Genomic DNA, 141,814 nt, shown 5'->3' with positions numbered 1-141,814 from the left:
TGTAAAGTTGATCTCAATGTGAAACTTTGGGGAATCAAGTTCGTAGCAGCACGTGACACAAAGTCCGTCCCTCCACGTCTCTGCTAAAAGCTACAACACAGACTAATCACGAGAGACGGTCCTGAACTATTTGTCCAGTCTTTCACAGAGAGGTGAAGCTTGACCCAACCCAACATGACACGGACCTGTTGTGGTGATTTGGAAACAACCTGAACCAGTTCTTCTAGAGCACCCCCTCCCCCCCGTCCATTAGACACTGCTGTGTCTAAAAATGCTCCCAGATAAATGTGAAAGTGTTTTATTATGTTTCAGAAACAGATTATTACAAACTACCTGTTCATGAACAATGATTATTACTTGACGTCCAGCGTGAAGTCGTCAGCTGATTGTTGTACACACAGTAATAATTGCTGTAGTTGAATCATTGCAGTGAATCTATCGGCTCCTTTTCTTTAATTAGTGTTTTAGTGGCTGAGGTAAATGTCTTTTTAATTCATTAGTAATAACTTTGTAATTAGTAACTATTAGGTTCATCAGCTGAGGACAACTTTCAGGTGGCTTATCAAAAGCAAATTAAACATCATCAACAGACTAATGTGGGTTTGATGGTGCTGCGTTCGGAGTCTTAACTAATGACGGCGCTCTGCTCTCAGGCTGAGTGGCCCCATTATATCAGGCTGCCCAACTTAATGTTAGGAGGTGTTAACAGATTGATTCTCTTAATCTGTTCAACTACATCAACAGTCAGCATGGGGTAGGTCAGCAGCCACTGTGTGTGTGTGTTAACCAATTTCACAGCCCATAGTCACGCACAGTTAAACTCTGCAGTAGCACAGTTCTGGGCAGCCCCCGCTGAGGACGGGGGAGGAGAGCTGGTGGGGCAGAATGGCAATCTTCAAGTTCATTCAGCGTGATTAAACCAGAGCCGGGACTTTTCTTCCCGGCTAATTATGTGGAAATTACAAAGACAATAAAGCATCTGGTAGTCATTCTTCCTCTTTCACATTTCGCTCAGTGTTGTGACAGGCTGATGCATTGTGGGTGAGCGGGGGCTCCCCGCGCCGGGGCCGCCTGAGAGCTGAGGTCAGCACAGAGCAAATAGATGAATTTATAACTTTGCCTTTTCACGGCCGAGGAGCGAGGATCATTGTCCTTCGTCTGGCCCCCTCCCGCCGCTGTTCCACCCCAGAGACCACCACTTATTCTGGGGACAACCCAAACCGAGAGCGGCCTGCCTTACTAATACCACCCCCATAACCTAAATCTGTAAGATACAAAGAGGGAGTCCCCTCCCTCCACTTCTCAGGCCACCCTGGTAAAGAGCGGTGTTTTCTAATTCTTGTCTGGTTTCACAAATTCTGCTCACGAGTCTCAGCGACGACTCACAATGAGCAGGAAGTCGTGTCCGAGCAAAGGTTTGTTCCTGATCAGAATAATTCAGAGACACTTTACTTAAAATAGTGTTTGTTAAAGTATTCATTCAAAATGATGAACTCCTCAGGTGCCGTTTAAACATATAACGAATGAATAAATGGTTTTAAAGAATCTGCTGTAATCATATAAAAATGTTTTTATAGGAGAATTCAGAAGATTAAAGTCACACTTACAGCATCTCCACCATTTACTAGCTGTTTAAACACGGCTTCAATGGACGCGTGTCACATTACCATTAATTCTTTATTCATTTAATATCAGATATTTGCATTTGTCATCTTTTATATGAATTTTTTAACCTGCACATTATTTTTTCTAGAAAGAAAATTATGAAAAATGTCACTTCACATTTGTTTTATTTTCAAACCATAAAGATTTAAATCTAGCGATCATACAGTCATTAGTTTTAGCCCTGAAACTCCCTCTATTCCCGTCTCTGCATTATTTTAAACATGTTATGTTGTGTATGAACAAAACAGAGCGACTCATCTGCCTCCATTTAATGGGTTCCTCTCCATCCTCTGCTCTCACATCAACTAACTTCATGACCTGGGTGGATTCTTTTAAAACACATAAAACTGTTTTTGGATTATTCTTGATTTGATTTTTCTCATGTACATTCATCTCATATCTGCCAAACTAACAAGTTCGTGTTGTCTTGGTGATAGTTGGATTTCTACTTTCTGTAAAGAATTAATATCAAATCTTCTTTTTGTTCTTTCCACACTGCTTTTTATTTGTTTGTTAGTCCAACATTAATTGATGCAACATTTCGTTTCCTATTCTTTCCCACCTCGTATCCACCCTTCTCCTCCACCTGATGTCCAACATGTTTTCTCCACAGTTCTTCTGCAATCGGCCTTAATTAAATGTGCACTTCATTAATGTAAATTGGGGGGTTTTAATTCCCTTGTTGAAATTCTGAAGAAAGTGCAGTGGCCTCGTGAAATGCTCCAGCATCATTGCAAATTAGATTAGGGACCAAGAAAGGCAGTAAAATTAGAATGATAATGGTTGATATGGCTCCCTGACAGGCATGACTATTCAAGGATCAATGGGATGTTGAATGCTTTGGCGGAGCCCACTTCTCAAAGGCCGGGGGACAAACGTCAGCCTACAGATGTGCCTTTTGAAAGCACTTGAAATTAGTTTAATTTGGTAAATGGTAGGGATTTAGAAGCTTTTAGCCCAACTGTAACAAGACAAGAATACATTGAAATGTTTTGCTGATCTTTTATTAGCATAAAACGGGGTTGGGCCAATTTGCATTCCCAACAAGTCCATTTTTTTCCTCCATCAGATGCTTTTTTTCTCCTCTACAAGATTGCATTTGCATTCGCTCCTCCACTGCTGCTCAGAATGAACACAGGTTTTTAACCCACCGTAATCCTTTTAAAAGGGAGGGGATGTCTTGATTTTATTCCCACTAATCTAATCGAAGACACCAATTACAAGGTAATTTTGATTAAAGTCCAATAACTCTAACGAGGATAAGAACATTCTCGTCCCTGATAAGACCTGTGTTCTCTGTGGCTGTCGGCTTTGGGCTAAATTATCATCTCTGACAAGTTCAGAAGCTAAAATATGCAAATGTCACCATCACATACTTAAAATAACAATGTGTGAGGGAGAAGCTGATGATGAAGCAGCTTAAACAGACTGTGTCCTTTTATTCAGCCTGCAGCAGACTGACATCATTGACCTAATGGCTTTGTAGGTAAACAGCTTCTGAAGACAAGGGGGGTGACGTGCAGAGGAAGGGGAGGGATATTTGCAAAGAAAAGGATGAGGAAGTGACTTTTCAGTCTCTGGAAAAGCTTAAGACTAAAGCCAAACAGCACAAATGGATGTGTCCATATCACCAGAAACAATGGAGACAAAGGTGATGGAGTCTTCCATATTTTCCTGCTGCTGAATAAACGGAATACTTCAGTAATCTCTGGATCAAATAACAGCAGCTACAAAAAAATGAAGCGTGAAAATAGGCCTGCAGCTAACAAACATGATTATTATGTCTCTTAACTTTATCGATTACATGTGTAGTCCTTTAGTTTCCCAGAACCTAAATAAAACTAAAGATTCCTTCATCTGAAACACCGAGTTAAATATTTGTCCTTAAACCACAATTTAAACTATGATTAAATCATAAATAATGGTCTCTAGTAATAGTTTAATCATATGAAATAAATAATTTCTCTGTGTTATAGTGTAATATAGGACATTATTTTAAACTCTGGTACAGTGAAAGTGTTTAAAAGAAATTGTACTTTTTGATCTGAAGGTACAGTAAAATAACATGATGACAGTCTGATATTTAAAATCTTAGCATATATTTCTTGTTTATGCTGTTCACAGTCTGTTTTACAGGTTACTCACTGAAGGAATAAACTAAAGACAGAAATAGAGAAGAGGGCAAAAACTATTAAATATTAAATGGCTTGAAGAGAAATTTTATTTTCATGTGCGGCTGGATCTTCCTTTCTATTTTAAAACCGCCTCCCTGTACAAAGTTGAACCCACCAATCAATTGCATGAAGTCCTCAGTTGAGATCTGGGAGGTGTGCACTCTGCATCAACCTATAGCTGTAAATGTTTTATTTATTTATTAAAAGTTAGCTAAGGGGACAGCAGCGGGAAGCAGGTCATGGCAAAGTGGCAACTGGCAGGCCCATAATTAATCAGCTTCCACTGTAATTAAGGTGTGCATCAACAAGCCGAGCAACAGTGTTCAAACCCCGGAGCCACAGAGGCCTCAGGAAATCAAGCTGCAGGAATAATGAGTTCACCTTTAACTGGCTTAGTAACAGATAAACACCTTGTTACAGGAGGAATGCACAATTCCTCTGATGGATCATCAGGGTTTCTGGAGGTTTGGAGATTTATCTTTAGTGGGTTTAAAGTCAGATGTAGACACATGGATTCATATTTAATTGGTTTTACATTAGTTCTGATAATTCGTCTCGTGGTTTTACCAGTTTTTTCCGTCAATTAATATTTGTTTTGCATTTAAGAAATCTTAATGTCATCCCTAATCCTGCGTTGAAACTTTAACCCTTGCCTCCTCACTGCCTCTGACTAGTGTTTTAACATGTAGTAAATGGGATATAACCCCACAGTGTAGTTTTGAGTAGATGAAGTAGATGTTCAGTGTTTGTTCTAACGTCTCCTACTGAGACATTTTATATTTTCACAGCTGTGTTTTACTGTTTCTACAGCAGTTTTAAAGCTTGTGGGACTTAAAGTGATGCTCTAACTCGCATTCATTATTTTTAATCTTTATACTTTATTTACTCACTCGTGTCTTTTCCCTTCCGTTCCCTTAGTTTGTTGGCGTCACAGAATATCACAGTATCATCTGCGTAAAGGTGAACTTTATAATCAGAAACAGACAAGATTTGATTAAATAAATACTATAGATAAATTGTTATTTGTTTTCCCTTAGCTCTTACTTCATTTGTTTTTATATTATATACTATTAGACTTTTTTTTTTCTTTTTACATTGTTTATTCCAAGTTTTTTTGGGGTTGTTTCTTGTGGTTTGCTGAATCTGTTCATTATACTGCTCTTGTTCTCTTTGTACACTGTATTCCAGTTTTTTTAGTAAAGTTTAAAAATGTTCCAACACTTTCAACCAACTGTTGAGTTTTTGTTGTATGACCCTTGACCTTTCTGAGCAAGATAACAAATTAATTTCTCTTTCTAACGTTCAATAGCAATTCAGTAAATTAAAATGTTCTGTGGTTTGTGGATCATCACAGGGACTTTATCACACGGTTTGTTGATTTGTTTTCCCACTCACTCCCTTCTTTTAGTTTTTCGCTGCTCTCTAACCTTGAGAGATCTCATTGCTAAAAGCTGGGCGAGTCCACCGAGCACTCTCTAAATGCAGCCATTCTTCGGTGGATCCGCAGCCGTGGATCAATGGTAAAAAGTGGAATTAGTCATTCTAAATCATGCAGCTGTGGTCGAAGAGAGCTCCTCCAAAAATCATTAAACAATCATGTATTCCCATTGATTTATTCTAAATACCTGAGGAGAGAGCAGATTAAAGCAGGAGAAGAGGCGGCTAATGCAGATGAAGCAGCTGAAGGATGGGAGGTCCTCGGGGAACGCTTTTGTCCTAATCAGAAGGAAACAATACTGCTGCAATTACCAGCCTAAGCAGGTCTATTAAGGCTCCTTCACTTGACATATTTATGTATTTCAGATACTGCAGGCCACATTAAATGGAGTTTACTCAGGCACTTTTATATTTCCGCAGTAAACAGAGGTGAACAGCATCTGCTCCCTGTGTCGTTCTCAAATATGAAACACATGAGGAAATGAAACTGGCTTTAACAGCTTTATCTCAGATAGACTAACATCACTCAAACCACTCCACCGCTTCCCAGCGGGTAAATTTCAAGGTACAAATAACTAGTCTTCAGGTGCTGATTATTTTCTTAATTAATCAACTAATCAGTTGGTTAATAAAATGTCAGGACATGGTGGAAAATGTTCCCTGCAGTTTCCCACTGCTCAAGACATCAGACAACGAAGAAAGGAACAAATCGTCACATACGAGAGGCTGAAACAAGATACGACTGTGGAGGATCCTGGATCACAGGCTGTGAACTGCTCCTTTTGACAAACAGCAGGCAGAGAGTCAAGCATCAAGACCTGCAGAGATTATCCACAAAACCACTAAATGAATTCATGACACAGCCTATATAGACGTAATTTGATTAATTCATTTGTAACATCCAAATGTCTCATAAAATATAGATTAACAAAAAATATCAGTTTCCATTCAGAGTCATGAATATGATAGGAAGATAGATATCCAAAAGTATAATCTGTAAAGATTTAAATAAGTCTCACAACTTGTTTCTTATCAGACTTTAAAGCCTTGTAACTTATTCCCTGGAAGAAAATATTAATCAGAGCAGATTAGATGCTCGGCACATTTGCTTAATGTCTCCGAGGAGATGGGAGGGGAGAATATTTTAAATTACACATCTATAACAAAGCTTTTACCTCAGAGCTGAAGTCAGAAGGCCCCCACCAGCTCAGAGCTTTAGTCAAATCCTCCAGTAGAAATAACGAGCGAGGCGACGCGGCGGTGAAAGAGATGCACAACACTTTGGAGGATTTGAAGAGATTAAACAGACTCTGATTTAAGTTTCCACAGTGAAGTGTTGCAGCCCACTCACAGTAAAGACCGGGACTCTCCGAAATGTTTTCACGAGTCAAACACAGCTTCTCATTTTGCTGTGTGGTCACTGTAAAGCATATTGAGCTGTAAGTCTGACGGCTGTGGACAGCACATTAATTCAGAGCTTTTCCTTTCTTCAGCTGAGCAAAGAGTCATTGTAACAGTGCTGTGAGGAGGTGACGTGCTCCTGTTTAAACAGCTGGCAGCCAACACACACTCTGCACACAGGAATAACCACTGTCATTTGTGGTGTTTAACAAATCCTGCACATTCTCAAGACAGAAAGGGAAAAGAATCACGTCTTCTTACTGCTTTACAGCTGTGAAGCCTGTAACTGACAACTATTTAAAGATCAATCATTTAATCTGCAAAGTGTCTGGAAAACAGTCCACCACAAGTTCCTAGACAACAAGATGGCATCTTAAAATGTCTCATTGTGTCCAACAACTGTCACTTCATTCTACATGTGTGCTGGATGTGCACACTGTCGACCTTCTTTAAGTAATCCATCTAAAATTGAGTTATTCCAGAAACATGAATTAAACTGAAAGGATCCAATGCAGCAGCAGAAAACACAGCCCACTTAAAAAAACAAGGATATCACTTCATGCTGATTGTAAATGACAGGAGCCGTCGTGAGTTTGCTGAAAAACCAGGTAGTTCCTGCTGTAATTACTGAGGAGAGAGTGAAATATCACAAACATTTGCTGTGGACAGGATTAAAAATCACTGAGCAGGTGAAGTTAAAATCATCTCCTCCCCAGGAGAAATAAATCCCACCAAATTAGGACTTTAGGTACAGATTTGTCAGCGGACGTGAGGCAACTCACCCTGAAACGTTCATCATCTATATTCAGAACACACAGTTTCCCAGTTTAAACATTCAGCTGCTTAAGACAGAGCAGAGCACCCAGAATCCACCGCAACGTATATTCTGAATGATTCTGGTTCCAGATCTCAGAACCTGTTTAGTGAGGGGGGGACGGGGGGTTATAATTGATGACATTCTACTTTGCTTTACAGCTACAGTAAACTACAGTTAATCTACTGTAACACTCGTGTGAGGAGGTAAAAACACTGGTGGCTCTTCATGCAGCGTGGAAACAAGGTCGAATTGTTCCTGAAATCCCTGATTCACCTTAGGGAAGATCTCACCTTGGAAGGATCTTACATCAAAGTTATAGAAATCTGAGAATTCACTGTTCCCACTCACCTGCATCTAAAAACACTCAACATTCAGTCTAATACAACCTGGAGATGTGATGTTTAAAAGGCATCTGCATTATGTTGCATTATTGGAAATGTAGGATCTGGTGTTTTGGGGCTACAAGTGTCCCGCTCTGCTGAACTGGATAAGACAGAAATCAGCCATTAACGAGATGTTACAGGTATGAATGCAGCCGAGATCATTACAGTTCTATTGGATGTCTGTCTTATACAGTTACTTACTCTCTGTGTTGTGTAATGAGCTGAAGTTCAACATTTTCTCATCTCACACTTCTCTCTGACTCTGACAAGATACAAGAAAAAAAGTTAATTTAACTTTGATGAATACATTTTTTTTTTTAAAATCACAGTATCAAGTCTGTGTGTGTGTGTGTGTGTGTCAGCGCAGGTGTCTGAACATCATCTTCATACAGCACCCTTATGGCTGAAGATCGACTGGGCACAAACTTGTTGGAGCCGGTCGATATTTCTTTAGCACAAACACAGAAAATGAAAGCACTTTTAAAGGCTGAGGCGACTGTTCTGCCACAGCAATCTGCATCGAATGCAGGATTGACTGCTCCACCGGCTTTAGTATGTGGGGAATCAATGAGGGTAGGGGTTGGGATGTAATGATTAACTCTATATGGGGGTTCCTTAGGCTGCCTGGAGGATGACTGGGGACATGCTGAGGCTGAGGAAGACAAAAGATCCATACCTGCACATTAGTCACCATTTAACACATTAGTATAGCACACAGTTTGTTCTGCAGCCATCTAGGAAACAGAAAAGCTCTAACCCTAATATTTTAATAAATGTCACATCTTGTTTTCTGATATGTAAAAACACAGGGACATATACAAAACTAAGTAATCGACTCAGTAACCAACAGAAGAGACCACGAACATGGGAAACGATCTGAAGCTGATGTTAAATTCGTTAAGTTTCTCTCTCTCTCTCACCTACTTGTAAACTCTGGTCTCTGTGCAGAACTAGAAAAGCTTGTGTGCGTCAATATGCATCTTTCTTGTTACTGTGTATAAGTCTAATGAGCAGATTTCACAGAAACAGGAGCCAACACCGACACAAATGATGAAAAGACACATGAAACGGCTGTGAACAGTGGAAATGCTGTAACACCCGCTTGTTGGATGATGATGACATTTAAATGTAACACATCCAGCAGATACGTCTGTGTCTGCCTGTTGTCAGGTCTGCAGCATTAATGCGTCTCTCGTGGCCTCGTGTTGACAAAAGCTAACTGATGACAGCGCAGCAGACGCAGCAGTCAGCCATGTTGGAGGAAAAAACACTGTTGACCCTGCTCAGATTGGATTTACCGCAAGGCTGGATCCAAGCACTGCTAGACATGATGGATTATTGTAATGGCCACCTCAATGGCCTCTTTGTCATGTTTAAATGGCAATACATTTTAGCTGGGAGGAGGGGAAATTTCACAACGTGAGGCTGAGGAGGCAAATGATGTGTTTGAGGTGTAAATAAAAAAGTGTCGAGATGCAGGAGGGAGGACGGGTTCGACTCCACCACGCTGTGTCTGCCACTCAGATCACTGCACGTTATTACTATTGATCCTCGTTCATCACGTGCATTAATCAGCAGCCATTAAAACCCATTTTTATATGGGTCAGGCTCCGATTACACATTGGTGGCATTTTCTGAGCAGCGGATCTTTCCAGCTGCGACCAGAATAATTTGGTTTGGTTTATTGACAACAAGTGAATCTATTCATAAAACACAGCATATGTCAGGCTGTGTGAGGACGATGAGGAGCTGAGGCCAGATGTAAAAATGCTGCAGAAGCACAAACACATGTATAATATTTCACACTACCTAATTTTACATAACGATCCTTCGTCGTTCAGTTTATATCCTCAAACTCACATTTTAGCTTTTATTTTTATAAAGGGATAAGAATAAGGATTCTGAATTGGTCTGAAGAATCAGAATCATCAACAATATGTGCTGATGATGGTGAATCTAAAGAACAAGGTGAGTTTATAGGGAAACGATGATACAGTCAAACGTACACTCAGCTGAACACATGCTGTTGATCCCTCACTGAATATCCATGGTTCATTGCTCTTCACAGTCCACCAACCTCTATCGAGCCAGATAAGAAAACTGATTAATTAGTCAAATTATCCTCATTAAAAGTAGCAGAATCACCTATGATCAGCTCCTGTTTGCAGTGTATCTGTACAAACACTGAATCCTTCTGAGACTGAGACTGAACTTAAAAACAGGAAACAGACTGCAGCTGTATGAAACACCGGTTTTCTAGTTTCCAGCTCTTATTAAGATTGATAGGCAGTGGTAAAGAATATTAGAAAACTGCAACTAAAGGCGACTCATAGGATCAAAGAAACATTCAGGAAGCAGACAGGGTACAAAGTGAAGCTCCTTCAGATAAAACCGGTGAGAAACTCTGCAGTTGTGGATGATAAAGACGCTGACAGAGGCTCAGTCTTCCCCCTGAGTCACACTGGTTTCCAGCTGCACTATCTGCTGCCACTTCTCACCAACCAGTGATTAAGTGTGTGACTCTTTAAACTCACAGGGCAATCATTACATTCTTATCGTCAGCAGCTCCATCTGTGACTCTGTTCCCACGAAAATATGGTTCAACACGTAAAAGGACCAAACTGTCAGCAAAGCATCCGTTTACTATTTTTGTGTCCCGTTTTGTAGCCGAAGTCATTAAAACAAGAAGCTGCGACTCAGGGGAAGTGTTTCTGTAAGTGGAAAGGAATATCTTCACACCCTGTGCTTCGACACACCGAGATGTTCTGTGGAGAGCTTTGAAGAGTTTTCTTGGATGACAGCGAAAAGCAGTGAGCAGGACAGGTTCATCTATTTGGAGACAGACAGAGCTCCCACACTGGTGCAAACAGTCTATAACAGAATGTAAATGAAGTAGCCTGTGCCAACAAACCAGTACTTTCTCACTATCATGAATAAATATTAGTGGTTCTCAGCCTGCTTGTTCTCCCACAAAGCTGTGTGTGGCGTCACATTCCTCGCTTCCTGTTGCTACACCGAGCATCTCCGTCGTCCTCAGGCCTTGAAACATGGAGGGAGGGGGAAGGACGGCTAGTTATCAAAGAGCCCGTTGGATGGTAAACACCAAGTCATTAACCTGCGACCTGCTGGATGGCAGGCCGAGGGGGGAGCGGAGGGTTGGCAGGGGGGCGGACTGTTTGGAGAGGAGATTCCCTGGAGTGTGAGGGAGGCATCCGAAGAAGATGGACACATCAAACCGGCTTTACTGAGAGTGACACTGAAGCCGGTGAAACTGTTTAAATCTCTGTTCGTGTCTTTAACGTCCTCTGGAGACGCTGCAGCAAATGGAGACAATCACCAAGACTTATTATTGGAGGTTGTTCCACCCCTGTAGTCACTGAAGAGAATTATGTACAGTGACATTTTTTAAACTTCTCACTTCCTGGAATGAAGGTTACAGCTGAACATCAGCTCAGACACGTCCATCCTCCATCGCCACAGTTTAATCCTGCCAATACCAGACATGAGGCCAAGACCGATGAATCCAAGCAGCATTTCTAGAAACAACATTCAAGGTGCTGTTACAGCTTCTAATGCACAACTTTAACAGCGCTGATACACAATCAGCTGCTGAGCCATGTCGGTAAATGTAGAAGAAAAATCGAATGTATCTAATAAAAGTCCAAAATCAAACTGAATCTGGACTCAGCAGATCAGTGCCAGTGTAAAATACAAACAGGTCTGAGTCCCGTTCCAGATCAAGTCCTGGTTCCTCACACTGGAACCGTAAAGAAGCTCAAAGTGCTTCTAGCCAAGATTCCCTGCAGGTCTTAGTGCTTCAAAAATCTCAGCTACTGTGGTGGTCGTAATAAATCAGGATTCTCCTTTAATGTTCGAGCAGACACAGAAATAAACCTGCAGAAAGTTGGAGCAGCAGCATGTGAAGAGTTGATTTGAGCGCTGTCTCTGGTGACAGAGTGCCGTCTCCTCGGCCGTGAGCTTTAAATGGTTTCTCTGTCAGGGAGAATGGAGGGGATAAACTGCACTCTCCAATCCCCAGACCCATTTAGGGAGCAGATGAAAAGGCAGACGGACAGGCTATACATGTTCCCCCACTTTTATTCAGCGGCAGCCAGCTGATAAACAAAACAGCAAATATCCACTGCATTTTTTGACAGCCACTTTTCAGCTGCCACTCCACATAAAGACGCCGCCGCCCGCTTTTCCTTTTTCCCCTCCATCGCTGTCAATCACCGCTCGGCCGATCACGGCTGCTTCACGTCTCCTCTCACTCCGATCACACCCTGACAGCACATTAATCCGAATCAGCAGCTGAAAATAATTATGGCATTATGGGAACAGTAGTCATTATTTAGAACATGATTAAACGTTTCCGTGTCTATTGACTGGAGCCTGAGTGATTTATGCATTTGTTTAGTCGATAGTGTAGTTGAAATGATGTCATTAATTATGTATGGAGACTCCCAGGGCTGCCTCCTCCTCCTCTGTTCACATCCTGACAGATGTAAGAGCAGGAATCATCAGAGTTCAGGGAATTGCACAGTCCCACAATCCATCTCCAGCTCCATCTTTACGCTCTTTATCTCCCTTTTATATTCTCTCCCCTCCCCCCCCCACACACACACTCTCCTGCTCCCTCTCACTTAATGAACTTTAGGTCCTCAGCTGCAGGATTTTAGTCTTCACTTGTGTCGTAGCAGCCTTTTTAAAACGTGCTCACCAGATTTCTTCTGAAGGTGAAGTGTTCACACCATAATCCACACACAAGGAGTGGAGGTCCTGAACATACCAATAATAAACTGGATCAAGGTCACGGGGCCCAAATCCTCAATCAATATCAAACTTATTTGTGACATAACGAAAATATCGACTTTCCTCCTCTCAGAACTGAGATTACCTCGAGTTTCACTCATGATTTTTAATGAAGAAACATTTATTGCAGTCTCACTGTCTTCATGCAGACACGACAAACAGCCTCTAGAACAGACACACCGCTTTTCCTGTGTGGTGTCTCGATCAGCAGCAGCTGCATCTTCAGCTCGTTTAGCTGGAGCCTCAACTTCTTTATAAGTTTTCTAATCTTCGTAAGATTTTTTTTTTCATTTGCTGGATAAACTGATTTTTTTATCAACTTCCTGTGACATTCACTTCACCTGTCAATTAACTTATTCTGAACTTCTGTCTGTGGTGTGACGATCCTCCATCCTCGACCCCCACTTTGGAACCCTGTTGTCATTAATGTTGCATCACATCATTAACCAGCCACTGATTACGTTTCCTACAAAGACATGAATTAGGAGACAGGTGTGTGAGTCACATCACAGGAGCAGTGAGGTCACGTTTGGTTGGACACTGTGAGATGTCTGTCACAGCTTTGATAGAAGTGTGACATTAAAATGGAAATTACTCGAGGGAGATTTGACAAGAGAACGATGGATGACCTTTGACCTGGGAGTCAGAGCACAGACTGACTGGAATCCCTTTGAGACTGACTGACAGCAGAAATCTCAATCTGAGACCATGTTTCAGGATTGGACATTTACCTGTAGCTGGGGGGGTCACCATGGTTCAGCAGCACCGTCCCAAACATAAAAGATCATTTTCACCATTTGTCTTAATTTCTTGCAGATTTCATAGAGAAACATTTTTTTAGTTTTCTCCATGAACAACCTGTCCGAACGTCTAATGCTGCACTGGTCCTAAGGACAAGAGGTCGGGGGGGCCCAGGTTCTCTGTATGACGAGTGTTAATATCTCATGTTTAAAAGTCACAGAACTCGGTTAAAAGATGAGAAACGTCCACAAATGGACTTGACGCCCAAACTAGAACAAAAACCACCATAAAAAAGACACAAAGACACAAAGAGACTGTTACTGGTCTGGGTCCAGGGGCCTTTTGTCTCATGATCCATCCACACTTTAATGTGAAAATCAGCTTTTACTAGTTTACATTATCTTCTTTGTACGTGTGATTTTCAGCTCTGCATTGTTTTCATTTTTTAAATGTGTTGTTTTATGGACACGTGTGTACATGACATGTACCCACATACTGTAGTTCATCAGTTGGCTCATGTCATCACTCCACTTCTCTAACTTCCAACAACTTCTGGTTTAGCTACTAAAAAACATTCAAAATACATTATTGAAGCTCCACCACCACCAACCACGGCCCTGGACCTTAAAATAATCCAATGGGCATTCATGTTAGTGAATCAGGGTCCAATCCTGTGTTTGTGTGTAGCGTTGTGGGTCGTGTACATATGAAGTTTATGTGTGGAGAGTATTCACCTTTACAGCTGTGTGCAGCACAACTTCTCCCCAGGATCAATAAAGTTAAGTCGATCTTTACTGGGAACCACTAAGTTTTAAAGATCTGCTCTGTGTAGTGTGTGTTTCCATCCTTTGCCTTGCAGTGTGTGTGTTGATCAGCTGACACACACTGAACATTTCTTCCTGTCTGCGTCAGAGCTGGGGGGGAGGGGGGCCTGAACATGTAATGTTGATATTTCACAAATAAAATGATGTTTTCAACATTGTGAGAGATGGCTGGTTCCAGTCAGCGCATTCTCCTCATGCCTGACTTGGGATATTAATGCGCTCCAGTAACTGTTAATTTCACTTTGGAGAAGTGATTTATGGGTAGACGGAGAGCAGAGGCATAATCTAATTGAGATCAGAATGGCTGCTTCTCACACAGTCACGCCTGCACCTTCCAGATGGGGCACCATGATTAATGCATAATGAGCAAATAATCCATGAAATTAATAAAAAACTATTCTTCAGCTTTTCATGGAGAGAAGAATAAATACAAATAGGAATCAAAGTGTTTTTGTCATTTTTCCTCCTCTCTGCACGGTTGAAGTGAGCGCAGCAGGCAGCACAATCAATGGAAAGAAGCAGCACAATCAATCTGCGATCGGACCGTCTGTCTGTGCTCGCTTTATGAAACAATAAGGAGCAGGAGGAAGGAGCTTTCTGGACCATTAATGTCTTCATCCCTCCAACCATGTGACAGGAAGTAGGCTCTCATTGCTGCCGAACAGGAGCTTCACATGTTCACGTTATGTTGTCAACCACTGGGAGAAGGTGTTGGCATGAAGCAAAGAAACTAGAGCTGCAACATTTGTTCTATTATCAATAATACCTTGAGCTGTCTAAAGGAAAAAAGACTGCGCTATTTTGAAAATAGGCAAAAACAATCAGTCTACAAGTAGTGGTCATTAAAAATATCCTGAAGAAGAAAGAAACCACTGGTGTACTGAGCGACATGCACAGAACAGGTTGGCTAAAGAACATCAGCAGCCGATGACAGAAACACGAAACAACAGTCAGTGAGGAGGCAGCATCCTCCACGGAGCAGGTGAAGGTGTTCGAATGCACCATTCAGAACACAGTGACCAAACCCTGGTTGGAATTTGGAGAAAAGTTGGTGACATCAGTAAATCAAAGGGTTGATGCAGTTATTGCCAATAATGGATCTGAAACCAAATATTAAGTTTGTAAAAATGACTCTTTTCTGTGTTATTTAACATATCGAGTCGAATGCTGCAGTAACCTGAGCATCTCTTCGGTGTGAACCGGTGGACCCACCCTGGACTCTTTCGCTTTTCACCGTTTCGACATTTAATTGACCAAATGATGAATTGATTGAATGTTAACAGGTCCTTTTAAGCATATGAAACTGCTCAGATCCCCTTGATCAGCAATAAATGGACAAATGTCATCGTTAGAATATCTGAGAACTGGACATTTGCCATCTAAGAGTGCTTGAGAAGACGGATGCTGCATGAAAAGGGAAGATGGTGAAAGAAGTGGCCGTTTATCGATTGACAAAACTAGAACGTTTTCAGCTTAAAACAGCAGCTGCTTCTCTGTCACAAAAGATCCATAACACTAAACGCTGACACCTTTCTGGAGAATATCCTCTATTGATTTTTACATAAGAATTCATCTTTCTGCGTTAGAACACACTGTTGTGCACATTTTGAACAAAGACCAATCAAGTATATTCATCATTATTTGATTTATGAGTCACCGCTGAGCGCGGGCCGTTAGACGTGTCTGCGAGGTTAAAGTGCCTCAGCACTAATGAACTATGTCTTTCATCTGGAGGTGCAGGGGAGGGGCCGTATTACATCACAGTATTTATTTGCTTAGCACGACTCCTGGCTGCACCGACCTGCACAGCTTACATTTCACATATAACCCATTTACACAGCTGGGGGAGAGCTGCGAGGCCGTCCGCTGTGTTCGAGCGTCAACACTTTGAGAAAAGTCCGTATCAGTCATGTGGGAGGCGTCCCATATCCGCAGCAGGTTAACCTTGGCTTCAGCACACAGGGTGCCACATTTAACTCCACTGATCAGGTCAGGAGACACAGCAGCTAGAAATTCAAATGTGAAAAGAGAAACTGCTCATCACCTGAATTCACTTCTGTTAAAGCAACATTTGAAGGAAGAGTCTGGGATTCTCGAAGCAGGACTTAATGTCGCTGCATATTCTGTATATACATGATTATGTTGTAAAATATGGTCTCATTCCCAGAAAAAGGCACTGCGAAGTCCAGCTGAGCCCAAGATGACATCGAGTCCGAGTCAGATTTCACTCTGTGTGATGGAGGCATATCTTCTAGGTGAGAATTCATTCCTTAAAGGCGACATTTCAGTCCAGAAGCAGAAGTTGGTCTGTAGCACGAGATAGGATGGCTTATCTGAATTAGACGTCCTAATTCAAAACAAGGTGGTGATCCTCCTACACACAGTGTACACACTGTTACGCAGTGGAGCATCTTCGGTTGAATACAGCCTCTTAAAATTACTATTATTTATCATGGTGAAGTCGAAACACAGTAAAGTTTAAAGAAGAAAAGCTGTGATTCTGTTTAATTTTATAGTTACATTAAAATCTGCTTCAATCCTTTTAATCTTCCACATTTAACCCTTAATGAGCTCCGTGTGGCACCAAACACGTCCAGTGACACCCCGTCAGTAATAACACGTCCTGCAGTTTGTATCTGGAAAAACTAATAAGTTCATCAACTAGAAGACGGGGCTGCAGTAGCACACGTCTTTATGGATGAAATAAATACAACAACATCATCAGTGATGGACAAATATGCTCATATTCTGCAGTAAATGCGATCAAGTCCACTCTGGGACCCCCCTCATGATGTCGGACCAGGCTGAAATGTCCCACAGGAGGGCAGCGATTTCAATTCACTTAGAGCGTGTGTGCACTTCTCTCTCAATAAATACCTGAGGATTGGATTGGACACACTTAAAGTCATTGGCCGTAAATGAGAGAGACTGTGAGGTCACCAGACTTTATAGAGCCATTATAATCTGCCTGTGGGGGGGCAGGGGGCAATCCAGTGGACAGAAATGACCAAGAATGTGCGAAGTGCAGCGTTCAGCTTTAACACGGTGCACCCTGAATAATTCAGGCTCACTGTCACGTCAGTTATCACATGCTGGGAGGGAGGTATTGAACCAAAACCAGCTCCTCGGGCCGATCGACGTGATCAATGCACAGATCGATTTCTCCATTGGTACAAGTCCTCACATCGTTGTGTGTTTGCAAAATGCTGCAGCTTTCGAATTCTCACTGTTTTTATTGTATCTGAACACGACGTTTGCTTTTTCTGGGGTATTAAATGGTAAATGCTCTGCACTTATATAGTGCTTTTCTACCTAGCTGGTACTCAAAGCTCAAATACAAAGCTTATATACAAGATTAAGATTTCAAGTATTACTGTTGTATTATTTATCTTCCCGTCACCATCAGTTTTCTTTCCTGATTGAACACACTGGACATACAAAACTGTTATGAGCTGTGGTTTTACTACTTCAAGAGTCACTTCACTACATCTCAGAGGAAAATAATGGATTTTGTACAGATTCATATGATTAATATAAAAACTAACACTGATCGTATGAAGTCATTAAATGTTAGAAACCAACAAACATTATGTTAGAAAACTAAATAAAATGAGCTTCGAGTAAAACTACAACAGTAAAAGTGCATCAATGTTAAAAATAATCCAGTAATAAACTAATGTGTTCACCAGGGTCTTATAGTCCATTTTCTCACTTTAAGTCAATGGATCAGATTTTTATCACTTGTATCAGTCATTTAATTAATTTTCTTTGTCAGTTATTTTAAAACAGTTTAAGATTTAAAATCTTATATTTTACAAAAGACAGTTATTTTAGTTTTTTAGTACAGGGGTCCTTTGTAATCCTGTCAAGTGGGAAATTACCAATTAGTGACAATTTGTCCCACAGCAGTGTTTGGTGTTGACGTCGGTCCCGTTGTTAAGGAGCCCGTTTCCCCTCGGCTCTACAGCTGCTCCAGGACCTCAGTCTGTTTTACTTTTTATTTACAGCCGCTCATCTGCAGATCAACCAAGAAGCTTCTCAGTTTAGACGAGAGCAGAGAGAGGATGTGCACGTTGGTGGTTGTGAACATGTGGGTCACGACTCCCTCAGAGTCCAAAACCAAGTTTTCCTGCTACTAAAGCTCCAGGTTAAACTTTTCAGCTCAGCTGCTTCACTCCCGAGTTTGATTTTCATTTCCCAGTTTGTTTCACTGAGAACAGAAACTCTTTTACAACCTTCTCTGAACTAAATCATGTGAAATAAAATAATAATTTTGCACCTACGCCTCATGAAATGGAAGCAGTTCTTCTCCTTGGATAGATTAGATATTTTACCTTGTACCTCACTCGTAAGTCGCTTGAAGGTGTTCTCCTCCAGCGTTGGTCCTCAGCCTGCAAGATTCTCTCTCTGAGCACCAGAAGCAGCATCAGGCGGTCCAGCAGTAAACCTCACTGGATGGATTGTATTGTATGTGCTCTAACTGGGTTTTAAAGTTAGCATGTTGTGTTCTGACTACTGTTCTGACATCAGTTATGACTGAACCTGTACCTGACGTAGCAGGATGTAGTAGAGCGAAAGTGGCCACTGAGAATCTCCGTGACTTATTATTTAATGTTCTGGTGTATTATCAGATGCTGTACTGCTCCACAGCGCCACCAGTGGTCATAAACTCTACATGCTACTTTAAGTTAGGACTCATTTCCTTTGAAATTCATCAGTAAGAACATTGAAAAGCCATTTGTATTTGAAGTAAAGGTGTAACAAGACAAAGACATTTCTCACTGGGAGTAATAAAGATCTTTGAATCTTACTTAGCTTATTTGCTGTAATTTGATTTGTTTTACAGGACATCACGTCATGAAGGAGAACTAACAACAGGAACTAGTGTCTGATCCACGTGTACGACAAGGTGAAGAAGGGTTTTTTTTTTTTTTTAATCTAATCTAATCTTACTTACTCCTTCACAACTACAATTCATTTTATTTCAAATCCAGGTCAGCTCATGTTAAATAGCTGATTGTAAGTCGCTCTGGATGATGACTAAATGGAAACAGGTTGGAAACCACAGGTCTGAACACAAATGGTTTGTGAGGCAGAAAATGTTGTCTCCTTCTTTCCAAGCTTATTAATCTTGGAAGAACTCTTGAGGGCCCTGAACTCTCGTTTGGAAACACTGAAGCCCTGAGAACAGATAAGACAGTATCACAGTTTGTTTCCTGTGTTTTACTGATGTGGAGTTGAACTGTTTTAATATCACTGCAGTGTATTCAGGAAAAAAATAAAGGTTGGAAGTCACAAAGAATAAAGACGGATACGTCGAGTACTCGGGGCAGGACTGCATTTGTAGTATTAGAAATTGGATTACTGCATCATTTTAAGGACAGATGAAGAATTTATAATTTAATGATAAACAAATTCTAATGATAATGTTACAGAGAGCAGCGAGACGGACATTCTTAAAGGAAACCATCATGGAATTAAATACTTAAACATCGATCCATTTTCCTTTCAGGGGAGCTGCCATAAAATGGGGTTAAACACACACACACACACACACACACTCTCCCTTTATAAAATAACGGAGGTAAAACTACTGAAACGATTGAACCAAAATATAAAACTGTGCATTTGTGACTAGTTTTTACAGATTCTGAGGTTCTGTAAGAACCAGAGTGTTCAGAGCTCAGACAACAGGATCTGTTGATGAGCAGTAAAGTAGAGAATAACAAAAACAAGATGAGGTTAATACGGTGATGCAGACAAACGACAATAATAATAAAAATAACCGTTTTTATGCAGATTAAAAATGTACAGGCGTTACTGTAGCAGTCAACTGTCTGTTGAACACAAGTCGTATTTTGAAATTAAACTAATGATTTTCCTGACGTGGAACATTTGTGATGAGAGTGTCCTTAATCCTAGTGCACCTACAACATCACCCCCCCCCCACAACACACATGACCTACACTCAGTACTGTCCCTGAACACACCAGCATTGCAGCTGAACACTAATTCAAGTGACAACATGAAATAATGATAATAATGAAAAACTTATATCAGATTAACAGGTTGTGTTGAATCTGGGGGCGTCAGACACACAGAGTGTTAGGTGGGGGACCGGACATGTGGGTCAAATTTTAGGTGCCGGTTTTAGAACCATTAGGCCTCTAATCACCATTTCTCTTCTGAACAGAAACATGCACATCCAGAATGACAGTACACATCAAACTGCAGGAAAATGAAAAGTATAACTCGGTCTTTGCATCTCAGAATTTGAATTTCCTGAGAAAGTCAGGTTCTCTGTAATTGAATTCAAAAAGTAAAAGTCATTAGAATTATTTCAAGACTTAAACAATTCTGTACTTTAAAAAATGTTAACTTTTCCTAAGATCAATATGTTAATGTTCATTTATGTATTCAGCACATGGTCGAAGCTCCTTCAGCATAAATGACTGCAGCAGTGCTGCGTATCAGCCTGTGACACTGTTGAGGCGTCTCTGAAGACCCGGTTGCTTTGAGAGTCGTCTGTACAGGTGTCGGGCGTCTCAACGTCCTCCTGATAATGACTCCACAGATTCTCTCTGGGGTTTAGTTCAGGTGAGTTGTGTGGCCAGTCATGCACAGAACATCACAGGGGTAGTTTTGGCTGTTTTGGAAATCTGCTCTTCAGAACATCTGTCAGCAGACAGAGGCATGAAGTCTCTAAAACCTCCTGGACGTGGACCAACAGCACCAGACAACATGAACCCAAATTCTCAGAAAGAAGATTCACACGTTGTCCCTGGTTCAGGAGAGACTTCACCGTAGGAATCCAACAGTTGTAGTCGTAGTCCGCTTTAGTAGACGTTGAACAGTCACCCTGTCAGTGACTAACATCTGTGGGTCATCCTCCTCATCCTCATGTAGACAGTGATTCTAGTCTTCAGGACAGCTGATGAAGAGATACTCAGTATTTAAACTGTATGAACAATAATGTACTCAAACTGGAGTAAAAAGTGTCCAAAGTATTTCAATTATTTATTATTTATAGTTATATTTGACTTTACAATGTCCTCATTTGTAGAGATGCTCCTGAACACTTTGATGTTCTGTCCACAGTGAAATATATTCATCCTTCTCACGGACAAACATCTGATAAGAAGAGACGGCGACGAAATCAACAATTCAGACAAACATCAGATTTGTGTCTGAACTCTGTCCCTGTGCAGTTTACTTTGCTTCCACTGAAACAAGCTGTGTTTTAAAGTTTATCCCCTCAGGAAACTTTGTAAAACGTTCACTTCAGGACATAAAAAGACAAAGTTGAGTTGAAATGTGACCAGTTTGACCTGGAGAAACCAGAACCGTGATCTTCCTTGAACACGTGTTGACCAGGTATTGAACAGGTAATAACCGTGTGTGTGTGTGTGTGTGTGTGTGTGTGTGTGTGTGTGTGTGTGTGTGTGTGTGTGTGTGTGTGTGTGTGTGTGTGTGTGTGTGTGTGTGTGTGAGCGATGGCATATCTGTTGAGCAGGTTTATTCAGCTTGTACATGATCTTGAATCAACTGCAGCCACTCTGCTCTTCATTAACGAGGAACAACAGGAAGTGTTCTCTCTCTCCATCACAGACAGCACAACCAAAGACTTGACTTGGCTCTGCTCCTAATCACTCCATAGGAGGAATGTGCACTAATGGGGTTTGGACTGTTTACCTCCTAGTATGTGAGAGGAATCAGGATGTTCAGCTCAGCGGTGTCGTTTCATTAGCGCTGTGTGTGAAACTGCTCGTCCTGTTTATTTCTGAGCTGCGTTTCCCTCTTCTGGACCACGGCAGGTTGGAGGTGACGGGGTTAACACAAGTGAAGAGACATAACTAAAGAGGCATTAACGCCCGGTTGCGACATCACTAAACAAACGCAGGGGCCTTGGCGAGCATGGGAAAACAGCATTATAGTGCTGCGGTGAACCGACTGAGAAAACAAGGCACAATTTGCTCCTTGTGTTCAGCGGCTCGTCTCCACCTCTATCTGCACGGAGCTGACAACTTTCTATCATGTGCACCAACTTTCCCAGGAAGGATCAGCTCCACGAGGCCCCGTTCCAGCATCTGAACTCATAAATCAGAGCGGCAGGGTCGTGCCTCTCCAGCACCTCTCTCCCAGCGGACACAGCGTGTTGACACTGGTTTTGTGTGTCCTCTACAGACGTCCACGTCTCTCCACTGTGTGGAAACGGCTGCTTATCTGATAAAGACTGAATGAAGTGGGAGGGTGGTGGCACGCACTGGCTGCAATCGATCACACAGAGGATCTCCAGATAGAGAGTTATGATCGTTGGTATTAAACTATGAAAGTGTCTCTTAACGCGTTTCATCTGAATGTTTTAACTTAAGTTAGATGACGCTGCAACTAAAGATTATTTTCAGTATAAATCAATACTCAGATGTTTTTGTTGATGATTGTTTAGTCTGATCTACAACAGAGGTGATCAACAACTGTGACGAGGTCAGCAGAGACGCTTGGTTCAGGACAAACCAGCAGGTTCTCAGGAAACGGACTGTAACGTTCACATACAGCTCTCAGTTCTGTTCCATCTGTGCACGTGTGGCCCTCTCGGAGCTGGTTATATTATGTTTTATTAAAAATTTTAAAGATAAGACTTTTTCTTTACACACATTCATTTTCAGAAAATGACCTACAACGCGAGTTTTAGAATGGAGAGCTCAGTTCAGTCGACACCACAGATACCAGCTTCTCAGTTTCTCCACGTGTCCCAGAACCAACTGTAGTCGAGCAGTAACGTTCTCTTTGGAGCGTAGTGGCTTCCTGCAGCTCTGGTATTATCCAGTGTCAGAGAAGTCTTTAGTTTCCTAGACGTTACTCTGTGATGGTGTTGAATGTTCTCCATGTGTTCACACTGTGGCAGTCGGCTGGTCCAGGCTCTTTGGAAGCGACTCCTATTGTCAGCTTTGTTCAAGTCGTGATGTTCTTTAATAATCCTGTGTTGTCGGGATCAGACCCAGATCTTCTTCTCTTCTTTAAACAAGGCACGACGAGTAAACTGATGATCCGTGAGGTTCACATACTTTAGCCAAATACATATTTAGGACTGGATCATTTTCCACAATAAATAAATGTGGAGTAAAGTGAAAAACGCTGTGTAATCATTTCTTACGTCCATTAAAGGAAGCAGTGCTGCCATTAGCATCACGGATTTGGAAAAGTTATCACTGCTCTCATGTATTGATGGAAGTGTCCAGATAATGTTTGAGTCGCTCTCCGAGGCCGAGGCAGGACCGTGAACTCCAGCCAGCCTCATTTCACCCAGCGCTAATATCCAAAATGCTTCTTATGACCTACTTATGAAGTCAGCCTCAGAGAACCTATTGATCCGAACGCCGAGTGATGTGATGCGTCCAGGGAGAACCAGGGAGGACGCAGGACAAAAAACAGACTTAAGAGCATGGGGGGTCTGTGCCTCCCTTTACTTCCTTTATGACCAGACACTCCCCTGGATCAAAGGTCAGAGGTCATTCACCCACTCAAGGTCACCCTGCATTAACATTGCACCAGACTTAATTTAATTTCCACACAACAGAGCTGATACACAGAAATGAAATCCTTTTAAACAGCGGTAGATTCTGAACAGTGGCAGGAGGGAAGCTAATCGAATCAACGTCTGATTTAACTGCCAAAGTATTTTCCTCTGCGTATTTAATCAATACTTAAGACTCATGATAGCCCAGGTCAGCGGCGGAGAGATTTCCATAATCGATGAGAAGAGGTTCTCAAGTTCAGCAGGTTATTGTGCTCTCCCTCCCTCCTCATTTTTCATAGAGTTATTTATTGTCAGGGTGTCTGTCAGAGGGTAGAAATAGTGCAGCAGCCGTCCGAGGTCAACATCCGATCACTGCTGCTGTGGACTCTGGTTGCGGTTCCCCTCAGAGACAGAAACCGTTGTTTAACTGATGGATCCTCTAAATACTTGAATGTGAGAACATGGAACCAGTTTGTTTTTGATGAAAAACTAATTTAATTGATCAAAGTATCTGCAGCTGTTTTAACCCATGATGTGGGATCATGGGTTCATCCTGGTCCTCTCTCTCTCCCCGGCGTGAATAAGCACATCCCACAGTTCCCTCCAAATCCTTGACTCGTTTCTGCTGAGCACAGCCCGCTCCACATCACCTTTGGATTTTATTTCATTTGGTTTGATGTTACGAGAGCTAGTAAAACACGGTTTCATACCCCGAGCTGTTAAAGTGTAAAGAGCCTCAACAAAAACGGCCCCATCACCGTCCTGCCAATAAAAAATGAAAACCCATTTAAGCCAATGGAGGTGCAGCAGTGTTTCTGCGGTCAGTCAATAAAGCAAACACCGGTCTGGGCAGGTCGGATCAGTCTGAGCGAGCAGAGACGACAAGGTCACAGAAAAAATCCAAACCAAAGCCTGACACACAAAGTCCAATTTACATATGAACAGGGTGTGTGGTTAAATCCTGACCTCTGCCTGACACAGTGTGATGTTTTAGAAACTCTGTGTATCACAGTTCACAAGCTCGACACTGAATCTGACAGTGGATCATCTTTAAAGGTGAACTCTGGTGTTATCCTGTGTAACTGAGGTGCAAACCAACCTCGTGTCCGTCTGTGGTACAAACACAGCAGAACCACCGGTTCCTCCAGAAGAAGAGAATCTTAAAAACCCATAATTACAAGCAGCTCAGTGGTTTTATAAAACTGGTCCTGGTCCACTGAGGGTCCTGGTCCACTGAGGGTCCTGGTCCACTGAGGATCCTGGTCCACTGAGGGTCCTGGTCCACTGAGGATCCTGGTCCACTGAGGATCCTGGTCCACTGAGGGTCCCGGTCCACTGAGGGTCCTGGTCCACTGAGGATCCTGGTCCACTGAGGGTCCTGGTCCACTGAGGGTCCTGGTCCACTGAGGGTCCTGGTCCACTGAGGATCCTGGTCCACTGAGGGTCCAGCTCAGGATGCGAGCTGTGGTTTCCACTTCAGAACCCGCCTGAGAATTTTGACTTTTCTTATTATTTCCAGTCACAAAAAGAACTCATTCAGCAAAGAAACTCAACAAATGGAGGAAAAAGAGAATCTGATGTAACAACACAACCAGGTGTGCAGGTGTGCAGGTGTGCAGGTGTACAGGTGTACAGGTGTGCAGGTGTGCAGGTGTGCAGGTGTACAGGTGTGCAGGTGTACAGGTGTACAGGTGTGCAGGTGTACAGGTGTGCAGGTGTACAGGTGTACAGGTGTGCAGGTGTACAGGTGTCTCACCTGAGGACTGGGGGTGATGGAAATCCTGCTTTTTCTTACACTGACATTCAAACAGCAATGAGCCGCCGTCACAAACGTTCATAAAACGTGGACCTACCTGCGGCTCCAGCTCTCACCTGTTCGTGCTTCCTCAGCTCCGTTAGCATCGTGGCTAATGAGTTAGCATCCTGGTTCGGTTCTCAGCTCAGTCCCACCGACACCGACATGAAGCAGCAGCTTCTCCTCCACACCGTGTCCCTCAGCTACTAAACATGTGTCCACAGGTGTCCCGGTACCTGTAGCGCTCCTCCTCACCTGCTGTCAATCACACAGGTGTCACCTGACGACACCGACCAATGAAAAATAATCTGAACTCATTTGAAACAGATGCTGATAAAGTTAAAGCTTCATCATAGTTTTAATTTCTCATCTGATCATGAAGCTGCTTTAAAGTTAATTTAGGAGGAAAAAGTTTAGTTCAAACTTCATCAAACAGATTAACGACATTTAAACTTTGAGTTTTGTCTTTGAGTAAATCTACTTTACTTTAATCTACTTTACTTTAATCTACTTTACTTTAAATTACTTTACTTTAAACTACTTTACTTTAATCTACTTTACTTTAATCTACTTTACTTTAAATTACTTTACTTTAAACTACTTTACTTTAATCAACTTTACTTTAATCTACTTTACTTTAAATTACTTTACTTTAAACTACTTTACTTTAAACTACTTTACTTTAATCTACTTTACTTTAATCTACTTTACTTTAAATTACTTTACTTTAAACTATTTACTTTAATCTACTTTACTTTAAATTACTTTACTTTAAACTATTTACTTTAATCTACTTTACTTTAAATTACTTTACTTTAAACTATTTACTTTAATCTACTTTACTTTAAACTACTTTACTTTAAACTACTTTACTTTAATCTACTTTACTTTAAATTACTTTACTTTAAACTATTTACTTTAATCTACTTTACTTTAAACTACTTTACTTTAATCTACTTTACTTTAATCTACTTTACTTTAAATTACTTTACTTTAAACTACTTTACTTTAAACTATTTACTTTAATCTACTTTACTTTAAATTACTTTACTTTAAACTACTTTACTTTAATCTACTTTACTTTAAATTACTTTACTTTAAACAATTTACTTTAATCTACTTTACTTTAATCTACTTTACTTTAAATTACTTTACTTTAAACTACTTTACTTTAATCTACTTTACTTTAAATTACTTTACTTTAAATTACTTTACTTTAAACTACTTTACTTTAATCTACTTTACTTTAAATTACTTTACTTTAAACTACTTTACTTTAATCTACTTTACTTTAATCTACTTTACTTTAAATTACTATACTTTAATCTACTTTACTTTAATCTACTTTACTTTAAATTACTTTACTTTAAACTACTTTACTTTAATCTACTTTACTTTAATCTACTTTACTTTAAACGACTTTACTTTAAATGACTTTACTTTAAACTATTTACTTTAAACTACTTTACTTTAATCTACTTTACTTTAAATTACTTTACTTTAAACTACTTTACTTTAAATGACTTTACTTTAATCTACTTTACTTTAAACTATTTACTTTAATCTACTTTACTTTAATCTACTTTACTTTAAATTACTTTACTTTAAACTACTTTACTTTAAACTACTTTACTTTAATCTACTTTACTTTAATCTACTTTACTTTAATCTACTTTACTTTAAATTACTTTACTTTAAACTACTTTACTTTAATCTACTTTACTTTAATCTACTTTACTTTAAATGACTTTACTTTAAACTACTTTACTTTAATCTACTTTACTTTAATCTACTTTACTTTAATCTACTTTACTTTAAATTACTTTACTTTAAACTACTTTACTTTAATCTACTTTACTTTAATCTACTTTACTTTAAATTACTTTACTTTAAACTACTTTACTTTAATCTACTTTACTTTAATCTACTTTACTTTAAACTACTTTACTTTAAATGACTTTACTTTAAACTACTTTACTTTAATCTACTTTACTTTAATCTACTTTACTTTAAACTACTTTACTTTAAACTACTTTACTTTAATCTACTTTACTTTAAATTACTTTACTTTAAACTACTTTACTTTAATCTACTTTACTTTAATCTACTTTACTTTAATCTACTTTACTTTAATCTACTTTACTTTAAACTATTTACTTTAAACTACTTTACTTTAATCTACTTTACTTTAAATTACTTTACTTTAAACTACTTTACTTTAAACTACTTTACTTTAAATGACTTTACTTTAAACTACTTTACTTTAAATGACTTTACTTTAAACTACTTTACTTTAAACTACTTTACTTTAATCTACTTTACTTTAAATTACTTTACTTTAAACTACTTTACTTTAAACTACTTTACTTTAAATGACTTTACTTTAATCTACTTTACTTTAAACTACTTTACTTTAATCTACTTTACTTTAATCTACTTTACTTTAATCTACTTTACTTTAAACTATTTACTTTAAACTACTTTACTTTAATCTACTTTACTTTAAATTACTTTACTTTAAACTACTTTACTTTAAACTACTTTACTTTAAATGACTTTACTTTAAACTACTTTACTTTAAATGACTTTACTTTAAACTACTTTACTTTAAACTACTTTACTTTAATCTACTTTACTTTAAATTACTTTACTTTAAACTATTTACTTTAATCTACTTTACTTTAATCTACTTTACTTTAATCTACTTTACTTTAATCTACTTTACTTTAAATTACTTTACTTTAAACTACTTTACTTTAATCTACTTTACTTTAATCTACTTTACTTTAAATGACTTTACTTTAAACTACTTTACTTTAAACTACTTTACTTTAATCTACTTTACTTTAAATTACTTTACTTTAAACTACTTTACTTTAAATTACTTTACTTTAAACTACTTTACTTTAATCTACTTTACTTTAAATGACTTTACTTTAAACTACTTTACTTTAAACTACTTTACTTCAGTATTTCACCTGAATCTGATGAACTGATGTTTTATTGCTGATGAAGCAGCTGTCAGAACATAAAAGGTTCAAATCAGCTGCTGCTTCTGTTCCACGTTAAGAAAAAACTGAGTTTTTAATTTCTACTAACTAAAGGTTCAGTTTGTGAATATTAATGATCAGAATCATTTTCTCTCCTTGAATCTGTTCATGAATTAAATTTCTACAGAAACACAACATTCATGTTATCGACAGCATCACGTTCAACACTGGTTCAAATACTTCATAAAACTTCATAAAACTTCACCTGAACATGAAGAACTCCCTCTGAGTGTGTCACATTTAATGAGCCCCTTCTTTATTTTAGCACATTAAACCAACAAAACTGGATGGAAATGGACGTGTGTGTGTGTGTGTGTGTGTGTGTGTGTGTGTGTGTGTGTGTGTGTGTGTTTCTATTCTGTGATGTTGAGCTCTTCTTCATTTTTCATCTGTGTACATTATATTTAATGTGGTTTCCCTCAGACGCACCGACAGTCACAGCGAGAAGCTCGTCGATGGTCACATGTGTCATAGAGTTGCTGTAATGGAGTGGCGGACCCCCCCACAAACACATTTGGGTAATGTGGTGCATTCACTGGCTGCAGCAGGAGGAAGCACATTGTGTGCATAATTCACCAGCTGCATTTGTCAAAACAGGGATCTGCATGGAGGCTAATGATCCACGGGAAATTAATGAGTCCATAAAATAGAAAAATCCACAGATCGCACAAGCATGGCAGGATCCTCTGACTCTGATAAACCGTTAAATGACGGATCGTCTGGAGGGGGGGTCGTCAGTCCCTGCAGCCGCTCGGCATCAGCACAAGGTGACAACTGACGTCTCTATGTGGCTCAAACAGGGAGGGACCACGACAACACCGAGGTGGTGCTGTACTGTATGTTAAAGAACAGTGGCCGAACTTTGACCTCAGCTCGGGTTTCAAGAAACATTAAGGAACATATGTAAAATGTTCTGTTCTGTAAACTGTGATATGCTCAAAAAAGCTGTATATTCACTAGGAGACAAATACAGACTGGGTCTCCATCACACATTCAACTAATCAAACAGAGCACTGGGACTTGTCTCTGATCAGAGAAGATTTGTTCTTTGGTACATTTCACATTTTATTTATATTCACATTCTGCTGCAGCTGGAGAACGAACAGGTCTTTACAACTTGGAGATCTGGGAGGATTAGATGAACAAAACTAAATGAACTGTTAATGATAGTGACAGCTTTTTACCTCTGTCACCAGTTTGACTTGTAATAATACAAAACCCAGTGGAAAAATCCTGCTGTAGTTTTACTGAAGGAACCGGGCTTATGTTAACTAACTCAGAACCCTCTACTACTACTGTTCGTAGCCCCGGTTCCTGTCCTGTGCTTGTCCCACGCGTGTCTTGTCTCTTACTTCGCTCATCACCCTGATTGTTTTCACCTCTGTTTACCGTGAACACCTTTCTTTGTACCGTCCCAGCTACACCTGGTCAGTCCCGCCTCAGTGGGCTGGACGGTGGTATCTAAAGACAGATCAGGTCCGTTTTTCGTTTGTCATTTTATTACTGCACACAAAAGCTGCTTTAATCTGTGCAGCCTGAACGTATGTTTCGTGTGCAGTAAAACCTCCTGGTGATGCCGTGGACCGGACTCTACAGGAGCTGCATGAGCAGTGATGAGTCCACATCATTGTGTTAATTTCATTACAGATCTAATGCAGTTCATTAGCTTTTTACCTTCTCAGTTTATGAAACCCTGTGATGGCACTAATGCCAGCTACAGAGGGGGTGGAGGAGGTGCAGGTGAGCAGGAGGTCAGGCCGGCCAGCCCCCACCCCGCTGAATGAATAATCACACTCTGATTTCCAGGTCTATGGCACAATCTATTACTTCACTGCTGTTTCCTAAGTGTTTGCTCCGCAGCCTGACCCTGCCACTTTATCTGTTGGTTTTTATTTTCCGAGTGCACGCTGTCCATATGTTAGCTAATAGTTGCTATAATTCTTGTGCAGCAGGGCTCGTGTTTTATTAGTCCTGAGTAGGAAGAGAGTGGGGAAGAATGCATTTTAATAAAACCCCTGTAGCAACACACTAATGGCCTGACACCGAGGTATTTGCATAGAGATGAATTACTGCGGCCGCCTTGACGTGACTTTTAAAATATGATTGAGGAGGTTATTATTGCTGCACTATGATACGTGTTAACAGGTTATTTTAGCGTGGCTAGTGCTAATAAAATTCAGAACAAAAGACTCGGGTGATGAGGGCAGGCTTTTTCATTGCCAGAGTCTACTGCAGGTGCTCATTTTGTCATTACTTAGCTCAGACTCCCCTCGCTCCCCGAGAGGCAGCATTTCACCAGCGTCCCTCCTTCAGAAGGGGCCACGACCGACTTCAGGCTCATAATTAATCACAACAGTTTGTCTCTGCCTCACTCTGAGACACGTTCAGGCCTGAGTCTGCTTCAAACCCATAGATGTCAAGTGCTCAACAGCAACTGGAACCTTGTGAAACCAACTTCCAGCTGGTGATCGGTCAGCTGGAGACGACGAGCGTCTCTCAGCTCAGTTTCTTTCTTCATTCACCTTTCAACAGCGCAGCTGCACCTGAACTCATCGTTTTTACTGAGAGATGCTAAACTGCTAGTTCGTTCTGTGAACGATGCCAAACATCTGGTTGATCCCAGAAGATTCTCGGTTCTACAACATTTTTATGTTTTTGACAAATTGGCTCTTTTTGATTTAGAGAAAACACCAAAGAATCCAATCACCTGATATACCTTCAAGTTTCACCAGTTAACTTACCAAACCTCAGCTGGGCTTCTTCTTTTAGATAATCCTCAGTAACATAGTACGACTGTACGACTGACAACACATTCACATCCACAGATATCTCCAGGACCAAGAACCAGCAGTGTGATCGAGCACAGGACACACACAGGACACACACAGGACACACACACACAGGACACACACAGGACACACACAGGACACACACAGGACACACACACACAGGACACACACAGGACACACACAGGACACACACAGGACACACACACACAAAACATACACAAAACACACACAGGACACACACACACAGGACACACACAGGACACACACAGGACACACACACACAGGACACACACACACAGGACACACACAGGACACACACACACAAAACACACACAAAACACACACAGGACACACACACACAGGACACACACACACAAAACACACACAGGACACACACACACAGGACACACACAAAACACACACAGGACACACACACACAGGACACACACACACACAGGACACACACACACATAGGACACACACACAGGACACACACAGGACACACACACAGGACACACACACAGGACACACACACACAAAACACACACAGGACACACACACAGGACACACACACACACACACACAGGACACACACACACAGGACACACACACACACACACAGGACACACACACACAGGACACACACACACAGGACACACACACACACACAGGACACACACACAGGACACACACACACAGGACACACACACACAGGACACACACAAGCTGCAGTTTGCTTTACATCGTTTGATTAATCACTAACGTGATTAAACTAACATGTCAGACATCTGCACCACATATTTTTGATTTATCTTTTAATTATTTTTGATTTATCTTTTATTTGTTTTTATTTAGCTTTTATTTATTTTTGATTTATCTTTTAATTATTTTTGATTTATCTTTTATTTTATTTTTTTGATTTATCTTTGATTTATTTTTGATTTATCTTTAATTTATTTTTGATTTATCTTTTATTTATCTTTTATAAAAAAATTTTGATTTATGTTTTATTTTATTTTTATTTAGCTTTTATTTATTTTTGATTTATCTTTTATTTAGCTTTTATTACATTTTTTTGATTTATCTTTTATTTTATTTTTTGATTTAGCTTTTATTAAATTTTTTTTATTTATCTTTTTTTTTATCTTTTTATTTAGCTTTTATTTTATTTTTTATGTAGCTTTTATTTATTTTCGATTTATTTTTGATTTTTATTTTATTTTATTTTTTTATTTTTTTTATTTATTTATCTCGTAGTTTGAAAATTTCTCCACAAAGAACAAATGATCTGCTCTCAACCTGTTATATCATCACTTATTATATTTATTTTTTAATGTACATCTGAAACAAGTACAATATTAAAGTAGAGTACTGCCAACTATTACAGTAGTACAAATACTGCTGTTTCTATGTACTCTCAGTGTGGGATTAGCTGCTCATGTGAGGATCATTAAAGGAGATGATCTCCTATCAAACACTTGAATGAGGTGAGCACCCAGAGGACAGAGGACAGCTGATAACAGATCTCCTCCATCAGATCATCCACCTTCAAAACACCAGGCCGGCAGGTGAACTCCTCCCCAGGAGGAGCACCTCCCCCCCCCCACAGCCCAGGATCCAGTTAATGATTCACATAAGTTGTCATTAAGTTGCTGAAGCAGACAGAGCAATTAACACCGACTGTGTTTCTGTAGCCTACAGGCCGACGCTCGCTGCAGCCAGAGAGCAGCGTGATGCTGCAGGAATGAATCCGACTGAGAGCTGCAGCCGCACAATGTCTCCACTCAACCAGGAAGTGAGGAGGAGGAGGAGGAGGCTGCTCATAATGGAGCATCCCAAGACGCTCCTTATCAGAGGACTCCAGGCGGGTTTAGAGGGAGATAAGAGCACAGGAGCTGCAGCCCGCCACCCCCCACTACACATGTCCTTGTGTGTAATCTCTAGTAGTACATGGTCAACTGAGAGCCTGTCAATGGGCTCTTTATAAAGATCTGCTAACGCTAACACATTAGTCACGCCGGCAAACAGGAAAAGGTTTAGTGGGAGTCAACAGGTAGAGCTGTCAGCTGCTAACAGGTGGATTCAGTTCCTGCAGCTCCTGCACACAGCAGCTCGTTGTGATGACATTTTACCCTGTGGACAAACTTGAATAACTTTAACATCACTGATGTAACGTGAAAAACTCCAGCTGACGTCAACCAGTCACAGTTCATCATAAATCAGGATAAAGATCATAATCTTTGTCAATCTGCTCCTCTCTGTCAGAGGGAAACTTAAAGTGATGAATTCACATGATCCCTGAACCAGAAGCTGTCGTCTGTTCAGAATAACGTTGGATGAAGTTACAAATGGTCTGATCCCAGTAGGTGATCTTCAGGACCACACGGTGAACAGCTGAGTTCAACAGTAAGATCGGTCTGATTTTACTGTGTAGAGCACTTTTCTACCAGCTGCTACTCAGGGCTGCCACGGAAACAACCTGATGACCGGTTCAGTATCTTCGACATGTGACAGGAGGAGCCGGGAATCGAACCACCCATACCACGAGTGCTCTGCCTCCTGATCCACAGCCGCCACCAGCAGGATCGGTAGCTGCAGCTCAGAGTGAACAGATGCTGCCGTCGGTCCCTCGGGGGCCCAGAGCCGTGTTGAGCAGATAAAAACAATGTTCCTCCTCACCGGGAGTCAGCAGAGAGCGTGTTAACTCCACCTGTTTGCTCCACCTGGGTTTAAACTCCACCATGACTCTGTTGAGTTGAAGCAGCAGCTTCAACAACGTGCTCTGACCCAGTACTCGTGATTTAACATTGTACTTAAATACTGTTTTGAGTATTTGTACTTAGTGACTTTCCACCATTGTTGAGGCTCGTCCCACAGGTGACTCACAGGTGAAGGTGTCCTCAGGCAGGAGCACGTCTAGAATCGTTCGGACCGAGGGCCCAGAGTGGGAGGTGTTCAAATCTAACGTCCCTTTTAGATTCATGTTTATAGGAACTGTTCACTCTGTCTAATATTAATAATGAACGTGTTTTATTCACACTGGTTGTTCTGATTCTCAGCAGCTGATGTGTGATGACAGAGTCAGGCTGCTGAAACAAGTGAAGTAGAACCATGAAAGGGAGCTCCAGTTTCACAGAATCATAGTGTTCATCCGACCAGAGCTGCAGACTGAGAAGAATATTTAACATCACATTTAAAAGTAGTAAAACTACATTTAGCAGACGCTACTTACAAATCAGTACAAGTTACAAGGGTGGGCAGGGCAGCGTGAGGAGGTCTTTCCTAAGGACTCCTACTGGAGGCAGCCACAGCTGGGATTTGAACCTCCGTCTCCCACGTGGAGGTGGAGATGTTACCACTACACTAACCAGGCGCCTGGTCCAGAATCCACTACAGGAGAATTATCAGAGCTCAAAGTGAAAAACCTCAGCTTGTAATATTATTTTCATGTTGTAGCTGCAAAAACAGAACGAATGAGCTGTGAATGAATCCGTCTGTTGTCATCTTCACATGACTCGTTTTGTCCACTCAGTAAAATATTCAGCGTATCAATGTAATAACTGTAATAACTGTAATAACTATACCTGTAATAACTGTAATAACTGTAATAACTATACCTGTAATAACTGTAATAACTGTAATAACTTTAATCACTGTAATAACTGTAATAACTGTAATAACTGTAATAACTGTAATAACTGTAATAACTGTAATAACTATACCTGTAATAACTGTAATCACTGTAATACCTGTAATAACTATACCTGTAATAACTGTAATAACTGTAATAACTTTAATCACTGTAATAACTGTAATAACTGTAATAACTATACCTGTAATAACTGTAATCACTGTAATACCTGTAATAACTGTAATAACTTTAATCACTGTAATAACTGTAATCACTGTAATAACTGTAATAACTGTAATAACTATACCTGTAATAACTGTAATAACTGTAATAACTGTAATAACTGTAATAACTGTAATCACTGTAATAACTGTAATAACTATACCTGTAATAACTGTAATAACTGTAATAACTGTAATCACTGTAATAACTGTAATCACTGTAATAATTATACCTGTAATAACTGTAATAACTGTAATCACTGTAATAACTGTAATAACTATACCTGTAATAACTGTAATCACTGTAATAACTGTAATAACTATAATAACTGTAATAACTGTAATAACTGTAATAACTTTAATCACTGTAATAACTGTAATAACTATACCTGTAATACCTGTAATAACTGTAATAACTTTAATCACTGTAATAACTGTAATAACTATACCTGTAATCACTGTAATAACTAATCACTGTAATAACTGTAATAACTGTAATCACTGTAATAACTTTAATCACTGTAATAACTGTTATAACTGTAATCACTGTAATAACTGTAATCACTGTAATAACTATACCTGTAATAACTGTAATAACTTTAATCACTGTAATAACTGTAATAACTATACCTGTAATAACTGTAATCACTGAAATACCTGTAATCACTGTAATAACTAATAACTGTAATAACTGTAATAACTATACCTGTAATAACTGTAATAACTTTAATCACTGTAATATTTGTAATAACTGTAATCACTGTAATACCTGTAATCACTGTAATAACTAATAACTGTAATAACTAATAACTGTAATAACTGTAATAATTGTAATAACTATACCTGTAATAACTGTAATAACTTTAATCACTGTAATATTTGTAATAACTGTAATCACTGTAATACCTGTAATCACTGTAATAACTAATAACTGTAATAACTGTAATAACTATACCTGTAATAACTGTAATAACTTTAATCACTGTAATATTTGTAATAACTGTAATCACTGTAATACCTGTAATCACTGTAATAACTAATAACTGTAATAACTGTAATAACTATACCTGTAATAACTGTAATAACTTTAATCACTGTAATATTTGTAATAACTGTAATCACTGTAATACCTGTAATCACTGTAATAACTAATAACTGTAATAACTGTAATAACTATACCTGTAATAACTGTAATAACTTTAATCACTGTAATATTTGTAATAACTGTAATCACTGTAATAAATGTAATATTTGTAATATTTGTAATATTTGTAATAACTGTAATAACTTTAATAACAGTAACTGTAATATATCTAATAACTGTAACTTGAATAACTGTAATATTTGTAATAACTGTAATAACTGTAATAAATGTAATATTTGTAATATTTGTAATATTTGTAATAACTGTAATAACTTTAATAACAGTAACTGTAATATATCTAATAACTGTAACTTGAATAACTGTAATATTTGTAATAACTGTAATAACTTTAATAAATGTAATATTTGTAATAACTTTAATAACTGTAATAACTTTAACATCTGTAATTTCTGTAATAACTGTAATAATTGTAATAACTAATAACTATAATAAGGAATATTTGTAATAATTGTAAGAACTTGAATAACTAATTTCTGTAATATTTGATTATTTTCTGTCATCAGCTGGTTTCAATCTATTTTATTTTACACATTGATCAAGTTGTTGGTGTAAAATTTGCTGCAGCTCGATGGGACGCAGTTAGAAAAAGTAGAAATACTCAGAGTACAACTAGTAAATGTACTGAAACAAGTTCAAACTGTTCATTTCTAGGTTCTTATGTGTGTAAATGTCTTTTTCTTCTCCATGTTGTGATTTGATGATTTTCTAATTGGTTTTAACATTAAATCATGTTTTTATTAATATTATTATTATTATTATTATTATTGATTATTTATTGTCCGGTTCCTTTATTACCTGTTACTCTGTGTTAGTGTGTGAATTAACTGAAGATGTTCAACACTGACACACTGGAACCAAACGACTGAAATAATGAATAATCAGTTTATTTGATTTATTTTCTGTCTGTCAGCTGGTCAATAAATAATTTTAACAAAATGTCAAAAGACATGTAGAAAACTGTCAGAGTCACGTGAACACAGCAGCAACTAAAAGAAGAAGAAGCTGCAGCTTTGATTAAAAATGGGTTTTCTAATTATTATTTATTGATAATATTAATCATCATCATTCTCTGGTTATTTAGTGTAATGTTGGATTTTTATATTTGGATTTGATGTGTGACAGAAACAGGACGGAAACCTTTACATCCTCCTGTTCCTCAGATCATCTTTATACAAACAGCTCTGAACTCTGATGAGAAAATAAGAAAATATCATATAATATAAAAAGTGTCTTCATGTGAGAAGTTAGAACAAACAGAGGAACCAAAAAAAAAACACATAAACATGTTCAAGTGTTCCAAACAGTGATGGACTGAATCCAGGAGGAACTAAAACATGAAACGTGTTTTAAATGCTGTCAGAAATCAGGTTCTAATATTAAATTTATATCAAATGTTGTCATTTCAAATCGTTTCGTTCAAACAGTGGAATCGTTTCAACGCTGATGTCGCAGCTTCTTTAATAAATAAAAAAAATTAATGTTGAATTTCTAAAAACGTTTCTTACATTTGCTGCAGAAAATCGGTTTGTTAAATACAAGAACTGTGTGGAACTGGTCTTTGAACGCAGCACAACACGGAGTAATAACGGAGTTATTATTATTAATAATAATAATAATAATAATAATAATCAGAGGAAAGTGAAAACTGAATTTAAAACAACGACTCAGTTGATTTTGGAGTTTGAAGAATTAAAGTCCAGATTCGACAGCAGCTGATAAAACACCGAGGAGAGGAGCTGATCACAGCCGAGCTGCAGCCGCCTGGTTCCCGCTGAGAGTCCGCACAAACCCCGCAGAAACAGAAACCGCGTCCGCTTTGTGCGTTTTCTCTGCTGGTCTCAGCTCAGCTCGGTCACATCTGGATCCACATGTGATAAATGAAGCTGCAGCTCGGTCCAGTGCGTTTTCAATTAGAGGGAGAAACCGTGAAGCTTCACGCACTTTGTTCTTTAGTTTGGATCCGAATTTTAAAATCAGCGGAGGAATAAGAACAATAATAAAAATAAGAAGAAGAATAAAAATAATAAAAATAATAAAAAATAATAAGAAGAAGAAAAATAAGAAAAATAATAAGAAGAAGAAAAATAAGAAAAATAAGAAAAATAAGAAAAATAAGAAAAATAAAAATAATAAAAATAAGAATAATAAGAAGAAAAATAAGAAGAAAAATAATAAAAATAAGAATAATAATAAGAAGAAAAATAATAAAAATAATAAAAATAATAAAAATAAAAATAATAAAAATAATAAAAAATAAGAAGAATAAGAAACGTTTTGTCTTTTAATTCAGATCGATGATCGATTTATCAACTCATGAATATTAATGAACGTGTTTCCGGTGAAAACAACAAGTTTTTATTTGTTATTAAATAAAAGTGCATTTTTACATGAAGCTGCCGAGAGACACAGCGGAGCAGACTTCACTCCAACATACAAATACAAAGTGTGTCTGCAGGTGGACTACAGGTGTGTGTGTGTGTGTGTGTGTGTGTGTGTGTGTGTGTGTGTGTGTGTGTGTGTGTGTGTGTGTGTGTGTGTGTGTGTGTGTGCGGTGCGTTCAGGAGCTCCTCTAAATGGGACCCAGAGGCCTTCGCAGCAGGAGGTGGTTTTTTAGGATGTGGATGAGATAGAAAACCCAGTCCAGAGTCCGAGCTGGTCTCAGAGCGTCGGTACAAAACCGGTTTTTACACATAAATTATTCACAGCAGCAGAATTTCTGTTCACACACTCACGGTTCTATTTACACCTTCAGGTCTGGCCTGAGTCCGGGAGAGGCCGGAAAGCGGCTCTGTCGGCTCCTCGGAGTCCTCCATCACCGAGCAAACCGGAAAAAGACGAGACACCAAAACGACGTGAAGCGTCACAAGTTCGACTCCCAGAGTTCGACTCCCAGAGTTCGACTCCCAGAGTTCGACTCCCAGAGTTCGTCCGTGTTTACGAGCTGTCGTTTTCTGACGTGTGCAGGATCAGAGCCGAGCCCGGTTTGTGTTTCTTCAACAGCTGCGTGATCTTCTCGTCGTCCGAGTTCGGGTCCAGGGGTTTGTTGTAGTCGTCGTCGTCGTCCTCGTTGTCCGAGGTCCCCTTGAGCCGCTCCGTCTCCGAGTCCTGCTTCTTCTTGGCAGAGGCCATCTCCGCAGCGTGCTTCTTCCTCCACTTGGTCCTCCGGTTCTGGAACCACACCTGAGAGGGACACACACACACACACACACACACACACACATCCGTTCAGTCTTCAGGGTTTTTATTCTAATTCTGGTAGTATAATAAAATAATAAAATAATACAATAATACAGTGATAATAATAGATTATAATACTACAGTATAGTAATACACAGTATAATAATAATACAGTATAATACTACAGTATAGTAATACACAGTATAATAATAATACAGTATAATACTACAGTATAGTAATACACAGTATAATACTACAGTATAGTAATACACAGTATAATAATAATACAGTATAATACTACAGTATAGTAATACACAGTATAATACTACAGTATAGTAATACACAGTATAATAATAATACAGTATAATACTACAGTATAGTAATACACAGTATAATACTACAGTATAGTAATACACAGTATAATAATAATACAGTATAATACTACAGTATAGTAATACACAGTATAATAATAATACAGTATAATACTACAGTATAGTAATACACAGTATAATAATAATACAGTATAATACTACAGTATAGTAATACACAGTATAATAATACAGTATAATACTACAGTATTTGTGCATCTGTGATTAGTGAAATAATCGTTTCTAGAACCACACATGAAGAAATTAAATAAAATGAAATAAGTGAAGGATCCATGAATGAAGCTAATGTTAAATGAGAAAAAGGCCTGATGTGAACATTAAATGAGATTTTTACAGCTAATAAAACAAGAAAAATGCGTTAACATAAAAAAAACGATATAATAAAGTGTGTGAGAGTAGTAATAATGAATTAATACTAATAATAAAATAGTAATAATGAATTAATACTAATAATAAAATAGTAATAATATTAATACTACTAATAAAATAGTAATAATATTAATACTAATAATAAAATAGTAATAATATTAATACTACTAATAAAATAGTAATAATATTAATACTAATAATAAAATAGTAATAATATTAATACTAATAATAAAATAGTAATAATATTAATAATATTAATATGAACAAAACTTAGGATTTTTAGAAACGAAATATTAATAGTTTTTATTCGTTTTTTATTTCTTCAGTTAAATAAATCAGATCTAGAAGAACGTTTGTCTCAGTTTTCCAGTTCTCTCGGTTCGGTTCGGTTCGTTTGGACCTACCTTGACCTGGCTCTCGGTCATTCCCAGGGAGTAGGCCAGCCGCGCTCTCTCCGGTCCCGCCAGATATTTGGTCTGTTCAAAAGTCTTTTCCAGAGCAAAGATCTGTTGTCCTGAGAACGTGGGTCGGGTGTGTTTCCTCTTCCCGTCCTTGTCCAGCAGCACCGAGTTCTGATCTGAAAGAACCAAGAACAAACAACATTTAATCAGTTTCTACACCTCGTGTGGTTCCTCTGGTTCCTCTGGTTCCTCTGGTTCCTCGGACACTTACGGGGCGAACACGCGAACCTGGCGTCTCTCCAGTGCGGGTTCTGCATCACTCCCGGCCAGAAGATCGGCGTCCTGCCCGGCAGGTCCGCCAGGGGCTTCGGGTACCGGGCCACCGCCACCGCCGCGGCGCTCGGGCTGAAGTAGAGTCCGGGAGGCGGCGGGGGGCTGAGGCTGCTGAACCGGGGCAGCCCGGACAGAATCCCCGCCGAGGACGAGGCGGCGGCGGCGGCCACGGCGGCCGTGGCGCCGGAGGCGGAGGGCCGGTTGAGGATGTCGTTAATTCCGTGGGGGGTGGCGGAGGAGCACTGCTGCGGGGAGCCGAGCCCCGACGACAGCCCGGTGGAGCTCTTGATCCCCGGGGAGGACACCGCCATGCCCCCCGGGTTGGGAGAGGTGGTGGCCGGCGAGGTAGAGGAGTTGGGGCCGGTGGAGGAGAGCGGGTAGGCCGGGTACAGGGGGGTCTTCATCTCGGTCATGCTGTGCAGAGCTGCCAAAGGGGGGGTGCTGAGGAGGAAGGCGCTCTGTCGGGACCCGTCCATCGGACCCACCGCTAACATTACCACTTCTCTGGAGGATCCGGGAGGACGGCAGCAGGTCTCTGGGGGGGGTCTGGGGCCCTGCGCACCTGACACAGTCCGGAACAGAACTACACCGAGAGCCGCTCTTCTCTGGACTCGCATCCAAAGCCCATCTCAGACTCGGTCCTCCTGCAAAACCCCCAAATCCTCCAGACGTGATCAAAGCCTCCAGCAAGAAGCCGGTTCAGGTTCCCGGGACCCGGGTCCTTCAAAACCAGGACGACGGGACAGAGAGACGGGTTCTCTGCTGAGCTCGAGAAGTTGGGAGATAACAGAAGCGGATCCTCTGGTTCGGGGTCTGTTGGCTCCAAGTCCAAACTTTGAGAGGTCGACACGGAGACCGGGGGGGCCTGGGAGGCTCTGTCCGGATTGGCTGGTCGGACGGTGACGCAGCCTTTGTGAATTTAGGGGAGCCTCCTGATTGGCTGAGCCTCTTACCGGATGAGTAAATATCAAAGCAGGAATCAGAGAATCTCACTCTGTCGGAAATTAGACGGACTTTTGTAGTTTCAAAGAAAAACGGGTTTTCATGTTGTTCCGGAGAAAAAATTATATTAAATAGTACAGAATAAATTATTCTAAATATTACTGAATAAATCATATTAAATATTACAGAATAATTTATTCTAAATATTACAGAATAAATTATATTAAATATTACAGAATAATTTATTCTAAATATTACAGAATAAATTATATTAAATATTACAGAATAATTTATTCTAAATATTACAGAATAAATTATATTAAATATTACAGAATAATTTATTCTAAATATTACAGAATAAATTATATTAAATATTACAGAATAATTTATTCTAAATATTACAGAATAAATCATATTAAATAGTACAGAATAAATTATTCTAAATATTACTGAATAAATCATATTAAATATTACAGAATAATTTATTCTAAATATTACAGAATAAATCATATTAAATATTACAGAATAATTTATTCTAAATATTACAGAATAAATTATATTAAATATTACAGAATAATTTATTCTAAATATTACAGAATAAATTATATTAAATATTACAGAATAAATTATTCTAAATATTACAGAGGGACTAACCACTGAAGAAAATGTAAGTTATTGTTGAGTCAAACTAAAATATGAAAGGATCATTTAAGGATAATTGAATATTTAATGAGGAAGTCCGGATCAACACCAACAGGGACAGGTCCTGTTCTCAAATGGTCCCAGAACCAGGTTCAGGATTTATCAGCCTGTTCCTGAGCCTTTACTCCCTGAAGGGCCAAGGTTTGTTGTTGGGCCCCACAACAGGCAGCTCCTTCTTTCATCGATTCTCGGCTCAAATTGTGATAATTAATACAAATAAATTATAGATTTATCAAACAAATTCTTTATGAATTAATCAAATATTTTAACAGAGGTTTATTGTTCCAGCTTCTGAATGTGACCGAGTTTTTAACTGTTGCTCAAAAATTAATAAACAATAAAACAGAAAATTAATGAACATTAATAAGGTAATTTAAAAAACAGGTTTCAGGGGAAACCGATGTTTTTTTTTATTTACTGAACATTCAGCTAATTACTAAATTATGACTTGAATTAATCAGTTCTCAGTTTATCGACGTGTTAATAATAAAAATAATTGTTGCTGCAGCTTTGACCAATTCATCAACTGAACCACTGCACTGGGGGCAGTTCTCTCCAAACCACCAGGGGGCGTCCTGGCCCACTGGGGCACTTGTGATATTTTAATAATTTATTTGTTTTTTTATTAAATACACACTTATTTTATATTTTAAAACGTTTAATTTAATTTAGAGAAAACAGGTCAAAGATTTAAACCTCTGCAGTTTTAATATTTCAGATTTTCATCTCAGCTGGTTTTTATTCTGAACAGTGATTTAATCAACTCCTCTTCTTTCATTAACACAGTTTTTAATTCACTTCACATTAATTTAATTGGGTTAGGGTTAATTGATTGCTAATATTTTAAATGCTGCACTGGGGGAACTAGACTCCAACCACATTAAGAACCAGCTGAAATCCTTTTTCCAGTAACTGGATCCATTTGTCGGATCCTCGGATCTGTTGAAGCACGGTGGCGCCTCCCTGCGGTCACTCCTGTAACTGCACTGAGCTGTTCAGTTCAAATCATTTTTACTTCTGCAGCAACAGATGATGGAAATAAACATGATGAACATAAACAGATGATGGTCCTGTTACTGTCAGCTGTCAAGTATCTCCTCAGCTCCTTTACTGAACTACGTAGTACTTCAGCTTGAAGTACTTATACCAGTGTTCCATGAACGAAGAGGTACAAAGAGTAAAACTACCGATTCCTGCACAAGGTTGTATTTTTTTAAATGTTACTGAAGCCTTTCTAAACCAGCTGTGCTGAAGTTCAGTCCCTCACTAGACTGGACATGTGTAGTCTTTGTTGGTTTGAAGGTCGGATACTTCTGCTGTGAACAGATATTCAAACCTTTGACCAGGTTACATCTGTTTCAGTGATAATTCTGTTTTTATTAAAAGGAGTTTTCACTGCAGACATTAAAAATAAAACTTAACTTCACCACAAACATGAAAACATCCTGAGCTCTGAGACTCTGGTCCAGGAGCACTCGGACCTCTCATGACCATGACGTCCATCTGCAGACGACTGTAAGACCTAAAACCAGTTGGTCAGTGTTACTTTAAAGACCCCGGTCATTGAACCCACTTCAAACCAGATTACCTTTTACAAACAGGTACTTCCATACCTGAACTCAAACCAGGAAGTGATTCCACACACACCTGAGCCGGGTTCACTCACACCAAAGGTTTTATTTCTAGCTGGAGTCTGTTTTTCTGACTTCAGTCATTAAAGAATCGTTCAGTTTGAAACAAGCAGCTCGTGTTTAAAGAAAGAATCCAGACACGTGATTAGACAATAAGCTTTCCAGGTTTATTAGTATTTACTCCCGCGCCATCAGTTTCTGCTTCTTCAGCTTCTTCTGTGAAACCTGCGTAGAAATAAACTCAGTTATTGAATCAGCTGACGACAGGAGACGACAGACATGAGGTTTAAAGTTGCTCAGAAGTAAAACAGTTTGTTTTCATGGGTAATCCAAAGGTGTCCTAAGACGTCATCAGTGCAACCACAGATCATGTAACAGCGTGTTCAGACGAGCAGCCTACACACGAGTCATTTATTTTAAATTAATTTAGGTCTTATGGCCCAAGTTTGACAGAAACCAGCAGATTTGATACAAACCACAATCATTAAGCACATTTTAGCGGTAGTAACAGCACCGATGAACCAATTCAAACTATTTACTGACTTTAGCTACAGATTCTGCTCATGTAAGAAATTATTTGGACTAACAAAACAAGAACAGATGAGATCAAATAGCTCGAGTCTCTTAAAGAACAAACTGTTTTCACTAGTCGACTGTCGTTCTCTGAAATTCTAAAACTAAAAAACTGCATCATGACCAAAACCAGATGTTTGTCTGGGATCTAGTCAAACAGTGGAGTTTAAACTCGACACATTCACGTTTTCTTCTTTGATTAAATCCACTCACAGTAAACTCAGACTCACTGAGCTGCTGCTTTAAACAAATTCATCCTGTAAACCTTTGTGGCTTTCGTGAACTCAGGTGGAAATTGATTCTGCAGGTGTTGAATAGTTTTTAACGTTGAATCCAGTTTCCTCTAGAATAGATCTATGAATTAAGTCTGACGTTCTGCAGACTGTGTACAAATCAAACCTTTTATTGAACCTGAGCGGCGCTCTGCTGCACGTCTGAACACGCTGCTCTGTCGTCCATCGACCCTCTTTTATTACTGTACCTTCTTCTTCTGGGCCACCTCCTCCTCTGGTTTGGGGACGATCTGCTCCTTCTCAGTCAGGATCATCTCGATGTGACAGGGGGAGCTCATGTAGGGGTTGATGCGGCCGTGGGCGCGGTAAGTGCGTCTCCTCATCTTAGGGGCCTTGTTGACCTGGATATGCTCAATGACCAGAGAGTCCACGTCCAGACCCTGAAACCACAAACCGAAGAGAAACTCCTCACTCATGGCTCCTACTAACCCCTCCAAAATCACATGTACTTATTGATCCACAGTGTCCTGGTCCAGGAAGGTTGGAGAGAACCAGGTCTCGACTGTGTCTACAAATCACATCTACTAACAGGAGAAGTGACCAAATAGGATAATAGAGATTGATGTGTTAATACAGAAACTCTTTCATGAACTTGAATAATATTTTTTAGCCAAAGAAGATGTCAATCAAAACACACTTAGGTTGTAATGGTTGATAAAAACTAAAATAACCATCTGCCATTGCTCGAGAAGAAAGGAAGAAAAAATGCCAACAGAAACTTTCAAAGTAAGACAAACTGATTACAGCACCAATATGTTCCCACAGTAAACAGCAGCGTGCAGACATTTACCTCAGTGATTCACACATTGCTCAGACTTGATACCGTCTTTTCATGGGTAATACAAAGGTGTCCTAAATGGTCATCACTGCAATCATGAATGCAAATCTGAGTTCAGTCTACAGCTGTCCTGCTGCAGCCTGTTTGTATCTGTCATTTTTTTTTATACAAATCATGTCTCATAAAGAACATTCACTTAATTTGTCCAGTGTCACGTTCAGTCTGAGCTCTGAAGGAAAATATCTAATGGTCATGTTGAACGTACCTTGAGCTCAGCATTGCTCTCAGCGTTCTTCAGCATGTGCAGCAGGAACTCGGCACTCTTCTTGGGCCAGCGTCCCTGTGTCCAGCCAAACTGTTTGGCCTGAAAACAGCAACATGTGTTTAGAAATGTTCTTTTCCTCCGGTTAATCAACAGTTGAACTGCAAAAGCTGCTCAGACTGAAAGATTAGTTTCATCTTTAATCCAAAGGTGTCCTAAGAAAGTCATCACTGCAACTTTAAACCTGGCTCAGTAGCTTCAGAGCAACAGGCCAGGTGACTGCTCCTTTTTATAATGAAGGCTCACCTGGGCACACCTTCCAACTCCACCATTGTAGCGACGGAACGGGACGCACTGGTGCTTAACGACGACGTCTCTCAGGTACTTGTTAGCCTTACGGATGTGCATGCCCTTGATGGCCTGGGCTGTCTCACGGGTGTTCTGTTCACACAACAAAAGTAAAGGTTCAGATCCTAAAAAACAAACAGTTTAATACCAATTCATCTACTATCTTACTATATTTCACATTAAGTAAAGCTATAGCTGCATTTGAAAGTAATTACTTAACCTGTCCAAGCGTTCATTACTGAACTATAACATCTGGTTAACGGGTTACAGCAGACCTCAAGCTCAGTGACATTTAGCTGTTTTATGTCACAGTTAACTGACATGTGGACATTAAGTAATTCACTGTGACAACAAAATAATTCCTGAAACTGCTTTGCCCTGCCCCGTCCTTCTTGTGTGACGTCTAGAGTCAACAGAATAATACAGAATAAGACATGAGACAGTTTAGAAGACATGAGCGTCAAAGCAGCAGCTTGTGTTTAAGTTTGACAGAACATGTTTGAACAGTGTAAATAGAAAGTGTAGCTGACGCTTTAACTACAATCCAAACACTAAAGCTAGTGGTGTAAAACAACATGCTGCTAACATTACTCAACACATCAGCCAGCACCTAATAAACCTCATAATAATCTAATCAATGATTCCTGTTCCTCTGTGTGTGTCTGCACCATGTGGACTGTGGATCAGTTGAATTTACCTTGAAGTGCACCCGGAGGTTGGAGCCCCTCGCCTTGCATGCTGGAAGAAAATGAGCACAGTGACTTTTAAAAACACAGAATATTAATGTGATTCACCTGAATTTAGCTTCCGTTTAATTCGGTTGCTCAGTTTTTTCGTTGAGTTATTTTCATGTTTAAATCCAAAGGTGTCCTAAGAAGTCATCACAGCGACCATACTAAACTGAAAATACACTGAAATGCCGTTTACTCACATTTAGTCGGGTTCTCTGGGTCGAGAGAGTAGCGGACCATTTTCAGATATCTGGAAAAGTAAAATTAAAAATCACTGGTCAGACTCTTCGTTACTAGCTAACTGTTAGCGTTAGCTCACGTTAGCCTACAGTAAGGTAACGTTACCAAAGACGAGTCCAATTATCGCCATTAAACACTGATTATAGTTAGAAAGCACAATAACCATCACCGAGAATAAATAAAGTAGAACTCATGTTATTTAGTTAATTAAAAACAAATCGGTCTCAATTTGAACCCTTAAACGCAGCCAACATGGCGGAAAGCAGCAATCATTAGCAAACCGGCATCTTCACAAATACTAACATTAAAACTTAATCTACGGCTCCATAAACACACATTTAACATAATCTGGACTGTTTAGTGATAGTTCACAAAATCCAGCGGGTTAAAACGCAGGATGTTGAAGATTTAACATAGATTAAAGACAGATTCTCGTCTTCATATGCGGGACTGAGCTCCTACCTCTGAGGCCGCGGAGGGAAGAGGAAGTACCGGGGCCAGCGCTCCGCCTTTTCTGCCTCCTGTGAGGTTTACCGCCCCCTGGCGCCTAGGAGGGGGACGGTCATCAGCGGTACTGCAGGGAGTGAGAGTGGACAGCAGGTGGCGCTGCTTCCGTCTTCACACCTGGTCTAAAACCATGAGACTCGTTAAATATTCAGATAAATTCTAGAGAAGTAAAAACTATTGAAGCACGAGAAAAAAGAAAGAAAAAAAAAGAAGACAAATAAATCTGAAAGTAGAAAAATTAGATTAAACTGAGCTCATTTGAGAAGTAAAGTATGAAAGTATCATTAAACCTAATCTGCTGTTGTCAGTTTTATTTCAGGGACATTATGAAAGACATGACACGAACATACATGTACAGAGTTACACAAAACATACATGTAGAAAAGAATTAGACCCAAACACACGGTTCACTCAGTGACGCAGCTACAGCTTCTACATGACTCATTTATAACGTTGATTTATTCACGTCAGCAGTTTATAAATCTGTTTTTCTCTTACTTCTGATTCAGACTACACGTGTGTGTGTTTTCCATTCTTATCTGTTCCATCATCAGATTAAATCCACTCACGCTACAGTCAGACTCACCTCATTCTGTTTCTGCAGATGTTGAAGTTTCTTCATAAAAGAGATTATGAGGTTTAAAATGTTGCAGTGATGCTGCTGATGAGGTTTTATTATTAAACTAATGTTGTTAATTTTCTTCAGGTCCCATTTATTCATTAATCGTGTTCCTAATAATAATAATAATAATAATAATAATAATAATAATAATAATAATAATAATAATAATAATAATAATAGTTATGAACAGAGAGAAGCTCTTAAAAAAGAAACATACTTATGGATAAGCACCAATCTGCATTATTTTAAAAGGTGGTTCTAATGTCTTTGTACAAATGATGGAGCCAAAACGTTGGAAACACTTTTTAATGTTGATTTATGGCTGTAAACCTACACAGTTAATCAAACATGTTTCTGTATGTCTTCGTTCACTAAATGAGAAACTGATCCATTCTTCTACCTGTGTGGAAAAAGTAAGTGAACTCACTGAAAACATTCCCATATGAAGACGGTGCTAGTGGTTTTCTGCTGAATAATGACGACACGGTGCAGCTGCTACTAAAGTCAGTTCTTGGTTTATTTGTATTTGGTATTTCATGTTGTACTGTGAGCTACATAGAAAACCCTGTGTGCACGCTCCCAGTGAAACAAGCACAACATTGCACAGTAAATAAAGTCAAGCTCGAGTGTCGACATACAAAAATAAAGATATTATTTACATCCGAAAAAAAAGGTTCAGTGTTTTCGTCCAGACCACGTGAAGTGAAACCAACACCTGAAGCTTTGTTTCTTTAAAACACCCAAACGATCTTATTCATTATCTTATTGAACAAATATCAGCATCTCATTGTCTCTGCCGCTGAACCAAACTCTGTACAGAAAACAGGAGATTTAGTGTTGGACGTGAACAGACACGTTTCAGTTAGTGCAGACTTCAAGACTCTGAACAGCTCACAACACAACACGTCGGTCACAGAGGTGAAGTGTGTTTGTGAACCGTGAAACTGCAGGTTTGTGTTTATAGACAAGACAAAAATTCTTTTCATCAGATTTGTGAAGCTGCACAATCGCCTGGTTTGGTTTTATAAATCTATGAATGAACACAGGCCTCCGAGGAGGAGGAGCAGGAGGAAGAAGAAAACTGACAAACGACTGTGGAGATTAAAAGAAGTGAACCTACTGAGACATGAAACATGAAACATGCTGAATAAATAGAAAACTCGTGGAGAAAAGTAGAAAACTGAACAGAACCAGGCAACATTCAAAGAGTCACCAAAATAAAATGTGGCTCCAGACACAAATCACACTGTTCCATAAAACCCGTCCGTCTGTTATCTCTCTGTCCTGTGAGCGGTTCTGTGGACGTCCTCATGTCCTGAAGCAACATCAGCTGACGGAGTAAAGTCTGTGCTGCAGACACGGCGTGATGCTCCTGTCACATTTCTACTTCGTTCAGTGTCTGTGACGGACGCTGAAGTCTTGTACCTGCACCGGACTTTGAAACGTAGGCACAGAGAAATATTTACACGTGTGATCAGCTGCTGTCGCTCGTCCAGAGGAACCTGTGAAGCAGAGACCGGACCTCGTTGGCTCCGTGAACCCAGACGAGACGTCAGCAACGGGCCGAACGAGCTGCAACAGAAGACGACAGGAGAGGAGTGAAGAACACGAGCGGGTCAGGTTCAAATCAGCTGGGAACGTAAAGTGACGCACGTACAGGTGCGGCACTGATCCGCTCTGGGGGGCGGGGTGTAGTCACAGGTGGAGGTGGAGGCTCGGGTGATGTGATGAGACGAGCCGGGCGGGGGGGGAGGGGAGGAGGGCTCATTTGAGACAGGGGCTGACCACGGTGGGAGTCGGGGGGTAAACCAGAGCCACGTTGACCCGCTCCGAGCCGTTGTTTGGACAGATGATCTCGGTCAGACCCTCGGGCCGCGGCTGGCTCAGCAGCTCACCTGGAACAAAACACGGACAGGTATCAGAGTACTACTACACAGTGGTACTACTACACAGTGGTAATACACAGTGGTACTACCAGTAAGACTGGGAATACCTCAGAGTACTACTACACAGTGGTACTACTACACAGTGGTAATACACAGTGGTACTACCAGTAAGACTGGGAATACCTCAGAGTACTACTACACAGTGGTACTACTACACAGTGGTAATACACAGTGGTACTACACTGGGAATACCTCAGAGTACTACTACACAGTGGTACTACTACACAGTGGTAATACACAGTGGTACTACCAGTAAGACTGGGAATACCTCAGAGTACTACTACACAGTGGTACTACTACACAGTGGTAATACACAGTGGTACTACCAGTAAGACTGGGAATACCTCAGAGTACTACTACACAGTGGTACTACTACACAGTGGTACTACTACACAGTAGTACTACACAGTGGTACTATACAGTACTACACAGTACTACACAGTACTACTACACAGTGGTAATACACAGTGGTACTATACAGTACTACACAGTACTACACAGTACTACACAGTACTACTACACAGTGGTACTACACAGTGGTACCACACAGTACTACTACACAGTGGTACTACACAGTGGTACTACACAGTAGTACTACACAGTGGTACTATACAGTAGTACTAAACAGTGGTACTACTACACAGTACTACTACACAGTGGTACTATACAGTAGTACTACACAGTGGTACTACTACACAGTGGTACTATATAGTAGTACTACACAGTACTACCACACAGTACTACTGCAGTAGAACATCTCCATACTCCAGCGCAGCCCTGCTGACTGGAAGCTGCCTGCGTGTTCGTTACTCCTCCACCTGGTGGCGCTGTGCCCACACACAGACCCACAGAGAGGCTCAGGGTGAAACCAGTTCAGCCCCGAGGAGTTAGTTTGGACTGAATTAGTTTGTTGTTGTTGTGGAAACTAGTTTTTGACATTAAAACAGGACAAAGAGCTAATTAAGAGAAATAATAATTAAATTAAATTAAATTAAATTAAATTAAATTAAATTAAATTAAATTAAATTAAATTAAATTAAATTAAATTAAATCAAATCAAATCAAATTAAATTAAAATTAATAATCCCAGCCTGGAGAATCCAGAGTGCAGCCTGTGAGTCTGAACTCAGGGCACAGAGTGGGAGTGTGTCCGTTTCCTGTGTTGGTGCCAGCTATTGTTAGTGTGTGTGTCTGTGTTATGATGTGTTCATGTAAAGTGTGAGGGAGTACGTGCATCAGAGCACACACACACACACACACACACACACACACACACACACACACACACACACTTCCTGACTCTGTTTCCTTTATCACTGAATATCGAGGAAGAGGAAGAGAAAGTCTGGTCCTGGACGGTTTCCTCGTTTTCACTGCTCATCACAGTTCTCAGTGAAACGTGCAGCATCACTTACAGACACAGAGATTATCTCTGCATCAACAGGACAATCTGCATTATTGTCCTGCAGCGTCTGGATTACGCTCACGTATTAAAACCTGTTTTCAGGGCAGCTGCAGCTCAATAAGGCTCCGACCACAGTCTGATCTGGGTTTGACCTGTTTTCAGTGTCGACCTGCGACAGAAAACACGAAACAACTCAGCTTCTTCACGTCGTGTCTGGTTTGTTGTTTCCTGCCTTCGAGCAGCTCAAGGTTTGAATCCTAAAAAGTGGAATATAACCTGACACACATCGAGTCAAATCTCCAGGATTGTTCAAATCTTTCTTTGAGGCCAAATTCGTTTTTAATCCTGGATTAACAGGTGATGAGCTCAGGATGATACAGACAGATCTAATAGTGCACAGCATTATAGCTGCTGTTTAAATAAATGATTTATCAATGAATCAGTGTCTGATGTATAAACTACAAACGACCCCTTTAATACAAAAACCTTTTTACTGTGTGAAGTTTAATGTCCTGTTCTGGCTCCTGACATTTATTATATATTATATTTATATACAAATTAGAGACTTTTTAGGACTAAACTTGAATATTAATCAGCAGCATCACAGCTCTTCAGCTGTGCTGTTTGACTGTTTTAACCAGGCTACAGAAACCGGGACGTCTCCTGTCTCTTAAACAGTGTTTGGACGAACACACAGTGGAGTCATGTTTCCACACAACATGTCTTTACAGAGCCCGTCCTCCTCTATAGGCAGCACCACTTCACCGAGGGTAAAACCAACAAACAGTAAAGACGAGGACACGTGTCTCCACAGTCAAAGGAAAAGGAGTGGATGGAGGTGAAAGGGTTAACAGCTCAGACCGGGACTGGTCTCTGAAGCTCGGTGACGTCAGCTGCTTTTAGACAGACTTTTAAAAAATCAATCCAGTCTCATCATAATGGACGTGAAGCAGCAGCAGAGATTTACAGGAACCGAGTCCAGAGAACAAGTTGTCTTTGCTGCACACAGTTAAATGAAGCTCCAGCTTTTATTTTGAAAGGCAGTTGAGTTATTACTCCAGCAGCTCAAACATCCAGCTGCGTGTCCTGAATTAGGCCAAAGCCCGACTCCTCCTCCTCCTCCTCCACACCGTGACTGAGAGGAGTCACCGACAAAGACCTGACATCAGGACACAGGAATGTGCAGATCCCCCCCCCCGCCGCAGGTAGACAGATCCTTTACAGTCCAGCTCCGCTCGGCTTCTTTCCCTGTGAACTCTCGTCTCCTGAGGCCATAAAAGGAAACTTCTCTGGAAGCAGGAGACGTTTTCTCGTCTCCAGGAAACTGAAACTCAGTGACGGCGTCTCGCTGAGCGTCCATTCACAAACGGTTTCCACTTCCTCCTCACAGTCTGAACAGGAACTCGGACTTTGAGGAGTTCTGGGCTCCAGCCAACAACTGGAACTGAACCCACACTGAGATCTGTTATGATGAGCATTCATCCACCCACACCTCCACCTGGACACAGGAATATTCCTTCAATCACTAAACCAAGAACACTGATCATCACACGATCGCTGCCCTAAACATGCGAACAACTCTGTATCTAAATAAAATCTGGGTTTTATTAACGGATCTCCGGATTTCCCCATTGACCTCCATTAAAAAGGAGACTGCACAGCTTCATCTCTGCATTTTCATTCTGTGTTATTCATTTTTAATCCCTGTGTGACAGGTCGATGTAAAGAAATGATGAAACTTCATTTTAAATGTTCATCGTCGCTGTCGTTCACTTCTCCAGCTCAGGAAACATGTTTTCTACAGTTTGAAGAAACAGAAACGATGAAACTTAATAACAACAACGTTAACAGACTCACTGAGACTCGATATTAACTAGTCTCTGAAAGAACTGAGTCTCAGAGAAACAGGAAGAGAGTGAAGGACTCAAACCCAACGATGATGGAAGAGAGCCCGGAGACGAAGTGAAGCTCAGAACAGGAACAATGAGCGCTATCGGTTCTTCCTGTTCAGATATTTTACAAAGACAGAGGCAGCGTCTGTTTCAGCACAGTCACTCTGCTCCATATTGATGAGGGACGTCTTGTGGGGGGGGGCAGATCTGCTGTTAGCCGGGTCAGACCGAGGATCAGGCCCGGAACAAAAGATCATACAGCATGTGAGCCGAAATCAGTCCACCTGAGTCGACCCTGAGCTGGAAACGGGACCAGAACCCTGACAAGTCTTCTCTAGTCCACCTGAGTCGACCCTGAGCTGGAAACGGGACCAGAACCCTGACAAGTCTTCTCTAGTCCACCGACCTTTAAATACATCGCAGTGAAAATGTGAAGTGCATCATTTTTAGGTTTCCACCAGGTGTGCGACCCCGTCCGGTGTGACCTTTCAGACAGGGACAGAAACCAGAGCTCTGAGGTCCACAAATAGCCGTCAGCTCAGGTTCTGGGCTCGAGCAGAGGGAGCTGAAGAGCGGGAACACGTGGACGCGTGACGAGGTTAAGATGTGCTGAAAGACACTGAACAAGCAGCAGGAGGCGTGTTTTCTGCGTTGCTGGCAGCGAGCAGCGTGGACGGACGGGCGGAGGGCGTGAGCAGCTGCTGCAGGATTAACACGACCATGTGTTCAAACAGAGAGGATCAGCCACGTCACGGGAAAAGACCAACACTCAGTCAGCACACAGCCTGTGGTGAACGGCTGTGTGAGTTCACTTCATCAACCACAGCCACGGTCACGCATACGTGTTAATAACCCCCCGGGGTCACGACCTCTGAGGAGCATAACAAATGAATGTTTGAACAAATTATCAGTGCATGAAAGTGTCTCCTGGACGTCTTCCTGTGAGCGTCTGATGGACAGAGGCAGCTTCAGACCCTGATCCACATTCAGCCTGTGCACTTAGAATGAACATCAGCAGCAGATCCAGAGACAACGGGTTAGTGTGTGAGATCCTTCACTAGATAAACGCAGGATGCGTGAACTCGAGCATCTAACACACCCAGATATGGGGACCACATGAAATGAGACTAATCCGCTCGGATCAGCAGCTGCACTGACAGAGAGCCCGGGATCCTCAGGAATGTGTGGCCTAGTTCCACAGCAGAGGAAACCAACCAAAAATAACTCGGCAGGTCTGAGCACAGAGCCCGAGTCTGCAGAGCAGAGCAGTGGTTACGAAGCATCATCCAAACACAGAAATGCTGATTTACGTTCCCCAGACTCCGTGTTTCACTGGATTCATCTGAGTCTTGCAGCAGAATTCAGTCAGTGCTGAATATTCAACCTCTGAACACCATCTGTGTGTTTGGCACACAGCAGCAGAAAGACCTGATTTTTACTGTTTCACTGAGCCTGAAAGTAAAAACTGATGACAGCTCTACTCTGAGCGTCTGCAGGTCTGATACTACCAGTGTCAGGGATTCCTGATCCACTGGGCTACGTGTTGACACATCGTTGGCGGGCTGCGGTGAGCGGACACGCACTCAGCAGCCAATCGCCTCGTCGCGGCCTCTGCTGCCACGCTGCTATTTAGCTGTCAGGACCCGGAACTCTGAAAACCGCTCCACTTTAAATGGAAATCAGCTTTTTCACACACGACGACGTCAGAATGACAAACATCCCATTTCTAACGAGCTAACAGACACAACTCCTCACGTAGAAGTACTCAGAGCTGCGTTCTCGGCAGTAGTGAAGCTGTAAACAGGTGAAGACTTTCTCGTTGGACAAACTGCTGCTGGTTTGGTGCTGATTCACATTTAACAGCACGGTTTCCATGTGAGATTAAAACTGCACAGAGGCCTGATGTAAGAACTGTGGCAGGAGCATGTGAGCAACAGTGTGACTCCAGGTTAGAAGCATGAGACGAGGGCGGAGTCGTCACACTGGGCTTTTTGTTGCCTAATCGATTCTCATCCACAGAAAATCCCGTGTGGACGTCTTCACCGGCCTCAGTCACATGTCTGAGACAGGATTACTGCAGGGTGATGTAACAGGATTACTCAGCAACACAGTTCCCTCCTGTAAATACAGGAGGACCAAAGCGAAGCTCAGGTCTGATCCAAACATGAGAACAGACACGTTAAAATGCTTCACTGAACTTCTGCTGTGCTCCAGAGTCGACATCGTCTCCAACAGACCGACTCTGTGACCTTTTCTCCAGTGATGCTCAGATGTAAACGTCTATAAGAGAAGAGTCGTCCTTGGTGTCGAATCATTCACTCGCCATAGAGAAGGAGCAGGTTTCAGTCGTGTTAATAATTATTGAGAGGTCCAGCTGTAGCTGAGTTAGAACTTGGATCCCCGTCACTACTCTAGTCTTTGACAAAAGATCTGTTCACGGCTCAGCGGAGACCAGCTGAGGACACAGAAAGAAAATATTCTGCCACAGGAATTCAACCCTGCTCACAGAATCCTCTTTATGAGGCTGTTGATTACATGTAAAGTCATAAATCTGTCGCCGCAGCCTAATGACTAACTGCTGACTGAGACGTGCAGCAGAGAAACTGCAGCGGCACTCGAGCAAAGGTGCATTTTACTAATAATGTACTAAACCAGGTTGTATGTGAAGCCTGTGTGTGACGCTGTGTGGATTTTGGACTGAGCCGGGTCAGTTCCCAGCACTCCGAGTGTTTTTACGGGCAGACGAGGTTCTGTAATCAGGGTTTTCAAGCGGGACGACTCCTCTGGTATTTCCTTTGGCTGCAGTTAACGTCTTTCCAAACTTACAGAGCAACAGCATGTGAAGAAAAAGCTGCAAACTGCTGGAGCCAACTGTGTTTGTTTGGTACGACACGAGCAAGAAAACTACTGTCTGCTACTACTACAGTAGTACTAGAAGTACTAGAAGTACTACTAATACTACAGTACATGATAACAGGCCAGACTTGGTCCTTGTTATGTCACAGTATATGTGAAAGGTCAAAACAGTGAAGACGTTTGACTTTGGTCCAGTTTCTCATCGTCTTACATGAAGTGTGACACAGTAAAAGTGACTGAACACATGGAACTAACTAAGTCCCATTTCTCAGGAAGCAGGCTGCACCCACTGTACTGAAGAGCATCGTGTCTTCTGTAAACCTGAATCTGAAAACCTGCTGCTAATTCAACACAACTGCTAAAATCAGGAATGAATGAATCCTGAGAACAGATAAAACCATCAGGACGGTAAAATGTGTTCCCAGAAGCTTCTTGGCAGCAGTTTCACCATCAGCTTCTCAAATGATTTAGTGTTTGATTTATGTGTCTGAGCGGTTCAGGGAGGGGAGATCCGTCAGGTACAACATGTTGTAACGAACACCTGGCTGAGCTTCAACATAAACAGCTCGTCTGAGCACCTGAATGACAGGTAGGTCCACCCCCTCGGTCTGACATTACAGCGCTAGTTAAATACACTCTGCTGCTGCTTCATCTACTGAATGTGTGACTGGCTTTAATCCCGACAGATCCTCTAACTGGATTACCAGGAGCCGGCTGAGCAGCAGGGAGTCGCCCTGAGAGTGAAAGTGTTCTGAGCAACTCGAGGACGACAGCTGTGCATTTGTTCACACACAAACCAGAGCTGAACACTTCTGCTGGTTCCAGCTTCTCTCATGTGACAACTCAAAGGACGATGTTTGGGTGTCACAGAGTCCGGCTGCAGGGACCAACAGTGGAGGATCGCACATCGACACTGAGACTGCAGACGTCTGAACTATGAAATATCATATATATATAACACATATAAGTATTAAACAGAACCTATTTTAACTACTGTGTTATTATTGACAGCCCATCAAGACTTTTAGACATGAAGAGAAACCCGTTCAGGAACTTTCTAAAGTTTCTTCAAGTCCAGTGTCTGTCCACATCAGTGACTCCCACAGTCAGACTCATTAACATCTACTGAAACCAGTACTGAGGGAGACCAGTAACAAGAGACACACTGGACACTGTCTAATGATGGACACGTTTCACTGTGTGGAAAACATGAAGAGCAGCAGCAAGAAACAGATTTAAAACAGATTCAACAGGTTTCAGTGACTCAGGCTGAAAATCATCTGCTGCTGCTCGTTCCTCGCTCGCCCCTCCCACAGCAGTGTTTGTTATAAACCTGTTTTACAGGAGTGTTGATAAAGGAGCATTTAACAGCTGATTTCCATGAATTAAAACCGTCCAGACCTCGTCCCCGTCCCCGTCCTCGTCCTGCTGAAACACTGAAGAGTTTGACCCGTGAACTGAAACTAGAAACTATTTTTGCACCTGTGTCATTTTAATTCGAGCTGACTCCGGAGAAGCAGGACGGTTTAACATCTACTGCTTTGGCTGCCATAAATATCCAGAGGTCCAATAATCTACAGACAGTACAGAACAACAGATGTGCATCACAGCTGGTCATGGAGCAAACACAACAGTTCGATGATCCAAACTCTCAAACTGTTTAGTCTTCTCGTTTCTGTGAAGTCCAGCTCTGCTCCGTCACACTGCAGCCAAAAATATCCTGTCCATAAAAGGCCCGAGGAACCAGAGTGTGCTCCAACACGAACCCAGAGATCTTTTTACAAAAGGCATGTGGCTGTGCACGCTGAGAGGAGCTGAAGGTTTCTCTCCTGCATCAAACCATCTACAGGTCAGTGATGGAACAGACTCAGGTGTAAACGTGTGGCTGGTTTCTGGGTTCACTGAGTCCGACTGAGGTGTCTGAGGTGATCCATTTAAAATCATTGAGTTTATTAGGATATCTGCAGGAGGCTGGTGCAGCTCTACCTCAGCGTTACTACTACGTTAGTGCACGGCTCCAGCGGCTCAGCAAACAATGCAGCCGACACATCACTCCTAAAAAGTCAGCAGAGATTATCTGAGAGCTGCTTAAAGAAATGATCGACCCAACTTTTATTTACATCCTGCATAACCCACCTTCACAAACTTCACATAAAGGACTGAACTGTGGTTCGGCAAACGGCCTCTTCTGTCCTTAAAGCCCTGAACTACATGACCTACAGTGAGCTTCGCTTGAGTTGAGAGGAGCAGAGTGGTTTGTTTTTCACTAACTTAAGTTGCATAATCAGTGTGTTTACCCTCAAATAACCAGGTTCCATGTGGCTTTATCCACTAAGCTGATTTCTGTAAACGGGGTAATGGATTAGAGAAACCTGATTTTCCCAAGTAGATTTCTACCAGAGAACTCCGATTACAATTTATAAGTGTAGTCGTCTTTTCACAAGAGTGCATGTGCAGGTCAAAGGCTGCAGACACTCACTGCTCTGCTACATTCAGCATAGAGGAGCAGCTGGATAAAAGGATTATTACACGGGGCGATGCTGCCTCATTTTGAAGTCCAACTTTAATTCAGACGGTCGTGCCGTGGAGGGAAGCGCTGTGACGGTCTGCACGACTCACAGTGCTGCCGCTGTCTTCCTGCTTTCAGTGAGGTAGTGGAGGAACAGATCCTGCTGTCCTGCATGGAACTAGGGTTCCCCAGAAACCTGGTTACTTCTGTGCATGTAAACAGTCATTTAATGACTCACACTGTTGCTACAGTCTAAAATGTAATATAAAGACTGATTATAAAATAAAAAGTTAACAACATGCTCCAGGTTCATCTGAAGTCATTTGAATCCCACAACTGCATGTTTTTTTGTGTGTGACGGTAAAATGTCTCCTGGTGACGGTGTCAACTCACAGCCGCTTCATTTACAGGAAACATGTCAGAGCTTCCTGTAAATGTTCCTTTAATGCATCCAGCTGAATGTAGATCAAGAGCTCGAATCAGGACAGAACCATCAGTCAGAACTGTTTCTGCACGTTTCTTCTGAACTGCAGCAGGAAAATTTGGGACTTTTCATGAATGTGCTGCTTCACATCACAACACGCTGAGGAAATTCCTCCACAGCCGCCTGACAACAGAGCCGAGCCGCTCTCTTTGCTCCACTGACACTTTTCTTTCTTCAGCCCACAAAACAAACTCCCAGTCGTTTCCTGATCCGGTTGACTGAGCGAGCAGAAAGCTCACTCAGTCGGGAATGTTTCCCTCTCACTCATCAGACTCTCAGAAATGACTGCAGTTATAAAATGATTCACTGAATGTTACACAAACTATTTTATCTCATCCAGGCTCCAACACAAGCCACAAACTCTGCTGCTCGTTCCCCAGACTAAACAGTGCATTAAGTATTAACAGGACTTCCTTAGAAACACCAACAGCTACTGATTATTATTCTCCTGTTTCCTGATTTCACTTCTTTTTTATTTCTCTTATTCATCGACTGTGGAAGAAAACCTGGAATCTGTATCTCTGGTTAGTTAATCACTGGCCCGTGTCCTGGCCCACAGTCACACGACCGAGTCTGAGGCCTCGACACACCACATTAAATGCTCTGAAAACCCAGAGAACCTCATGTGGAACGATTAAAACCAGCAGAGCTTCAGACAGAAACTAATCGACAGAGAGGATGAGAGACTTTTTATACAGCAGCAGGAAGAGGAGGCAAAAATAAATCACCAGCAAAACGCAATAAACCAAAAAGTCTGCGACGACCAACTGAAACAAAGACGGAACAAACCGACACCAACCGTCTCTGAGAGAATAAACCCGATGACGTCACACTGAACCACAGCTCAGAGTACTCTGTATGAAGGATATTCGTGGATGATCCGTACATCACTTGTGAATCTGAAGTACTTTACATACTGCAGTAGTTTGTGGAAGTTTTATTATGAAATATTACATGTATTTGTCTGTTAATCTGAATCTGGAAGGTGTAGTAATCATAGTGATCAAATAAATGTGATGGAGTAAAAGTAGTATTACATTATTAGTACTGCCTATAATAGAAGTTAATGCACTTTAACCTAATTAAAGTATCTGTGTACTACTTTCAACTCTGTAGCCTGTGAGTGAAGCTAACCAGCTTCAGGCATCATGTGACTTAAAGAAGCGTCTTTCACAAACTGTTCCTTTAAGATCCATCTCCAGAAATGAACTGACCCATTATTAACGTGTCCTTTGTGCGAACAGTGAAATCTGTGCACAGCTCTCTGATCCAGCTGAGTGAATGATCCTCAATAATCCAATAAACAGCCTGATGTGAGCTCTTAGCTGCTGATGGGTCAGATTACAGATCTCACATTTTGTCTCCTCACGTCTCCACGATATGAGACGTACAGTGAAAGCAGGAGCTGCAGCTGCAGCCACAACCAGCACTGAGGATTATCACTGTCCCTGAGGGTGGTGGTGGGGGTTTACTCCAGCCCACCCGGCCCTCGTCCCCGCCTGACCTAATGTCAAACGCTGCAGCTTTTACTCAGCCTCCACCCCTCTTCCCGACAGTACAAGTCATCCTCTGCATCTTTCATGAAGCCTGGTTTTCGATCAGGGTTTAGCTGAATCTAATTAATAAGAGCTGCAGAGGTTCAAGCTAAAAGGGGGGTGGAGCTGCATGTTTCAGAGGGAAACAGGAAGGTGGGAGTAGAGGAGAGATAGAGAACTGACAAGAAGGAACCTTTTTCATAATGCATCAGTCTGAGGTTGGTCCTGGTTCCTTCATCACCTTTTTATCATCTTCAGCACTGACTAGAGCTGCAGCTGGTTTTATCCTTTAGTTCAGTGTAAGATTCTTCTTCACAGTTTTCTCAAGCTCAAGTGAAGTTTGGTTGAGTTAGTTTGCACATAAATAATGATGAAAGTGAACGTGCAGAAATTCTTTATGTGCATATAAGTAGATGTGAGCGATACAGAACTATATAAAACTAAAACTATATCAGATAAAACTGTAATCTGTGAAAATATTCAACACTGTTTTCACAGTAATGATGTAAAAGATGATATTACAGCCATATCTGTGCTCTGTAATCCCTCCTTATGAAACTGGCATCATGTCTTATGGTTCTCTTCTGTTTGTAGCTTCATGTGAGATGCTCTTAAAAAGGTAAACACATCATGACAAATTCCTGTCATGGGGAGGAATTATCACAATGTATTAAAGATGATAGGACACAGCACATCCCCATTATAAGATGTAAAATGCAAAAAGTCTCTGACTGATCAGCTACAGTAAATAAGATCTGCTTAGAATTAGTATGTGACTGATCAGTGAGCTGCATATAGACAAAGAGGCACTGACAGTTGAAAAGAACAACAGCTGTGTGTGTGTTTATCACAGAAGGAATGGAAAAGGTCGACTTACCTGGGAAGGCGTGTGGGTTGGACGACCCTCTCTTGAGGCACTTGGAGCAGAGAATATGTACAGAGTAGTGCAGGCCGGGCCACTCCTGCAGCAGCACGTTCAGCTCCTCCACCAGCGGGGTGACAGCCTGCCATGCAGTCCAGATGTTGGGCAGCGAGGCGTGACTGATGATGGACAGAGTGTCTGTCTGCAGCTTCCCTTTGGAGGGCTGGTGGCTGATCACCACGGGGACTTTACCTCGATAGGCGAAGATCTGGTGCCTGCCGTCTGACCTCTGGACCACGTGGCTGTTGATCTGCACGCTGAAGCGTGCAAACAGTCCAGGAGGAAACAGGAAGGGGAAGCTGTACTGGATGTGCAGCTGCTCCACAGAAAAGAAGTGACACTGAGGCAGAGAGCTGCCACCGGCCTCCAGCTCCGCCTGGGGCTCCTCACTGCTGACGTAGCTGGGGAACTTGTACCACACCGTCGCTCCATTCAGAGGCTTGCTGCGGGGTTTGTTGATGCAGTAGCAGATCCCCATCTTCTCCAGGAGCTCCATGATGAGGTGCAGGTCCTGCTGGGTCTGGATGAGCGGTCTGAGGAGCAGGCGGATGACATTAGAGGGCAACAGGCCGTGTTGGAGGAAGCCCTCCACATGGTGCTGCAGGTGGGTCACCCTGAGGTTCTCTCCCTTCTCATCCTCTATAACCAGACTCACCCTCCCCTTGTCTCCTCTCTCTCCCTCAGACAACAGCCTGTCCAGCAGCGTGGACTCGTCCTTCTGGAAGAAGACATTAAGAATTGCAATGAATCGCGGAAGATTGTGAAAAACATACTCCTTCAGGGTGAGGCTGTCCTCAAAGTAAAGCAGCTTCCCGCTCTCGTGCAGGTAGGATAAGGCGCTCTGCAGTCGGTCCTCGGTGAGCCCCGCCTGGAGGCCCAGACGGGCCGAGTCCCACCATGAAAGCCAAAGGCTTTTGGACTTAAAGTGCAATTCCTCCAGCATCTGCCAGGACTTTGGCAGCACGCGGTGAAGGTTGGGGAAGATGTCCCTGTGGTCTGCGACAGACATGAGCTTCTCTCTCAGTCTCTGGATGTTTCTCTGTGCTTCTGTGCAGCTGACATTCAGGACAGGAGACAGGATCTGCAGCCGGTGGTTCAGCATGTACTGCAGCTGGGCCTTCCTGCGCCTCAGGTTCCTGTCTGAGACTCCGTAGAAGAGGACATACGGGCTGGAGGTGCGGACACTGTAGCCCTGCTCCAGCGCCTGATCCACCTGCACAGCCAGGCTCCTCAGGCTCTGGATGTCCCTCTTCTCCTGCAGACTGATCTGCCTGTGAATGTCCAGACTCTTCTCCTCCACCTCCACCTCTCTACACTGATCTGCATGCGTTCCCACCAACAACACGACAGCGTGGGGTACTTTGGCACCGAGGAGGTGGAGGAAATACCCGACGTGGGCATAAAAGTTTTTGGGCGAATATGTTTTGAGATTAACAACAAGAATGTAGAGAGCACCAGGGGAGAGAAAAAAGGGTTTGATGAGGTCGTAGTTTTGCTTCCCTGACAGATCATACACTAAAAATGTGAGACAGCGATCAGCGTCTGCCACCCAGTTTGTGACTTCAATCCCTTTGCTTCCCTGGATTTCTTTAACATCCTGCTGTCTGCACACCAAGCTCTGCCTGAGCCGGGTTTTCCCGGCGCTCGTCATTCCCATCAGAACCAGCTTCAGACGTGGCTTCAAAGCAAGCTGGGAATGTGCAAGCTCCTTCTGATAGGCTGCAATGTAAGGGATCCCCTTCATACACACCTCGTACGGAGGCTGGATGAGCGGGTTATCCTTCACCTTCCAGATGTTCACTTTGGACAGTTTTCCAAAATTATCTGGAAGTATGGCTATTTGGTTACCCTGTAAAACGAGCTCCTCCAGCTTCTCCAGCTCAACAATAGAGTCAGGCAGATACGTGATGCTGTTGTTGTCCAGCCACAGGTTTGCCAGCGTCACCAGCTGACCTATTTCCTCTGGAATATGAGTCAGTTTATTCCTGCTCAGGTACAGTTCCTCTAATCCTGTGATGCTTAAAACAACCTGGGGGAAGCTCTCGAACTCATTCGAGGACAAATTGATCATTTTGAGTCTTTGTAAATTTCCAAACGCAGACGGCAGCGCTGTGAGGTTGTTCCCGTCCAGCATCAGGCTCTCCAGGTTGTGCAGGTGACAGAAGGTGTCAGGTAACGTGGACATGTGAAGGCTGCTGAGCCACAAGATTTTGATGGACTGCAGCTTCATGATGTCTGCTGGTAATACCTCAAACTTGTTCCCAGAGCAGTCGAGTTCCTCCAGCTCACCAAGGGCCAGGATCTCGGGGGGGAACTGGTTCAGCTTGTTGTGATCTGCATCCAGAGTCCGCAGCCTGGCGAGGCTGGAGAAAGATTTGGGGAGATCATGCAGGTCGTTGAAGCTGATGTCCAGTTCCTCCAGAAACTGAAGCGCTCCAATCTGAGGCGGCAGATACTGGATTTTGTTGTGACTGATGCATAGCTTCTTCAGCCCCCTCATCTGTCCCACACCCTCAGAGAGGCTCCTCAGGCAGTTGTGGCTCAGGTCGAGCTCCACCAGCTGCCCCAGCTCAAACACCACCCAAGGGACAGCGGTGAACTTGTTCCTGCGCAGGACGAGGATGCGCAGGTTGTTGAGGGTGGATCCCAGCCCTTCTGGCAGCTCCTGCAGGGAGTTGTTGCCCAGGTTGAGCGCCTCTATCTCGGCTATGTCCTCGGGCAGTATGATCTGGTTGTTTTTGGAGCAGAGGGTGAGCTGGCGCAGGTTGCTCCGCAGCTTCCTGGAGCGGAGGGCGGCATCCCTCCACAGCCTCGCCGTCTTCAGATTGTTCTCCTTGTCCTCCATGGCGCTGCAGCCGGAGCCCTCCTCCTCCTTCTCCTCCTCCTTGTTTTCATTGAGAGTTTTCATGGATCCTGAGCGGGCAGCATGGTGGACGAGCTCCTGCAGAAATCAGCGCGCTCCTCAACGACGAGCCCTCCGTCAGAGAGGGGGGGGAGGCCGGTGTCTGTCGGGAAACGATCGCGCTTTTCGACGGGAGCAGGAGGAGCGTGTGTGGCCGCGGAAGCATCCTTTTCTCCTGCGCCACTCTGCACACAATGAAACCAAAGCGCTGCGCTCACAGCTCCGGGATCAGGCCCGAACCCGAGTCCGGATCCGCGGGTGTGTCCTGCTCGGCACAGGGGTGCTCATCGCCGCCGGAGCCCGAGCTCTGGACCCCTGTCCGCGGATTTGTGTGCGGGGTTCTGGAGCCTTTGAGCCGCTGTGTGTCTTCCTGGCAGCGGACACTGAGCTCACTGCGTCAGATCGGGAACACTCCTCCTCCTCCACCTTCCTCCACCTCCACTGCGGTCAAACCAGGGACGTTTCCGGGTTAATCCCAGCGGCTGAGATTGTTTTTAGCTGATATTAAAATGAGAGGAGACATGAACACGGTGCAGCTCGAGTTAGATGATGAATCCTAATTTACAGTCACTTTATAACATGAGACCATTCAATGACTCAACATTAACCATGTGACTATTAGATTATTGCCACATAAAACGTGTAATATCATCAAACACATTAAAATTTGTGTGCATTTCCAAAAATAAAGCGGAAATAAAAGAATATTACGAATTTAACACGTTTCATCTTTTATTTTGAAAACCGGATGTTTTCCTCGTAGTGAGTCTACTTTAACAACAAAACTGTCACCATGACAACCGTGCATCAGTTTGTAGATGTTTATTATTAGTGTAAGATGCTGTTTGTAGTAACATGTGTGAAATAAATGTGAGAAATGATCCGTGTTGTATTTTATTTTGACCCTGTTTCACTGGGCTCTCTGTGTGTGTGTGTGTGTGTGTGTGTGTGTGTGTGTGTGTGTGTGTGTGTGTGTGTGTGTGTGTGTGTGTTATATACGTGTGTGTACATTTACTTACATTGAAATCAGAAAATAAAAAGCAGTAAACACACAGAAACACATGTATCTAAACCCTGACTGACAAAGTGTAGTTTCACATGGAGGATGATGAGGATGAGACAGACTCTGTCTCCATCTGATGGTCACCACGTGTAAATGAGTGTGAGGAACAGGTTTCACTCTATTGACCCTACAAACAGCTGATTGTCAGTCACAGTAAATCTACTGAGTGTTGGAGACACCACTTTAAAACCCTGGGCTTTACTTTACTCCACGTGTACCTGGAGCTTCAAACAGAATCTGATGAACTGAAGCAGCTGTCAGAACATAAAGGTTTAAAACCAGCTGCTGGTTCTGATCCACATCAAATCTCTGCTTAAGGTTTTATCTGTTTACAGGTTATATTAAAATAAGGAACCGGTACCACCTGTGGTCCGGTGCCACATCTGACACCTGACACCACACTGAGTGAATGTGCTCCACTGTCCAGTTGCGTTACATAAGTGAACCTGTTTAACAAACACAGCAGGGCTGAAGGACGCTTCAGGTCCAGGTTCACTGTGAGTCCATCAGCTTCTCGGGGTCAGGGACTGCTTGTATAAGACAGAAGAGTGTTTGGATATCAACAGGATAAACTGAGTTTACACTTCATGGAACAGAACTGATCTCCAGACGTTAGTGTCTGTTCTTATTTCAAGTTAAATATTTACTTCCTGTTTTTCAGTTTCCATTAAAGAGCTTTTTGTTTCATATTTACCACATTAATACTTTGACTGTACTGAGTTTTCACTTTTCTTTCTATACTGAACAACCTTTGTTTTAATTTTCTACCAGTCCCAGATTTATGATTCACACTCCGAGGTGGTAACTTTGGACCAGAACCAGTTGTTTCCTCTTTCGGTTTCAGGACACAGGTCGACTCAAATCTAATTCTACTCATACTGAGACATTTTTCCATTAACAGGTTGAACCTGATCAGAAACTCTTGTTATTTTCTTAATTGATTGATTTCATTTTTTCCATGTTTTTGTGCAGACTGAAGGAAAAGTGGAGCCACGTATCAGACGGTCAATCAGTTCTTGTAAGAACCAAACTGTGTTGGAAGACGACTGAGTCAGAGCATCAAAACAGCAGGTTTTACACAACAGCAGCGTCCAGCAGCAGGTTCCTGGGCGGTCAGGACTCACCCTGCTAAAGAACTACACCATGGAACACCTGGTTCTGGTGTGACCGAGGTTCTCTTTTAGATGTGATGTGTCTTTAATCTGGGCACTATGATGCACTATGGGAAGAGGCAGAGTGATCCTCTGGGAATCGCTCTGATTAAACCTTGGATTCTGGCTTCATTTGGAGGTTTGACAGACTTCTTCAGGGCTCCAGTGGCCTTTCAATTCCCCAAATGTCAACAGAAAAAACAAATCCAGAACTTCTGGTACTGACGTCTTGGTGCCAGATACCAGAGGAGTCCATGCACCAACAGGTCAGAGTTGTCTAAGCAGCATGAGGGCGACTAACACAGTCAACCGGTGGTTTTATTGGGTCTGATCCGTGTGGACAGTACGTTAATAACGAAGTGACACCAGATAAGAGGTTAAAATATATACGACTTTATTGACCAGCATTTCTTTAATTACTTGCCAACATTTACACTTCACAACAATTCATTCATACACATTAAATCGCGGCACATTTACAAAAATACATTTAAGGAACAATCAGAGAAATCAGTGCTAAATCTAATTACAAACATTAACGTCAACTAGTTTCTCTTCAGCGATTCTCTGTGCAAACAGATCCGACATGTCAGCCAGTTAAAATCCAGCTGCAACAGGTAAAAACGCACTGAAACGTCGCAGCACGCCAAGATTTCACAACATAATCCGGGCTTGAACACATTCTAGAGTGATTTACTGCTCAGACTCTCACGGTGAGAAACAGTTGTACTCTTCTAGTCGGGTCGTCTCTTTAAAAGAAATAAAATCACCATCAATTACACATTTCCTTCTCGAATGGCCCAAATGGGTTCAGATGTTGCAACAGCTTTTCTGCAAACTCTGCTGTGTAGTTTCAATGATTGAGAAAGAGAAACCAGAGATGAACTTCAGCACTATGAGTTCGACCAATCACCTCAACCCACAGCTCCCATCAAACATTAAACCACCAGCGCTGGGTGTGGGCGTCTGAGGAGCACAGCTGGATCAGAAACGTCTCAGGAAGCTGATCTGCTGGGTTTTCTACCGTTTGTCAGAAAACAACAAGTCAGCGTGAGTGTTTGGAAGTTAGGATTCTGGTTTTCAGCAGATTACCTGTTGGGGAATTCATTCCCTGCATCTCTCGTTACCTGATCTTCTGTTTTTTAGTGATATCTGATGATTGACAGTAGCTGAAAGTCTGAGACCCTCCTGAACAAACATCTGGAAAACAGTCAAAGCTAGAACCCGTGTTTTTCTTCAGGTGATTAACAACAGCAGCAAAAAAAGGCAGATGAACATGTTTTTTAGTTTCCCTCCAACATTCACTCAGACAGTAAAGTACGATCCACGTGTTCCTGGTTGTGTTTGACAGAGAAGGCGCTCCGATAAATACTGACAAAGTCTAGAAGCACGGGTTTCTCTGAACGCTAACCGGCCTACTAGAAAAGAAGTCTGGTAACAGGTGTGTTTCCTCGTTTCCCTTCAATGTGACTGTTAAAAACAAAACAAAACAAAAAAAACGAATCACAAGATCACCCAGAAGAAAAACAGCACAGTGGTGCATTGTGGGATAGCGAGGGCTGAACAGGAGCAGTGATGTTTGAGATTCACTGATGAATCAATAGTCTGCAGTGGAAGTTGAGTTTGGACCAAACAGAGCAGCCGAGGGAGACGACCCAACACTTGCATTTTAAAGGTAACCCCATGTGCCCCCCCACTAAAACACAACTTTTACGATCCAAACACGTGCGTCTGCATTAAAACTGACATAATTAGCTAAAATCTGACGAGTCTGCAGGTGCAATAACGTGAAACATTCACAGGCTTCTTCAATCTTCTCTCACCACCCTGAGAAAGACGTCTCAGTAGTACGGGCCGATGTTCTCGTATCCGGCGTAGCTCGGCCAATCAGGGAAGAGCCCGTGCGAACAGGTGGGGCTGCCGTATCGGTCAAAATGAATCATGAAGTCAAAGGAGTCTGTGCGGTGGCTGCAGGCGTCCTGACGGCTGCTCTTCATGGACGACCACACGATCCTGTAGTTGCTGCCCCGGTTGCTGTCCCAGTACTCGCAGCCACCCACCTCGTAGCACACGGCAAACTCGATGCACTCGTGAGGCTGCAGCTCCTCGGGCAGAGACACCTGGAAGGAGAAGGTGTCGCTGTACGAGCTGGGATACGTGTCCTTCATGTACTTGCAGTCTACGTCCGTGTGGCTCTTCCAGGTGTCAAAGGTCACACGCAGCTTCACAGACTTCTCGAAGGACACGTTTTTGACCTTTATGGTTCCTGCTAAGGCCTTCTCCTTCAACATGCAGTGCTCCAGGCAGACGTAGTTGCTCTCCAGGCTCTGACGGAAGTGCAGGTAGTCCGAGGAAGGCTGAGTGAAGTCCAGCACCAGTTGGTCCTTCTCAGCTGTCAGAGACAGAGTAGAGCTCAGGTTCTCCTGGATGTTTAGAGGTATTTCGATGGGATCGCTGAACTGAGAGAAGATCTTGACGTTGGTTAAAGACAGTCCTTTGTGATCAGCAAACGTCACCTGTTTTTTGGCTTTTGTGGTTTTACGGGAGGATCTGCCGTCCTGAGGCTCAGTCTGACCGACACGGTTTGACTGGTGAAACCTCAGGCAGGAGTTCAGAGTGGGTTTGCAGGTTTTTGGAGTCGCCCTGAAGACAAACTCCTCTTTGGACAGGTAGAGGGGTAGAGCCATGTCAATCGGCATGATGGGCTTGAGAAGAGACACGTACAGATGTGGGGAAACACTGGAAGAGACAGAGGACATCGCTGTTAGTGTGACAGACAGATGAGAATCAGCATCATAGTCTGATGTGTTTGCTGCCTTTGTGTCCAAAGCAGCAGTAGTAATAATTAAACTACAGGTTAAATCAAGATTCTCCCACACAGAGCATCCACTTGAATGAGTTCAAGAACAGAGAAGACAGAAACTGAATCATTCACCAGGACTGATTCCTGCAGACAAATGTTAGCTTAGCATTAGCTCCCAGCATGGCCAGACTGAATCAAGTGGAACCTCCATTTCTCCCAGTATGTTGCTCTTAATTATTCAGTAGGAAGTAGCCGGAGGTAACGAGCAGACAAGTAAACTGTCCTGGGTCCACACAGATTGGAACGACCGTGGACTTTTATTAGTGGGAACTGGATACTGGACTCAAACACGGCATTGAGACACTTGAGCCAAAAGGGGTTTCTAGCTTATGCATTATGCAACACCAGCACCCGTGCACATGTGTGTCGGTGTTTGCTCCTGAATATGACGACACCTCCCAGTCTCCTGCAGATTTCTGGTCATTTACAGTGACTAGAACAATAACAGAGAGGTCAGAGGTCTGTAAACAGCTAACAGGACTAACAGGAGCAGCTACGTGAGGTTGGATTGAACTGCAGGAAAATATTTGGTTTTACCTCAAAACTAACATTTGCATATTTAATCCGTGAAGTTTTTTACCTGTAAAACCCCACAGACTTTATTTCATGGTTAGTCATGAATGACAAGTACTTTTCTAAAGTCTGGAGTCAAATTGATCCTCCATGGAATAAAAACAGTTTGACGAGTCCTGTGTACAGTTCTACTAGAAAACACCGGCTACATCCTCACGTCACAGTCTGACAAAGGAGAGATTCACAGGACCACAATAGATTTAACTTTAACACAACATCAAGTCCAATCCACCTCAAACTGAACCACGTACAACAAGGAACCACTGCACCGAGCCCCGAGCTGCACTTTATCCAAAGTACGAGGCAAAGGCCGGTAAGACTGAGGAGGTCCAGCCTGAGGAGGTCCAGCCTGAGGAGGTCCAGCCTGAGGAGGTCCAGCCTGAGGAGGTCCAGCCTGAGGAGGACCAGACTGAGGAGGTCCAGCCTGAGGAGGACCAGACTGAGGAGGTCCAGCCTGAGGAGGACCAGACTGAGGAGGACCAGCCTGAGGAGGTCCAGCCTGAGGAGGACCGGCCTGATGAGGACCGGCCTGAGGAGGTCCAGCCTGAGGAGGACCGGCCTGAGGAGGACCAGACTGAGGAGGACCAGACTGAGGAGGTCCGGCCTGAGGAGGTCCAGCCTGAGGAGGTCCAGCCTGAGGAGGACCAGCCTGAGGAGGACCGGACTGAGGAGGACCGGCCTGAGGAGGTCCAGCCTGAGGAGGACCAGACTGAGGAGGACCAGCCTGAGGAGGACCAGACTGAGTAGGTCCAGCCTGAGGAGGACCAGACTGAGGAGGACCAGACTGAGGAGGTCCGGCTTGAGGACCCCTGCTGCACATTAAGAGAATTATAACTCTGCCCCCCCCCCATGATGAGGACGAGCAGCTGCCGGACTCTTCAGTCCTGTTTCAGCTGAATCAACTGAGGACTGAAGGCTTCATGTGATAAAACCTCTGCTCTCTTCACACTGACAAAGTTCTGCCCCCACCCCCCCACACTGAGGACGCTTCACTGCCACCTGTGTTCCGTTATTTCCCGTGTTGATAGCGGCTCTGCAGCTTCTCCTACACCTGCAGCTTCACTTGCAGCTTCTCCTACACCTACACCTGCAGCTCCACCTGCAGCTTCACTTGCAGCTTCTCCTACACCTGCAGCTTCTCCTACACCTGCAGCTCCACCTGCAGCTTCTCCTGCTGCGTCCACTCCAGCCGCCCCCGTACCACGGAGCCGTTCGTGCAGCTCGCTCTCAGGAACTCTTTCCGACCGTCCCCGGTGCCCCCCCCCCCCCCCTTCCCGCTAACCACGTTACCTGGGACAGGTGCTCACAATCATTGGACGTGACGCAGCAGTTTTTAGTAGGAGGTCATCGCGTTCCGTCGTGACGTGTCCCGAACACCTGAGCACGAGCTGCTCTCCGCTCACTGTGGGCTCGCGGCTGCGGGGTCCTCTCGTGGCTTCAAAGCCCACACCGGGTTCACGTGAACAGCGGCCCTCAGCCAATCAGAGAGCGCGCCGGCGGAATGATCGACAGCAGGCTGAGGGGGCGTGGTCAGGGCCGGTTATAGTGTTTTTATTTTAATTAAAATAAAATTTTTATCACACGTCTGATTCTGTCATTCTGCTTGTTGAGTCTAAGACTCATTCAGTTAGTTTATAACTAAGGTTCTGTCAAAGTTTCCTAATTTAAGTGTGAGATACTAAGTCAACATTTCCACCTAATTCTAATAATAATACTTTATTTATAGAACACTTTCACATACGAAACAAAAAACACAGGTAGCCCAACAACCCCACTGAGCAGCACCAGGAGACAGTGGAGAGGAAAAACTCAACCTGCAGCAGAACCGGGCTCAGGGTGGGCGGCCATCTGCCTCAACAGGTTGGGGTGAGAGGAAACAATACACAAAATCAGTCCTTTGGAAAACTGTTTCCAAATGATATATGGAGGAAAATCAATCACATTCCAGTTTTATGTGATTAAAATGATCCAAATTAAAATCCCAAAGTCTTAATTTAGTCTCTCAACATGCTGACTTTAATTCAACCACTATTGTCTTTGTATGATTCCTTTACTTTATCTCATAATTTAGAACATTATAAATATACCAGTTTGAGATTAAAATACATAATTGTGACTTATTTAGGCTAAAAGTATATGATTAAAATACATCAAGCTTAAACCCTTAGCCTAAAATGTGTGGATTTATTCACACTACAAAAACGATCTACAATCACACATATTGTGACATGAAGTGAATAATTATAGCTGCTGGAATTTGCCTGTTTGACCTCTGTGCTCTCAAATTACAAACTCATCCGCTGACACGTCTACAACAAACACAGCACTGAAAAACGGAGAGAGGCAGAGAAATGACTCAAAGAACAAATAAGGTGATGGTAAGAATGTTTTACGTTCACCTTACAGCTGGAGTGATCCAAATTATTGAATCAGATCAGAGCCATTTATCTCCAGTGTGAACAAATTATATCAGATTTCTTCATATCTGATCTGTGGCTCTGCGACCTCTGTCAGAACGGTCAGATCAAGATTCATGTGGTTTTTTTAACTCTTCTGCACTGATCGCCTGTCGTCATCATTCAGTGTCGGCTCCTCACAGCCGGTAAAAATAAACACAGAGGAGAACGACAACAGTGAGGGGTCAGTGGAGACACCAGGACACTTCGTTTCAAGTCAAAGTGGAGAGAACATAACGTAACCGTCCGTTTCTGAGGGACCTGATCTGACCATCGCACATGTTATTGTTGTTATTATGGTTCTCGTGCTGCCCACATTTCAATTTTCATTCTGTTTAGGAGCTGAATGGTGGCAGATCTATGTCACTGACGAACGTCAACACAACAAGATCAGATGAATGAAGCTTTAAGACGTGTGATGTGAACGCAGCCTTAGAGGCTCCAGTTAACCTCCAATCAGTCATTAGTACCAGGAAATAAAAACTAAACCGTACTTCTGTGTTTATAAAAATGACAGAGAATAAAAACCGGTTAGTGTTGAGAACCTGATGCCGTGTGTGCTGTCTGAGACGATATTATTGAAAAAACACCTGACAATGAACAGGAATCATAGTTTCAGAGCCACCACTGTTGTCTATATGTTGAATTTAGCCTATGGTGATGTGGAAAAAGCTGGTTGCATGCAGGATTAATCAATAACTGCAGTTGGCTTTGTTCTAATTCAGGAGCCAGGGACCCCAGGATTGATCTGAAAGTGGAGAAACGAGCAGGCTGAACCTGCTCCTCCCCCACAGAGACAGTGTGTCCACACAAAGAACTGATGAAAACAGCTGACAGCGAGTAAATACACAGGTTACTGTACAAGCTGTGACATCTCTTCAGGACCACTAGAAAACAGGAGAACAGGTCCATAGTAAATATGCAGATCCAACAGAAACACTAATTAGTCTCTGTGGTTTTTTTTGTGAGGTGGGGGAGCGTGGGAGCACACAACGTGCCACAGTGAAACTCAGCCACAGACAAACAACCAAACAGGACTTGGTCAAAATAATCGTTATTAATATGATTAATTAATCTTACCTCAGTGTCTTCACCTTGAATGAGGAAGGTACTGTAGTTGCATGCAACTCATCCAAATTCAGATTTCAACAGCATTGGCATAAAAACACATGATTATCATGACAGACATTAGTATCAGATTTCCTTTCATCTGCTCCCCTGTTTGCTCTACATGCTCGTGCTTTCTGTATCTTTGCAAACATGCAGCTGGAAAAAACTGTGACCTCACAGTTCTGAAAACATTATTGAATAATGTCTGTGCTTTTAATCGCAGCAAACACTTATATAACACAACAGAAAGACATAAAGCAAATACTGCTGGAGCAGTTTGCAGCATGATATCAAATTATGCAGATGCATCAGTGGAGGAAGAGTTTATTTTGGACTCTACTGACTTTGGTAAGTATGCTGCAAACTTATGAAATGAGCTGCCAGGTTTTTGGCAGGATGATCATGTAAATATTTACTCGGGGACAAACCTACTGAATGATGGAGTTCAAGTGGAGAAAGAGCAAGTTTATGCCAAGTAATATGTGAGGCCTCTGATAAGGCCTTTCCCTGCATGCACCACCATGTGTGGGGCCTGTGACCTGAAAATAGACACTTTCTTCATCAGTCTGGCTGAAACCAGCAGCAGGAGTAAAACATTAATCGTGGGTCGATCAGAGCTGCACAGTCTGTTGTGTTTATCACAGACGGGAACTCATCTGTACGTTCTGAAATAGAAGATATTGACCAGTGGTGTGATAGTATTAAAACCGGACAAACTGTGACCTTATATGGCTGAACAGTAGTCACCACAACAATGATATTATTTTAATTTTAATTAAAAGATAAGTTGAAGTAAAATAAGTGAAGTAAAAGCTGCTATTTAAGCAACATTTCAACCAACACAGAAGCACTCTAAGTGTGCTATTTACTGTGCCCTGCTGATCAGATTAACTGCTCTGTGGTCCCAGTATAACAATTGGTACCTGATGATAATCATGTATTGTGTCCTAACTGCTTCCCACCCCCACTGCTCTGGCCCTTTTGTCATTCTAAACTGTGCTTGATTCTGAATGCAGAGCTGCCTCACCCACTGATCACAGCAGTATCTGATCACTACCTATTGATCCGCCCTGCTGCTGCTCAGACCCGGTGACTGTAAACACACTGTACGTGCGGGTGTGTCATGAAGTGCTCAGGCACTGTACTGAGAATTTTAAACATGACTCCCATTGGCTTCTTCAGCATTTAGAACTGTCTATTTTACTGCAGAGTATTACAAAAAACTGTCGGCAATGACAAATTCTTAACATGTTTTAAATGCTGTGGGAAATGTTGATGTCCTCTGTGCTCTCGCTACAGGTGGAAGGAAAATATTATTTCTCTCCTCAACTTCAGATTTGACCATAAAGTACCCAAAAAGAAATGCAAAATGACCAGAAAGAGATAAAATACAACCCCAGAGATGCAAAATGAGCAGTGGGTAATGCAAGAAAAGAAATCTAAACAACTGCAAGCAACATTCCATTTGTAGTCATTAAATGTGCTATAATAGATTATCAGATGTAGGATGTAGTTTTGTGTTTTCCTGTTCAATGTTTGGCCAGACCGTTGTTCAGCTGCTGCACCCATCAGGTCTGTTTCCAACATCATGAGCTGTGATCACAGGAACCATCTCTTCATCCTGTCGCCCTGCAGAGGGCAGTGATGAGGAGGAAAACAGTGATGAGGAGGAAACAGTGATGAGGAGGAAAACAGTGATGAGGAGGAAAACAGTGATGAGGAGGAAACAGTGATGAGGAGGAAAACAGTGATGAGGAGGAAAACAGTGATGAGGAGGAAAACAGTGATGAGGAGGAAACAGTGATGAGGAGGAAAACAGTGATGAGGAGGAAAACAGTGATGAGGAGGAAAACAGTGATGAGGAGGAAACAGTGATGAGGAGGAAACAGTGATGAGGAGGAAAACAGTGATGAGGAGGAAAACAGTGATGAGGAGGAAAACAGTGATGAGGAGTAAACAGTGATGAGGAGAAAACAGTGATGAGGAGAAAACAGTGATGAGGAGTAAAACAGTGATGAGGAGGAAAACAGTGATGAGGAGGAAACAGTGATGAGGAGGAAAACAGTGATGAGGAGGAAAACAGTGATGAGGAGGAAAACAGTGATGAGGAGGAAAACAGTGATGAGGAGGAAACAGTGATGAGGAGTAAACAGTGATGAGGAGGAAACAGTGATGAGGAGAAAACAGTGATGAGGAGAGGAAACAGTGATGAGGAGGAAAACAGGGATGAGGAGGAAACAGTGATGAGGAGGAAACAGTGATGAGGAGGAAAACAGTGATGAGGAGGAAACAGTGATGAGGAGTAAAACAGGGATGAGGAGTAAACAGTGATGAGGAGGAAACAGTGATGAGGAGGAAAACAGGGATGAGGAGGAAACAGTGATGAGGAGGAAACAGTGATGAGGAGGAAAACAGTGATGAGGAGAAAACAGTGATGAGGAGGAAAACAGGGATGAGGAGTAAACAGGGATGAGGAGTAAACAGTGATGAGGAGGAAACAGTGATGAGGAGGAAAACAGGGATGAGGAGGAAACAGGGATGAGGAGTAAACAGTGATGAGGAGGAAAACAGTGATGAGGAGGAAACAGTGATGAGGAGGAAACAGTGATGAGGAGGAAACAGTGATGAGGAGGAAACAGTGATGAGGAGGAAAACAGGGATGAGGAGGAAACAGTGATGAGGAGGAAACAGTGATGAGGAGGAAAACAGTGATGAGGAGAAAACAGTGATGAGGAGGAAACAGTGATGAGGAGTAAACAGTGATGAGGAGGAAACAGTGATGAGGAGAAAACAGTGATGAGGAGGAAAACAGTGATGAGGAGGAAAACAGTGATGAGGAGGAAACAGTGATGAGGAGGAAACAGTGATGAGGAGGAAACAGTGATAAAACGTCCTGTAGCAGCAGCACTAACAGGCAAGGACAAGAATAGAAGGTGCGGACGGTGCGAGGTGATACGCATGCGCAGAGAGTCGCCTGCCTCTGACGTCACCGTCCACTCCACTTATTCCACCTGGTAGAAACCAGGATGTGACAGATGCTGCTCGGCTAACAAGTCAGGAAACGGCGGATTTCTATGGTAAACACAGCGGAATAGTACCACACAGTCCGGAGGCGACACTGAACGGCTCATTTTCCACTGACAGGAGAGAAATCTGACAAACAATAAACGGTAAGAGTCAACACGTCAGCTCACGTTAACATTAACCAGCGTCAGCTAGCTAGCGTTAACGTTAGCCGCTGTGATGTTAGCTGACGTTAGTGTAGTGGTTGTCAGGGCGGAGGGGAGCTAAGTGCTTATATCTGAATATATCCTATCAAACATACAAATGTCACAGCGTTTGATGGATAACTAACCTTTAATTTCCCCCTCAGTGCACTGTTAAACGCGTTAAACTGCCTATCGGGCTTATTTCTATGGTTACGTGGAACAACACAGAGCCAGTGTTTGCTCAGACCTGTCAGCTCATAATTCAGCTTTTACACGGTGGGAAACTGTTCTCCTCCGATTTGAGCTATTAATGGTCACATCTGAGAAGCTGGAACCAGAAGACTTATGACCTATCTGACTCAACAAATGGTTTAGATTATGTTTTTCTAAAAGACTTGATCAATTATCAAAGGTTTGACTTGTGGGAATCAACCAAACCAGCTGTACCATGAGAGTCTAATCAGTCCTCTCTGTGCTACTGTCCACGCAGCTCTGCAGCTATTAGTCATTATGAACCTAAAACAAAAGAACCGAACAAAACTGACCAGTCAAGCAGAAATAACTGAGACGAGTGTCGGTCAGAAACCTTTAGAGGAGAATTTCTCTGGATCACATAAGCTTTTTACAGCATCTCTCCACATGAATTCAAGTGCTGGAGCATGTTGTTACTAGAAATATTTAAACAGACTGCTCTTTGTCCTACATAGATCTTTAAAATGTACTTATAAATAAGTTCATCAGTGTCATATTTGATATCTAGCTGTTATTTCAATCTGCCAGACCCACATTTATTCAGCATTTCTGTGGCAGAAAGTTTTAAAGCAGTCAGATGAGGACCACAAAAGCATCAGTACTACTTAAACCTAATTACTCATTGTGTTTTCCTGTAGTAATAGAGCAGAGTGTCCCCACCCCCCCGGAATAATACAAAAGACCCTTTCAGGGTTTGCAGGTCAGGAGTTTCTGTTGGAGAGTCCCACGTCTGTGGAGAGTCTGTGATATGAAGGTAGTCATTATGTTATATATTGCAGCAGTTTATGGATGAAGGATATGTTGTCTCAACAACACCTCTCATCAGTGTAGTCAGCTGGTTTTCATCAGGCAGTAATACTGAAAGGTTTATTATTAGATTTTTAATCACAGAGTCAACCCAGGACGACCAGAATGTCCTGTCTGCAGCTTCTGCTATCATTTCAGTGTGGGGCTTCAGAGGTCACAGTCGTTTTTGCAGTCAAACATAAACTGACTTAGAAAGAAGTTTATCTAAAGCAAATAAAGGTGCTGGCGGTCTGTGTTAGACTAATTAATGTTTCACTATTACAGTGTTTTAGGAAGACGTTTCCTCTTTGTGTTACTCGTGTTCCTCCACTGCAGCTCAGAAGACACTGACATGAAAGTACATACTTTCATACTAAAAGTTAAAGAGCACAGTGGTTTGCAGTTTGAAAATCAGCTCATGACCTCCCAGTAAACTAAGATAATCAATAGAATTGGAGGACAGTAGTGATCTAAGCCGAGTTGCACAGATAGGCACAACGCAGACACTGAAAACTAGAAAACTGTGCAACAAAGCAAAGATATGCTGGTGGAAACAGGATCCTTCTTCTAGATGTGTTCATCGTGTACAGGTGAGGATTCACACAGAAGTTTGACTATATTTACAGTGTCGCTGTGTCTCCTGCACTAATTACATAGTTCAAATTCACTCAGACTAACTTGTTGGAAAAAGTCCAGGAAATAAAGGGATTATTGAACAAAAAAATCAGCTACTGCTTCTTAACAGCCAGGATGAACGAGAGGAATGATTACAGAAAGCAAAAACCTGTTTCAGTGTACACGGAGGTATGTGATGTGTCATTTTAAATCATTAAACACTGACTGTCTTGTCATGTCTTGCAGGTTTGTGTCGAGCTGCTGAGAGGAGCGCAGCAGGATGAGTGGAGCTGCTCTGGGGATTGAGATCGTGGTGGTGTTTTTCTTGGCGTTGTTCCTGCTGCACAGATATGGAGACTTCAAGAAACAGCAGCGCATGGTGCTGTTTGGCACGCTGCTGGCCTGGTACCTGTGCTTCCTCATCGTCTTCATCTTACCTCTGGATGTCAGCTCGGTCAGGACTTGGTGGAGACAGAAGTCTGTTCTACAGGTTTAAACTAAAATACAAAATCCTGAACTGTGTGTTTATCGTGTCCTTACAGACCATCTACAGGCAGTGTGAGAAGGATCACGAGAAGCTTGTTTCTGTTTCCACTGTCAGCCCGTTACCATTCAATCACTCAGCAGCAAACACATCTGTTCCTCCCACTAAAAGGTAACAGCTTATTAAATTATCCCTGACCCTGTACACAGCTCAGTACACTAAAAGTGATCTGATAGAACCACTTTGGGTTCCTCATTGCAGCTGTTCAGTGTGGTGCTAAACCCCAAGGAAACCCAGTTATAAAGAGCAAAGAATGGGCCATGGTGTTAACTCTAAGTTACAGATTAGTGTTCAGGGTTTCTTCAGGAAGTTGATCAGTACAAGTGATTTCAACCAGCTTACTTCAGTAAATTTAAACTCATCCTCCACTAACTGACTTCTGTCCTGCACACGTCTCCTTGTGAAAAGACAGTGAGAAACTTTCAGAGAAATTGGTGTTCTCCAGGGGAAATCTATTAGATTACATCAACCAGGTTTCTGTTTACATGACTGCTGCTGTCGCTGAGTAGTTACCAGATAAAAGTGTCTGTGCCGTGTGATACTGTCTGATATTAGAATGACTAAAAAAGTCTTGATGTCAGAGGAGGGAAACTTTATTTCAGGTAACATCTCCCTGATAAAACACTGCAGTATGTCTGGAATTAATGTTGTCTCATTAAAATAAAAACCTCAGCTGCAGGAGCTAAAACAAGCAGCGAGATGACATGTAAAGTAGCTGACGATTGTTTCCATCAGTGTCAGATCAGTTGGTAAAATATCTTTTGTCACATCATGGTGCAGGGAACCAACCTTCATACAACCACTAAGATAATCTAAAAATACTTCCTCTTACATCGAGTCCAAACTGAATTTCCTGTCAGATGACAGTTGGCAAATAAAAATGAAATGAATCAAAGAATGTTGTAGCATATGCCTACACAGCAGATGCCACGTGGTGTGCAAGCACAGATCTGAATGGGCCAGTTCAAAAGATCTACAGGTTCGGCTCTGGGAGGATTTGGATCGTGATTTGAAACACACACAGACACAGAAGTAGAGTGCATATAGGTGAATGTATTGATATTTACAATATTTACAAAAGCAATCAACGCCAATAAAATAATCAGTCCATTAGCCCACCTGGGCAGAAGTCCATGGCACAGAGACTGGATAAGCCTCTGGAGGAAATAAGACACAATTGGGAGAGCAGGCAACAGCGCCTCCTACCGCACTGGCAGATGTATGGCTGTCAGCTCTCCTGGGCTGGTTCTTCAGGCCCAAGGCCTAGTGGTAGCTCGCCATCTTATAATAATAGGAAAGGATTCGATTCCTGGGCTAGGATAAGAAACCTGGCCAGTTCCCGGTTGCATTATACCTCATACAGCACAAACAAGGTGTGTTTGCGAATGGCCTGAGCCATCTCCAGCCAGCTCCAAACTTTCTCACTCCACGTCGCAACAATGAAGCGCCGCCATATTTAAATAACCGGAAGTCCCGCAAAATCTCGCGGCAAACCCAGTGAGAAACCTCGTGAGATTTCCGACATAAACGGCTGAAAAAGGACAGCCTAGAAACGGCTGGGTTACAATGTACTTCTCTTTGATTAAATTTAAAGACTTCAGCTGTTCATAGCTCACACTACTACTACTACTACTACATACTCACTGTGAGAAGACCTATGAATGCAGCTTCTGTCTGTTAATAATCTAACTTTGTAGTGTTTTACTGCTTATTGTCTTTCTCACAGTGTACCAACGCCATGCTATAAGCCGTGGAGCTACATTCCTAAACGCATCATGCCTGTGTTCTGGAGAGTGGTGTACTGGACGTCCCAGTGTCTCACATGGTCAGTGTGACTCTGCAGCATGAAACATCAGCATCATGAAGTTGCTGCAGTTTGTTAACCTTTGTTTGACTGTGGTTTGTTTTCAGGCTGCTGCTGCCCTTCATGCAGTCGTATGCTCGCTCCGGAGGCTTTTCCATCACTGGCAAAATTAAAACAGCCCTGATAGAAAATGCGATATATTATGGGACCTACCTGCTCATCTTTGGCTCTCTGCTCATTTATGTAGCTGTTCATCCTGAGTGGCACCTCTCATGGTGAGTGGACCGTTCTGTGGGCAAATAAGGAATTAAAGACCGTTGATATTGTTAAATCACTGAGCATGCAAAAGTTGTAATAAGTAAAATACAAGAGGGAAAACTGTCTGAATTCTATGTCCACCAGTAACAGATGAAGATCAGCTGCATGTTTTTGTGTTTGTAAGTAGAGACAGAATATAAGGAAGTAAAGAGGGAGGCGCACAAACCTGCTACTGCATCTTCCTCCTCTTCACTTTTCAGTGATCAGACAAGTTCAACTTTATTTCATCAGGAAGTGTCACAAGTTTCCTGACAAACAACCACTGCAGCACTAATTAAAACAGTTTTACTGTAACATGAGCTAATAAAGAGCTGTTGTGAGGAAATTTTAAAGCTCCCTAAACCAGCTATCAGCCTGCTTTACCATGTTTCACTATATTATCGTTCATATATTTTCTGTTTAGGTTTCTGTTGAATAGCACACTGATGTTCTCTGACACAGGAAACATGAGTACAGCAGATGACCTGTGTGATCGGGTCTTTAAATGATATACAGTTCCGACAGTACATATTGGTGCTTTGTCCAAGGACACCTCAACAAGTAGCCAGGAGTCCTGGGGATCGAACCACTAACTCTGGGGTTTGTAGTAGACTGCTCTGCCCTAAACCAGCTCTCAGTTTTATTATGTGTTGCAGGAACCCACGGCCACTTTCTGATAACTAACCACATGATGTCAGTTTGATAAATTCCAGGTTATCAACAAGTTAATTCATAGTCCACACAGCATCAATTAAAACTAAAGTAAAGGGGAGAACCCCTCTTACTCCCTGTGTGTGACAGTTCCCTGGTGCTCTCCTCTCTGTGTGCCTCAGGTACGAGCTGCAGACCATCGGGATCACAGCCGCTAACACCTGGGGCCTGTTCCTGCTGGTGCTGCTGCTTGGCTACGGTCTGGTGGAAATCCCTCGCTCCTACTGGAACGCTTCACGACACGGACACTTACTCATCAAGACGTACTTTAAGGCATCTAAACTGATGACGGAGAAGGCAGACGCAGAGGAGAACCTGGAGGACGTCATGGAGGTGGGGGTCAAGCTGCAGACGTTACTGTAGTAGTTAGAGCAGGGGTGTCAAACTCATTTTAGTTCAGGGGCCACATACAGTATAATTTGATGTCAAGTGGGCCGGACCATTAAAATCGAAGCAAAGCTCATCATAGCTATAAATAACAATAAATTCATGTTTTCCCCTTTGTTTTAGTGGAAAGAAGTACAATTACATTAGGATATTTTTTTTTATTTAATGAACTATCCTATTACAAAACACGTTATGAAGAAAGTCAGATTTCCCAAGAAAAACATGCAGTTTGCTTCAGTTTATCATTTACATGTGTGCATTACAACTGATCACAGTGATTGCACAAAAGGTAGAAAACACAAAAGTCACAGGTATTTAGATTTGAAAAATATGGTAGCCTATTGCACTTCAACATTAAATTAACTTAACATATAGGAATTATTTTTTCTACATGTGTAATAATTCTCAAAACTGAAATTGACCCCCCACATCTTACAAACTTAACACTAGGACTACTGACTTTTCGGATCCACCTAGGAGCCCGACAGTGTGGTCAAATGACCAGCCCGCTGTACCTGGCCCCCTCTGCTTTTATTTGTAAAGACGGTCGTTAGCGGCACATGTCGGGGTGGGGGCAGATGGGGGTAGGGTTGTCGCTGACACACTACAAGGGGAAGGGAGGCCCGCTGAAGCTCTGCCTCACCAAGACATCGGCCAAGTACGGCCAAGGGCCGTACGTTTGACACCCCTGAGTTAGAGAGTTTAACTTAATGTCTGGGTTTTTACTGTGAAGTGCGTTTTGCTGCAGGAGGTGAGAAAAGTCAGTGAATCCATCAAGTACAACCATCCACTGAGGAAGTTCATCGATACAATTCTCAGGAAGGTGAGTTGACACAACTTTAACATCAACACTCAGCTTCAGGAGGGGTTATATCAGCGTTAATGTGACTGTTCCCGTCAGTGCCCGGTGGATTACCAGGAGAAGATGGGCAGGAACATGGACGACTACGAGGACTTTGACGACAAACAAAACACTTATCCCAGTGAGAAGAGTCTGGTGAAGCTTCATAAACAGGTGAGATGATGACACTGGGTCTTCATCGTGGTTCAGGTATCTACTGAAGCTGTTCTTCTTCCCTAAACTAGTTTAGATTTGATTGTGCTTTTTAAGCAGATTAAAACATGTTGGTAGCACATTTACACGTAAAAGTGAAAAAGGTCTTTATAAACTCACTGTGACAGAATTAAAGCTCTTTTATTCATGATTATGTTAGTTTGCCCAATTAGGGGTTCTATTTTAAAACCTGACAATGTCACTTGATTTAAACCACATTTTCTCAGTTTCGACCATCTGACACTGGTGTGGGGATTTTCTACACCACTAGTGACGAATTGATGAAACCTGACAAAGCTCTGAGATGTTCTGGTTACTGTGATAAAGGAATTGAGACTGCACTCTCTGACCTACATGTCTTTTTGATAGTTTAGTTTAACAGTTTGTGTTTAACATTTGCTAAATAAAATATATTAGTTTAATGTATTAATGTTAACTTGTTTGCACATGACAGTAGAAAAAGCACGTTTATCTAAGAAATGTTGATGTTCATCGAGTTTCCACAGAGCCAGTGCTGCTGTACCTTTCCTTGATGTGTTTCTATGCATGCAGGTGATCTACGCTGTTCAGAGACACAACAGGACCCGTGTCCAGTGGCAGATCCTCCTGCAAGAGGCCATCCACCTGGAGGACGTAGCCAAGAACGAGACCAGTTCAACTCACCAGTTTGTCCACAGCTTCCCGTCGTCTGAACCGACCGGGTGGTTCAGCAGATACATCTACACGCCGACTGTAGGTGGGTCTGAGCACACAGGTTTTCGATGGAGAAATTAGAGATCAGCTCTGCCTCAGTACCTTTGAGACTCAGCATCACATCCTGTGTGTGTGTGTGTGTGTGTGTGTGTGTGTGTGTGTGTGTGTGTGTGGTCTAACAGAGTGGTACTGGGAGTGTCTCCTGAGGCGCTGGTTTTACAGAGTGCTGTCAGTGGTCCTGACCCTGTTCAGCGTGGCTGTGGTCTGGTCTGAGTGCACCTTCTTCAGTACCCGACCTGTCCTCTCTCTGTTCGCTGTGTTCATCCAGCTCGCTGAGAGAGACTACAACTACCTGTACATTGAGGTGAGATATTCTGATTAGTGAGCATTTGAGAATCTAGATGGATTTAGTTTCCTTTGAAGTTCCAGAAATATACGTTTGTGCTAAACCATCATCTATCTAACTAGTGATTGATGCCATGTTTCTCCACCAGATGGCGTGCTTCATCACAATCTTCTTCCTGTGTACCTGCGTTTACTCCACTGTGTTTCGTATCCGGGTCTTTAACTACTACTACCTGGCCTCACATCACCAGACTGATGCTTACAGCCTCCAGTTCAGCGGCATGTAGGTGTCAGGAATTACTTTGCAATTTTTAAATTTGTTATGTTGTGTCAGGATATTCAGGGTGATATAAATGTAAAATCCAACAAAATAGTGGAGAGTGGGGAGTTCTTCCATTAAACAGTAACAGACGTCTCATGATAAATGTCAGAATAGCAATAGTCTGTTTAGGTAAGCAAAGTCTCATTTGGATCTTGCTCAGACTCTGAGAGCATGAAACAAGTGACAAGTGGATGTGAACAGGTGCAGAACACATGGTAAAATACTTTATACTTCGATCGCACAGGTTGTTCTGTCGTTTAACTCCCCCACTGTGTCTAAACTTCCTGGGTTTGATCCACATGGACTCTGCCATCTCTCACCAGCAGAAGGAACAGACTGCATATACCTCTGTAAATCACCTTTAGTAACTTACACTAACAAACTGAAACATCCTGTACAGCGTCCTGTGTCAGAACCAGCTTGTCTGACTTGTTTTTGTTTTTCAGATCATGGGATCGATGCGTGTTCTCTCCTTTATCGCTAATGGCTTCTACATCTACTACCCCATGCTAATTGTTATCCTCTGCATCGCCACCTACTTCAGGTGAGACATGGTTTAAGTGGCAGCTCTGCTGCAAGCCCAGAGATGGGTGACTGATCTCTCATCAGAGCAGTGAACATGTTAAAAACAGATGAGGGATTAAAGACAGCTGTGAAAAGCTGAGCTTTCTGAAACTGCACAGGTTGGTGATGGAGGGAGACACAGGATTGTTTTGGATTAATGTGAAACTTTAAACAACATCTACAAACAGTTACCGATTTGTGCTGTTTATTCTTCTATTCTTCAGTTTGGGCACTCGCTGTCTCAACCTTCTGGGCTTCCAGCAGTTCATGGGTGATAATGAAATGACCTCTGACCTGATTGACGAGGGGAAGGAGCTGATCCGACGCGGTAACACAGACAGCAGTCACAGTGGTGCAAGAACATGTTGTCTGTAAACTGTGCTGGTAAAGCTGTGTGTTTGTTTTTACAGAGAAAAGGAAGCGACAGAGGATTGAAGACGGAGAGAACAGACGCAGAGTGAGTCTCAACGTCTCTTTCTTCTTCCAATACATCATTCACATAGAAATCAGTCACTCTCCTTTGTAATTTAATGTTAGAAAATGTTAATATTTGATATTCCACTGTTGAAACTGTCAGAAGGGGTCAATATCACTCCAACACATATGTGCTGTGTGTTGCAGGAGTGGAAGGAGCGTTACGGAAACCAGAGAGAAGACTACACTGCGAGGAACAGGAGCAGTCATGAGATGAAGGAGACCAGTTACTCAGACACTGTGAACTCCAGCAACAACAGACGTGAGTCAAACAGCAGCAGATTGTTTAGCACCGTTTTACGTAATACAGCAAAATAAAGTAAATTTAAAGCTGCATGAGCCACGATGAAGTCATTTGAAATTAACGAGTGGTTAATGACAGAGATGATGTCTGCTGTCGTTTGTTGAACAGAGGCGAAATACTCTCGCTCAGGGGGACGAACAGAGAGGGACTGCATCGAGCTGCTGCAGGACGCTGAACCTTTAGACTTTAATGCTGACGCTCTGACAGATGATCCTCTGGACGCAGAACATGGCAGGTAACCAGAACTTCCTCCAGTTTGGTACACACTGTGATGACTTCATTGGGTTCAGACCGGGGTTGGCTTCAGTTACGGACTTTGTTTTGTCTTGCAGACATTCAGGAGGACGATATCTGTCCATGTCTTCGTCTCGGAGCCGAATATTTGATGACGTCTAACTGGGAGGAGAAATCTGAAGGAGCCAGAAACTGGAACGCACATGAACATCACTGTCTGCACATCCACCTGAATGTACCACATGACCTCCACCTCACAGCACACTGGCTGTTTCCCCGTTTCCCAGCATGCACGGTAACTTAAACTACAGGTCACGTGTGTCAATGCGGCTCCATCCCCTGGAAACATTTTCATATTGCACCAGTTTTAGTGTACGGCTCAGCTGCAGGTCAATGAAGGAACGTTAACTAGAGTTACATAAATCCTCTCATGTGAATGCAAACTCTGACAGATCTTAGTATTTAAACCAGATTCCTCGGCTGAATTTCCAGTTTGAGCTGCATGTCATGATGGCAGGAGTCGCTCTGTAACTGAGCATGCACATGAATCTGCAGCAGCTGCATGTCCGACAAGTCACTTTACAGAGAGGTCTCATGAAGCTCCTTGAAGGTTTATTTTATTTATATTTTTGTTCTTTGTCTTTATCATTGTGGATTTATTTAACTGTCACTGTTTCATTAACATATGAACTGAATTCACAGCAGAGTTCAAACACTTTGTCCATACTGCGTTTAAAGATGAAATGGTTCCTGATGTGCCATTTTTAATCACTGCCATGGCAGAAGTTTAATTTTCCTACTAATTCAGCTGTAAATACACATAAGTATGAAGAAGAGAAGTGACCTTTAAAGGACCATACCTGTGTATTTGTGTGTCTCAATCCATTTATTACAAACTTAATGCTTTTAATGGTAATTTTCCTAAGTGTTTGTGTTTTAGACCTTAGATTGTGTCTTTTTTACTTCCAGGCAGCTCTGGATTTATTTTACCACAGAATCAAATTCAATTCAAAACACAACGAATTGAGATTAACTTCAGTCATCTGTGCTGAGCACAGAACAGTAGTATTTCATACTGTAAACGACTTAACTCGGTACCTTTTGGTTTAGTTGATGCATAAGAAAGTTGAAAATATAAAGAGCCAGATATAAAGATCCCAAGTATTAAGTGTGTGTCGATCATGTTGGTCAGTGTTGGACAGATGTGGATGTAGACATCTGTTTGCTAACATTTATTATTGAATGAGAAAGAAACTACTTTATGAGACTTTATATTATGATCATGTTACTTTAAAACGTGATGAAATGTCACAGTCGTGAGTTTACAGATTGTTTTGCTGCTGTCAAGTGAACAAACATCACTTAATGCTGGTTTCAATATGTTTGGTAAAGAGGTTCATATGTGAGTCATTTCACAGTCAAGCTGTTTTAAGATGCTGACAAACAACCTACTTATGAGCTTGTAAATTAAAACCCTGAATATCCACGAGGAACCCCACAAGTGATCAGATGTTGGATCACTTTCTATATGTGTCAGATAAAGAAAATGTACAACTACAGAAGGACAAACTATATTTTAGCTTCTAATTAAGAATGTAAAGGACCAAGAACAGAACCCGAGGAACCATGTGATAGTTGACAGACTGTTCTTCTGCCCCCAGGTGGCCAAACACTGTTATTGTTAGTAGACTAATATATTTAATTGAACGTCATAAAATAGCAGCAGCGACTCAGCTACGTTACTGTTATGATGATTGGTACAAACTAAAGCAGCGCTTGAGTGGAATCTAGAGAAAAATGGTGTCAGTCACATTAAATGCTTGTTAGTTTGTGTGTACAGACGTTTGTAGTGAATGGGTTGAAACGGGTAAAAACACAGGTGTGGTCATCTGACCATCGTTAGCATTTAGCGTTCGCTCTGCTGTGGATGCAGAGATCCTGCCGGCAGAAAACAAACTTCCTGGTTGGGACAAAACTGACCTGAGTTCAGTGACTGTTCTCCCTCTCCCTGACCTCCCCACGTTTCCTCAGTGATACTCCTCTGTACATATGTATGATATAGTTTTGTATTATATGGGTTTATTAATGACATAGAGAAAGACGTGACTTTGTATTTATGATATTTGAGCCGGTTTACTCTGTGTCAGCCACACTGTATCTCTACTTTGTGCCCCCTCCCTCTAAAAACAGCACTAAACACTTTCCAGTAGCATTCCTGTGATTCTGGTGATAAAGTATTTGATTTTACTTTCTGAATATTTATTGTCGTCGTGATCTCAGCACATTTGATTTCAGATTGTGGAGACAGGGAGTAGATATCAGTCCTGTGATTTACATCAGTGAATTATTAATAAGATGATGTACGGTTCACTCTGCTGCCAGTGTTGTGTCAATAAAAGTTATTCAAGTGTTAAAACGATCCATGTATGATTAAATGAAGCAGTTTGTGTTTACTGCTGTGTGTCATCTACCACACCTGGCCCAGGTCCTGACAAGATTCAACAATCAGACTGAAACACTTCATTTCATGTGTAGCATGGTGCATCTTCATTGTGACAACATTCAGGCAGGTGTGGTGATCCATGGTGATCAGCTGATTTTAATAGAGAACGTACACTGAACATACAAACTCTAATATTTTGTTGACTTTAGCTTTGATTGCATCATTAGTGGCGTCATTTATTCTTTTGCTCTCGATTGTTCTCGATTCTCAGTGGAGTTCAGGTCTGGACTCTGTGGTGACCAACCCATGTGTGAACATAATGTGCGCTACTCTCTGAACCACTGTTTCACAGCTTGAGTCCTGCTATTATCATCTTGGAATATGTCCGTGTAATCAGGGAAGAAAAGCTCCATTGATTAACAACCTGGTCATTCAGTATATTCAGGTAGTCAGCTGACCTTGTTCTTTGGACTCATAATGTTGCTGAACCTGGACCTGACCAACAGCAGCAACCCCAGATCATAGCACTGCCCCCACAGGCTTGTACAGCAGACACTAGACTTGATGGGTGCATCACTTCACCTTACCTCTTCTTACCTCATGCTCCATCACTCTGAAACAGGGTCAATCTGGACTCATCAGACCACATGACCTTCTTCCATTGTACAGTTCTTAACCCAGTATTTACAATGAACAATGTGAACCCTCTGTGATACCTGATAGACTGAATGTTTGGACAGTTTAAAACCCCGTAGTGATCTAACAGATGGGGTTGGAAGTCTTTTATCTGAGTTTCCTCTGGAGGAACAAGTACGAAAAACCAAACTCCAAACAGGTGAGTTTCATGCACAAGCTTTAAAAATATAAAAAATAAAAAATATTAACCAAAAGTATATGTATAATATATTGTATAAGTGTCATTAGGAGTATAGTAAATAAATACTGTAAATGGAAATCACTAAATCTACAAACGTGTGACTCCTGGTTCTGTTTCTGTAGCTGAACTAAACTTTTGCAGGTGTTAAAGGACAAGAGTTAACGTATAACTCGGCTTTAAAGAACCAAAATGTGAGTGAGATAGAGAACAAAGACGCCCTGAAACAACTGAAATTCCATTTTTTGCAGGTTTGAATCGGCTGTTTGTAATTTTCTAATTGATCAGTCTGGATCCTTTTCTGCTGTTGGACAGGTTTGTAACTGTGGACTTTTATAACGAAAGTCATCTCACGGCACTTTACAGTGCTAAACATCCAAAAATCTGGGACATTTGTGATCTGAAAACAGTTGTGACTGAGCCATGGGTTAGACGCTGAACTCTTCCTGAGTCCAGTTCATGGACAGACGATCACGGTCCTACGTGGATCTGGTTGGTTTTTCACACTTGACCAGGATTTAAGTGTTAATCTGTGTATTTAAAGCAACAAACGTCTTCCTGATGGTACTTCTCTTTTGCTTTTGTACTTTTCTTCAGTCAAATCCTGAACTTTGAACTTTCACTTGGAAAGTATTTTTTCTGCTTTAGTGGAAGTTGATGTTTTCTCCAGTGAGCTGACTCCCTCCGCCCAGCAGGTGGAGCTGTTGGTTCAGTTTACTGGAAGAGAAACGCGTTCAGGAAGACCGGGTCCTGTCAGCAGATCTGAGAAAGGACGAGTCGGATCTGTCTGCACAGGGTGTGAAAGTGAAACTGTCCTGATGCTTTGACTGTGGAGTTTCTGCCAGTTAGACTGAAAACAGAACAAATAATTCAAGATAAACTGGAGTTGAATAGCTGAGAATAAAGAACAGTGAGGCCCAACAGCACCAACTCACTACATCTGCACCGATTGGACACAAAGGCTGGTCACATGATTAACCTGCACCTTGTCAGGTGAGTCATACAGGGAAACGTCGCTCTGGTTCTGTCTGAGTCATTCTGTGATGGATTCAGTGTGTCGCATGTGATTTTGGAGGATGGTACCGCTGATCAGGAACAAGGTTCTGTTACCGGCACCAGCACCTGATCCGACTGCTGAGAGACAACAGAGGGGACCGACGGGCTCAGTGTCACAGGTAACGACGACTAACAACTACCTGCTGCTGCATTTGACAGATCTGCTTCCATGAGGCCAGATCAGTAAAGTACGTCTCACTCTCAAACAACATGTCCGTCGTCTCCCTGTGGTGGTTCTGTTGAGGACAGAGCTCACGTCAAACACTTTTACAAACTGCAACGTTTACTTTACTGCATATGGAAATTAGGAGGAGTGACCTGATGGGAGCCGCCTACAACACAGTACAGGACCTGAAGGCAACACTGCATCTGTACAGTTAGTACAACAGATGGTATCAATGCAAATTACAACATAACTCAGAGTAAAGAATCATATAAAATAAATGGTCTCAAAGAAAATTCAACACAAACCATAAACGTCCATGTTGCTGCTTCTGTGTGAATTTGATAAAGGTTTATTAAAAAAAGTCGACGGGAAGAAGAATAGAAAAGACAAAGAGTCTCATTCACCTACATTTACGACAGTCGAGAAACTCAGGAGGGTGAGTCAGACAGACAGACAGAGAGAGAGACAGACAGATAGTCAGACAGACAGACAGAGAGAGAGACAGACAGATAGTCAGACAGACAGACAGAGAGAGAGACAGACAGATAGTCAGACAGACAGACAGAGAGAGAGACAGACAGATAGTCAGACAGACAGACAGAGAGAGAGACAGACAGATAGTCAGACAGACAGATATATAGAGAGAGACAGACAGATAGTCAGACAGACAGACAGAGAGAGAGACAGACAGATAGTCAGACAGACAGATATATAGAGAGAGACAGACAGATAGTCAGACAGACAGATATATAGAGAGAGACAGACAGATAGTCAGACAGACAGATATACAGAGAGAGACAGACAGATAGTCAGACAGACAGACAGAGAGAGAGACAGACAGATAGTCAGACAGACAGACAGAGAGAGAGACAGACAGATAGTCAGACTGAATCTGTACTAAATCTCTCTGTCATTGTTTCCATTCACAGACATCATCAGTCACCACACAGTAAAACCTGGTCCTGCACAGCCCCCCCCCCCCCAAACATGGGATCCAGTCCATCGAGGAGACCTTCTGCTTTTTCTAGTCCACTAAATTCAGCTGCTTTCATCAGACAGTTGAACACCAACAAACCCAGGATGAGACAGATCATAGACGAGCTTCATAACACTGGTCCCAGACTGAACTCCATAGATGACATAGTACAGATGTTCAAACTTTATGTTGCAGCAGCTGCTGTTGTACTAACTGCTGCTGTTGTATTAACAGTTGCTGAACTATTGTCAGGTAAAGTTCTTCATCCTGCAGAGGTTCTGTTTCACTGGATAATTTTGGTTTGTTGTGGTGCACTTGTTGCTGCTGCTGCTGCGTTTGTAAAACAGACAGAAGAAGCATGTGAACAGAAAATGAATGAATTCAGGACCATCGTTTCGTCTTTGAACGGAAACCTGGAAGATGTAAAAAGTGCATGTGGAGAGCGTCGGAGAGGAACAGCCGGAGCTGAGGCCTTAAAATGTATCAGACTGGAAATTAAAATACTGGAGCTGTTCGCCCTGACTGAGAACCTGAGAACATCTGTACCTGCTGGACGTGTCACAGAGGTGGCTCATCAGTGTAGGAAGGTTCTGGAAGAGTTTGAAAACATGAGAGAACAACTTGAACCCCCAAAGGAAGAGACCGACACGTCATTTACGCTGTTTCAGTGTCTCGGATTGTAAACAGGTCCCTACCTGGGTTAGGGTTAGTTAGGGTTCGTTAGGGTTAGTTAGGAGTCGTTAAGGTTAGTTGGGGTAAGTTGGGGTTCGTTAGGGTTCGTTAGGGTTAGTTAGGGTTCGTTAGGGTTAGTTAGGGTTAGCTAGGGTTCGTTTGGGTTAGTTAGGAGTCGTTAAGGTTAGTTAGGGTGTGTTACCGATGTTAAAAACCACCGTTAAAGGAATGTGTGTTAGTCTGGTTAGTGGAGCCTGTAGAACTGGTCCCACTTTGCTGTTAGTCACATAAACACTGACCTGATTTCATGGTAACAACCAGAGACAAAGAGATGAAATCAGAGCTCATGACGTGTGACGAGTTCAGGTGAAAGTTCCACTCCACCAGAAACAAAGACGTCTGTGCAACAGGATGCTGCTATAAAAACCACTTAGACATTTTACTAACTCAGAGACTGTCAGAAGAAATCATCGGATCAAATCATCAGATCATCAGATCAAATCATTGGATGAAATCATCAGTTCATCAGATGAAATCATCAAATCAAATAATCAGATCAGATCATTGGATCATCAGATGAAATCATCGGATCAGATCATCAGATCAGATCAGATCATTGGATCATCAGATGAAATCATCGGATCAAATCATCAGATCAGATCAGATCATTGGATCATCAGATGAAATCATCGGATCAGATCATCAGATCAGATCAGATCATTGGATCATCAGATGAAATCATCGGATCAGATCATCAGATCAGATCAGATCATTGGATCATCAGATGAAATCATCGGATCAAATCATCAGATGAAATCATCGGATCAAATCATCAGATCATCAGATCAAATCATCAGATTAAACCTCCACACCAGTTTTTGGATATTCGCTGCACGTTGTAACACAAACCTCACGTGTGACTTTCTCACTTCGGTCTGTGAAACTGAACTTTCCAGTTTGTTTGTTTTTTCATGTTTGACATGTTAACGTGAACTTTATCTCATCTTTAAGGATGATTTCATTATGGACTTAAAGCACCTCCACCAGTAAAATCTGCTGCTGTAACACAACACACAAGGTAACAGCCCCGTTTATCATGACTGTAACCTGATTACTGTGGAAACTAAAGCAGTTGTACTGTTGATCACATTCTGTCTCGTTAACGAGGCTTCATGAAGGACGAGGATCTGCAGCTAAACTACTGGAGCCAGAGGAATTAAAGCTGTTAGTGAGAGAGAATCATAATCACTTGTCTAATTAAGGAGATACTTTATAGATTCATTCATTCATCTCCTCAGGATCAGGTGTGGACACGGTGTGGGGTGCGTTCACACATACACACTTTCTGTTTTTAACTCCAGTTTCCTGAAGAGAGGAAACAACAGAGACCCTGTTTTTAAACTGTTTCCTATATTACAGGTGAAACGGCTTCCTGACCAATCAGCAGCGGAGTCTGCAGGTGATGTTTTCACTACAAACATCCCACTGTGCTCAGCACTGCTCGGCCGGTTCAGCCTCACACGTCTGTTTCCACCTGAACAGGTAAGAGCGACCAAACCACTTCATAAAGAACAGACGTTATTTCTCTGTGAATGTGAGAGGAAACCACTGAACGATGTGTCTTTGTGTTCTCACAGAATCATCCAGAGAACATCAGCAGACTTTAGAACCTGCTCAGCACAACCTCATCAAACGCTGTGAAAATGGACTCCAGTGTCCGGAGGAGACGAACTTGTGAACGTCACTCTGAGTTTTCTCATTTACCTGCAGATATCTCTCATCACGCTGCTTTGTTCATCAAACTCTGTGACAGCAATGAGCTCAGGATGCAGCAGGTGGTGGATGATCTGCAGGACATTTCTGCTAAACTGCAACGTTTGCACGACAGGTCAGAGAAGTGCAGCGTCGTGGGAACTGTGACCGCAGCTGTTGTACTGGCAGCAGCAGTGGCAGCGTTCACAGCTCAGGTCACCGGAAGTTGGAGCGTAGCCCTAGCAGCAGCAGCAGGCTACGTAGCTGCAGCAGCTGCTGTGATCGTCATCAGAGCAAAACTGGTCACGACAGAAGAAGAGCAAGTGAAGAAGATGAAAGAATTCCTGGAGATTGTCAGTGTGCTGCAGAGCGAGCTGGAAACCATCACAGCGCTGTGTGAAGATCTGCAGAGAGAAGCTGAGACAGAAACTCTCAGCAGCCTGATCACGAGTCTTCTGATGACGGAGAGGCTGCGCAGCTGGATCACAGCCGGCTGCGTCACGGAGCTCACGGATCAGTGTGAGAATGTGTTTGATCAGTTCAGGAGCGTGAAGAGGAAACTGGAAGAGTTCAGAGGAAGAGGAGACACCGAGAACATACAGAGTGTGTCAGAGTAAACCTGTTAGTCTCCACTTTACTGACTCCACACAGAAAAAATAGTTTCTACCATGAAATCAGATAAAAACTATTCAACTCTGTGGAAAAGGTCATTTTGACTGTTTTTTATTAAAGATACGTTTGGACGCACTTTGACTCTCGTTTCTTTTTGTCTCAAACTACTTCACTGCAGTAAAGTCTCAGTTTGAACATACTGTCTTTGACTTTGTGGTGTTTCCATCCACCCAGCAGGTGGAGCTGGAGCTGGAGGTCTGAGCATCAACACACGACAAATACAGAGGAGGACACTTCACGTTTGACCTGTCGGGTTAATTTAAGTCGCTGTGTTGACTAAACACATTCTGGTTTGTTTGCTGTGTGAAAATAGAATCTGAATCATCATCAGCAGCAGATTCTTCTCTTATTAATATTTGAATCATGTTGACGTGTGAGTCACCACATGACTGCAGGACTGAACCCAGATGGATGTTGTGTTTCTGTCTTAAGATGATGATAAGAAGTTAGTTAGTGACACTGAGATGAAGATCTCTTTTTAAAAGACAGACCTGAAAAAAACTAAACTACACATGTAGAAATCAGCAGCAGCTCAGGTCCAGGTTGATGGGAAACATGTGCTGTGTGCACAAGTCAACTAACAGTCAGTGAGGACAGTAATAAAATGAATGTGTGTATGATCAGGGATCAGGGAGAAGGTTCAGCCCTGACAGGACATGAGCAGCCGGGTCTCCAGCACTAATAACTGATGTAATCTAACTCATTTTAAAAGTACACGTTCTAACTTTAGCTTGTGTTCCAGTTTTCCTGTCACGTTTCTTCCTGTTCCTATTTCTACACAGTTTAAAGTTTGATGTTGAGCTGTAAATAGAAATGTTCGGGTCAGGGTCCAGGTAGCTCTGATGATACGTGATGACTTCAGCAGAACGGTCCAATCACTGAGCTACTTGTCAGTCATGTGACTTCCCTCCTATAAAAGACTAAACTGGATCAGAACCTCACCTCAGTGGTTTCAGTACCGTGAGGAAATCATGTGTATTTAATCTGTTCACAAACCCAAACTGAACTTTTTCTCCTTCCTACATTTTGCTCATGGAGCTGATGGAGCCACATCCCGGGTGGAGGTCCCTCACTGACTGGGAGCACTGGCTATGTAGTGGGGTCATGCACCACCTGAACCAGATCTGGACCCTCCCTGCTCCTCGGTGTTGTCTCTCCTCCTCAGGCAGCGTCCTGCATGAAACCCGACCTTCTCAGAGAAAACAGCCGATGTTGTTGTTTTTCATGCTTCTGTACCTGGAACTTCTCCACAGCTCATTTCAGCCGTCAGTCTATTTATACTGAGGGTAAATATTTCACAAGCACCCACATGTTGTACGTTATGTCATCGCCTTGAGTCTGTAGGGTCCAGATGATCAGGCTCACACAGACACAGAGTCTGGATCGTTATGATCATAGAGTTCAGACACTTCGAGGTCCAGCTTGACTCTCTGGACCCTCAACACCTGCCAGTGTGGGGGTCTCACTCCTTCAGCTGCCACTGGGTTGATTTATGTTTCTCCTCAGGTGAATTTGACTTCAGTCTGAGCAAGTTCAGGTTCAAGCGTCCCCAGCCCCTCCATACCTGCAGGTGTACGGACCCCCCGCTTCAGAACATCTTTAGTTACTTGGACCAGTGGCTGCAGGAGTCTGAACAGTCTGCAGCTTCCACAAACATACAGTAAATGTTTTCAGTACAAACAACATCCCACTGCTTCTATTGTAAACCTCCTGCAACCTTCAGGCTTTGTGTCTTCCTTCCCCCATTGGCTAATGGGAGCTGTAACAGGCGCTGACAGCGTGGACAGGTGAACTGTTCTCTGTGCTGATTGGCTGAGAGGTCTGTGGTCAGCGAAGAAGGATCAGACGCAGAGCTGCTCAGCCTCACACGACGTCTGCAGGATGACAGGTAAGAACGCCTCAGTAAAATACTGATCCAAGCAGAACAGCTGATGTGGGAGCAGACTGTGAAGTTATTCATGAGGTTTTCTGATGTGTGTTCGTGTCTCAGCAGCTGATTATAAAACCTGCTCCACAAACCTCCTGAAAATGGACTCCGTTGTTCCAAATGGTTGCAGCAGGGAGCAACCAGCCGAGGTGTCTGACTTACCCACAGATCTCTGTCGTCAAGCAGCGGTCTTTACGAAACTCTTCGACAAGAAAGAAGCCAGGCTGAGGGATCTTCTCAGTGACATTCAGGAGATTGGCGTCCACGTGAAAAAGTGGAATACGAAATCCAAGAGGAGCTGTTACACGGGACTTGTTAGTGCAGCAGTAGCAGCTGGAGCTGGAGCAGCCATCCCGTTCGCTGGAGGCGTGGGCTTTGCAATAACTGCAGCTCTGACTTCTGCTGCTGCAGGAGGTGCTCTGTTTGGTTTCAAAATCAAACAGTTCAGAACAGAAGAAGAAAGTCTGAAGAAAATCAAACAGTTCCTGAAGATTGTTAATCGGCTCGAGCACGAGCTGGAAGAAGTCACGAAGCTGTGTGAAAACCTGCCGAAAGCTGAGACGCCAAATGTTACGAGTCTGAAAAAGAACTTAGTGAAACTGTTCCAGTCGATGGAGAAGCTCCGAACCGCAGACGGGGTTAAAGAGCTCACGGGTCAGTGTCAGACAGTGTTCGATGAGTTTGAGATGATGAGGAAACAACTGGAGGAGTTCAGAGGAAGCACAGAGGCTGAGACACAGACACACAATGACTCAGAGTCTGCAGCTTGTGCAGAGAAAGAAAACTCAGCTGTGGATTCAGCAAATGAAAAGTCACTGACTGAGCTGGAAAACGGCTCAGAGCTGATCTCACTGATTCCACAGAAAGATCCTGTGGGTAAAAAGACCGAGGACTGACCTGTGAGAGTCTAAGGAGAGAACAGGAGGTGGTGGTACCGAGGTGTGAAGGGACGTCTGAACAGGATCTATTTTATAAAGTGGAACAGTAAATGTAAACGTCACTGAGTTGATTTAAAGAAATGAGTCTAGATGATGTTTAACATCTGACAAACCTACTGTAGAATCTGCGCTCACTGTGATTCATGCTTAAAGTGATTAAAGTTCCTGTAGAACGCAGCATCAGCTGATGTTGATCATGTAAACAGTTTCTCATGCTGGGTGTTAAATCACTTTGTTCAGCCAAATGTAAAATGTTGCTTACAAACAGAATCAATGATAAAATCCATAATAACATGAGACTGATGCTCTTTATTTAGTGGTAATTATACTTCTGTACCTTTGCACAGAAACCACAGGACAGGACACGAATCTCTGTCCTCAGACCTGCAGATGAAAAGAACCAGTCTACAGGAAACAACCACTGTTGGATTTAAGAATTTAATGTAGCGGCTGATGATTCAACACAAGAAACTTAAGATCAACTCAACAACGTTTAATCAGAATTTAATTTGTTGTGATTATTCAAAGGTTGATTTGAAGACGTCTGTGTTAAAACCTCATGAAGCTCAGTGAAGACATAACAAGACAGAAACGTGCAGCTGTTTTTTCTGTTGTTGGTTGTTAAGAATAATAATCGAGACATTTTCAGCTGCTTGTGACAAATACATGTGTTAAAATAGAGAATATAATAAAAGACCAGCTGATAACACCAGGCGACGTCATCAGTCTGTTGTGGGCTGCATCAGACTGAGCCCCCGTACGACCACACTCAGGACCTCCAGCAGAACTCCTGCTGGGAGCTCTGGACTGTCCCACTGGTCGCTCAGCTCTCTCAGCGTCTGATTGGTGGAACAGAGGAGCTCGGCCGTCCAGCGCAGCTCCCCGTCCTCCTGCAGGGGAGGGGGCAGCGACTCTGGGAGTTTGGTGTCACCGTCCTCCTTCAGACCGTCCACCTGCAGACACAGAGACATGTTCCTCAGTAATAACTAATGCTGCCATCGTCCTCCTCCTCCTGTCAGGGAGCATGTGACTGAAGAAATGCACCAACCAGCTGGTTGAGGACTCTCAGGGTGTCAGGACAGCAGGAGGTCAGAAGAGCAGCGACATCATCTGGTAGAGCTGCAACGAGAAGGAAAAGTAGTTGTGAACGAGCGACTCTGACTGTTAATGTACTTTCTATCCTGTGGTACTGTTCAGTCCAGGTGCAGCTCAGTAGTGTGATGTTCAGCTCGGTGTGAAGGGACATAAAATATGTCGGACTCACTGTCCATGGCGCTGACCAGCAGGTGAACTGCATCTTTCTGAGAGGTGGAGACGTTGGAGGGTTCGAGAAGGTCCATGAATGAAGAGACGGCCTGAGACTGCGGACGGTTAGACGCTCCTGTGCTGTCCTGGTCCAGCTGAGGAAGGACGGGGACATTGTGACTGTGTCCTGTTTGATTTAGTACATTCTGACTCTTGAACATGGATCTTACTGTTTGCTCCAGCAGAGTCAGAGCACGTCTGTCCTCCAGAATCTGGACGAGTGTTTTCAGCAGATGACGACGGGTCGACTCAGGAAGATCCTCCAGAGGCTGCAGAAGATGTTCTTTGCTTTTTATCTCTGCAGGAAACAGAACCCACACCCACCAATGATCCAGTTAGTTTTCAATTTTATCAGAAATAAGGAGGTTCTGATCAGAACCTTCAGCATTTTACATTTACATCATTTACAATCCTCTCTGTTAGGTCCCTCGTTATTGGACGTATTGATAGACTGTACGGAAACCAAAGATCTGTGGAGGTTTGGAGCCCCTTCAGAAAGTCACCTTCAGTCATCAGCTTGATCCAAAAGGTTCCAGGTCATTTTTTATCAGAACCAGTTCATCATTTATTATAAACATCAGGTTTTATACGATTTCCTTGAACATAGAGACATTGATAACATTTATCCTCAGACCTGTTTTCACTTGTCGTAGAGTCTGACAGAAGTCTTCGTCATCTCCGTCTGAGCTGATGTTCCACCATCCTTTCAGGTTTAGATGGTTCACAGTTGTTACAACATGAATGTGACAGATGTGGCCAGTAGAAATAGAAATAACAAACTTTCATTATTATTGATGATAAGTGAAAAATAACTCACCTTTATTATATTGTCTCACTTTTCTGGTTCTCGGTGGGATTCCTGAACAAGAGTAGAAGATGTGTTAGACTCAACCTCCACCTGGTTTTACTGTAACCTGATCTGCATCTGGAATCAGATCCTTTGCATTTACATCAGGAGACGCACTAAACTGGTTTAATAAGAGCTGAACATGTGCTGATCTCGCTCTGACGGTAATGAGCTCTCATTCAGCTTTAATAGATCTAAACTAGTTTTTCCTGATCCGGATCAGACACAGATCAGTGTCTCACCCAGAATCCCGTCCTCAGTCGTTATCTCCATCAGGCCGTAAGCGAAGGTGGATTCTTGTGGCACCGTGAACTTCGTCTCCTCCTTCTTGCTGTCCTGATGAAACCAGCATCAGACTCACTGAGAGATTCTTTAAATTATTAGCAACAAAAGAAACAATTGATTTTAAGAATTCATATTTTTATTTAAATTACATTAGAAATTTCCCCAAGAGGATCAATAAAGTACACATTAACTAACTCCGGTTCTCTGAGTAGTTACTGGTCAATAATCTGGTCCTGACAGATGAATTCGACCCGGTTAGGAGCTCCCGTACTTCAGTAAATCAACACTTACCGACACATTCAACTTGAAGAAGGTTTTAAATGCTGCTGTGACAGAACCTTCCTCTCCAACCTTGACAAAAAAATCCACACGGTTTGTGTTGTAGACGATCTGATAAACAAAAGCCAGCTTCTCTGTCGGCTTCAGTTTCAGCATGTCGACCATCTTCTTATTGAGCTTCCTGACAACACACACAGGTGGAAGATGTTGGAGGATGTGTATGAACGCGCCTCATAAGACACAGATAAGTCATTTGTCAGAACACACTGGTCACACAAAGTGTACTAAACACTTTACTCTGTCCTCTAATGTGAAGTAGGAACGTGTTTCATTATCATCGAGTGAATTCAGCTGTAGAGGATCCAGGCTGCTATCAGAAGGTTACATGGTGACCCTGGTTCTCTGAGTGCTACATATTCTACAGTTACAGGGATTCACTCCCGTTTAAACGTAAAGACACATCAGCTGATCGCTACTCATCTACAGTATATGAGTGTGTGCACGCAGCCTCTGCAGTCATGGAACCTGGATTACTATTTACCGTAGGAGCTCTCTATCCTTCAGGTTCCTTATGTACAGACGCTCAGGGACGGTGTGAACGGCACAAAAGATCGAGACGTCACTGCCACAGGTTTGTCTACCCGTCTGTTCACAATTATTCACAATTATAAACTATTACACGCTCATCCTCTGCAAGATGCGAGACGCCATCCATGCCTAACTGGTTCAACCAGATGCTAAGACGGCTTTAGATTGGTGGGGGACAACTAGCCTAGCTCTAGCTTGGGGCCCCTTACATGATACCTTTGTTCCAGAAGGCTGCGTCCTTCTGCACACCTTCACCTGAATGAAGCTCCACCAGCTTGTTCAGAGCCTTCAGGTCACACAGTTCAGCTCTGTGTCTAACACACGGTGACATGTAAAAACAGAACAAGTGTTTTCTAATGTTGAACCTGTTGGAGCTTCTCTAACAGTCAGAGACACAGGGACGTACTTGTTGGTGCTGCTCTTCCTTAGTTTCTCAATATCTACTGTCTTTTTCTTCAGGGTGAAGGACGACGCTCCGTCCACCACGTCCACGTTTCGATTCAAGCTGACTTCGGCTTCTTGAGCTTTTACAACAGCACTGCCTCTCCCACATCTGCCTCTCAGGTTTTCAAAATCCTCCATCAAAACCTCCTCTTTGTATTCTGGAGGGAGAGGGTTTACACACAGAGGTGGAGTCATTGAGGTGCATGTAGTCATAAATGTACTTTTACTCCTCTACATCTACGTAGTTATTTGATCCTGTGCTTTATGTATGTGGTGATTGGTTCCTTATATTTTGACAGTTGTCCTAAAATCACACACCTGGGGAGACGTCTGCTTCCTCCAGAAGGTCGAACAGCGTCTGGTCGATGATGCTGTACCTGATGATCGGCCAGAATGTTTTCTGTCTGACTTTGACCAGCGTCAGCATCCTGATGGTTTCGTTCACATTTTCGTTGTAGATGAGGTCGCCCTCCGCGCCCAGGTTTTTCACAAGTACTTTGGTTCTACCTGCAAACATCTGGACTCGACAACACACCAGTTGTTTCAGTCCGAGCTGAGTTAAATTACTGGATGTAGAGCAGTTACAGCAGAGAGACATTTGGATTAGATCAGAGCTCTGGGTTACAACACATATCACTGAACCAGAGAGGAAACCTGTGTTAATGTTATACAGCTCCAACTCCTCTCTGTCTCTACTCTACTTTTAATAAAGACACACGAAAACACATCTAATCTCATCTTACGTTTAGGAACAGGAGTAAGATACGACTGAACGTGTTCATTGTCTTTTACTGCACTTGTGTTGACTAGAAAAGATCAGTTCTTCTCTTAATCTGACACTTTTACTTCTGTCGTGTGATTTCATAAACAAACTAAAAATGATCTCTTACCTCGCTCGAAGTAGTTTAGGTGCAGTTGAAGTTGTGTCTGTGCTGTGTGTGATCTGCAGCTGGATTAGTCATACCGGGCAGGTTCAGACCTGATTGGATTGAGTGAAAATTAAAACTATGTCTCCCTGGAAAATCCCAGCCTGCCACCCTCTGATCTCTGAATCAGCTGAGACTGAGACATCAGCTGTTTGTGCTTCTTTTCAGTCATTTTCATCTTTTATTCACATTCAATAATTCTAATCATCTTAACACAGCTTCTTTAAAGTTGACTTCAGTGTTTAGTCTGGACTGAAGCAGGTCTGGATCAGCTAAGTCATTGTTTTGAGTTGGGGTGTGATAGTGGAGAAAATGAGGAGAGTAAACATGAGACATTGATCCCTGTGGTGACCTTCAGAGGTCTTCATGTGTTCATTAGAGATCTACTGCAGCCTCACGTCACCTGCAGGTCTTTAAGGATCCTCTGATCAGGGTTTGTTGGCTTCGTTGTTCTTTACACCAGATTAAACCAGATTTGAACCTAAACTCTGGATTCTCTCCTGTTGGATTTCAGATATGTAAACTCTATAGAATGTAATAATCCCTGTGAACTTCCTGTTTTATTTTGAAATGAGGGCCACTTCCTGTCTCGACCTATAGCCATACCTGTTCTCTTTACACCTGGTTAATTAGTCTGGTTGAGTTCACCTGGGGTCACGTCTCACTTTGACCCCTCTACCTAACCCCCCTTCTCCAGAACCTGTAAGTTTAATTCTGTTTCTCTGGTTTTTGGACTCTTGCTCTGTCTCTGGGACTTTAGTGCACTGTGGATTTCTTAGTTTTTGGATGTGGACTGTGGACCTGTCCTGTGGGTGCTGCCTGTCTTCCACCACTCATTTAAACAACCTGCATCCTGCCTCTCTGCTCCTTCCTGATTGTCCCCTGTATTGGAGAGCTAGCTGAGAGCTAACTGAGAGCTAACTGAGAGCTAACTGGGAGCTAACTGGGAGCTAACTGGGAGCTCATTCAAACGTCACCTGATATTCCCCTGACATCTTTTGCCATACTCACCTGTTGGTAGTGTACCAGGACCTCCCATCCATCAGTCATCCCTCCACCTCTCCACCTTCCCCCTTGCTTCTCTTAAGCTTCATTAAAGCTTCCTAAACGTTACCTTTGGTGTCTGGTCTCTCATTGAGTCCGGCACACTGAAGCAGGGACCATTGGTCCCATTAGCCACTCTGATCTACTTTGATCTAAATAGGAACCACGTATATCAAGTCTCTTCTGGTGCATGTGAGAACCTGCGAACCCTCCAACTGTGATAGATTCTTGATTTACCTGTTTTGTACTTTTCTGGATCAACAAAGCCCCATTGTTAGATTTCTGTCAGTTCCTCAGTTGTACCACTAGGTGGCCTCACTCTGTCCATCCAAAGATTGAACCCGTGCTCATAATGAACCACACTTTTGCAGATTTCCACAAGTCTTAACTTGACATTTTCAGTGTCCCTGCAGCTGTAGTGAGGACGTCCTGCTGTAACTCCTGGTTCTCAAGCCCTCAGGATCCTTTACTGAGAATTTCTCTCCCTCTGCTCCTTCGAGCTCGTTGTCTGTGTGAATAGTTGCTCTTTTCTATTCTTACTCTTAATTCTACCAGTTTTTACTTTTTCTCATTCATCTCTCATGTTTTGATGATGTCCTGTGTTTCACTTTGCTTGTTTTCTGTTGACAGTGTTAAAGCCTTTATTACTGTTGAACCTTGTTTATCTGCTGTGTTCCAGTTGAAGTCCACGCACCCAGTCTGTTCATTTAAGAATAAATTGTCTCCTCAGTTCTTTGTCTGCATTGACACTTTTGGATGCAGCCGTGTTGTAACTGTTGTAAACAGCAGCAGGTGTCCTTCACCCATTTGTCCTCTAATCTCTTCTTGTTTTTCTGAAAGTGACTTAAACCACATGCAGAAGTGTGTTGTATAACCACGGTTTGGGTGTGAATGTGTGTTTGATCATTTCACTGCAGGACTTCAAACCACCAAAGGAAGGAAATAAAACGTTTTAGAAGAGTTTAATTTAAATCATGACAGTTAATGTACAAACAAAGTAAATCTAAAAATGTTCCCTCCTGTAGTATCAGACCCCCTCTTTATAAACCAGTGCTGCTGTCATCAGACTGAGCCCCCGTACGACCAGACTCAGGACCTCCAGCAGAACTCCTGCTGGGAGCTCTGGACTGTCCCACTGGTCGCTCAGCTCTCTCAGCGTCTGATTGGTGGAACAGAGGAGCTCGGCCGTCCAGCGCAGCTCCCCGTCCTCCTGCAGGGGAGGGGGCAGCGACTCTGGGAGTTTGGTGTCACCGTCCTCCTTCAGACCGTCCACCTGCAGACACAGAGACATGTTCCTCAGTAATAACTAATACTGCCATCGTCCTCCTCCTCCTGTCAGGGAGCATGTGACTGAGGAAATGCACCAACCAGCTGGTTGAGGACTCTCAGGGTGTCAGGACAGCAGGAGGTCAGAAGAGCAGCGACATCATCTGGTAGAGCTGCAACGAGAAGGAAAAGTAGTTGTGAACGAGCGACTCTGACTGTTAATGTACTTTCTATTCTGTGGTACTGTTCAGTCCAGGTGCAGCTCAGTAGTGTGATGTTCAGCTCGGTGTGAAGGGACATAAAATATGGGAGTCTGGGAGTTTGGACTGTATTTATTAACCTTTTATTTTACAGTGAGAATATTCATAGTCCGTTTGTGAACAGAAGAAATGACATTTCCTCAGTTACTGAACTGATGTCAGAGAAATCATTTGACTTCTAAATCAGTGATGCTGCTGAGACATCTCAGACTAACTTCCTGTTTCTGTTTCCAACGTGACTGTTGTGAACCTACTGGGAGCTGTGGTCCTGACTCACTCTGCTGCTCTGTTCCTCTCTGTTGGCTCTTTTTAGTTCTTGTTGTCTCTTCGGGATCATTTTGACCTGTTAGTGTGTGTTGGGCCTGTTCACTAATCCATCCATACAAACATGAACCTTCCTTCTAACTCAGAGAATTTAACGTCCAGAGATGATTCAAGCACAAACAGACCTCTGTGCACTTGTCGTCGAGTCTGACAGGAGTCGTCTTCTTCTGCGTCTGAGAGGAGGTTCAACCATCCTGCACACGTTTAGATGGATCCACAGTTGATATGTGATTAATCCAGAGATGGACAATATGAAAAACTATCAGAACAATAGTCCAATAAGTCCAAATGAAGAACGTACCTTTATACTGTGTCACTGTTCTGATTCTCGGTGGGATTCCTGGACACGAGAGAATTAGAAGTTATGGACATAGACCAGGAATTAATCTGATCCCATCACAGGTTGTGGTGTGAATCTCTTCTGCTCTAGAATAAGATTTTCCTGATCCAGACCAGCTATCAGACCCAGATCACATGTGGACACAGATGAGGAACAGGAGACAGTGTCTCACCCAGAGTCCCGTCCTCGGTCGTTATCTCCATCAGGCCGTAAGCGAAGGTGGATTCTTGTGGCACCGTGAACTTCGTCTCCTTCTTCTTTTTGCCCTGATGATACAAACACGGCTGAACCAGAACCACTGAGACCAGGACCCTGTTCCAGAATCAGGTTGAACAAATTCTCAACGAATAAACCTGAGATGGGAAACTCACTGAGACCAGAGACCAGCTGCAGTAATCCTCTCAGCTTCTACACACGTTCAAATAAAAATACTCACCAACACATAAAATGTGAGAAGTGTTTTAAGAGCTGCAGAGACGGAGCCGCCTCCTCGACATCTGCTGTAAAATGTCACGGGGTCGATGTTGTAGACGGTCTGATGAACGAAGGTCAGCTTCTCTGTCGGTTTGAGCTTCAGCAGGTCGACCGTCTTCTTACTGATCCTCCTGAGGACAGACAGGTGGACACAGACTGGTGGGACACAGACAGACAGGTGGGAAACAGACAGGTGGGACACAGACAGACAGGTGGGACACAGACAGTTGGAGCACAGACAGGTGGGACCCAGACAGGTGGGACACAGACAGACAGGTGGACAGAGACAGGTGGGACACAGATAGACAGGTGGACACAGACAGACGGGTAGAACACAGATAGACAGGTGGACACAGACAGGTAGGACAGACAGGTGGGACACAGACACACAGGTGGAGCACAGACAGACAGGTGATAAACAGGCAGTTTGAAGATGCTGGAAACAGAGACGTACCTGTTGCTGCAGCTCTTCCTCAGTTTCACCACGTCCACTGTCTTTTTCCTCAGCGTGAAGGACGACGCTCCGTCCACAGTGTCCACAGACAGCTGGATTTTACCCAACTCGAGTCCGACTTCAGATGAAACGTCTGCAGCTGCACAGATTTCTCCTCCACTGGAATTCAGGGTCTTAAAGTTCTCAGTCACAACTTCCTCTGTGTGTTCTGGAGGGAGAAGATCAGCTTCAATCCCACTGACACACACTGGTTTAACTGGTTCCGACCTTACTAATAGAACTACGTCTCTGTTTCTGCTCCACACGCCTGGTTTGACGTCTGCGTCCTCCAGAAGGTCGAGCAGCGTTTGGTCCGTGATGCCGTACGTGACGATCGGCCACATTGTTCCTTTTCGGACTTTGACCAGAGTCAGCGTCTCAATTGTCTCGTTGACGTTCTCATTGGGGATGAGATCGTCCTGAGCTCCCAGAGCTCTCACTACTGTTTTGGTTGTAGCTGCAAACATCTGGACACAACAACACACTGTAAATATGACAGGTGTGTGATCAGTAAACGTTCAGGAGTTCTACCTCCACTGTCCTTCTGTCTGTCTCAGCTTCAGTTTCCAGTCTCTACACAGATGTTGTGTCCTGTTACTGTTATTATTCTCTTTTCAAACTACGACTGCTGTGACGTCTGGACGTCCTCCAGAGACTTTAAATAACACCCGGATTTCCAACATCTGCGTCTCTAAAACTTAGTAAAATCAGAGTCTTACCTTCAATCAAGGAACTTGAAGAGCAGTTGAATCAGTGTTGGTTGAGTTCAGCGAATGTGAATCAGAGAAACGTTTTTCCTGGAACACTTTTCTAACCTGAACTGAACAAACTGTTTGAATCAAGCAGCTGTTTCCACGTCTGCAGCTGTGGAGCAGAGATAAAGACACAAAGCTGCAGTCTCCAGTTTCCAGGCTGCACAGGAAGTCACAGAATCACAGTCGCTGCTGGAAAAAATTCTCATTTTGTCCGGTCTGTCTGTGCCTTCCTGTTTCCCGCCCTGCAGCACTGCAGAGATGATGGTTCCTGCCAACACAGAGTCATCAGAGCCTAAGGACGGTCTCAGTTGTCTGAGCTGCGACCTCTGGACAGAAACCGACGGGACACATGATCTCAAACAGTCTCAGACTAATTCACAGCTCATGTTTCTGCCGCTGACACGTTTCTTCGTCTGATACTTTTTCGTCTTCACTTCATCACTCTTGCTTCACAGGACCAAATGCTCTCCTAACATCCCGTGTTCTCTGCCCTGGATGTTCACGTGATTTCTGAGAATTCAGTGCAGAAATAAAACTGAAAGTTCACAGAGGAAACACAGAGACTGAACTTTCCAACTTCCCGTTTCTCAGGATCATTTCACACGTTGTTTTCTTTGGGAGAAAACTCTGCTCTGTGTATCAGAGTATGTGTGTTTGTGTGGAGGAAACAGTTGGGTTGGGGATGTTACTTTGTGTATATTCCCTGTATTTTCTAGTAGTATTCTACCAAAGAGATATCTTCCTACTGGTATTACCTACAATACAAATTTAACTGTCTGATAGCCTAAGACCTTTGCACAGCACTGCAAATAAACCTCCCCCTTCATCCGTTGAGATCTCCGGGGCCACTGATGCCTTCACACTCCACAGCTTTTCTGGTTCTTCTCTCAGCTTTTGGTGTTTCTCGAGCTTCTCATCCTCATGTGGTCGGTCGGTCTCCATGGTAACCCTTCACACCAACACACGAAGCAGTTTTTCAGAGACGATATGAGGACGAGAGATGATGTTAAATCCAGTTTAGGATCAGGAACAAACAGAAATCAACTGAAGAAGAATCACACAGACGTTTGTTTTATTCAAGCAGCATCACGTTGAATGCCAGTCCAACATTTTGGTTTACGTGCAGGAATGACAACACAGAGGAATAAAAGGAGATGACACCAACACATTTTTTAATTCCACAGCATCACATAATGATACTTCTCCACCTGTACCCTTTAGCATCACTCTACTACAGATCATCACTCATCTAAGATAAGATAAGATAAAACTTTATTGTCATTGTACAGTCACACTTGGTACAACAGTACAACGAAATTGTCCCACATTGTTGCAAGGAGAGAGTAGAAAACAACATAATAATAAAACAGCTTACAATTGCCTTTCATACAAAAAGTATTTAAATATATATACACACACACATATATATATATATATATATAATATATATATATATATATATATGTCTGTTAGCTCTGTATGCAAACTGTAGTGGGTCGAGTGTGGGTGGGAGGTAGGACATGATGTGACGTCGGACCAGTTTCTCAAAACACTTCATTATGACAGGTGTCAGAGCTACTGGTCGGTAGTCATTGAGGCTGCTGATGGAGGTCTTTTTAGTCAGCGGGACAATTGTGGCTGACTTCAGGCATGGTGGGATGTAGGACTGAGACAGTGACGAGTTGAAAATGTTGGTGAAGACCCCAGCCAGCTGGTTTGCGCACTCCCTGAGGACCTTCCCAGTCAGACCGTCCAGTCCCGCAGCCTTCCTGGGGTTCACTGCCCTCAGGATACACCGCACTTCATGCTCCTGCACTGTGAGACTGAAGCTGCTGCAGTCTGATGTATGGGCTTCAGCTGTCTCAGGTCTATCCACCTCGAAGCGCGCAAAGAAGTGGTTTAACTCCTCTGCGAGCACAACATCACCCACAGCCGTCGTGGTGTTGCAGGACTTGTGGTTGGTTAGGTGTTGGACCCCCTGCCACACCTGTCGTGTGTTGTCCCTGAAGTGGTCCTCAATCCTCCTCTTGTAAGCTGCCTTGGCCTCTCTGATGCCTCCTTTAAGGTTAGCCCTGGCTGCACTGTATTGCGCTTTGTCACCATATCTGAAGGCAACATCACGTTGCTTCAGCAGGACCTGGACCTCTTTAGTCATCCAGGGTTTCCGATTGGAGTACACCCGGTGACGTTTGACCAGACGTTGTCAACGCAGAAGTTGATGTAAGAGAGCACGGATGTAGTATGCTCCTCAAGGTCCTGGTGTGCGAACACTCCAGTCTGTTCTCAAAGCAGTCCTGCAGCTGTTGTGAAGCGCCCTCAGGCCATGTTTGTCACTGGAGGGGCTCTCCTCCTGACGGGGGTGTATGCTGGAATCAACAACAAGGATGTGTGATCAGAGAGGAAAAGGCTGGGAAGCGGCAGGCTTAAATGGTTGTCTCTTCAGCCGCGCTAGTGGGCCACCCCTGCAGCCCCGTTTTTGCTTCCTTTGTTTACACTTACTCTTGGGCTTGCCGCTGGGGAGGACCATCCACGGAGACCCCTGGGGTCTCAATATGTCCTCTGGAATGTCGTGGGAGCGGTGGAAGTCCGATGTAATAATCCTTTCACAGCGTAAACCCAAGCTCTGAAGATCCTGACGACTGTATCTGTACTGTGCCCAGCATCCGGTGGTTTTTCCAAAGAGTAGCACACCAAACCAAACATACACACAAAGTAAATAAAGAAAATAACGCACCGTTCGTGAGGAGCAGTGAGCCGCTGCGTCTGTGCGCGCCGCCATCTTGAAACAAAATAATACGCAGTGACCCCAGCTGCCTGTCGAGTCACAGTCCTTCAGGTTGGAAACATCATGGTGGACTTGACTTCATAAACAAAGACGACCCCTAAACATTAAAAGATAAAACTTAGTACTAGCCACCCTTAAGACAATCATCTGTCTCCATCAGTCCACATATCTCTGATTGTGTATGTGCACCGAATAATATTTACACAGCCCCGTTACGTTTGTGAACACCAATCTATTCCACACATGATCAGACCTTTTTACTATGAGTACAAATGTTTTGTACAGATGCTAATCTTACATTAAACTTATAAAAAGTACAAATGGTATGTACAGATGGATAAACATCATTTTGAGTACAGATCCTCTCCACAAATACAAATCTATTGGACTCCTTTTCGATCCCATACCTTGAGCTGTTTGAACCCATCTGAGGAATGTCTCACAACAGAAATGCTGCTGTTTACTTTCTGAATCAGATGTCCATGAGAACCCTTGTGGAACTGTAATATATGAGAAAGATGTTCTAATGTGAACACTGTCTTTGGCCATAGCAGTGGAAAAATATACAGTTACTACAGTTGACAATGTGGACATGGCAAAACAAAATACACAACACAGATAAACCGTGCTGTTAATCAGTGAATCAGGGAAGCTGTAGATGATTGTGTTGCCAGATAAACAATAATTATCATATTTATACAATAGCTTTAGGGTCTGTACAATAAATCATTTAACAAAAGGTCAAATACATGTTTGTATAGTTTTGGTATTTCTGGCACTCAAAAAGAAAAAGTCGTTCGGCTTCATCGCACTGCCTGGGAGTTAAATGTTTGGTCCAACTGTTGCTGGAAAAGAGCCTGGATGGGTTTGAGTGTGACAGTGACTGAAGCAGCTGTTTTATTCATGACCGATAGTTTCACCAAAACAATAGTTTAGGTCAAAATACGATAATTCTAAAGCAAGAGTACGATATTTCTTCATTGTCCATCTGTCAACACTGTAGATGTCACAGCTGTGTGTAATGACCATGTTCAGGTTCTTCAAATACATGAGTAACCTGATGGATTTTAACTAAGGTACATCTGACAACATGTTTTCTGAAACATTTACTGCTTTAATGTTTTAGTGCACATATACGTCGCTGATAAGAAACTGTGTGTAACCTGTTTAATCTCCTGCAGTGACAAACTGAATTAGAGGTGTTTACAAACCAGAAACAAATGTACAAGTGAACTGTGGTTTGTTGTTGCTTCTTTCTCTAAACCAATTTATAGTAACTTAACAATTTACTGATGAAATGAGTTGTCATAGTTATCTCTGTGCTGTTTATAGCTTCAGGAGCAGATTTTAAATCTGCTGTCTCTTCAAACAGGGAAAGACTCTTAGGGACTAAGGCAGGAAAAGGGTGGGATCCTATTTAGAGTTTCTGTGAAATCATGTGACCCCATCCCTTCTCCTGATATAAAACCTCTAAACACCGACTCCTCTCTTCTCATTCTGCCTCCTCACATCACAGAACCTGAAATCAACAGCTCAGGTAAGAAATGAAATGGGAAATATCAACTACTTTCATGACTTTTGCTTAGTAAATAAAAACTGGGAACAGTTGAATTGACATAAAAAAGTTGATTCTTTAATGAGTTCTGTAGATAGAATAGAATAAAATGTAAACAGATATATTAAAATCTGGAACCAAGAAAGTTTAAATTTTCTGCTTAATAAAAAGCACCAGATAAACCATATCCTCTAATATTTTTCTGGGCATTTAGCTCATGAAAATAAAATATTTGTTTAGATACTGTAGATATTAGAAAAAGCTGAAGTTACAGACAAGACCCTTAATCAGCAGATCAACAGTCTGACCATATGTGACTGTCACAGACCCGGCTGTCCATCAGAATTACAGTTTCATAATTACGACCAGTTCATGCTGAGGGTGGGGGAAGCAGGATACAATAAACTCTCAGATGTTAAGTAGGTAAATCTGTTTATGGCTCTCAAAAGGTTTTAGGTAGTGAGTGAACTGTTAACAACAAGGGGAAGAGATGAAGGTGACCAGAAGCAGGGAGGTCAGGGGTCAACACAAACCCCACCAGACAGAAAGTCACCACACAGTGGGAGGAGGAAAAGACCAAGACCATAACATACATACTGCATTTTTATTTAACTGACGTCAACAATAACTGCTTTTAAACTACTTAAAGAATAAAACACAGTTCTGACTCATTAGTCTGTGTTTCATGAAGCTTTTAAATGTTTTTACCAGGTGGACATGGGTGTCCTTCTAAAAGAGACGTGAGGACAAAATAATATTTCGAGCACAATTCACAAGATACAATGTTGTAAATACGTCAGATTGTTTTTTTATCTTATTGTTGAAATGAGTTTCTGACTTAAAATCACTTAAGATGTTATTCAGATATAATATACAAGTGATGAGTAAAATTCTTATGATTTATTACTGGTATTATTCAGCTCTTTGGGGATGAGACGGAGTACGATGAAGAATAAAACATAAAAATAAGCTTTATTTTTCTGGGTTACATTTAAAAACGTGTAGCTGGGATCAAATAATTACAACAAAACACAAATCTACTGCTTTCATAACCTTAAAAAGACAGAAAAAAGATTTCACCAGGTATCCAGCAAAGTATTAGCTGAATGGTTGCAAACAGTGAGATTCTTATGGTTGGTGCGGAAAAGCAGGTAAGTTTAAACCAGAAGAGCAGCCCGGGGAGGTGGGGGCTCCTGGTGATCCCACAAGACAAGATGGAGACCTCACTGTCTGCGTCTGCTGCATGGTCGCTGAGTGGAAGGACAACAGGAGACAGTGCACACAAAGCAAACATGTCCCCTCCACACTCCTCCAGCACAGATCAGGTTGGTCAGGAGCACAGTTAACCAGAAGCAGGTAATCCAAAATCCGGGCTGACTCTCCACTGCAGGCTTGACTTGGGAGATGTGGACGATGGGATGAATCCTTCTGACCAACCTAGTAACATGAAGCAGGAGAGCGGCATCTGTTTAACAGGTCTCCCAGAACACGGAGAGGAGATGTGGGGTCAGGAGATTGTGTAGTTCAGGAAACGGCTCGGCAGCGACCTCATGACGGCATGTTCATGATGGTTATGAGGTTCTCAGTTTGAAATACCTCTCTCTCTCGGGGGCTCAGTTCGCTTCGATCCAACTGTATTACCTCCAGGGTGTCTGGGAAGTGGATCTGTGAGGCCGCTGCTCAGGGACAGTTCAGAGCAGACGTGGGGAATAGAAGTTCTTGCTGGTGTTCATGACGACAACAATCCACATTTGAGATTTACAAAGTAAAAGTTCATGAACTCTCCAAGGCTGTCAGGTTAGTGATTCTTCAGCCGTTCATTCAGACCTATCCATTAAATGTGCAGAGCAGTGCCGCCTGCCAGTTGTCCATAAGTCAATAATGTATCCAACGGCTGAGTGGGACGCCTGGGGGAGGCTGAGGACGAACTAGACAGGATCCTTATTGTGTGTGTGACAGTTTTTAAAACCCTCTGAAGCTCACAAACAACGTGTAGCACATTGCTCCTCTTCCCCATTAAGCTACTCTCCAAGGACGGCCTCGTCCTGTTGGGAGAGACAACACTAAGGCACAAGACTAAGGCTACCTTAGCACGTTCAGAGGGAAAAGTGGATGGTTGTAGTTCAAACAGGAACTCACACTGGTTCAGAGATATAAATTATATAACAAATATATGTTGTATAAATATAACGTCCGTACTGCTTTGGTACACCACTGTTACAAAAGAAGTACCTTTTAAATTGGTTTTAACTTTCCTATGTCTTTGAGACAATAACAACAACAATAAGTCTTTTATTATATAATTTTATGTATATGTTTATCACAAATGTATGAAGTGCAGAATGTACATAAACTATATACACACACCTGTTTTTTACCTTAACATATCTTAACTGGACTTTCTTCTTGTCACGCTGAAACTTTTTACTACTCATCAAGTAGCTTCTTCAGTCTGAGGACCGTTTCTCTTCTCACCTGGCCTGGATAGGTTAATTAGGTGAGGCTGGGTTAAGTTAATACAGGTATAAATCTACCAAATGGTTAATCAAAATGTTAAAGGCTTAATTACACAGTGTTTCACAGCTATTATCTAAAGTGTTGTCCAACCCTTTGGACTTAAACTTATGAATGACTCAGACCAGAACAAACTCACTATAACTGGATCGTAGTTTAGTAGAAGGAATTTTACCGATATTCTGTGGTAAAGTTTAAGTTCTTTTATCTTAACAGATTTATTAACAGAGAGACCAGACACCATCACCTGCTCGTCCTTTACTGTGTGGAGATCCCTGCACCTGGAGTCGCCATGGCAACGTGAGTAAAAGCAGGAAGTGCTAAAAGCTTCTTCACTGGAAACAGCTGAAGTACAGTAACTTAAGCTGTATCAGATCAGGACACATGTCACAATTAAAGGGAGGGGGACGAGGCAGGAATTAACTGAAACAGGATTTATTACTGAAAAGTACAAAAACAAGGGAAACTAAGTGGGGTGTCAACAGACACTACAAAAACGGGCAGAAACATGAGGACAAAGTAACAACGTAAAACAACCCAGATGGCAGAGAACAAAGGAACAAATCAGGAATCAAAGTACAAACAAAACCCACTGCACGATGGCAGGAAAACACTCACTGAAACAGGTAACAAAGTCCAAAGGTTCAGGGGGGAAAAACAAGTCCAGAGAGTCCATGAGGGGGAAGCAAACAGGGCTGAGCAGGATGAGCTGAAGCAGGCATGGGAAAAAACTGGAAACAGGTTGGGAGCGACGCTGGAAACAGCTAGGGGAACGACGACGATCTGACAGCGGAGAAAGGGCTGAGGAGAGTTTATGTAGCCTGAGGGAAACACAGGTGAGTCCAATATGCAGCTGATTGCTGGGAGCAGAGGGAGAGAAGTGGCTGGTGGGCGGAGTCCAGAGGGAGAGTGAAGGAGGAAAATCCAAGACCGGCCGGGGCCAGGCCGAAACCATGACACACATGTACATGTACTGGTTATATTAGGTTCTGACCTTATGTTTTACCGGGTCTAAAAGGAGACAGAGGGTTAGTTTGAAATGAGATGTGGGAGAAGACATTAACAGGTGAGCCAAGAACTTACGAGTGGTCACAAAGATACTGAACCTAGAAGAGAACCGGAAGCTGGTGATGGTCAGTCTGCAGATAATGAAAGCTAAGATGTTCCAGAACAACACAGCAGGAACCTAGAGCTACAGTCAGAACTAGGTGGATATCCAGGAAGGCAGTCAGAGACAGCAAACAATCCAGAGTCTAGAATCCAAAAAGCAAAGTTAGAAAAGCAGAAACAGATCAGGTCAGAGAGGAGACTCACAGATACCAGGGACAGGCAGACGGTCAGGGTCCAGGTGGCCAGTCCCGTTGGTAATATTCAAACAATTCAATTTTATTTGTAGAGCGCTTTTTACAATTGACATTGTCACAAAGCAGCTTTACACACAGTACATGAACAGTGAATGTGGAAGAATCATAATAATCAGATTGTCCCTGTAATAGGTGGACAGATAAAAAAGACATAGGGCTGAAGAGTGACTTTGGAAAAGAAGTAGCACAAATCGGCAGAAAACAGAGAGCTGCAGACCTCTTTATATGAGGGACAGGTAAAACTGATCTGGTAATTAAGGCGAGTGAGCAGGAGAGATACAGCAGAATTTAATCATATATGGACAGAAATTAAACCATATATGGACATGACAGGAAGTGAGACTCCTGTCCCTCTCCCTCTCTCCCTGAACCTGGTGCTGAAGCTGAGGGTTGATGATTTTGATTATGTTCTGTTTGTGACATCTGAGACCATGAAGTGTTTTGGCTGTGGGAGGGGAGGACATCTCATCAGGGCCTGTCCTGAGAAGGCTGAGGGCAGGTCTGGTGGTGTCACTGATGGAGGGGAGCAGCATGTAGGAGGCAAAGGTGGAGAAGAGGTGGATGGGCAGGAGCAGGGTGGCAGGTGAACTGACCAGGCTGAGGTGGTGGTGACTGATGCTTATAACACATCAGTTGTAGAGACAGTGAGTAAAGGAGAGGTGGTGACGTGTGCTGAGGAGCTGAGGACTGAACAGGAAGCAGTGATGGACGAAGGGGACAGTTGTAAAACAGTACCAGGGGGTAAAAGGAAAAGTAAAACTACTGTGAGCAGCTCCCAGGACCAGTCTGGGGCTGTGAAAAAGGTCAGAAGTAGAGGCCTGAGGAGCCTGAAGGCAGCCGAATCGGACTGTAGTGGGGTCGACGACTCTCCCGGCACTGACGCTGAGATGTCCGGTTCTAATTCCTCCCAGTCTCAGAGACTGAGAGCGTACAGTGTCGAATAAGTTAAACTGTTCCTGCTACGAACTACGAATTTAAAGGGGGTGAAAGTTGAGGATTATTTTTCTGATAAAGACCTGTTTGTGACCTCAGTCCGTGGTCAGATGAGGAGCAGAGGTAGATAGATTCTACCATTCTTCCAGAGGAGCCCCCAGCACAGAGCCAGCTTTCCTGATCAGCTTGTCTATTTCTTAGTGTCGCTGGCTCTGATGCTGCTGCCCCAGCAGACGACAGCAAAGAATATTGCACTGGCTACAACAGACTGGTAGAAGATCTGCAGCATCTTGTTGCACACATTAAAGGACCTGAGCCTCCTCAGAAAGTAGAGTCTACTCTGTCCCTTCCTGTATACAGCCTCTGTGTTGAACTTCCAGTCCAGTCTGTTGTCCAGGTGAACTCCCAGGTATTTGTACATGTCCACCACCTCCACCTTCTCACCCAGAATGGACACAGTGTCAAAGCCAGTTTTCTTCCTCCTGAAGTCCACAACCATCTCCTTGGTCTTGCTTACATTCAAGGTGAGATGGTTGTTTCCACACCACTTCACAAACTCGTCCACCAGACCTCTGTAATCGGTCTCCTCCCCACCGCTGATACACCCAACCACTGCAGAGTCATCTGAGAACTTCTGCAGATGGCAGGACTCAGTGTTGTACTGAAAGTCTGAGGTGTACAGGGTGAAGAGGAAAGGTGAGAGGACAGTCCCCTGAGGTGCTCCTGTGCTACTGACCACCCGCTCAGACTCACATCCCTGCAGTCGTACAAACTGTGGTCTGTCTGTCAGGTAGTCAGTGATCCAGGAGGTTGTGGAGGAGTCTACCTACATCTTCAGGAGCTTCTCTCTCAGCAGGACAGGCTGGATGGTGTTAAAGGCACTAGAGAAATCAAAGAACGTGATCCTCACAGTGCTGTTAGCCTTGTCCAGGTGGGAGAGAGCTCGCTGGAGCAGGTAGACAATAGCATCATCTACTCCAACCCGGGGACGATAGGCGAACTGCAGTGGGTCTAGTGATGTCTCAACCTGAGGTCTCAAATGAGTCAGAACCAGTCTCTCCAGGACCTTCATGATGTGTGAGGTGAGGGCGACTGGTCTGTAATCATTTAGAGCAGAAGGAGATGAGGTTTTTGGAACTGGCGTCAGACATGATGTCTTCCAGACCTTTGGCACCTGCTCCATTCTCAGGCTCAGGTTGAAGAGGTGCTGTAGAATCCCAGAGAGCTGCTCAGAACAGGACTTCAGGACTCTGGGGCTGACACCATCAGGTCTAAAGGGGGCTACACAGACCAGGAGGTTTACAGACTTAAGAAAATAGTGTTCAAGCTGAGCCAGGAACCTGAGGATGATGGAGGGTTGTTCTAAGTGCTCACTCCCTGCCCTGGTTTTCCTGCTGTTGATCTGTGGTTGTTCTCTCTTCTCTCTCCCCATGACTACTTTCAAAATTGGCACCTTGAATCTGAACGGGGCCAGAGACCTGAAGAAGAGAATAGTTTTATATGAACTAATGAAACTGAATCACGTTAACGTGATGCTAATACAAGAAACCCACAGTGACGGCAGTAATGAGGTTGACTGGCACCAGATGAGTTCTTTCAGGTCCTGTTCGATCACACCTGTTGGTTTTACTGATCACTCCATGGTTTTGTGTCATGTTTTTATTAATAACATTAAGCACAGGAGCGCATACTGGATTTTTAATGATTCACTGTTGCTTGATGAGTGTTTTAAAGATGGTTTTAGGTTCTTTTGGAAGACTTTTAAAACCCAGAAATCTGATTTTATGAATCTTAGACAGTGGTGGGATTGTGGCAAAGTCCAGATTAAGCAATTCTGCCAACAGTACACTCTCAATGTCACTAGGGACGTTACCAGGTCGATTAAAGCTCTAGAGAGTGATATTGTGGAACTGCAACTTTTGGCAGATTCCACAGGAAACACAGGACACCTTGACGTCGTCAAATCCAAAAAGGCTCTTCTTGCCAGCCTACTGGGCACCAGAACACAGGGGGCACTGGTCTGGTGCAGATTCCAGGCTGTCGCAGAGATGGATGCTCCCTCCCGCTTTTTCTTCAGTCTGGAAAAGAGGAATGGCCAGAGCAGGTACATCCACAGCCTGCGCTCCTCTGTAGGGGCTGTGCTGACGGACCCTGGTCACATCAGGGGGAGGGCTGTGGAGTTCTACAGAGACCTGTACAGCAGTGAGTACACTGAGGACTTGGCGTGCTACGAGACTTTCTGTGGTGGTCTTCCCCAGGCCTCTGAAGGGAGGGCGGGCTCCTGGGCTCGATGGTCTCTCGGTTGAGTTCTTCAAAGCTTTTTGGCCTGAGCTGGGGCAAGATCTGCTCTGTGTTATTGCTGAAAGCTTAACGGAGGACTCTTTGCCCCTCAGCTGCAGACGAGCGGTTCTAACTCTGCTGCCGAAGACTGGTGACCTTCAGGACATTAAGAACTGGCGTCTCGTCTCACTGCTTTGTATGGACTATAAGATCCTGTCCAAGGCTCTGGCCAACAGACTGCGAGAGGTGATGGACCAGGTGGTCCATCGGGACCAGACTTACTGTGTGCCCGGTAGGTTAATCACTGACGATGATTTTTCTGTTTTGGACCTCTCTGGTTCATTGGGAATAGACTTGGGTCTGATTTCGCTGGACCAAGAAAAAGCTTTCGACCGGGTCGAGCACCCGTACCTCTGGAAGACTCTGGAGAGGTTTGGTCTCAGCCCTGGTTTGATTGCTATGATCAGGGTTCTGTACCAGGACATTGAGAGTGTACTGAAGGTCAATGGTGAGCTGAGCGCTCCTTTTAAAGTGCGACGAGGCATCAGACAGGGCTGCTCGCTCTCAGGGATGTTGTACGCACTGTCCATAGAGCCTCTTTTATGCCAGGTCCGGTCCTGGCATAAATATCGTGAAGGCTTTTAGCAATGTATCATCTACTAAGATAAACTGGGACCAGCTTCACTGGGTGTGTTTTGTTTTTACCCAAAGCTCAAGGTGGCCAAGGTGAGTGTCCGCTTTCAGACTGCAGTTTGTCAAAAGTCTTCTCTCTGGACCTGAGGATGTGGTCTGGAGACCTGTGGCCTCTGCCATTCTACGGACGGCTGGCGCGCTTCACCTTGACTCTGCATTGTTTTTAATGGACTCCACTGGTTTTGATATTTCAGTTTTACCTGTGTTTTATCAGAGTGTTTTTCGGTCCTGGCGGCTGTTCGGTTGGAGGAGGCTGGAGCCTTCGGTCTCCCTGCACTGGCTCTTGGCTGAGCCCCTGCTATGCGGGGCCCGGTTGGACGTACACAACGGCTCCACTCCCGGTCTGACTCCTGCTCTACTCTCTTCAGGGCTGTCAACACTGAAACACCTAGTTCACGTGGCTGGTCCTGACCTGAGAACTGCACCGGCCATGGCCTCGGCCTTGGGTCTGAGATCAGCCCAGGTTTCAGAGAGGATTTTAACACTGGTCCTGGCTAGACTGTCTGCTGATGAGCAGCAGATGCTGCAGGATTACTGCAGTGGCGTGGAGAGTCCGGATGAGCGAGATCCTTTTCCTGAACTTGGTTTTACTTTGGACTTTAGAGACTTGACCAGGTGCTTTGACCTCTACGCCATCACGGGGAAGACTCTGTACGCCTGCTGTGTCGTGGAGTTGACTAGAGTCCAGCTGGGGGTCAGGGTGGACACGGTGTGGAGGAGGAAGCTGTCTCGAGAAGTTGGTCTGCAACCCGTATGGAGGGTCCTCTACAAGCCCCCCCTGAACAAAAGAACTGGGGGTCTTCAGTGGAGGATCTTGCACGGGGCGATCGCTGTGAACTCTTTCACCAGCAAGATCAATCCAGAGGTTTCCTGCGCCTGTGCACTGTGGCCTGACGGAGACTGTTTTCCACTGTTTTATGGACTGTGACCAGCTGTGTGAGCTGTTTGAGGTGTTCACTGTGATTTTTGAAGGTTTTAGTGAAACTTGGACCACGACTGTTTTTATCTTTGGGGCTGGGTACTGCAGAGGGACCAGGAGGGACGGGGGTCAGGAGGTCAGCTATGTGTTCCAGGCTTTGGTCCTGACTTTACTCACCTGACACGGAAACACTGTATTAAAATATCCGCTGGTGTTCGGTGGAGGACGTTAGTTTGGTGGTGGGTGAAGTTGTTTCACCCATGAAGAAAGTGCTGTGTGGTTGTAAATCTGGTTGAAACATGGGTCTCATAGACGACATTGTTATGATTCTGAACAACAGGCAGGAAGAGTTTAATGTGCAGTTTCGTGTCAGAGTGGATGGTTTTGATAACATCCTGTACACTACGTCCGACACTATGAGGTGTTTTGGTTGTGGACAGGAAGGACATGTGGTTAGGTCCTGTCCAGAAAAGGTGGTCCAGGAGATGCCTGATCCAGGGGAGGGCAGCAGTAAACAAAGAGGAACTGGTGGTACTGAGCTTGAACATCAGGACGAGCAGGTAACAGAACAGCACACACAATGCAGTAAAGGACTGGACCAGACCAGTAGTAACAATAGCACTGTTGAAGAAGAATTATCCAGTGTAGCAAGTGATACAGTGGCTGACACATCTATGCAGGATAATGATGATAGTGTAGACACTGGATTGATTAGTGCAACTGATGCTTTGATCCAAGACACAAACAGTGGACAATAAATTGCTCCAGTCCAAAACGGAAAGAACCTGGAGGACGCAGACATGAGTGAAATGGGGTGGTAAAACCAGTCCTCAAACATAAAAGGAAAACTAAAGGTGTGAGCAGTGCGGTTAAAGCAAAAAAGAGTCAAATCACTAGAGATGTTGACTCAACTTTGACCCCTTCTCAGTGTGGACACAGTGACGATTATGACTCTGACTTCAGCCTGGCCTCAGAGGGGACGAAACCTGCCTCACATGAAAAGATGGCCTACTCCGCCAGACTGATTAAACAGTTCTTGCAAGACACCAAAAACATGAAGGGAGTAAAACTAGAGGAGCATTTTGGAAATACTCAGTCATGTTCTAAATGAGGTGCAATGAGGATGGTGTTTTTACTGAGGAGGAGGATTACAGACTTAAAAAACTTGTGCTCCAAGTTAAACGAGACCTTCATCCTCAGGAGGACAGCAGAGCGAACAATGAGGTTTAACTAATTCGGGATGTTTTGGAGCTCTCTAGATCATTGGGCCTAGATACTGGTCTTATTTCCATAGATCAGGAAAAGGCTTTCAATCGTGTTGAGCCCCTGTATCTCATGAGAGTAATGGAGAGGCTTGGGTTCAGTGATGAACTAATGAACGGGGACACCAGTATGACTGAAGGTGGGCTAAAATATGGGCTTTAGAAAGTGGTGGCTGTAAAGCAGAGTCACAGGAGTAAGACAAGTTAAACAGAGGGGGGAGAAAGAAACAAAACCAACTGAATGGAGACAAGGTAGGAACTGTGACAGCTTGAGCGATTGGTTACCAAGATCAAAGTTTCCTATCAGGACACTGAGAGTGTGCTGATGCGTGACACTGACAAGGATGTTGTGTGCCATGTCATTTGAACCACTGTTTTTTAAGATACGTAATAACTGTGTCAGGTTTTAATAGCACCATTGTTTTATCTGCCTATGCCAATGATGTTATCGTGCTTGTGAATACTCACAAGTGGAAGAGTCCAGAGTCCAGATCTGTCATGTTTCCAGCCTCGTTGCGGCCTTTATTTCCCCCATGCTCTTATTTTGGCAACTTCCTGTTTCCTCCGCCCACTCTGATTACATTCACTCGCCTAATTAGTTACACCTGGTCTCCCCCACACTATAAATACCGGCCTGCTCACCTTTCTCCCCTGCCAGATAGTCTGTTCTTAACTCCCGGACAGTGTCCAGTGTTTCTCTTGGACTGACTTGTTTTGGATTTTTCGGACTCTGCCTGTTCTGTACCCCGTCTTTTGCCTGACCCCCTGGTGCTGTGAGTTCTGTTTCTTCCCCGTCGTTCCCCCTGGTCACAGTACCAGACCTGTACCTGTATCTGCCTGATTCCCTTTCTCTGACCTGCACCCCTTCTACCCTGGATCCCCCCTAACTGGACCAGCCTGACCTGACCTTGCTTCCCGTCTACCCTCCTGGTTCTGTGAGTTTTCCCCCTGATCTGTTTTCTCCCTCGTTGTCCCCTTCCCTGCTCTGTTTCTATTTGGACCTCCCTGTGTTTTGACCCGGATTGCCTTTCTGTGTTGGATTTTGCCTGCCGGACCTATCTCTGAACTGCCTAACTGTGTATGACCTGGATTACCATCGACCTCTGAGTTTAGCCTTTTGGATTTATTGTTCGGACTGCCTTTGTTCATAACCCCAGACTGTTCCCACACCCGGTTTAGACTTTGGATTTCATTGGATTGTATTCTCATGGTGCTTCTGTGATACTCTTGTTACACTCCTGAACCTTCTCCATTGTCCTCCATTTTGTCCATTTCCACCAAGATCACCATACTCACCCTACGTCATCTCCTCCCATCTAGTGACTGTTGTATCCATTGATTTACTGTTGTTCTGTTGCTATAAATAAAGATTGACCACTCAGTCCTGTCCTGTCTTATCTCTGGCCATGGAGTCCTTCCTCTAGCTCATGACATGATCACCAACAACTTCATTCATTTCTAAATTCACCTACAGCATAAATGGATGGATGTTTGTGATTAAGTAATGTCCAACTCTGTTGCATTAAGTGTTACATTATGAATAATTTACAAAAAGGGTCACAAAGAGTTAGTTAATATTTATTAAGTGATTTATTAGTACTGATATAAACTAAGTAATGTGTAAGTATTTGAATTAACATGAACATTAACATGTTCTCTTATTTTAAAGTGATACTGCATGTTCCAAGACTTATTCTCAACTAAAATTTGGATGATCTTTGCAATAGATTCTGTAAACCTGAATTTTTTTCAGTGTACAGTAAAGTCCAGTTAGTCCTGGGACTGGGACACTAAGCCATGAGCCCACACAAAGACTTCAGAACTACGGCCATCTTTTAGTTAAACCTGACAAATTTCTACATTTACTAATTGTAAATGTAAAATACAGTGTTTATTCTGAAATGTTGTCGAGTAGAAAATAGAAATAGTCGAGTACCTTTAAATTGTCCTTAAAGAAAATGTACTCAGTTACATCCACCACTGCACCAACCACAAACACTGAGTGTCAGAGTGGAAACATTAATTCACAAATCATATCACATTCTTCTTTTTTCATTTTATGTGGCTGATGGCAATAAAATTTAAAAGTTGGACTGAGCTGTGTTTTACTTTCTCCACAGGATGATTAACATCTCGTCCAAATATAAAGACATCGTGTCCAAATGTTCTCTGATCCATTCAGGATCTCCTGCTGTCTACCAGCTGAAACCAAAGACAGAGACATTTGGAACTCTGACAAGAAAAACTGTTGGTGAAAAAAACCTGAACAAGACAAATAAAACTATTTTACTAGTTGGTGAAACAGGAACAGGAAAATCGACTCTGATCAATGCTCTGGTGAATTACACCATGGGAGTGAAGTTTGAGGACAACATCTGGTTTGAGATTGTGGAGGATGAGAAGAGATGTCAGACAGAAAGTCAGACATCAGACGTGATCGTGTACGAGATCTTTGGTTTTGAAGGTATAACTGTGCCCTACTCTCTGACCGTCATCGATACTCCTGGATATGGAGACACCAGAGGGATCGAACATGATGAGAGAGTCAGTCAAAGATTGTTGGACTTGTTTCGCTCAGAAGACGGAGTTCATGAAATTAATGCAGTGGGTCTGGTGATGAAGTCGAGTGAGAACCGAGTTAGTGACCGACTGAGTTATGTATTTAATTCAGTGATGTCTCTGTTTGGGGAAGAGATGGAGAAGAACATCGTAGCTCTGATCACACATTCAGATGGAATGACACCTGAAAATGCTCTTAAAGCTCTTGAAGATGCAGAAATTAAATGTGCCAAAAACGAGAAGAATAAACCTGCTTACTTCCTGTTTAATAACTGTCTGAGCACAGAGAGAACAGAGGAAAATGAGTTTGGCTTAGAGACTGCATGGAGAGTAACAGAGAGGGGGATGAAACAATTCACAAACTTCCTGGAAACATCTACAGCTCAGAAACTGACAACGACTGTTGAAGTTTTGAACTTAATTGTCAGACTGAAAGCCTGCATTCAAAACCTGCAAGAGAGAATTGAGTTCACTGAAATGAAGCAGAAAGAGGCCCACCAGACTCAAGAAGCTCTGAAGAAACATGAACAAGAGATGAAGGACAATGAAAACTTCACTGTAGAAGTTGATGAGGTCTACAAGGTAAAAGAACGTATTGAAGGTGGATTGTGGTGGCTGGTGTTTTATGGAGGAGCTGTGTGCTGTACTGTCTGTGAGGAGAACTGTCACTATCCTGGATGTACAATAGCCTGGAAACCAGAACACTGTAAGGTCATGAAAGGAGGTCACTGCACAGTTTGTACTGGGAAGTGTCCTGTGTCAGATCATGAGAAAGAAAAGTGGATCTATGTGGCAAAGACGAGGAGAGTCCAGAAGACCCTGGAAGATGTGAAAAAGAAGTATGAAAAGAATAAAGAAGAAAGTGGGAAAAAGGCAAATCTTCTGGGAAATCTGGAAAAAGAGATGAGAGACCTGACTGCAGAGAAGAACCAGCTGCTTGAAGAGTCGTATCAACATGTTCTCAGACAGGAGCAGATCGCTCTGAATGTGGATTCTCTGTCCACTCATGTCCACTTGGACTTCCTGATTGAGAAGATGAAGGAGAAAGGAGACACAGAGAAGGTCCAGGAACTGGAGGAGATACGACGTCGTCAAAAGTCAAAGAAAGGATTCATGGCAGCATTCTGGTACAAGTTGAGTAAAAAAAACAAAGGAGCTGAAGAAAATAAACATGAATAAAGTGACGTCCCAGAAGAAATTTTCCTCAGAGATCGACCTCTGTCCTCAGATCCTCAAACTGACAAAAACATCTCTAAAACAGAAACTTTGTTAGAATTCAGTAAAATTACTGTGTGATTACTTTTCATAACTATCTGTCCAATATACTGCATGTTTCTTCTTCTTATGTGTGATTTGTTGTTTAACTGAATTTAAATTTAAGGACAGTAGTTGACACTAACATATTTACAGAAATGTTGATTCATGTGTAGTGATGTTCCTGAAATGAATAAATATGTAACTGTGGGAAAACTTGTGCTGTTTTTGATTAACATCACATCTGGATCTGTTTTTACTTTTTAATATTCATGTATTAAACTTTCCACATTTTGCAAAATAGGACCAAGAGCAAGTCGTTCAAACTACTTTGTAAAAAATAATCTAATTCCCAATCTACATGTAATGTACACTGTAAGACCGAACAGTAAAAGCTTGTCAAATGAAGCTTTATTAACTCAAAATTTTTAAAAAGTTGATTTACCTTTAATATTTTGAGTTATTTGAACTGTTTTTTATTTTTAAGTTTATACTGATTAAATTCTTTGAGTAAATTTTGTCATTGAACTCAAATGTTTTGACCAGTTCTGTCTGACGTCACGAGGTTCAAACTCGAAGCGCGCGCGAAAGTCCGCCATGTTGTTCGCTCGCATTGTGGAGAAAGTGAACTGAGGACGTTTCAGGTGGACCGGGTCAGACCGGGTCAGACAGGGTCAGACAGGCAGCACCAGCTCCTGATGGACCGGGTCAGACAGGGTCAGACAGGCAGCACCATCTCCTGATGGACCGGGTCAGACAGGGTCAGACCGGGTCAGACAGGGTCAGACAGGCAGCACCAGCTCCTGATGGACCGGGTCAGACAGGGTCAGACCGGGTCAGACAGGGTCAGACAGGCAGCACCAGCTCCTGATGGACCGGGTCAGACAGGGTCAGACAGGCAGCACCAGCTCCTGATGGACCGGGTCAGACAGGGTCAGACCGGGTCAGACAGGCAGCACCAGCTCCTGATGGACCGGGTCAGACAGGCAGCATCATCTCCTGATGGACCGGGTCAGACCGGCAGCATCATCTCCTGCCGGACCGAACCTTCACTCCACTGACCGCGTCTGTCGCAGTTGGACCGACTCTGACTCTGAGCCACTTCTCTGGTGAGTTAAGAAACATGGTGTCGTCGTCTCACTGGATTCATCAGCTTTTGTAGTCTCAGTATTTTGTTATGTATATGAGAGGTGAACGGTGTTTTAGCTAATTCTTCTATATTGTGTAGAATAAATAGTTTATTGGGAGGCTGTGTGTCGAGCTAACTGTTAGCTTAATATCTGACAATATAAAGCTAGCAGTTAGCTTTATATTGCTAACTGTTAGCTTAATATATATGTATATATATATATATATATATATATATATATATATATATATATATATATTAAGCTAGCAGTTAGCTTTATATTGCTAACTGTTAGCTTAATATATATATATATATATATATATATATATATATATATATATATATCAAAATGTCACTTTTTTACTCAGGTTTAACTTTAATACATGTCTGGCTGTGTTGAGCTAAGTAGCTAACGGTGACATAGAGGCTCTGTGAAACGACCATGTTGAGACAGGAGTTGTAACATGTGCTTAGCTAAGTCTTTATAAATCATGTCAATTATAGGTTTGAATCAGTTCAGTGAATAAACTGAGCGTCATTAAATGAAACAAGTAACGTTGTTGTTAAATCAGCTTTTTCTGTCTGTTCTGTATAAGTCATTTCATATTTGGTGATATGATTTTTTAAATATTTTATTATGTGAAGTGTTGCGTATTTGTCTTAAATGATCAATTGTTTCTGTAATGTAGTGTCAGAAGAGTTTTAACATTTCAATTTCGTTAAATTTTCTATATTCTCTCTCTTTAGGCTAAAAGTGAAGCACCTGTTTGGTGGAGTTTTTAATCAGGTAAGCTGTGTGCATTTTCAGTACAAAACACTGAAACCAGTAAAATGACTTGGAGGTGCAAAGTTTGTGTTACCACCATTGATAAAAGATTATATTTACTTTTCAGGCAAGAGGAGTAGAAACAATCCAGACAAACAAGCTCCCCATACTAACATTTAAAGACCGAAGTGTATTTCCTTCCTAACTTCCCAAGAAGTGAAGATGCTGTGAGCCTTGAACAACTATTAGATATATTTTGGCATTTTATCTTTCAGTTTTTACATTAAACAACTTATAACAAATGTTCAAATATATATATTCTAATATTCTGCTATGTGTGGTTTTTCAACACAGACCATACATTCTTCATTCGTTCAGGAAAAGTAGCTGAAGTTCTGCATCAGCTGTTCCGGATTTATGACCTTCAGGTAAGTTATTTAAACAAATTGGTACCTGAACATACTAACATTGGGAATCTTAGGTTTACCACACAAAGAAATGAAAGAGACACATTATTATACGTTTTTTTTTTTGCTGTGACCTTTACCATCCATGCTGAAACAAGTTCTGTTCTCACACTCAAGGATCAAATTGATGTTGATGTGAGACGTGCTGCTGTCCTTCGAGCTCTTCCTGCATATCTGCATGAGGACGACTCAACATTTCTTAAGATGTGAGATGTAAGTTAGCACATTGTTTATAGTTTAGGCAACAGTTCATTTATATAAACAAATGTCATTATGCTAAAGAATAACGTGCAATATGCCTGGTGTGATTAGGGCACATTATTAAACCTTCAGATTTTCATCACATTCAGATTAAAGTTGCATTTAATTATCAACAAGAGAGTTTTTTTTTTTCATCATTAATTGGACTAATCCACCAACCTGGTTCATGGACTGTTTAACTAAAAGAGTATAATGTTATGGGAGTTTCTGAAGATTTGTTTACCCAAATGAATAGAAGTGATTGGAAGTCATGCTTTTCCTTCATGCAAGTACTTTTACCTAATTTTTACTTATTTAATGTGATCAATATGGAGGCATTAATTAGATGTTTATACTGTATGAGAGGATGTGGGAGATAAGCAACAATTTGTGTGTTGGGTCACTAAATCTTTAATATGAAAATGTTGTGAATTATTCCAGATAAACACATTTTAACAACTATAGCCCATTTTGTGTCGACCTGTTAAGTAGGACAGCACTCTCCACATCTGAATGGGTTGACCCTTACACCATTATTGCATGGCTCAATTTGATTGATACTGTCTACCTTTGGAGATACCATAGGCGATGTTCCCCAAGTAAGGTAACCTTATTTTCTCTTCAGTTGTCACAGGTTGAACAACCAGACACAGGTGACCAGTTGGACTCCTCTTAATCAACTCCACCTCCAGCAACATTCTTCTCTCCAGATAGGATTTCAGTTGTGCTTGAGGGTAATGTAGTTGTTGATTGCACCACACTGGCTGATGCTTTGTAATGCTTTTGGCACTCATTTATGCCCTGCATCTGAGCTACCTAAATAAGTTGGCCAACACATTTAACTTTATCCAGAATGTGTTGATGGGCCTAGATGATGGGAAGTTAAGGCCCAGGGTGCTGAGTCTTAAAAAGGACCTTTTTATCAGTGGAGTAATCTGATGTGACTTTATTATCTTGAAGATTGTACACATGCACTACAGTCACTTTTGTAACATAGTTAGCAATTGAAGTATTTTTTTATGATTTGTTCATTTTTAAATTAGGTAAATGTGAAGAAGTTTAGCCATAGTATGTAATTACATTGATCAATGTGGGTAATATGTAACACTTATATATTGTTAGAAGTGTTTACACGTTTTCTTGCACCGTTTTTGATGCTATTTTGTCGAGCAGTGTTGACTTGAGTGATGGTTACTTAATAAGACGTAAATTGTTTTGAAACTGCCTATTATTCTGTTGGGTGTAATCTACTGTTAAGTGTATGGGTTTAACAATTGTAGTGGTTTAAAAACTACTTTAAACACAACTTCTCGTAATCAGTTCAAACGGCCTTTACGTATAGTATTGTGTTTTAATTTGAGTTTTAGTTAAGCAAAGCTTTTACGTTAGAGTAGAGGGGTGATACAACTTATTTACAGTACGCTTACTTGAAAAATCTATTACTGCGCCCCTCTAATCTTTTTTGGTTACCTGTGTACGGGATAGAGAAAAGAGGGAAACGAGACTGAACGTCGTGCTGTAGCGGAACTGGAATCAGAACAAGGGAAAAACAATGATGAAAAAAGCAGTATGGAGAACTTACCAAAATCACGTAGTAGCAAGTGAAAACGAAGTGGGTAGACACGCACTTGGAGTAAAGTGGTTTTGGGACTGATGAAAAACAAGTGGATTGGTAAGTCAAAGTTTCTTAGGTAAGCAGTTGCATACGAATCGGGTGAGTGTAGTAAACTGAGCGGGTGTTTACCTAGGGTCGGGAAAAAGTAGAAAGGAAGGGAAGCCCGGACGGCACAAGCCGGGTGTTGACCCAATTCTGATTCCGAACATTCCGGGTTTAATTGCTGCCACGTTGCTGAGCTTGGATAAGGGTGACAGGCGTAAATAGACAATCTCCGGCGGACCAGGAAAACGGCGCAACAGCTGAACAGACGACCAAGGCGGGAGAGACAGAACGGCCCGGTGCTGAAAACTAGTAGGTACGAAGAGAGAGCTATATATAGAGAGCAATAGAGAGCGCGAGATGAGAGAGAGCCAAGGAGAGATGCTAGATAGCAAGACGATTCTAGATCGAGAAAGAGAGCCAGACGAGAGAGAGCGATTAGAGCACTGATCGAAGAGAGAGAGCTAAGCGAGATAGAGAGAGGCGAAGAGCATACAGCTGAGCAAGCTGAGAGAGATAGAGAGACGAGTCAAGCAACGGAGGAAAGAAGAGAGATCGCACAGATTCACGAGCAGTCGAGATAGAGTAGAGCACTAGAGGTAATGAGCGAATGAGTTAGTCATAGGTGAGTAGATGGGCGAGTCAAGAGAGGAGACTAGAGAGGCAAGTAAGCGAGAGCAGAAGCAGAGAGAGAGCGAGAGCAAGTAGCGAGAGTAGACAAGAGATGATGGAGAGAGAGCAAGAGCGAGATATACAGAAGAGCAGGGGAGTGAGATAGCAAAGACGAGACAAGAGTGCGACGAGAGCTTAGAGAGATGAGAGAGCCAGAAGAGCAAGGGAGTGAGAGAGCATAGCAGAGCGCGTAGCAAGAGCAGGAGAGAAGCTAGGAGAGAGGAGAGCGAGGAGAGAGAGCAAAGAGACGGAGAGAGAGAGACGTAGAGAGAGACGAGAGAGGAGAGATGAGAGTAGTAAGAGGATAGCGAGATAGATAGAGAGAGCAAGAGAGCGAGCGATGAGCAAGCGTAGCTAGAGCAAGAGAGGAAGCAAGGAGAGCGATATGAGCAAGAGAAGAGCGGAGGTAGAGGATAGCAAGAGTAGAGAGGAAGAGAGAGAGGAGAAAGAGACGGAGAGAGAGCAGAGATTAGAGCAAGAAGACGAGGAGCAGGAGATCAGTAGAGGATATAGATGAGGAAAGCAAGAAAGAGATAGCGTCAGCGGATAGAAGAAAGGAGAGAGAGAGACGGAGAGTGAGATAGAGAGAAGAGAGGAGAAGAGAGAAGATCGAGAGCAGAGAGCATAGAGAGAGAAGATAGAGGAAGAGAGAGACAAGAGAGAGAGAAGAGAGAGACGAGAGAGAGAAGAGATAGAGAGTAGAGAGAGAAGATGAGAGAGAGAGAGAGAGAATAAGAGAGAGAGAGAGAGAGAGACCGAGAGAGAAGAGAGAGATAGAGAGAGAAGAAGATGAGGAGGAGAGAGTAGAGAAGAGAACATGAATGAAGAGAGCAGATCGAGTAGAGAAGAGAGCAGCAGAGCGAGAAGAAGATGCAGCTAGAGAGAGGAGCATCAGAGAGAGAGAGAGATGAGAGAGAGAGAGAAGAGAGAAAGAGAGAAGAGAGAGAGATAAGAAGAGATAGAGAAAGATAAGAGAGAGGAGAGATAGAGAGAGAATGAGAGAGAGAAGATAAGAGCGAGAAGAGAGAAGGAGCGAGGAGAAGAGGCACGAATCGAGTAGGGAAGAGAGAGCAGAGAGGAGATAAGAGAGAGAATGAGAGAGAAGAATGAGAAGAGAAGAGAATAGAGGATAGAGAGAGTGGAAGGAGAGGAATGAGAGAGAAAGATAGATAATTAGAGAAGAGAGATAATAGATAGAGAGGAGAAGAGAGATATAGATAGAAGAGAAGAGATAGATAGAGAGATAAGAGAAATAAGAGAAGAGAGAAGAGAGAGAGAGATAAGAGATTAGAAGAGAATGAGAAAGAGAGATGAGAAGTAGGAGATTACGAGAGTAGATAGATGGGATATGATGAGAGAGAGAAGGAATAGATAATAGGCGATATAAAGATATGGCAATATTAGGCTAGATAGAGGAGCGTAGAGAATAGGATAGAGTAGAGTATAGAATGATAAGATATTATATATAGATATATTATAGATATATATATATATTATATAGAGTTATATTATATATATATATATAGATATTATATATATATAGCATATAATTATATACTTTAGTATATAACATATCATATATTCCGACTGGTCGAGGGATCAACCCTCACAGAAGGAGAACACAGTAGCTCTGATCACACTCTTCACAATTCTGTGTTGAAGTGTTGAATGAGAGCATCAGCTTTACAGAGTGTATCCAAAATTTGCAAGAGAGAATCCAGGAGATCAAATAAAAACAGAACAACACTAAGGACAAATATTTAATGAAGCCATGAGATAGACATCAGAGACAGTCATTAGCTATGACTAATCTGACTATTTAATGTAAAAAATCTGAATTCTGCTTCTTCAGCACACAAGACAAATGGGAATGTCAAGATTTTATCCACTTTACATCTGAACATTGTTCCTGAAACATGACTGAGTGTTAAAGTCAGAGACTCTTTCAAACAACCAAACACCTCTATGCCTCGGCCCATTCCACGTGTTACAGGCTAAATCATAGTAATATGATAAACTTCAATAGTCTTCAATCACCTAGTTACCTTCATGTCTTCAGCAGTATTCTGTATCACGTTAGAATCTCATCTGAACCAACTCAGCCAACAAACAGAGATGTCTGTGGAAAACATTGGAATTCAACAGCCGAGATGAGAAGCAGAGTGGATGAAGGAACCAGAGCTGGACTGAAGTACATGTGGACAAAACTATACAGTTGAAACAGATTTTAAAAATCAGATTGTGTCTGAGATCTGTCTGACTTCAGTTAGGATTTGGTTTCCTGCCTTTGGACCTGGAAACTGGACGTTACATTCAGTTTCACGTGAGGACAGAAGGTGTCTCCTGAGTGAGATGGATCAATCTGAGGATGTGTCACGAGCTGGATGAAGGACTCCATGGCCAGAGATCAGACAGGACAGTACCCAGTAGTCAATCTTTAATTTATATCGACAGAACACGGTAAATCAATGAATTGAATGAAACAGTCACTAGATGGGAGGAGATGAGGTAGGGTGAGTATGGTGGTCTGGTTGGAAACCGGAAGTGACGTCAAAACCAACATGGCTGACCAACGGAGAGCACATGGACAAAATGGAGGACAATGGAGATGGTGAATGGTGGCGACTGAGAACCAGTGGAGAGTGTCCAGGAGTGTAACCAGAGTAACAGAATCACAATGAGGAAACAGTCACAGAATGTGATGAAATCCAATGTCCAAAGCAATGCAAATAAATGTCTTGTGTGGAAAAACAGTCTGGGGTAATGAACACCAGCAGTCCAAACAATAAATCCAAAAGGCTAAACTCAGGTCAAGGGTAATCCAGGTCATACACGGTTATGGCAGTTCAGAGGTAAGTCCGGCAGGCAAAATCCACAACAGAAAGACAATCCAGGTCGAAACACAAAGGGATCCAAACAGTCTGAGCGGGGAAGGGGACAACAAGGGAGAAAAAAGAACAGAGGGAGAACTCACTGAACTAAAGGGGTAAACAGGAAGCAGAGTCAGGTCAGGCTGGTCCAGTGAAGGGGAATCCAGGGTAGACAGGGTAGAAGGGGTACAGATCTGGGAAAGGGAATCAGGCAGGTACGGATACGGGTCTGGTACCGTGAGCAGGGGGAATGACGGGGAAGAAACAGAACTCACAGCACCAGGGGGTCAGGCAAGAGACGGGGTCCAAAGCAGGCAAAGTCCGAAAAATCCAAAACAAATCAGTCCAAGAGAAAACGCTGGATAGTGTCCGAGAGTTTAGAACAGACTATCTGGCAGGGGAGAAAGGTGAGCAGGCCGGTATTTATAGAGTGGGGGGAAAGCAGGTGTAGTCAATTAAGTGAGTGTGTGTAATCAGACTGGGAAGAGGAAACAGGAAGTGGCAAAATAAGAGCATGGGGGGAATCACAAGCAGCAACGAGGCCGGAATCATGACAGGATGAAATACATGTGTTTTTCTCTTGATTTCATCATAGGAATGTAAGAGACCAAGCAGCCAGGTAAGAGGAAACACAGATGGATTATCAAAAAAAGGGTTTATTTATCCAAAAATAGGAAAGGAAAATTACACAAAATAGTTAAGAACTCTTAGGGCCCATAAAAGAGTAAACAAAAGAAACTAAACTTAGTAGACTAAGTAGACTAGACAAACATAACTTTAACGGAATAAACCGACTAACCAAAACCAACTGACCTCCCTTAAGGAACACACAAGGGAACATATATAATGGCTGATCAGACCATTTGACACACAGGGGGTAACTACAAACAACTAGTACTAACAAAACCCCAAAACCCACTAAACATAACAGTCGGTCTTTTCAGTTGTTGGAGTTAACAGATAGATATGAAAAGTAATCACATTAACAACTGAATTTTTTTGTCTACAAGTACAAAGATGATGAAGAAGTTCTGTTTTCAGCAGTGTTTTAAATATTAAAGTGAGGTGGCTGAGCGTGCAGAGTTCTGCAGCTCATTCCACCATCATGGGATCACTGAGCTGAACAGTTTTCCTTGGTGTCGACTGTGTGGTGCTGGTACCACCAGACGTCGTTCCCTGGTTGAGCGCAGTGGACGGGAGGGGATGTAGACCTGAACGATTGAATTGAGATAAGATGGAGCTGTGGAGTTAACCACTCTGTAGGCAAGAGACAGAGCTTTGAACCTGATCCTTGCAGCCACAGGAAGCCAGTGCAAAGATCTGAAGGGTGGTGTGACATGAGACCTTTTAGGTTGATTAAAAATGAGGCGTGCTGCCGCATTTTGGATCATCTGGAGGGGTTTGGTCGTGGATGCCGGTAAACCCATCAGTAGTGCATTGCAGTAATCCAGGCGAGATAAGATCAACGCCTGTACAATGAGTTGGGTCGTGTACTCCATCAGGTAGGGTCTGATCTTTCTGATATTGTGGAGGGAATATCTACACGACCTAGAGACTGTGGCGATGTGTTCCGTGAAGGTCAGCTGGTCATCAATGATGACCCCCAGGTTTCTGGCTGACTTAGTAGGGGATATCACCGCAGATCCAATGTTAATGCTGATGTTGTGTTGAGTTGAAGGTCTGGCAGGGAAGACTAGAAGTTCAGTTTTGGGTATGTTGAGTTGAAGGTGTCTTTTTCTCATCCAGGCAGAGATGTCAGAGAGACAGGCAGAGATGCGAGATGAAACAGTTGAGTCATCCGGCAGAAAAGACAGGAACATTCGCTTAGAGATAGTCTGAACCTCCTGCAGCATTAAGATCCAGACCTTAGCCCATCAGAGCTGATGTGTAAGGACATGAAGGACATCAGACGTCCTGAGAATCTGTCTGAGCTGAAGCAGTTTGTGAGAAGAACAGTCCAAAGTTCAGGTCTGATCCACAGCTACAGGAAGAACCTGCTGCCAAAGGTTCAAACCAGTTATTAAAACACTGTTTCACTTACTTGTGTGATTAATAAAGACATAAAAGATCAGAACTGTTTGTGTTTTATCATCTTAGAAATATTGTGTTTCTTCATATTTGGGAAGATGGTGAAGATCAGGTCACAGTTCAGGACCAAGTTATGTAGAAAACCAGGAAACGGCACCACAAAGTATTTAAACTGTAAAATATCTCACAGTAAAAAGAATTGATGTCATTAGCATCTTTCAGCTAAACAAGAACAATGTCACAGTAAATGAGCAGTGAATCACAAACCTGCAGTGAAACTTTTCACTTACTTTTAATTTCACCGGAAACATGAAGGAACAGGAATAAACAGATGAATAGATACAGACAGAGTAGAGAAAGACAGAAAGCTGAGAGTAACGCACTCAATACATGTCGCATGAGTGCGGCAGTTCCGGGTGCATCAGTTCGGCGGGTGGAGCCGGAAGGAGCGGGCCTCCTCCTCCATCATGCCAGCAGGTGGTTTCGAAGAAGAGGCCATAGGTGCGCCACCACGACTTCAAATGTCGGCTCCATCCAGAACTGGTGGTCACGTCGGAGTAGCTGGAGAAGCTGGAAAACACAGGATGGAGAGTGAGAGACTAAGGAAGGTATCCTGTATCGACAAAGATAGAAGCTGAAAAGTTAACGAGATCTATAACAGAGTCAAGATTAACATACAGAGGTATAAGCACACAGTATAACGCCAAGCAGTATGTAACAGAACATAGTTAGTCATCGGATATGTAAGAACAGCAATACAAGGAAAACAGAGTAGAGGTAACAGTATATTCTCAGATAAGCAAATTATAACGGAAACATAATCTTATTAACATAATCATATTAACATAATCATATTAACATAATCATATTAACGTCATATTAACATCATCATATTAACATAATCATATTAACATCATCATATTAACATCATCATATTAACATAATCATATTAACGTCATCATATTAACATCATCATATTAACATCATCATATTAACATCATCATATTAACATCATCATATTAACGTCATCATATTAACATAATCATATTAACATCATCATATTAACATCATCATATTAACATAATCATATTAACATAACCATATTAACATCATCATATTAACATCATCATATTAACATAATCATATTAACGTCATCATATTAACATCATCATATTAACATCATCATATTAACATCATCATATTAACATCATCATATTAACATCATCATATTAACATCATAATATTAATGTAAATGTTCTGCACTTATATAGCGCTTTTCTACCTAGCTGGTACTCAAAGCGCTTTACACTGCTTCTCATTCACCCATTCACACGCACAAGCACACACACATTCACACACCGATGGCAGAGCTGCTATGCAGCTGACCTGACTCACCGGGGGCAACTAGGGGTTCAGTATCTTGCCCAAGGACACTTTGGCATGTGACGTGGCAGCCGGGAATCGAACCACTCTAGATGCTCTACCTATTGAGCCACAGCCACCCCAAATAATATTAATGTCATCATATTAACATCACAGGAGACACCCGCTGATCTTCTGTTAGAAGAAACTGTTCAGATAATGAAAGTGTTGAATGTTGCAGTGAATCCGTCTCTTCCTCAAGTTGATCACTAACAGTAGGCAGAGACTAGTTCTCTGTCTCAGTGATCATTTATCTGTGAACTCCACGTCAACAGATGGTGGTGTCAACAAAAAGCTTTGGAGCTGTGACAAAAGCTGGATTGAAGCTAAAACCCACAAACCGGACTCAGCTGCAGATGTTCTGTCAGGATCAATGGACTGTGAGTGTCTATTGTTCTGTATCTGCACTACTACATGTAATGGAGTAAAAATATGTAGTAATAATTAATAAGAACTGAACAATCAGAAGAAATTGAATATTTTAAATGGAGCGTTTGGAGTTTTAGTTTTAGTTAAAGTGAAGCCAGAGTCGCTTCACTTGGTTTCTTCACTTGGTCAGACTGATATAAAGTTTTTATATTTGACATATTTGTGGAAGCAACAACCAGGCTTCAGCTGGGTGGATGTTCCTCCGTCACTCTCTCCTTATCCGTTGAACGACGACAGAGCATCTTCTCACCTCTTTCCACTGTGCTCAGGAAAATTTGTGTTTGTGTTTTTAGTCTTCATCCCAGTGGAAACAAGCAGCTTATTCTAACTGGACTCTACTTAAACAGGTTGGATGCTGTTAAAGTTCTGACGCCCACTGGATGTTAACTAGAGCTCCTGAGTATTTATAAGTTCATACAAAACACATTTAAAGAGACAATTTTAGACCCTGGTCTCTTTTTATGTTCTCTTAAATTAGCAAACTTTGGAGGATAGAACAGTTCTGTATCTTCATCCCTTCACACACTACACCATGATTCCCATAATGAGACGCAGTATGTTTAGAGTTAACGTGGAGTCTGTTCAAATGATAGAAGGAATGATCCATCTTCTGTGTAGATAATAAAACTAACGTAGCACCAATCAAACCAGCAGAACCACAGTTCAGTAACAAACCCTCAGTTCCTCTGCAGAACAATATGTTCTACAATAGAAACATTAAGTTATTCATTATTCACGTGTTTTAATCTCACAGTTACTCCAGGACGTCTTTTAACATCATCACCTTCTGCAGGATGTCTTGGTTCAGCTCCTCCATGTCCACAGAGGAGTCCGGGTTCTTCAGCACCACCTGCACCAGCAGCTTCTTCATCACAGAATCTGTTTGATTTTAAAACACTGTCAACATTGAATTGCTGCAGTTTCATACAGTTTGTAATGTGTGGAACAGGAATCAACTTACCTGCAAAACACACAAAGTAGAATTTGACCGAACAGCCCAGATTGATCCATTTACCAACGTCTGAAGCCGCACAAGTGTCTGTCTGTGCAGCAGTTGGAGCAAGTCCAGGAACCCAGTTACTGCATGAAAGTGGGCTCCCGTCAGTCCACTTCCACGAGTCTCTGTAGAGGCCGATCCATGTGTACGTGAGCACGGTCATCTTCTTCATCTGATCATTCTCAGTCTGGTTCCTCACGCTGGCCAGGTCCGTGTAGTGGTCCCTGCAGTACTGCTGAGCACCCGTCCAGCTCATGGCCAGATACACGAAGACGAAGCTCGATGAAGGGTTCTTGTCTGAAAGACAAGATCGGATCATCCGTCCGGCACCACCCACCCTCAGTTATTGTTCCTGACTGTTTTATTTATTCTCATGTTGTTTCTGTTATCAGGCAGAGAAGCTGCTAAGAAAATGTGACTGTGGCTCATTAATAGTTGTTGTTACTGAGTTACAGGTAAAATCAGTTTCCAACAGAAAATGAGTTTTTCAGGACTGAACTGGATTATTTTAGAATCCACCTACGTTCTTTAGGAAGGTACCTGTGGAAATACCTTCAGACTTAAAGTATGTGAACCATGGCACCAGCAGGCCGTCGGTGTTCCTAACGAGAACCCCGTTGGTCTGCTGGAGACTTTTCTTACCGTCGTAACAAATGAAGAACAACATGGTGATGCACGGCATGTCGGCCCATTCTCCAGTTTTCAGCATTGCTCCACAAAATATGTAGTAACTCAGACCAGCATTGGGTTCCCCAGCAGCCCACATCCTGAACCCAGCCTCTCCTTCACCAGGGTAATCCTGGTTTTCCAGAGACCACCTCCAGGCTTCAGGATCAGGTCGCAGTCCAATCCAGACATTGGTGTACCCTCCTATAACTTGATTGAGCTGAGCCAGTTCCGTCTCATTGTGCACAGTGGCCAGGTCGGTGAACCTGGATCTGCAGTGGGTCTGAGCGTCAGACCAGCTCATCGGTGTTTCAACGTAGACGTAGAAACGAGGAGAACAGGACGGCAGAAAACACAGTCCTGTGGTGGGGACACAAAGTTCTACTGAAGTACTCGCTAACTTGACAGAGTGACAACACTGTGAGAAGACATGATAACAGGTTTCACTCTGACCTGAGAAGACCATCGTTAGGACCACAGTCCCACTCATGATGACAGGTTGGACTCACTCGCACCTTAAAGAGAACAGTTAGTCTGTGTGTTTGTGGTTAGGGTTAGGGGTAGTGTCTGGAAACTGGAACACAGCACTGACTGACACAGTTTCATCCTCATGCTTCTGTTTCTCTTTGGACCCTTTCCTTCCTGTCTTCTGTTCCCAGGTACCTGTCTGACCCACTACTTCCTGTCACCTGGTTCCTTTTGTAGTTGCTCCGTGTGCTCTTTACCAGTTCACCTGTTTTGCTCAATGACTCAGCGTCTCAGCTATTTTCCTAGTAGGTTGTTTTTTCTAGTTGTTTCTCTGTTTCTCTGACTGTTCACCTGGTTTATGGACTGGTTATGTTCTGGATCCGGCTCCTTGTCTCTGCTGCTGGACGTTTTGTTTTATTTGGACCTGGGTTCGATCCCCACCTGGACCTGGATTTTTAAAATCCACCTGTCTGTTCAAAGTGACTAAAATAGTTTGGGACTAATTCAAAACAGTCAGAAACAGCCGATGCTGAGTGGAATCTCTCCGTCCTGCACTTGTTCTCTCTCTGTTGTTCACGTAATTAAAGATTTGTTCCTAATTCAGGAGAATCTTTGTTTTTTTTGTAGATTTTAACCAGATTTCTAATAAATTAACATCAAACTCACAGGAGCTGTTTCAGTCGGAAACTAATTCAAGCATTTTAAACTTCAGTGTATTATGTGCTCATCACATTACATATAAAACAATAAAAAGGTATTAAATATTTTGAATTAATATTTTAATTAATACCCAAACATCACATATACAGAAGTCACATATTATCTTTCCATCCCGTTTTTCTCTGAAACACGTTGGAATAAGTAGATGTTCTGTCCTAAAATAAAATCCCGTCATGTCGGCAGTTCTTACCTTTCCTCTCGTCTTGTTGTCAGAACTGACTCCGTTCAGTCAGCGTCAGTCCATGAGTCTGTGAAACTGCACATTTTACTAGATTAGCATATTAAGGTGGATCAGAAACACAACCCCCACCCGACCTGACCTCCGTCTCTTTCTCAGAACCTTTTTTTAGCTGACAGATCATTTAAAATAGGTTTGATAGAAGGAGGTGAGAGCAGCACCAGGTGGTGCTGAACACTGGAGCCGGTACTGAACAGAATTCACCAACATTTCCAAACTGAATGAGTAAAATGTGTGAATGGTTCTGACCCAGTCGCCTTCATCGTGCCTCGGTTTGAGAGACCTGTACTATCACTGATCCAGCTCGGACTTTAAAACAACACAACACAAACTGTGGTCAAAGCTCCTCCACCCTCATTCTGGACAGATCTCCACAGAACTGTGTGACCCGCTCGACCCCCTTCACCAGATCACCCCAGACTGCAGCTCATCGTGCTGTCAGAGCAAAACACCACAAAAACAAGGACTTAGAGGACCTCAGGAGACACAGGGAGACTAAATCAGTCCTGCCCCATCAAACCAAGAGGAAGCAGAGACTGAACATTCCTGGTCCCTCCACCTGTCTGAGTGGGTGGAGGAGGCTCAGCTGAGACTGGTCCAAGTTTAGGGGAGAAGACCAACCGAAGCCCGGACACGTGTGGAGACCTGAATATTTAGAGACTTCCCAAGAAGATTCAAACTGTGGCTTCAGTACTGAACTCTGGATACTGCTGCATGTGAGATGTCAGTGTTTGAAGGGTGGTGTTCCAGCTACGTCCAGACAGAACATGATGAAGTAGTGTGACTGAACAAGTCGTCTGTGTTTTACTAGAACTCATTTGTTTTAACTATGTGTAAAA

At 42.6% G+C, this 141,814-nt stretch overlaps 10 protein-coding genes, 1 long non-coding RNA gene and 4 other non-coding genes across 21 annotated transcripts; 5 read left to right on the top strand and 10 right to left on the bottom strand.

Annotated features, from left to right (window-relative positions):
* Positions 1 to 39,356: 39,356 nt before the first annotated feature.
* On the bottom strand, positions 39,357 to 41,585 carry nkx6.1 (NK6 homeobox 1). Its single transcript, XM_026356235.1, has 3 exons — positions 41,030 to 41,585; positions 40,762 to 40,934; positions 39,357 to 39,602 (listed from the first exon to the last, which is right to left on the bottom strand). The coding sequence occupies exons 1-3, from the start codon at positions 41,583 to 41,585 to the stop codon at positions 39,357 to 39,359; spliced, it is 975 nt and encodes a 324-aa protein (XP_026212020.1).
* Positions 41,586 to 44,511: 2,926 nt separating this feature from the next.
* On the bottom strand, positions 44,512 to 48,140 carry rpl17 (ribosomal protein L17). Its single transcript, XM_026354066.1, has 7 exons — positions 48,054 to 48,140; positions 47,552 to 47,601; positions 47,318 to 47,358; positions 46,579 to 46,713; positions 46,276 to 46,374; positions 45,421 to 45,612; positions 44,512 to 44,591 (listed from the first exon to the last, which is right to left on the bottom strand). Exons 2-7 carry the CDS (start codon positions 47,589 to 47,591, stop codon positions 44,544 to 44,546), a joined length of 555 nt encoding a protein of 184 aa, XP_026209851.1. The 5' UTR covers positions 47,592 to 47,601; positions 48,054 to 48,140; the 3' UTR covers positions 44,512 to 44,543.
* Positions 44,658 to 44,726, bottom strand: LOC113159960. Its single transcript, XR_003298651.1, has one exon. It is a non-coding gene; the product is annotated as a small nucleolar RNA SNORD58 (small nucleolar RNA).
* LOC113159962 lies at positions 46,038 to 46,104 on the bottom strand. Its single transcript, XR_003298653.1, has one exon. It is a non-coding gene; the product is annotated as a small nucleolar RNA SNORD58 (small nucleolar RNA).
* LOC113159971 lies at positions 46,442 to 46,508 on the bottom strand. The gene has a single exon (XR_003298661.1). It is a non-coding gene; the product is annotated as a small nucleolar RNA SNORD58 (small nucleolar RNA).
* Positions 47,440 to 47,510, bottom strand: LOC113159961. The gene has a single exon (XR_003298652.1). It is a non-coding gene; the product is annotated as a small nucleolar RNA SNORD58 (small nucleolar RNA).
* A 2,253-nt stretch (positions 48,141 to 50,393) lies between the features above and the next one.
* mfhas1 (malignant fibrous histiocytoma amplified sequence 1) lies at positions 50,394 to 65,979 on the bottom strand. Its single transcript, XM_026354065.1, has 2 exons — positions 62,225 to 65,979; positions 50,394 to 50,615 (listed from the first exon to the last, which is right to left on the bottom strand). Exons 1-2 carry the CDS (start codon positions 65,175 to 65,177, stop codon positions 50,485 to 50,487), a joined length of 3,084 nt encoding a protein of 1,027 aa, XP_026209850.1. The 5' UTR covers positions 65,178 to 65,979; the 3' UTR covers positions 50,394 to 50,484.
* A 1,778-nt stretch (positions 65,980 to 67,757) lies between these two features.
* ppp1r3b (protein phosphatase 1, regulatory subunit 3B) lies at positions 67,758 to 72,228 on the bottom strand. 2 transcript variants are annotated; one of them, XM_033326272.1, is made up of 3 exons: positions 71,951 to 72,042; positions 71,821 to 71,920; positions 67,758 to 70,124 (listed from the first exon to the last, which is right to left on the bottom strand). In XM_033326272.1, exon 3 carries the CDS (start codon positions 70,082 to 70,084, stop codon positions 69,227 to 69,229), a length of 858 nt encoding a protein of 285 aa, XP_033182163.1. In that variant the 5' UTR covers positions 70,085 to 70,124; positions 71,821 to 71,920; positions 71,951 to 72,042; the 3' UTR covers positions 67,758 to 69,226. The 2 variants fall into 2 exon arrangements, with proteins under 2 accessions (XP_033182163.1, XP_026209485.1); XM_026353700.2 differs by lacking the exons at positions 71,821 to 71,920; positions 71,951 to 72,042 and adding an exon at positions 72,112 to 72,228.
* A 5,175-nt stretch (positions 72,229 to 77,403) lies between these two features.
* On the top strand, positions 77,404 to 89,414 carry lmbrd2b (LMBR1 domain containing 2b). The gene is made up of 18 exons (XM_026355522.1): positions 77,404 to 77,557; positions 79,496 to 79,703; positions 79,792 to 79,904; positions 81,520 to 81,618; positions 81,705 to 81,872; positions 82,728 to 82,938; positions 83,741 to 83,815; positions 83,894 to 84,007; positions 84,599 to 84,782; positions 84,922 to 85,103; positions 85,234 to 85,367; positions 85,651 to 85,756; positions 85,853 to 85,950; positions 86,195 to 86,298; positions 86,381 to 86,427; positions 86,592 to 86,706; positions 86,857 to 86,983; positions 87,081 to 89,414. The coding sequence occupies exons 2-18, from the start codon at positions 79,530 to 79,532 to the stop codon at positions 87,142 to 87,144; spliced, it is 2,115 nt and encodes a 704-aa protein (XP_026211307.1). The 5' UTR covers positions 77,404 to 77,557; positions 79,496 to 79,529; the 3' UTR covers positions 87,145 to 89,414.
* Positions 89,415 to 91,064: 1,650 nt separating this feature from the next.
* On the top strand, positions 91,065 to 95,668 carry LOC113158817. Of its 2 annotated transcripts, none has more exons than XM_026355077.1 (3): positions 91,065 to 91,474; positions 94,589 to 94,711; positions 94,807 to 95,668. In XM_026355077.1, exons 1-3 carry the CDS (start codon positions 91,376 to 91,378, stop codon positions 94,834 to 94,836), a joined length of 252 nt encoding a protein of 83 aa, XP_026210862.1. In that variant the 5' UTR covers positions 91,065 to 91,375; the 3' UTR covers positions 94,837 to 95,668. The 2 variants fall into 2 exon arrangements, with proteins under 2 accessions (XP_026210862.1, XP_026210861.1); XM_026355076.1 differs by lacking the exon at positions 91,065 to 91,474 and adding an exon at positions 93,969 to 94,491.
* Positions 95,669 to 96,245: 577 nt separating this feature from the next.
* Positions 96,246 to 98,755, top strand: LOC113158816. 2 transcript variants are annotated; one of them, XM_026355075.1, is made up of 2 exons: positions 96,246 to 97,481; positions 97,587 to 98,755. In XM_026355075.1, the coding sequence occupies exons 1-2, from the start codon at positions 97,475 to 97,477 to the stop codon at positions 98,414 to 98,416; spliced, it is 837 nt and encodes a 278-aa protein (XP_026210860.1). In that variant the 5' UTR covers positions 96,246 to 97,474; the 3' UTR covers positions 98,417 to 98,755. The 2 variants fall into 2 exon arrangements, with proteins under 2 accessions (XP_026210860.1, XP_026210859.1); XM_026355074.1 differs by having other exon boundaries at positions 96,247 to 97,481; positions 97,584 to 98,755.
* A 320-nt stretch (positions 98,756 to 99,075) lies between these two features.
* LOC113158815 (gasdermin-E-like) lies at positions 99,076 to 108,364 on the bottom strand. Of its 3 annotated transcripts, none has more exons than XM_026355072.1 (11): positions 108,053 to 108,364; positions 107,602 to 107,800; positions 107,295 to 107,502; positions 106,803 to 106,971; positions 106,539 to 106,632; positions 106,328 to 106,366; positions 106,152 to 106,220; positions 99,934 to 100,061; positions 99,723 to 99,858; positions 99,507 to 99,577; positions 99,076 to 99,411 (listed from the first exon to the last, which is right to left on the bottom strand). In XM_026355072.1, the coding sequence occupies exons 2-11, from the start codon at positions 107,798 to 107,800 to the stop codon at positions 99,181 to 99,183; spliced, it is 1,344 nt and encodes a 447-aa protein (XP_026210857.1). In that variant the 5' UTR covers positions 108,053 to 108,364; the 3' UTR covers positions 99,076 to 99,180. The 3 variants fall into 3 exon arrangements, with proteins under 3 accessions (XP_026210857.1, XP_026210856.1, XP_026210858.1); XM_026355071.1 differs by lacking the exons at positions 106,152 to 106,220; positions 106,328 to 106,366 and adding exons at positions 100,398 to 100,466; positions 100,581 to 100,622 and having other exon boundaries at positions 108,053 to 108,273; XM_026355073.1 differs by lacking the exons at positions 106,152 to 106,220; positions 106,328 to 106,366; positions 106,539 to 106,632; ... (2 more) ...; positions 107,602 to 107,800; positions 108,053 to 108,364 and adding exons at positions 100,398 to 100,466; positions 100,581 to 100,622; positions 100,853 to 100,946; ... (2 more) ...; positions 102,525 to 102,723; positions 103,097 to 103,590.
* Positions 108,365 to 112,394: 4,030 nt separating this feature from the next.
* LOC113158235 lies at positions 112,395 to 126,434 on the top strand. Of its 2 annotated transcripts, none has more exons than XM_026353987.1 (3): positions 112,395 to 112,410; positions 115,171 to 115,242; positions 124,514 to 126,434. In XM_026353987.1, the coding sequence occupies exons 2-3, from the start codon at positions 115,235 to 115,237 to the stop codon at positions 126,129 to 126,131; spliced, it is 1,626 nt and encodes a 541-aa protein (XP_026209772.1). In that variant the 5' UTR covers positions 112,395 to 112,410; positions 115,171 to 115,234; the 3' UTR covers positions 126,132 to 126,434. The 2 variants fall into 2 exon arrangements, with proteins under 2 accessions (XP_026209772.1, XP_026209771.1); XM_026353986.1 differs by having other exon boundaries at positions 112,399 to 112,410; positions 115,159 to 115,242.
* Positions 126,435 to 128,365: 1,931 nt separating this feature from the next.
* On the top strand, positions 128,366 to 129,576 carry LOC113159233. The gene is made up of 3 exons (XR_003298608.1): positions 128,366 to 128,529; positions 128,686 to 128,781; positions 129,434 to 129,576. It is a non-coding gene; the product is annotated as an uncharacterized LOC113159233 (long non-coding RNA).
* A 6,842-nt stretch (positions 129,577 to 136,418) lies between these two features.
* On the bottom strand, positions 136,419 to 140,015 carry LOC113158480 (putative C-type lectin domain family 20 member A). The gene is made up of 5 exons (XM_026354403.1): positions 140,003 to 140,015; positions 139,526 to 139,909; positions 138,848 to 139,180; positions 138,645 to 138,765; positions 136,419 to 136,605 (listed from the first exon to the last, which is right to left on the bottom strand). The coding sequence occupies exons 1-5, from the start codon at positions 140,013 to 140,015 to the stop codon at positions 136,419 to 136,421; spliced, it is 1,038 nt and encodes a 345-aa protein (XP_026210188.1).
* Positions 140,016 to 141,814: the final 1,799 nt, after the last annotated feature.

Source organism: Anabas testudineus, chromosome 12, assembly GCF_900324465.2.
Source record: "Anabas testudineus chromosome 12, fAnaTes1.2, whole genome shotgun sequence".
NCBI classification, from domain to species: Eukaryota; Metazoa; Chordata; class Actinopteri; order Anabantiformes; family Anabantidae; genus Anabas; species Anabas testudineus.
The sequence above is the reverse complement of the archived record's forward strand: the minus strand, read 5'-3'. Positions and strand labels throughout refer to the sequence as shown.

Bases quoted from the DNA above. Each gene is read 5' to 3' on its own strand.
- nkx6.1 (XM_026356235.1), bottom strand. From the start codon at position 41,585: ATGTTAGCGGTGGGTCCGATGGACGGGTCCCGACAGAGCGCCTTCCTC. The intron at 40,935-41,029 runs GTAAGTGTCCGA...TGGTTCTTTCAG, and splicing joins CAGGTTCGCGTGTTCGCCCC to ATCAGAACTCGGTGCTGCTG. The intron at 39,603-40,761 runs GTAGGTCCAAAC...TGTCCCTCTCAG, and splicing joins TGACCGAGAGCCAGGTCAAG to GTGTGGTTCCAGAACCGGAG.
- rpl17 (XM_026354066.1), bottom strand. From the start codon at position 47,591: ATGGTCCGCTACTCTCTCGACCCAGAGAACCCGACTAAAT. The intron at 46,714-47,317 runs GTAAATTCAACT...TTGTGTGAACAG, and splicing joins ACCTCCGGGTGCACTTCAAG to AACACCCGTGAGACAGCCCA. The intron at 44,592-45,420 runs GTACAGTAATAA...ATTTCTACGCAG, and splicing joins AGGTGGCCCAGAAGAAGAAG to GTTTCACAGAAGAAGCTGAA.
- mfhas1 (XM_026354065.1), bottom strand. From the start codon at position 65,177: ATGAAAACTCTCAATGAAAACAAGGAGGAGGAGAAGGAGGAGGAGGGC. The intron at 50,616-62,224 runs GTAAGTCGACCT...GTTTTGTTCCAG, and splicing joins CAACCCACACGCCTTCCCAG to GTGAGCTGCTGAGCCAGCCG.
- ppp1r3b (XM_026353700.2), bottom strand. From the start codon at position 72,134: ATGATTGTGAGCACCTGTCCCAG. The intron at 70,125-72,111 runs GTAACGTGGTTA...TGTCTCTTCCAG, and splicing joins ATTGTGAGCACCTGTCCCAG to TGTTTCCCCACATCTGTACG.
- lmbrd2b (XM_026355522.1), top strand. From the start codon at position 79,530: ATGAGTGGAGCTGCTCTGGGGATTGAGATCGTGGTGGTGTTTTTCTTG. The intron at 83,816-83,893 runs GTGAGTTGACAC...TGTTCCCGTCAG, and splicing joins TCGATACAATTCTCAGGAAG to TGCCCGGTGGATTACCAGGA. The intron at 86,707-86,856 runs GTGAGTCAAACA...TTTGTTGAACAG, and splicing joins GAACTCCAGCAACAACAGAC to AGGCGAAATACTCTCGCTCA.
- LOC113158817 (XM_026355076.1), top strand. From the start codon at position 94,873: ATGGACTCCAGTGTCCGGAGGAGACGAACTTGTGAACGTCACTCTGAG.
- LOC113158815 (XM_026355071.1), bottom strand. From the start codon at position 107,800: ATGTTTGCAGCTACAACCAAAACAGTAGTGAGAGCTCTGGGAGCTCAG. The intron at 106,972-107,294 runs GTACGTCTCTGT...GTCTGTCCTCAG, and splicing joins AGGAAGAGCTGCAGCAACAG to GAGGATCAGTAAGAAGACGG. The intron at 99,412-99,506 runs GTTGGTGCATTT...CTGTGTCTGCAG, and splicing joins TGAGAGTCCTCAACCAGCTG to GTGGACGGTCTGAAGGAGGA.
- LOC113158480 (XM_026354403.1), bottom strand. The intron at 139,181-139,525 runs GTAAGAAAAGTC...CTTGTCTTTCAG, and splicing joins GTTCTTCATTTGTTACGACG to ACAAGAACCCTTCATCGAGC. The intron at 138,766-138,847 runs GTAAGTTGATTC...AAAATCAAACAG, and splicing joins CTACTTTGTGTGTTTTGCAG to ATTCTGTGATGAAGAAGCTG.